The sequence below is a fragment of the Vulpes vulpes genome, chromosome 5 (assembly GCF_048418805.1).
Source record: "Vulpes vulpes isolate BD-2025 chromosome 5, VulVul3, whole genome shotgun sequence".
NCBI lineage: Eukaryota > Metazoa > Chordata > Mammalia > Carnivora > Canidae > Vulpes > Vulpes vulpes.
The window spans coordinates 70,726,956-70,867,161 of record NC_132784.1 but is presented as its reverse complement, the minus strand read 5'-3'; the positions used below and the strand labels follow the sequence as shown (position 1 = coordinate 70,867,161).

Below are 140,206 nucleotides of genomic sequence, written 5' to 3'. Positions count from 1 at the left end.
TGGTGGTAGGAGCCCATGTGCTATCTGTTCAGCTGGCCTTGTTGAGAAGGACCAGGGGCCTGGGGCCGACTTCTCTGGCATCTCACAGCTCTCAGGGCTGGGGCTGACCTCCCAGGGCCTGTCCTGGAGTTGCTGTGCTGCTGGCCCCAGTGCCCTGTGAGCACCCTCGGGGGCACCTGACCCGTCACCGGGGCCCTGGCAGTGCCTCTCCCGGCAGCCCACAGCCTGCCACCTCCCAGGGGCTTCCTTGGGACCCCCGAGAGCTGACCCATTCATCTGGGCCTATGCCTCAGCCCCACCACCCTCTGTCAGCAGCCTGGGGGTTGGGGTGCTCCTCAGCCCACCTTCTACCTCCCCGGCAGCCCCTGGCAGGGCCCAGGAAAGACCTGGGATCAGCCCAGGGAGAAGCTTCCTGTCCCTTTCCTGAGGAGTCATTTCGGGAGTTCGGGGTGCACCTGCTGTGCTCCCTCGGAGATGGTGATTAGCGGCAAAGGCGTGGCTGCCGCTCCTGGTGGTGGAGGAGCCAACAGATTTCATAGCTGGTAAAATGCTCATTTTTTTTTTTTTTTTTGCTTGGACTTAATTTGACTGTTTTCAGGCTAAGAAAGTATTCCTAGAGGGCGGGGGAGGGGTAGCCAGAGTCAGCAGGACTGGGGGGTGCAGCCACTGAGCCAGGCAACCTGGGGGGCAGCCGGGCTGGGCTGGGGCCCGGCAGGTGCCTGGGACCACAGGATGCTGAGGCTATGCTCCTCCCACCAGCCAACCCTGCCCTCCAGGCACCCCGGGCCCCAGCTCCCCAGGAGCCCCCCTACCCAGTGTAGGGGAGGGGCAGGTCAGGAGGGGCGTGGACATGGAGCATGGCCTGTGGAGTTGGGGCTGAGCCCTGTCTGGGGGACTTCCCACACTGTCCCATCACTGCTGTCCCCTGACCCCACAAATCCAAGAGCTGATGGGGGTCAAGAGGAGGGGTCCCGACCTCAGCCCCGCAGGTGGCAGCACCTACTACCCACCCTCACTGCACCAGCTCCTCATGCTGTCTTTAGCACCCCTGGAGGCCGAGGGGCAGGTGAGCTTGGCAGCAGCTGTGACCCTCCTGGGAAAGTGCAGGGATGCTCTGCCCCATGTGCTGAGGCCCACTCCTGGGCCTCGGCTGTGTGCAGAGAAGGACGTGGCCCGAGGGGTGGGCTTAAGGTCAACAGCAGCCCCAGCCAGGGAGCCAGCAGCCAGGCATGGGACCGGAGCCACCCCCGGGGTCAAGGCTCATCCGTAGAGCCTGGCATGGGAGCGGGGCTGCCCGTGATCGTGTGCACTGGTGGACACTGGTGACCCTGCCTCCATCCCACTGCACCCCTTGGAGAAGCCCTCCCTCCCGCCAGACTGGTACCTGTGTCACACCCTGGTGCCCAGAGCAGTCCTTCTTTCTATGACAAATTGTTTGGTATTTGTCATGTGCTAATCAGCAATAACTGCTTTCTCTTGATCTGTGTTTTAGCTCGAAAACAATTAATTATCATCAATTAATTTAAAAAGAAGAGTTTACTTTCATTTTCAAAGTGAAATATTTCACATAGGAACTAAGATTGGCACTTACCCAAAAAGTCACACTTGAAGTTCCCCCTGAGTTAGTCAGTGTTTTAGGCTTCAAACGGGAACAGGACTCCTGGGGGCAGGGGTGTGGCCGCCCCCCCATCCTGCCATGCGCCCACCCCTCCTACAGCCGCTCAGAGGGCGCCCTGTGCCCTGCAGTTGGCCTGCTCTGAGGAAAGGGGGACTCGCTAGCTTCCATGGGTGGCTCGCAGGTACTTGCATTGGGGCTCTGTGGGCCCCCTTCCCTGTTGGCCTGAGGCCACTGCCCTGGGAGGGCAGCTGTGGGAAGCCCCGGAACACCTGGCTTGGAGCCACCTGTGCTCAGTACTTAGATCTTACAGATTTGTGCAGCTCAAGAGTTTCCAAGTCCACGGCCAGCCGGCACCCAGAGCAGGATGGACGGAGTTCATTACTGGCTCCTGTGGCAACCCCAGGCCTCGTCTGGCACACGGGCTGCCTCCCCCTGCCCAGGGCAGTGTGGGCGGGGGGAGGGGGAGCGGCCTGGGGCGAGGGAGCAGCTGGGAGGCTAGGCTGCAGGTAGGGGAGTGGCCATACCCCATACCCCGTTGGAGGCCAGGGTGGCCCCAAGTTGTGTCTCGGCGTGTCTGGGGCAGCCACCTGTGCGGAGGTGCTGGCCAGGCTTTCTGCAAGGTCCAGGAGGCCGGCCAGCTGCCCCGAGGGGTTGCCCGCTGGTCCCTGCAGCAGTGTAGGCCCTGCCTGTTGGGTTGTCTTTATGTTGAATCGAGGTGGTGCATGTGTAGCAAATCACACGTGTTCCTGAATGGGGCTCCGCGGGCCCCCCGGGGGGCCGACTTGGTGTAATTCTCAGTCCAGTACATTAGCGTGATGCGACAGAGTGAAGTGGCAAGAAAGATGCCCAGAGTCTGTGCATACAAGCCGCGTGTCTTACCTGCTTCTCTCCTGCTGCAGCTGTGTGGCCATGAGCGCTCACCGGGGCAAGTCCTGGGCTGCAGGCTGTGCTGAGTGGTCTGGGTGTGGGAGATTCCCTGAGTGCAGCCCCCAAGGCCACTTCTTTGAACCCTTCTCAGTTCTAGTGCTCCTGGCGGGGAGCACACTCCTGAGTCTGGAGTTGCACTCCAGGTGGTGCCTAGTGGCCCCTGCACCTCCCTCTCCCCAGTGCCAGACAGTGCAGCTCTTCCTAGCGCTCCTGTGTTCGATTTTTTTTTAAACGATTTTATTTATTTATTCATGAGAGGCACAGAGAGAGAGAGGCAGAGACACAGGCAGAGGGAGAAGCAGGCTCCAAGCAGGGAGTCCGACATGGGACTCGATCCCTGTTCTCCAGGATCACGCCCTGGGCTGAAGGCGGCGCTAAACCACTGGGCCACCGGGGCTGCCCTCCTATGTTCGATTTGTAACACATTAATCTGGCTCCGTTGACTTGTGGCAGCGTCTCCTCTCCTCCCTCCCATCCTCCTAAAAGCTACTTCTACTCTCCCCCCAACCAAAATAACATGTGTCTGTGCTTTAGCCACACCAGGCCTTCTGGGGACTGTTGGTTGACTCTCAAAAGTGAAGTCACAAAGAGGGTTTGCGTAATTGTCAATGTGGAAATGTCATTCAGTGCTGGGCTAGATCGTGTGTACCAGGATGACCTGCCCTTGTCCATGAGGCTGGAGTGATGTGACCCACTAGAAGGAAGATGTGTCTGTGTGCCTGCTTGGTGGTTCTGCTCTGAGACCTGGTTGTTATGGATTTGGGAAAATCAGAGATTTCAAAGTCCGTTGAGTGGAGTCTCTTTTCTAACATCCCATGGATGTTTACATTTGTGACACATTCCTTTTGCATTACATGACTTTCTTGGAGTCCTTTGATTTTTCTGGAGTTCCCAGTTGCCTTTTTCCCCCCATTGCACTATTTATCATAAGCTCATTCAAATGCGTGTGTATGTATTTGTATAGAGGGAGAGAGAAAGAGAAATGGGGGAAGTAGAAGAGGGGGGACGGGGGTTGGGAAGGAGAGAGAGAGAGAGAGAGAGAGAGCATCTGTTTTATCCAGTTCTCATTTGTTCATGGTAGCCTGCTTCTGAGAGCCCTTTGTCCTTATCAAACTGCTCTGTTTCTCTAAAAAAGCTACCTTCAGAGGTGCCTGGGTGGCTCAGTCAGTTAAGCCTCCAAGACTTGGATTTCAGCTCAGGTCGTGATCTCAGGGTTGTGAGATTGGGCCCCGTGTCGGGCTCAGCGCTGGGTGTGGAGTCTGCTTAAGATTCTCTCTCTCCCTCTGTCCCTTTGTCCTTCTCCCCCTTCTCTCTCTCTCTCTCTCTCTCTCTCTCTCTCCCTCTCTCCCTCTCTCCCTCTCTCTCAAAAAAAATAAAAGGTCACCTTAGGGGGTTTCCCAGGACCCCCTTCTGTATGGGATCCATTGTTTCCTTCTGGTCTACCACTTCATTTTATCAGGTGACTTCTAGGAACAGTTACATGGAAAAGAAGCAGTCTAAGTCCCAGAACTGAAGTTCCCTCCTCTGCACTCAGCCCCCGTGGGGAGTCCTTTGTCCTCAGCACTTCGAGGGACTTTTGCTCCATTAGCTCCTGACCTCAGGCAGATGGAGGGAAGATGCCAGTCTGATTTACCTTCGTTTTCCTTGCCTCCATTTACATTAAAGCTCCTGAAAAGTGTTATTCTTGTCGAACCCACATCTTTTCTCTTTATCTCTTGACCCTGCCACCCTAACAAAGTGACCTACATGGTGCCAAACCCATGGTCCCTTCTCAGTCCTCACTCAATGAGCGTTTGATACAGTTGAACATTCTCCTCTATTCCTCTCTTCACTTAGCTTAGGAAATTCCATGTTTGTCCTTTTTTTTCCCCTTCTGATTCTACTACCCATTTTCTCCCAGTTTGCTTCGCTGCCTTCTCTTTACCTGGGAGCACCCCAAGGTCAGCTTGGGTGTTGTCTGTTGATAGTCAGCCTGGGTGATCCCATCCATTCCCATGTGCAGAGGGTTTGCATGGCCTGTCTTTATGATCCTTTTACTTACAACCTATGTACATCCTTGGATTTAAAGTGTGTCTCTTGTAAACAGCATACAGTAGGGTCTTGGGCTCCCCCCCAACAGTCTTTCTTTGTTGGAGTGTTTATTTGTCCCATCTGTTCTTTGTACACTTGTCCCTCTCTTTATGTCTTATTTTATGTCAACCAGGTGTCTCTTTTTAAGTTATTTTGCTTTCCATTCTCATTAATATTTTTCCTATACCTCTTTCCCCTTAGTTTCTCATTAGGGGTTACTCTAGAGCAGTTGTCCTCAGAGTCTCAGGCCAGGGACCTCTTGGGGAGATCCTTACAAAGGTTTTTTATGTTGCCTTATTTTTGATGGCTATTTTTGCTGGATATAGAATTCCAGGTTTTCTTTTAGCACTGGGGAGGTGTTAAGCCACTGCCTCCTGGCCATACTCTTTGTGGTGAGAAGTCACGCACTTCTGACACTCCCCCTGATGTGATAAGCATCCTTTTCTCTGGCTAGTTTTAAGATTATCTCTTTTTCTTCCAGTTCTGTTGGGTTAGCAGTAATATGCCTTGGTGTGGGTATTCATGTTCTCTCCTGGTTTTGCCTCTGTGAGCTTCATAGATTTGTGGGCTGACGTGTGTAATACCTTTCGGGGAAAATCATGGCTGTTATCTCTTAAAATATATCTTATGCTCTGTTCTCTCTTTCTCTAGAAAGAGACTCCTGTTATAATTATGTCAGACTTTCTGGAGTTGTTCTACAGGTCTCTGATGTGCTGTTTGTTTTTTCATTCTTTTGCTTTCTGTATTTCAGTTTGGACAATTTCTATTGACTTGTCTTAGAGTTCACTAATCCTTTCTTTTGTGTCCAGTCTGCTGTTAAGCCCATCCAATTAATTCTTTTGGTCCTTTATTGTAATTAAAAAATATATTTATGAGGAAAGAAGAGGGAGAGAAAAGATAAAAATATATATGAGTATATTTTTATAATATTATCTTAAAGTCCTTTTCTGAAAATTCTAATAAATATTTCTGTTAGCTCTGGCCTGCTTCTATTGGTGATTTTTTCTCTTGAGTATAAGTCACATTTCTCTACTTCTTTGTATATGGCATCATTTTTATTGTATGCTGGACATTGTTTATTTAGGAAGATAGTTCAGCTGCAGTAGGATAAGTTTTTGGCTTTTCCAGAATAGGCTTACCCTTCCATCTCAGGCATTTAGGGTGGGTCTGGTCAGTTTGATCTGTGCAGGACTTTAGCTGGATCAGGACTGAGTAGCCACTTCAGTGAGCTTCTGTTTAGGTCTAACTAAGTATAGCAGAAGTGTGAGACCGACAATGTGGACATTTCTTCCTTTATCCCCCCTTGTTTTGAATGCCTATCACTAGGAGAAGCCCCATAAATCCTAAGTGAAGGAGACCCCAAGCTCCCGGGATCTCAGTGTCCAGAAGCTGTGCCTGGATGTAGGTCTGCATGCATTCCATGGCCGGGCAGGCTATGGGGCCTTTTACTGTGACATGTCCATGCCCACTGGGCCTTGGGTCTCAGGAACATCTTCTGTACACTCCCAGCTCCTTCCTCTCATCAGATACCAGCTTCCTGGGTTGTCATCGCTTCTTGGTTCCCCTTTTCTCCTCATCTCTGTGCTCAGCCTCATGGGCATTTCTCTGTGTTTTGGTCCTTTCAGCTGCTGCTTTTTCTAGCAGTTAGTCTTTACTTTCCTAGAGCTCTTTTTTGTTTTCTCATCCTTTTTATAGATTTCTTGTTTTATAGATGTAGCAACTTATTAAATCTGAGTGAGTCAATGCAATAATCAGATCTTTCTAGATGTTTCTACCAGGTCAGTTCTGATTCTCTGTCCTGGACTCCCTCTGGTAGCATGTAGTTGGCTGTTGACCTACGTGAGGGGACCTAGGTGGGTGGCGTGGCTCCTTCTGTGCGAGAAGTAGGAATGTTTTCTTGCCTGGATCTCTCTGGAAGGGGACTCCTGCTCACAGCTCAGAGCATGGTAGGTCTGGTGGGGGTGTGTTCACGGGCAGGGACTGGGCATTAGACCTGTCAGAACAAGGAAGACTTGCTTAGGGCAGCCTCCTGGGCTCTAAAATACTGCATTTTGTCTCAGGTTGTGTCCCATTCTTGGCATGGACAGGGGGATATCAACCTGGGTTGTCCTCACGTTGACACCCTTGTAAGTGTCACATCTGTCTTGCAGCCCTACTCTCTGGCCTGCCCTGTACTCCCTGATGACATTGGCATCTGGAGCTTCTCTTGGGTCCCCCAGAGACTGGTGTGCCCAGTCCTTGTCCTGTCCCTCATCACCTGCCCCCTGCTTTCTGTTTCCAGAAGGTTTTGAGATCTCCTCTCCACCATTAGGCTCCTTCACTTTTTAATCCAGAGGGTGGCATTGACAGGAGACAAACACAAGGGCACCTGCCCACAGCCTGGATCTCTTCCTAAAGTCCCCCCACCCCAAGCATCTGTCCCTGCCCTCCCTTTTTCTCCCCGAACTCCACCCAACTATGCCTCCTCTTGCAGCACCTGGCCAGCAAAGTCCCCTTGGGGCCCATCTTCCTCCTCCCAGCTTCCTTCTTGGATTTGTCATATGTCCACAGTGGAGACACCTTCTGAAGGATACCTCGTAGCCTACTTAGGAGACGCCTCTGGTACTTCCTGAATATGCCAGCCTCTGGTGGGGGTAGAGACTGCCTTGTCACTGAGCCTGGAGACCTCGGTGCTCAACACCCCCTTGGGGGCCAGCAGGCACCCAGCATCTCCACCTTTCTCAGCTTTGACTTCAAGAAGCTGTTCTGAGTGTCTCACGGGGAAGGAGGGTCTGTGTCCCCAGGAGGGCCATGACCCCTCAACCCTCTACCTGGCTCCCGGCAAGAAAGTTCTTAGCCCTGAGGCTCCGGTGGGCGGTTCTTACCAGCATCTTCCAGTTGGGTGCAGAACCAAGATGGAGCTTTTTTGGAGGAGGGGGCATGTGCTACTGTCTTCTCATTTTCAGCTGGCTCTGGGTCTGAAACCATGCCAAGACTCTGAAGGCTGACTCTGGGCTGTGGAGAAAGGGTGGACTGGACCGGCCCCATGGTGGAGACCCTGTAGCTCTGCTTGAACCCCTGGCTACACAGCTGGGCCTCTTGATGAGTGCAATTCCAGACTGCCTCTGGGAGGGGGAGGGGTCAAGTATAGGATGCTTAGGACTACACTGGGTGTGGGGGTCCTCATGCCATCTTTACCATAGGCAGGAGAGGGTTTTGGATACCCCCCCCCCAAGGCTGAAGGAGCCACTGAAGCCCCCACCCTGGGAGGGGACTAGGCTTTGATGACTGCAACCCTCCTTGCCTACTGCAGGGCTGCAGAGATGGCCAGCTCCCCCTGGGAAGGGCTTTTGGGCACCAGAAGAGCCGCACTGTTACGCAAGGAGCTCTGGAATAGCCAGGGAGGCGGGAAGCCACAGATGGGGGTGGGTAGGGAGCTGGCCTCTCTGCCTACCCCCCCTCTTCCCATGGGTCAAGGGCAGCAGGAGGAGGGGCTCCAGCCCATCCTGCAGAGGGGGTGGCAGGCCCCCACGTGGTGTTTGGGTGCTGTGGGTGGGGAGGGCGGGAGCTTGGCAGAGGCAGCCCAGCGGCTGCAGCGGGTGTGAAATATTTCAGGCCTTAATTAATTTAATTTGAGAGGTTCCTTTTCAGAGCGTGAACAGTTGTCTCCCAAGAGACGCGCGCCACCGCCTCCCCCCTGGCGCCTGGTGGGCGAAGGAAACAGCGGCATCTATATTGAGATTGAGCTGCTGGAGGCCAGTGTTCCATCCCTCCCTGTCCCCTTCCCGGGTACCCCCCCCCCACCCGGTCGGGGCCTCCTTCCCAGCCCAGGAGGAGCGTGCGTGGGCACGAACCTGGAGCTGGCCGCGTGATGGTGGGGTGTGGGGGTGTTGGTGGACCCGGCCGGTGAGGCTTCCACGGAGCCTGGAAACGTGGGCCTCATGGCGGATGGATAGGGCTCCTGCAGGTTGGGGGTGGGGCATGGAATCCGGGTACCCCCCTCCCCCCCAAATAGAGGAGGAGGAGGAAGGGTTTGGGGGAAGAAGCAGGGCTGAAGCCCAACACTGCCCACTCCCTAGAGCTGGGGCAGGGGGCCCAGGGGCACTGCCGGAGGAGGTCGGTGGGGGCAGGAAGAAGGGGGAGGATGGGGAGAAGGCAGGCCCACCGGTGCTGTGGGAACAGGGGCGCTTTGATGTCTGGGCAACTTCAAAGGGGCGGCGGGGGGCGGGGACACAGCCTGGTGGCTGCCGAGGTGCATTTGAAGCCAGTCCGCTGGGTCCCCGCACCCCTGGGCTGGGACCTGGGGCACCTGGGGCAGCAGGGCAGGGGTGCTCCTGGAACCTGGGAACGAAACCGGGGGCTGGAGCACCCCCACCCCGCACCCCCACCCCTGTAGGTGACCCCGCCACCCCCACAGGTGCCCCCACACCCACAGTCGCAGGAGCTGCCCTCTGCCTGCAGAGGAGTGGCCTTGGAAGCCAGACGGAGCTCAGGGGGCCCTGCACCAGGGCCTGGGAGAGAAGAGAGAGCGATGGCGGGCCCTGTGGGTATGTGGGGGGTGAGGAGCCCCCAAACCCTCTTCCTGGGCACAGGTCTTGCATCTGGGTGCCCTCTCAGGATGCGGGGGAACTGCTGGGAGGACACTGGGGCCTGTAGCCATTTATTCAGTGGAGATGACACCCCGCGTATAGCCTACAGCTGGGCCTCCATTCCCGAATGTCCCCAGCCCGCCCACTACCAGGAGGATAAGGCTGGTGGGGGTGGGAGTCAAGCAGCTGGAGAGGGCACAGACAGCCGGGTGCCTGGTCTACTGTCTGGTCATGGGAGGCAGCCGGGGTCGGGGGGCAAGGCCTCAGCATGGCCCACACCCCCATCTTTCACACATGCCTGCAGTGGAATAACCAGGACTGGCTCCCAGCACAGCCTTCTGCTGTTAAGAGGTGCTGCCTAGGACCACCCAGGACTGGGATGGGGGGGCTTCCTGCTGGGGGACCCCCAGGGGGACCTGGGCAGTGATGTCATCCCACTGGAGGTCTGAGGGACCTTGCAGTCTCCCCGAGCCGGGGTCTCAGACCCTCTGGAGACCAGAGCAGGCAGCCGTCCTTCTGCCAGGCTCCACCCCTGTCACACCTCACCCCGGGGGGCGTTTGGCGCTGTGAGTGCAGTGAGCCCCCCCTCCCCCGCAGGTCCTGGCCTCCTGGACACTCCCCACTACAGGCTGCCACAAGTAGGATGCCCTTCCAGGAGGAATGGGGGCTCCTGCAGCACCTCCCCCCACCCGGAGGGAGGTGTTCCAGCCTCCCAGGGCTGGTCCCTTGGCCTTACCTGCACCCAGTGCCTGGGTGCCAGAGCTCTGGGGCCAGAAGGGCCGTCAGGGAGGTGTGCGCTCCACTGATATCCTGGGTTTACTGGTTGCCAGCATGCCACGCCCCCCAGAATGTGGTGCCGGCAGGCCTTGGTGCCAGGCTCAGGAAAGAGCAGGGGTGTGCCTCCAGGAGGTGCCCTGGGCGCACTGACAGACGCTTCCCAGGGTGCCACATAGCCCCTAGCACATTGCCTGCTGTCCCGGGACCCCGAAGGCAGAGGCTACACCAGTCTCTGTCCGTGGTGCTGAAAGGACACCTTTTCCCCCACCCCCCACCAGGTCAGGAGCAGGGGCTGGGGACCTGAACTCATTCCCTCCTGTACCTTTAGGCTTCCTGCCCCACCCCACCCCACCCCCACCCCTGAAATCTTTGCTCAGCACCCCGCTGACACCCTAAGCCTGTGCTGGGGGTGCTGGCGGGGGGGAACTTGTGCCTGCACCAGCAGGGGAAGCACTGCCCCCAGGCCCAGGCATGGGCAGGTTTATCCTAATGCTTTGGGCAGTGGTAGAAGAATGGGCCCTAGGGTCAGGCAGGCCCAGCCTCAGTTTCCTCTTCTGAGAAAGGAAGTGAGTGGTTGTAAGGATCAAGATTCAAGTGGAAGATCCTGAGGAACGTCCTTTTAGGCCAGTGGCCTGGATGGAACAGGCGGCCACATCCAGGCCTGACCACAACCCCCCTCCCAGAGCCCACCCTGCCCCAGGGCCTTAGCGTGGCCCCAGATGACTGAGTGCAGCTCATCCCCCTGGAGGGGGTGCCCCCCTCCAGGATTGTGCCTGGTGCAGGCAGGGCAGTAGTGAGAGCCTCTTACAATGAAGCAGAACCCGAACCTCCTGCAAACCCTGTCCTCAAAGTCCCCAGACTCCTGCTGGGTCAACAGCCCGTGCGTGTGTGTGTGTGTGTGTGTGTGTGTGTGTGTATGCGTGTGCTTGAATGCTGTTGGGAGTTGCCCACCGTGGCTGGGCATAGCAGTTTGCCAAGTGTGTGTCAGGGGGAGAGAAGGTCCCGCTATGGAGAGGGGTCTGGAGACGTGCGCTTAGCTGGGGTTGTCGAAGGAGAAACAGAGACCCTTAGATGCATCAGGTTCCAGATAAAAGAAAACTCAAGATAAATATCATGGGCGTGGAACTGCCCATGTGACAAACTGCCACAGCCCCGGCTGCCAGAACACAAGCGTCTCATTTGCTCACCTGTAGGGACTGGTCCAGGCCTCCCCCCCCCCCCGCCCCCTGCGTCTAGGCGTGTTGTCCATCTGACCCGTGGAGCCGTGTCCCGCGTTTGCCTTCGTGTGTGTGTGGCGCGCTCTCTGTGCCTCTCATAGAAGCCCTGTCCTGAGTTTAGGGCCACCCTAAGTGCTGAGACACTCACACTGACATCTATAAATCTACCTCTGCAAAGTCTTTTTTTCCCCCCAAATAAGATTACATTCACGGGGTCTAGGCATTAGGACGTCTTGAGGCCACCATCCACTCCACCTCCTACCTGATCCATCTGTGGTCTGGGGCCCCAGGCAGATCCCACGGTGTCCCCAGTTCTGCACCATAGCTTCCTGCCCATGGGCTCAGGAGCAGCTCAGCTGGCTGACAGGAGCCCTTGGTGGTCACCTGGAGCGTGGGCATCACCAGGGCCTCCTGCAGCCTCCATGGGTGCCCCAGCCCTAGACGAGGCAGAGTGTGGGGGTTAGGAAGGGGTGGGGGAGAGCCAGGAGGGCGCAAAGAACACCCTAACCTTGCCCTGGCGGGGTCCCCTCCAGTCCAGCCTCACAGTGGAGGGGGCTCTGTGTCAGGTGAAGGGGTGGGGTCGGTGCAGGAAATGGGGCAGGGTGAGGTTCGCTTTTCTCAGCAGACTCCCAGTGGCAGGAACTGCCCTGGTGTTGAAGGGAGAAGGATACAGACACCCCGGGACCGGGCTGCACTGTGCCCCAGCAGGAACCAGATGGCCGGCACCATCAGCTCCTCCACACCACCAGCATCCATGCAACTGACTGTCCCCTCCCAGCCACACACCAACCCCTGCCCTGGCCCGGGGGGCGTTAGTCCTCAGACCCAGGCTGGAGGGCTGCCCAGCAAGCTGGGGGTTGAGACAGGATGGCAGAGGGGCTCTTGCCCTGGGACACAGCCAGGTGGGTGCCTGGGGCTGTCTGTGGAGGACGGGAGGTCCCAGAGTGTCAGGAACAGAGCCCGTGCTGTGCACAAGGGCCTGTGTGGGGCGGGCTGTTTTCCCTACTTGCACAGGTGAGGTGAGGACACTCAGGCTGGGGCACTGGTCTCGGGGCACCTGCCTGGGCCACCAGGCCATCCACTGCCGGGCGGTGCAGCTGGCCTGGGCATTCAGCTGGAGCCCGGTGCTTGGAGGGCAGAGCATCTTCACTACCTGTTACCCAACAAGGTCCCCCCAGAACGTGAACCTTGTCTCATGGTTCCTGAGGGTCAGGGGAATCCAGGGATAGCTGAGCTGGGCTGAGGCTGTACTGGCTGGAAGCCTCTGTTCTTGGCCACAGGGCGTTGCCTCAGGACGAGGCCACGGGCTCCTCAGAGCAGGGATCCCAGGGAACGGACCCTGAAAGGAAGCTGGTTCCCCGAAAGGTTACCACCTGCCCTGAAGGATGAGGGCTTCTTTCTGCCACATCTCATTGGCCACACACGTCAGGGTGGTGCAGTGCAGGAGTGGCCACGTGGCCAGGAGGTGGGCTTCCCAGGATGTGGGGTTCCTAGGGGTCCTCTGGGAAGCTGCTGCCACCATCTGGGGAGGCAGGGTGACAAGGTGGCAGGAAGAGTCACAACCAGGCCAGAGGTTGCAGGGCAGGTGCAGCTGGGAGCATTGCATACATCCGCACCCCTATGTGCACGGCCTGTGCTCATGGCCTGTGCCCATGAGCTGCTCCTGGGAGTTGGGAGTGGGGCCTCTGCAGCCCCCCAAATCCACTTTCCTCCGGGCTCAGCTCTATGCTCAGCTTCTCTGGGAAGCTCCCCTGGGCCAGCTGGTTCTGTGGCCCACGGCCTCTGGCTGCCCCCCCTCCCACCCACAGGCATCCACTTCCCATCAGAGGCATTTGGCCCGTGGGGAACACCATGCCTGGTCCCTCCCTTTTGATTCTGCGTCCAGATCCAGGCCTGTGGATCCTGGCCTCGGCATGGGGCAGTTGTGCATGTGGGGACAGTGGCCAGGGCAGGATCACAAGGTTGCTAAGGACCAGCTGAGACCACCTGCTGTGTCTGGAGCTTCCCCTGTGGGGCTGCCCACTGGCACCTGGGAGCAGAGCCATCAGGTCCCATCATGGTCAAGGGCAGCCTGTGGGCTCTGAGCATGGCCCCAGGCTGCTCCCGTGAGGACACTGTGCCCTGATGCTGGGTGGGGGGAGTATTGCTCAGTCCCTCCCCTACTCACAGTCCCACCCTGCCCCTGCCCACCCTCTTGGCTTCTCCTGCTGCCCTGCCTGCTGTGGGCAGCCCAGCCTGGGGGACGTGGGGCTGTCTCTGGGCCGCCAGCCCTGCTGACTTATTTTTCCGACAGCCGGTGTGGAGAACCCAGGCAGGAGGGGTCACTGGGCCCGTCCACCCCAGCCAGACAGGCATGTGTGCTGCGCGGGCCACAGGACTGTGCCCTCACATGCCCATGAGGGGGCCCCACAGTGCAGCGTGTCGGTGGGGCAGAGAATGGGTCATTCTCAGCTGTGCTTGTGGTCCTGGGAGCCAGCTGCAGGCTCCCAGAGGTGACGGAGGCCGCTTGTGCTGGAGAAGGGATGGCCTCCTGTCCCAGGTGGTAGTGACCCTCGGAGTGGCCCTGTGAGTGCTGGTGGCTGGATGCTGGTTTCTCCCAACTCATGGACGGAGCCCCATGAGGTTGGGTCTGCACTGCCCTGCTCCTTTGTCCCCCCATCGTGAGTCTCCCTCCCTAGAACCCGCAGTGGGAGCTGCTGTCGCCTGTCCCCCACACCCAAGGAACAGCTGACACCGCGGGGGTGGTCCCCCCTGTGAGCTCCGGGGCTGTGGGCTCCATCAGCACCTCGGACAGTGGCCCCGGTTCTCAGGCGGGTTCCAGTTTCCAGGGAGCCTCCCTCCTCCCTGGAAACTCCTGTGTCTAGACAGCTCGCCGCGTGGGAGCCTACAACCCACTCCTGCCCTGGGTCCCATGTCCACTGCTCTCAGCCTCCTCTGGAGGGGCAGGGGGATCGCCAGCTGCCGCAGGTGGGGAGCCACGGGAGGACCTTCTGGCAGACACTCCTCCCCTGAGGGCCAGATGATGCGGCCCCTGTGGACATTGGGGGGGGGGGGGGCGGGGTAGCCCCTGCGGACAGTGCAGGGGTGGGGGGCAGGGTAGCCCTGCAGACAGTGCGGGGGGTCGAGGGCCAGGCGAGTCTTGAGGTTACCTGAGTCAGCAATGGGAGGGGCTTCCCCAGATCTCCATCGATCTAGATATTTGGTGATTTGATTGAGAAGAGCCATCATTTCTCCCTTGCGCTCCATTCCCTCCGGTGCAGGAGCCCTGTGTGCATCGTTTCCTGGGACTCTGCAGGCAGGGCCGGTGGTGTTCCCAGGTCCCCACAGAGGCTGTGGGGTTCACGTGCCCTGGTCCGTGGCAGTTGGCAGGGCAGCGGGCACAGGCGTGGCTGACCACATCATGGGGCCCGCGTGCGGCATATGTTCGTTCATCCCTCCAGGTCCCAGGTTCATCTCTCTGGAGGACCCTAACACCGGGCACATAGTGGACACTCAGAGAAGGTGGCCAGGGCATGCGTGCTCATGGTGTGGGCGGGTAATGACCTAAAGTGGCCCTGTGGGGAAGGTTCATGGTCACTCCACTGTGTGGTCACCTTGCTTTCAGCTTCCCCCACAGTAGACCAGACACGGTTCAGCCTAGGCGGGAGGGGGCGGAGGGTGATGGTGGGCTTCCCCCCAGAAGCTGTCCTCCCACCATCTTGAGCCTGCATAGGGGGGCTCCTGAGGGCACACAGTCACTTCCTGCCTCCAGGGAAGTGGCAGCACTGCCAGGAACCCAAACACCCCACCCCAGAGGACCCCAGGGCTGAGTCACTGCCCAGGCTGGCAGGACACCTCACTAAGGAGGAGCACCTCTACGCTGGGTTTTGAGGGGTGTGTAGGAGTCTGTGGGGACTGAAGACATTCTTGGCAGAGGCAGCAAGGGGAATAAGATGAAGTCAGGGAAGGAGCTGCCCCAGTTCCAGGACCGTGCCCAGGGCATCCCCCCCACACCTGGCCATGGCTCCCAGTGGTCAGGCCGACCGCCCCTTGAGCAGATCTGGAGGGCAGGCCAGTGGGGCTTGTTTGGCACAACTCGTCTGCTGGGCCGTTTGGCCTCTCGCCTCTGGGCAGCCGTGTACCAGCTGCACAGCTCTGCTTCTAGAGAGCTGGCCGGCGCAGCGTCAGCGCCCTGTCCCTTTGACACCCATTTATTTTCCTGGAAGCAGGACATTTCTCCCCACACGTCTGGGATTCCTGCCTTGTGAGGACGAGTGTGCGCTGCTGTGTGAGGTGTGCGTGTAGGTGTGTCCTCGGCCACCTGCACCCGGCGAGCCCCTGCCCGCCCATGTGCCCGAGCGCACCGTCCCATCTGCGTGATACCCTCTGCCTGGGCCCTGATTACGGAGCTCCTTCTTGTCTGGGGACATCACAACCCCCCACCCGTTTTCGCCCCAGGAGCTGGCCCGCAGAGCCGGCCCAAGGCCGTGCCCACCTGTCTCCGGGCATGCCCAGTGATGGCGCTCTGCCCTGTGGGGTCCTCGGGCTCACACTCCAGGCGTTTCTGGGCCGTTGCTGTCTCCTTCCAGGTGTCTGGCCACCCCATCTGGCATCTGTCCTGGGCCTTCGGGCCTTGGATGAGCTTGTCCCCCTTGGGATAGCAGCTTCTGTTGCCTGTTACCCCGGCTCCTCCTGGCCTGTCAGCCTTGTTCTGGGGACTGGCCATGCAGAGGTTCTGCTGCTGACTCTGGCTCTGGAGGCAGGGCTGGTGCCGGCCTGTGGGCAGTGAGTCCCTGGGCCTCCAGCCTGAATCACAGACGGAGGCCAACAGCACACCTGCTGGCACCCCCCACCCCCCTCCTGCTCTGTCCTCTGTGCTTTTCCTGCTGACCAGGAATCACAGGGCTCGGGGCTGGATCAAAGGCGGCCGCCAGAGGCCCAGGAGTCTGCAGGCCTCCCTGGGGTGGGAGCTGGGGCGGCGTGGGGGGCTCAGCGGGCACACCCTGCCGGGGCGCAGGAGCCCATCTGTCCTTCCCTGAGCACGCTCATAAGCTTCCGGCCCGTGGGCACTGCCCACGAAGGCCTGCGTGGCCCACCAGCTCCTTGCGCCTACCTGCCACTGCTCTGGGCTCTGGGCAGCCCCACGCTCTCTGGGCCGCGCTCACACGCACAGGGAGAGGCTGGCGTGTAGGCCCGTCCGTCCCAACAGCAGGAGAGGGCCTGAGCTGAGCTGGGAAGGATGGCCGTGACCGTGCTCCATGGAAGGACACAGAGGCCACATAAAGTTATGGACGTGTGGTCCGTTAAGGGATCATGTTTTCTACACACATGACAAGGGATTCATTTCCCATAAACATCAAAGGGCTCTTGCAAACTCTTAAGAACCCTCCCCTGGCCCCATGTAAAAGTGGGTAAAGAGTGATCCCAGGGAGGTAGTGAGCCTGACAGGGAGCTCAAGGTCATGGTTAAAGCAGCAAGAACTGGACGGGGCAGTGGGGGGGGGGGGCAGGTCACCCCAGAACCATGGGGTGGCGTGCCGTCAGTCCCGGCTTTGGTCAAGTCTGGATAATGCTGTGTGGGCGTCCCTCAGTGTTCACAGAAAAGGCATCCCAAGCCAGGCTGCAATGCCCGGTGCATGGGTCCCCTGTCCCCCCCCATGCCCCCACGCCCCCACACGCTGGAGGTGGGGCCGACCATTGTGATAGCCTTCACATGCCTGCCTGGGAGTGGGAGTCACCTTGGAGAATGTTGGGGTTGGGGCCAGGGCTCAGCACCAGAGGGGGTGTCCTGGGCCCAAGGCCACAGTGCAGTCCAGCCAGAGGTTCTCAGGATGCTGGCAGGGGCCAGGCTGCCGTGGGGAGGTGGGAAGGAGGGAGAGAGGAATGTGGGTGCCTGGCTGTGGTCACAGGATGAGGGGGTGGCAACCAGGACTCAGGTCCTTGAAGTGTGAGCATGAGAACAAGTTCTGCCCTGTGAGGGGGTCCAGGGGTGGGGGTACGGGGCATGGCAGGCCAGGTGGTGCCATCCAGGGAGTGGCCTTAGGCCCATCCTGCTGTCCTGGGCACACCAGTGAGCCGGATGCCAGTGTCTGGGAACCTCTGTCCGGAGGTCTGCGGGCCCAAGGGAGGTTGACAGGTCTGGGCTGCAGGGTGGCAGAGGCCAAGCATCCAGCAGGAGCGGACCCTAAGGGACCAGGCGGGGGGAGGCCCTGAACCTGAGAGCACCCTGGCTTCCCTGCTGGGGGAGATGGGCGGTGCTGAAGGCTTGGGGTGGAGGCTCCAGGAGGCCAGAGGACTGGTGCCATGGGAGGCGATGTGGTGTGTTCTGGGCAGTGACCGAGGAGTGTGAGAGGCCCACGGCAGCTGTGGGGTTCCCGCTGCGGTGCACTTGGGCAGGGCGGGGTGGGGGCAGGGTCTGGGCCCTAGGGGGTGCGGGGAGCAGGTGGGACCCTGCTGACCTGGGTCTGAGGGGGCTTCTCTACCCCGCAGGCCTTGTGAAGCTGGGGATTCACTGTGTCACGTGCCAGAAGGTGGCTATTAAAATTGTCAACCGGGAGAAGCTCAGCGAGTCCGTCCTGATGAAGGTGAGCTCAGGTGGGCGGCCCTGTGGTGAGGAGCCCGCAGGACGGTCCCACTCGCTCCGTCTGTCTGTTGCCCGTGCCCGCCACCCTGCGACTGGCTGTTCCCCATTCCTGCCTGCTCTCTCTTGGCCTCAGCCGGGGGCCTGGGAGGGACAGGCACAGGCCGCATCCTGGGCACAGTCCTGGTGCTGTGCCAACCCGCTGAGATAGCCAACTGGGCCTCAGTTTCCCTAGTCAGATTTGGGAGGAGGCCCCTGCCTCTGAGGAGGGAAAGAGGAAGTGACAGTTCCTGGGGGACCGCACAGCCCCTCCTGCTTGCCGCCCCTTCCCTCCCCTGTCCTGGGAGCCCCTTGTCACCTTTGGGACAGGATGCCGGGCGGAAGGGGTTGCTCCAGCCTCGGTCCGCCATCTGCCTGCTTAGCCATGGGTGTAGAGTGCTCAGACCTTTGGGGTGGGGGGGCACGCTGGGGTTCCTATCAGCATGGCTGCCCTCCACCTGGGGACGGCGCCTCCCTCGCTCCCCAAGACGGCTCCCAAGGGGCGCATGAGGGGCCAGCACACCAGGAGGGCAGTGACAGGCTGCCTGGGGGTGGAGGCTTGTGGGGGGACTCCAGGGACTGAAGCTGGGGGAGTTTTAAGGAGATGCTTGCTTGGAGGGGTGAGCAGGGAGCTGCTGGGGGGTGGGCAGACCCTGACCTTGCCTTGGACTCACCGGGACTCACGTGTTCACTTGGAGGCAGTGAGTGCAAGATGTGCAAGATGCCCATAAACTCTGCGAGCAGAGAGACAGGAGCTCAGCGGCAGGGCCAGGGTGGAAGGGCCGGAGGCAGCCCCCTTCTTTTCAGGGGTACAGACCCCATCGTGAGGCTGGCCCTGCTCCAAGCCTCCTGCTGCCCCCGCGAACCTAGCGAGGGTGTCCAAGGGGGCATGAGCCCCGCAATCCCATATCCCCACCAGCCAGGGACCCCTGCAGGGCAGGCACGGCCTGGCCTGGGGCTGCGAGTAGGAGGGGACAGGGTGGGTGGAAGCAGGGGGCAGGGGAATGAGCCTGCCCCCAGCTGGACCTCTCCCCTCTGCACCTCCATGCAGGTGGAGCGGGAGATCGCCATCCTGAAGCTCATCGAGCACCCTCACGTTCTAAAGCTGCACGATGTTTATGAAAACAAAAAATATTTGTAGGTATTGCCGGGTCTGGAGAGCCGGGGTGGGGGCAGAGGTGAGGCCGTGGGGCCTCGGGGAGGGCACAGGCAGCCCCTTGGGCAGGGGGCCCCGGCGGCGGAGCTCGCAGGAGGGCTCTGAAGGGCGAGCCAGGCTGGCCGCCGGGGTCAAGCAGCGATGCCCTTGATCCCAGTGAGCACCCCCAGCCCTGCCACTGCCAGGGCTCCCAGGGACCCTCCGTATTCCCACTGAGCCCCACCAGCTCACTCATGGGACTGGACCCCAGGGCCGGTTGGTGCCCCTCGCTGGTCTGCTGTCCCACCCTCCCTGGGATGTCCGGTTCCCATGGTGCTGAGAGGCTGACCTCCGAGGCCAGCGGGAATCTCACATCCTGGGCACCCCTGGGTTGGAAAGTGGGCCCCGTCACCCCCCAGCCAAGTCAGCAGCTGTGTGGCCTCCATGAGCTCACCTGGGGTGTGGGTGGCGGTCACTCCCAGGGTCACGGCAAGGGGGCGTCCAGCCGTGTCACTGCTGCCTGTGTGACTGCAGGAGGGCCTCGGCCTGTGATGCATGCACGGGCCCTCAGGGAGGGGCTCCAGTGGCACTTCCTTGGGGACGTTGGGATTGAGGGAATGTGAGTAGGGGGCTGGCCCAGGGGCCCTAGAGGGTGTCTGATGGATGGGACCAGCTGGCCCCAGGTGGCCGTCCCCAGCCTGCCCAGTTTTCCGGGCAGCGGGGGTTGGGGCACGAAGCCGGCTGCCAGGGGCTGCCCCAGGGAGGAGCAGGAAGGCTCAGGCCTACAGATGGAGGACAGGCCCCCAGTCCAAAGCCCAGACCCTCCCACAAGTTACTCCCTCTTTGAGCCTGTTCCTCATCGCTGTGGTGTCCCCACTGTGTGCCAGCCAGAGGCCCAGTGGCATGAGCAGCCAACTCCAAGTGTTTGAGGGTCAGGGGACACCTCAGGGGACACCTCAGGGGACACCACAGGGGACACCTGTGCCCGGTCAGTACAGGTGTGGGGGTGCTGGGTGGCAGGTCATGGTCCTGGGGCCCCTGACCGTGGTGAGCAGGACCTCTGCCCCGAGACACACACCTGCATGACCCTTACCATCAGCCTGACGGGGGCCCCCCTTGCAGCGTCCAGCAATGTCCCGTGAGCTTGGGGCAGGTGTTGGCTGCCTCTACATACAACAAGCAGGAAACCCATCAGGCCTCATTTTTGCTGAGATCCTGGGGAGGACAGACCCAGGGGTGGGATGATGGGCAGAGCCTTCAGCCCCAAGGAGGCCACCTCAGTGGGAGTCAGGAAGCAAGGGGGGGCGCCTGGGACAGCAGGATGGGGGGCGCACAGCCCAGGTGAAGGCCCAATGACAGGGACACCGTGCCCAGCACGAGGATGATCAGGGCTCCCCAGGACTCAGCCCCAAGGCAGCCCAGGGAGCCTGCAGGGACCTCTGCCAGTGAGGGCAGGCTGTGGCCTGTGCTGTGCTTGGATCCTCCTGCTCAGGAGCAAGGCAGGACCCCCAGGATAGCGCCCCTGCCTGAACCCCACTAGTGCTCCCTCCCCATCTCCAGCTCCACCCCCTCACCCCCACTCCCGCCTAAGGCTCCCTGTGCTTCCACCCCCACTGACCCTTCCATTTCTGCAAGACCAGCAGCTCCTTGGAGGTCCTGCAGGCATCATTGTCCACACGTCCTGGGAGCCATCCTGCACCTCCCCACCTGCCTTGGGGAGGCTCCCCCCGCAGCCACCATCACTAGGCCAGAGACATCAGCAGGCCAGAGACGGCCTGCCCTGCCCCTCCTGCTCTCCCCATCCTGCCCTGCCCCACCATGGCCCTGCACAGTAGCCCAGAGGGTCCTCAGTCCCTGGGCCTGGCCAGTGACATGATGCAGCAGAGGGGAGTGCCACTCCTTGAGGCCTCCGCCCCAGGGCAAGTGCCCTGCCCCAGTGTGTGGGCATTGAGGCACTGGCCCACAGAGCCAGGAAACCCAAGGCCCTGTCAGAATCTTCCTGGTGGCCCAGTCCTCACCCCCTGCACCTGTCCAGGCCACCAGGCCATGCTGAGCCAAGGCGGGGGACAGTTACCATCTGCCAGCTGCCCCCCCAACTCAGGCCTTCCTTCCACACTTTTTCTTCCATCTTCTAAGAACCAGTTTGAAGGCCACCCCTGGGGGCCCCCAGCCATGCCTTGCTCCAGCCCCTTGCCCACCCTTGGGTCTGCCTTGGTGGCCAGGGCTCTCCGAGGGCCTGAGTGTCTGCTCTGGGAGCCCAAGTGGGGCTAGCCAGGGGGAGCCTAGAATAGTCACGACCCCAGCTTGCATGGGGGTCAGTGGCCACAGTGTCCCTCAGCCAGGGGGACAGGTGTGGCCCTCCTCCCAGACTCCCCGCATCAGGCCACCCCCCGCCCCGCCCATGGCTGCACTGGAGGCAGGCCTGCCGGGAGGTGGGCAGGCAGGCAGGGCCCCTCATGCTGAGGGTGCTGGACGCTGGGACGGGCCGGTGGCCTGCAGCCTGCGGCCGGTGCTGCTGTGGCCGGGTGGCCCCGAGGCGGGCTGGTCATACCGTGTGCAGCCACCCGACGCCCACCTGTCCCTGCAGATACCTGGTGCTAGAACACGTGTCTGGTGGGGAGCTCTTCGACTACCTGGTCAAGAAGGGGAGGCTGACCCCCAAAGAGGCCCGGAAGTTCTTCCGGCAGATCATCTCTGCGCTAGACTTCTGCCACAGTCACTCCATATGGTGTGTGCCCCAATACCACTAGGTGCCCCCAGCCCCACCAGCTGACCCCTCCTGTGCTAGGACACCTCCATCCCCCCAGGCAGGCCCTCACCCCCTGCCAGGGGCCCATTCCCCACCAGGTGCCCCCTACCATCCCCATCAGGTGCTCCCATCCCCCGTCAGATACCCCCACCCCCCACCAGGTGCCTCCCATCCTACCAGGTGCCCCTTCCACTGTCTCCCATCTCAGGTAACCCCCCATTTCCCATCACATACCCCCTACCCCACATCAGGTACCCTGACACCTCCCATCAGGTGCTCCCATCCCCCAAGGTACCCTCCCACCTCCATTCAGGTACCCTCATCCCCCATCAGGGTGTTCCCCATCCCCCATCAGGTACCCCCCCATCTCCCATGACATAGGCTCTACCCCTATCAGGTACCCCTCCACCTCCCATCAAGTGCTCCCCATTCCCCATCAGGCAGCCCCCCATCTCCCATCACATACGCCCCATCCCCATCAGGTACCCCTCTAACTCCCATCAGGTGCTCCCATCCCCCTTCAAGTACCTCCCATTCCCCAAGGTACCCTCCACCCCATCCCCCATCAGGTACTCCCCATCCCCCATGAGGTATCACCCATCCCCTATCCAGTGCTCTCCGTCCTCCATCAGGTGCTTCCCACCTCCCATCAGGTACCCCCGCCCCCCATCAGGTACCCCCATACCCTATTAGGTAACCTCCCACACCCCATCAGGTGTTCCCTATCCCCCATCAGGGACTCCCCATACCCCATCAGGTACCCCCCAACCTCCCTAGCAGGCACCACCCCATGCCACTGGGGCAGACAGTAGTCTTTCTATTGACCCCCTTCAGGAGCATCAGGAAGCTTATGTCAGGTGTGCACCCCAGGCTCCAGGAGTCCCCTCCTCAGGTTTCTTAGAGGTTCTGGGGCCAGGTCACCCTAGATTGGGGATCCCAGGTTGGCCTCAGCCCAGAGCACTTATGGTGGGTGGGGGGCCCAGAGAATAAAGCAAAGCCTGCCCCAGGGTGGGTGGGAGCATGTGGTATGACCCCAGAGGGTCCCTGTTTCTCTGTCCCCAAGACCACAGCTGCCAGGCAGGCGACTTCCCATTGGCTGCCTGTGACATCACCAGGCTGGGTTGCCATTGGCCCCATGCAGCGTGGATGGGCTTTTGGGGAGGGGAGGCAGCTAGGGGCTGGTCAGCCTCAACCCCGCCTTCCTTCCCAGCCACAGGGATCTGAAGCCGGAAAACCTCCTACTGGATGAGAAAAACAACATCCGGATCGCCGACTTCGGCATGGCGTCGCTGCAGGTTGGCGACAGTCTGCTGGAGACCAGCTGCGGGTGAGCGGGGCTGCCGGGCCAGGAGAGGGCCAGGCTGCTGCCCCCGAAGGCCCTGCCCTGCCCCCTAGATGCCACCAGTGGTCTCGGCTGCACAGCCCGGGGGACCTGGAGCCCCAGGACCTCTGGCTCTGCTCCCAGCCTGTGCTGCAAAGTGCGGTGCAGTGAAGGGGCCCTGCCTGGTGACCAGTGAGGCCCAGGCCTTCCCTCGGCTCTCCAGGCAGACCCCGGAAGGCTAGTCTGGTCCCGGTGGCTGCCTGCTTGCCCAGAGCCTCAGTGTGGCCATCTTCCTGCTGTGCGCACTCAGCCCCATGGCCCTTCCCGGGACCAGGATGGCAGCAGGCAGCCTTGAATGTGGCTGGGTCCGCAGGCTCCTGTGCCTCCGTGTCCCCCAGGAGCACACAGTAGGGATTAGGCTGTGGGGCAGTTGGCATCAAAGCCCCTTGAGCCTCCTCGTGGGCCTGGGGGCCCCCCAGAGGGGCATTACTGCAGGCGGAACGTGCCTCCAGGTGTCTCCATTGCTGTGGTCCGGGGGCAGCCCGGAGTCCAGGCGGGGTGGGACAGCCAGGTAGACAGCAGGTCCCGAACCTCGTGCCTGACTGCCACTTTTGCCTCCAGATCTCCCCACTACGCCTGCCCTGAGGTGATCCGGGTAAGTGGCCTCAGCTCCCCACGCCCTGCCCTTGTCGCCACCCGAGCCTTGCAGATCCCCAGGCCCTGGCCAACTCCCACACCCTGAGCCTGGGCACCCCCATTCCTGCGGAGACCAGCCATTCACCCTGGCAACCCCACTGCTGCCCACAGGGGGAGAAGTACGATGGCCGCAAGGCAGATGTGTGGAGCTGCGGTGTGATCCTGTTCGCCCTGCTGGTGGTAAGGCCCCCCGCCCCTCCCTCGCGGTGCTGCCTCTGGGTGCCCCTCCCGAGGTGACCCCAGTGCCCCTGCCGGCAGGGGGCTCTGCCCTTCGATGATGACAACCTGAGGCAGCTGCTGGAGAAGGTGAAGCGGGGCGTGTTCCACATGCCGCACTTCATCCCGCCTGACTGCCAGAGCCTGCTGCGCGGCATGATCGAGGTGGATGCGGCCCGGCGCCTCACGGTGGGTCCCAGCGTCGCAGAGGGGCCAGGGGGCCTCGCCTCTCCCCCTTATGCAGCCCACCCACTCCTGGACCCTGCAAGGTCCCTGCCTGGGGCCACCATGTTAGGGCCTGGGTCCTGTCTCCAGCATCTCCTCCCAGGGATGAAGGCTGGCCTGTGCAAGGGATCCCCACCTGTGCTAGTGAGTGTGGTACAGGGGGTCCCTGGGTGTGCACGGGTGTGTGTACATGTACACAGGCGTGTACTTGCATGTGCGTGGGTATGCACATGGCTCTGTGAGTACACACTTGGGGCTGTGTGTGTGTGTGTGCCTGGGTGTGTGGCCATGCACAGCTACATGGGCGTGTGTGCACATACACAGTGTGTACTTGCATGTGCGTGGCTGTGGGTATGCGCATGGCTGTGTGGGCACACACAGCTGTGTGCACATGCTTGGGTGTGTGGCCATGTATGACTGTGTGTGCACAGGTGCACGTGTGTGTGTGTGCGCGTGCACATAGGCGTGTAGTTGTGGTTATGTGCATGGCTATGTGGGCACACATGAGTGTGTGCACGTGTGCTTGGGTGTTTGGCCACGCAGAACTCCGTATGCACAAGTGCATGGGTGTGTGTGCACATACACAAGCGTGTACATGTGTGTGTATGGGTGTGGGTATATGCAGGGCTGTGTGGGCACATACATGGTATACACACATGTGCCTAGATGTATGGCCATGCACAGCCAAGTGTGCATAGGTGCATGGGCATGTGTGCACATACACAGGCGTGTACTTGTGTAGGTGTGGGTATACACAGGGCTGTGTGGGCATATACATAGTGTGTGCACGTGTGCCGCCATGCTTAGCTGTGTGTGCACAGGTGCATGGACATGTGTGCACATACGCAGGTGTGTACTTTATGTGTGGCTATGTACGTGGCTGTGTGGGCACATACAGGGTATGTGCATATATGCCTGGGTGTGTGACCATGCACAGCTGTGTGTGCACAGTTGCACTAGTGTGTGTGCACATACACAGGCGTGTACTTGCGTGTGCGTGGGTGTATGTGCACAGGTGTGGTTTGGGAGTGCTGGTGTACTTGGAAGGCAGGTGCCCACTGATGCTGGCCCTCGTGTCCCGGGCTTCCCAGGGCCTGGTCAGCGTGCCTAGTTGCTCACGAGCACTCCTCATGGCAGCTGGGGGCCGGGGAAGGTCTGAGGGAAGCTCCTACTTCTGAGAGAAGCCCCCCTTGGCCACCTCCGGCCTCCCTAGGGCTCAGCTAGTGCCAGGAGGGCTGGTCCCAGAGCAAGGGCAGCAGGACTCCCCTGGCCAGACAGAGGTGGCCCAGTGGCCAAGAGGCCACCCTCGCCCACCCTCCCAACCAGGCTGTCCCGAGTGCAGTTGAGGGGAGAGCAGGGCTGGTCCCCAAGCCTCCTGCTCACACCTGCACCCAGCCCCTCCCTGTGCACAGGAGGCCGCTCTGCTTCTGTGCTCACTCCCTCTGCTATCCAGCCCCCAGCCCTGCCCACCTTCCTTCTCTTCCACTGGGGGTGAGCAGGGTCAGGGCTGCCTGCCTGGAGCCTCCAGGAATGCAGGCCCTCCCCACGCTCTCCCCCCTCCAGCCCCTTCTTCCCCCCTCCTGTCCTGCTCTCTGCACACTCCTGCGCTCCCCCTACCGCCCCCTGTGGCCTCCTAACGTGGGCTCCTCCGTCCCTCGTCCCTCCTCGTACTAACTCCCTGTTTCTCTTTCCTTGTAGCTAGAGCACATTCAGAAACACATATGGTATATGTAAGTAGCTTCTCCTCCCACATCGCCTGCTTTGCCTGTCACCTGTCACCGTGGCCTGGAGGGCCTGCTAGGGAAGGCGGGGGGTGACCCGGCCCAGCGCAGGCCTGCCCCCAGCCTCAGCCGCTCCTGGCTCAAGGCCCCCGGGCCGGCCTGCGCTGGGCACAGGCAGGATGCAGGAGGTGTGCAAGGGCTGGGCGCAGGCAGAGTAGCAAGACTCGGGGGCCCCAGGAAGGGGTGGGCCCTGCCCTCCCGGCACCTCAGGGTGGGGGCGGAGGAGCAGCGGAGGGGCGGCGCGTGACCCTGCCGTGCCTGTCGTCCACAGAGGAGGCAAGAACGAGCCGGAGCCAGAGCAGCCCATCCCCCGCAAGGTGCAGATCCGCTCGCTGCCCAGCCTGGAGGACATCGACCCCGACGTGCTGGACAGCATGCACTCGCTGGGCTGCTTCCGAGATCGCAACAAGCTGCTGCAGGACCTGCTGTCCGAGGAGTACGTGGCCAGCCTGGGGCCCCTGCGGCCCCTCCCAGGCAGGCGGCCGTGGGGTGGGACCCCCTCCGGGAATGGACCTGCCCACCTTTCTTGGTGCCTCTCACCCACTGCAGGGAAAACCAGGAGAAGATGATTTATTTCCTTCTCCTGGACCGGAAAGAAAGGTACCCGAGTCACGAGGACGAAGACCTGCCCCCCAGAAATGAAATAGGTATAAGGTGGCAGGGTGGCCTGGCCCCATGCTGCCCCTCCCACGCCCGGCGGGCTGCCTGGCCCTGACCCCTGTCTGCACACAGACCCTCCCCGGAAGCGTGTGGACTCCCCGATGCTGAACCGGCACGGCAAGCGGCGGCCCGAACGCAAGTCCATGGAGGTGCTCAGCGTGACAGATGGCGGCTCCCCGGTGCCCGCGCGGAGGGCCATCGAGATGGCCCAGCATGGCCAGAGGTGCGTGCCTTCTGGGAGGACACGGCACTCCGCCTCCTGGTGGCCTGGCCTGGTCGGCGCTGGCACTCCTCACTGGCTGCGTGGGGCCTGGCATGGCTCATCTCTGCCCACCCCCTTCCCGGCCCTGGGGCTGGGCCAAGGCCACTGGGCTGTGCTGGACCACGCTGTGCTGGACCACGCTGTGCTAGGGGCTGGGCCAGGCTGCTCGAGCTGCTTGGGCTAGACTGGGCTGGGCTGAACTTGGCTGGACTGGGCTGAGCTGGGCTGCGCTGAGCTGGACCAGGGTGGACTGGGCTGGACTGGGCTGGGCTGGGCTGGACTGGACTAATAGCTGGGCTGGGCTGGACTGGACTAATAGCTGGACTAGGCTGGACTGGACTGTTGGTTGGGCTGGGCTGGGCTAGGCTGGTCTGGACTGGGCTTCTAGCTGGATGGACTGGGCTGGGCTGCTAGCTGGGCTGGATGGAACTGGGCTGGACTGCTACTTGGGTGGACTGGGCTCGGTTGGACTAGGCTTTGCTTTGTTGTCCTGGCTTGGAGTAGGCTGGTCAGGCCATCCAGAACAGGGTTGGGCTAGACTGGAGTGAACTGGAGTGCTAGCTGGACTGGGCTAGACTGGACTGCTAGCTGGGCTGGACTGGGCTAGGGTGAGCCGGCTGGACTGGACTGCTAGCTGGGCTGGGCTGGGCTGGACTGAGCTGGCGTGGACCAGGCTGTACTGGACTGCTAGCTGGGCTGGGCTGGGTGGACCAGGCTGGACTGGACTGTTAGCTGAGCTGGGCTGGGCTGGACTGGGCTTTGCTCTGTTGTCCTGGCTTGAAGTGGGCCGGTCAGACCATCCAGAACAGGATTGGGCTAAACTGGAGTGGACCAGACTTGGCTACACTAGGGTCAAGCCTTGTTCAGAGCTGCCCAGCAGGCCTGTCCCCACTTGATGCTGGCCCCAGGTTTGGGTCACCTGTGGTAGTGTGGGGGTCAAGGACATGGATGGAATTCTAGGTAGCGTCCAGGAGCTGGTCAGGGCTGTACCAGCAGCGCCTCCTGGAGGAAGGAAGGGTGTCCTGGTCCTGTAGGGCCTGGCAGGGCCCTTTGCCAGTCCTCACCCCAGCTCTGGGCAGGGCCCGCTTGGGGAGACGCCCCATGTTCCTGCTGAGGCAGGGACCTTTGCCATAGCTCTGGGGCTGGAGACCACCAGGGCTTGGGGTCCCAGCCCTGGCGCTTCCCCTGGTCAGCTGGGGGTTGAGTGCTGGGGACAGCCTGGCCTTTCCTGGTTTTTGCCAGGAAGCAGCCACGGTTAGCATTAAAATAGGCTGGTGGTCCACAGCTCCCCTGGTGGTCCCAGGCCTTCCTCGGGGAAGTGGGCTGGCTGCACACAGCCCTGGCCCACTGCCCCCGGGCTCCGGCACTGGGGGGCTGCTGAGGGTGGTGGGAAGAAAGTTCTCTGCTGGCTGAGCTCCTGCCCTGACTGTGCCTCGCGTCCTGCTTGTTGGGGGCTCCCCATCTCCCCAGCAGGCCTCCAGGGTGAGAGGCCACCTCTCCCCAGCCCACCCTTCCTGAGCTTCACCCCTGCCTCCCATTGGACCTGCCCAGAGCAGGCGAGTGCAGATGGGGGGCACACATCATCCCAGCCATCTTGCGTCCCTCCCTCCTCACCCGCCTGGAGTAGGGGCCGGGCACGGGAGGCCACCCTGAGTCAAGTGACCTGCTCTGCCTTCCAGGTCGGGCTGCCTCGGGGCGGGAGGAGCTGGGACGGGAGCTGGGACGGGGTCAGCTATGGACCACCCGGGCAGTCCCTGGAGAGCCCCTTCCTCCTGGCACCTCGCATCCTGCCACCGCTGCTGCAGGCTGCGCTTCTCCTTCTGGCTTGGCCACCCGGCGCTGGGCCACAGTGGGCGCCGGCTGGGGTTGGAAGGGTCCTAGGGCTGGCCAGGCCCCCCTGCTCAGCAGGCCACCAGGGTGGGGTGCGCTGTGGCCCTGGCGCTCTCCTGCCTGACCTCCCCTCCTGCCCGTGTGCCCGGCCTGGCTCCAGGTGGGCCCTGCCCAGCTTGCGTGGAGCTGTGTGGAGGTCCGGCCTCCCGGGCCGCCTGGTGGGGCTGCGTCAGTAACTCTGTTTTCTCGCTTTGTTCCTGCTGTAGTAAAGCAATGTTCAGTAAAAGCCTGGATATCGCTGAAGCCCACCCCCAATTCAGCAAAGAAGACAGGTATACACCCTGCCCACCCATCCCCCGCCCCCCAGCCCCAAGGACAACGCTGGGCCTGGTGGCAGGGCTGGGCCTGAGGTGCATCTGGCCCTCGCAGCTGTGGCGAGGGAGCCCTCCAGCGAGCTGGGGAAGGGCCTGGGCCAGGCGGGCCCGTGGCCCTGAGGAGGCGTGGGCTGCGGGGGCAAGGCCGGTGGCCAGCCTGACCAGGGTGGGGAGACCCACTGTGCTCTCCCTGCCTGGGGACCCCTAAGGGTCTGCAGGCTGTGAGGCCCCTTCTGCGTGGCCCCAGTGAGCCTCCCCTCCCCTGTTCTGTGCTACCCCAGGGCCCTGGGGTCATGCCCTGCTGTCCACAGGGGCCAGAGTGGAAGTGGCACCCCAGGGCAGTGGTAGGAGGCATGACAGTCGCAGGGATCTCTGCATGGGGCCCGGCGGTCCTGAACCCCCAGCCCTGCCCCTGCAGGGCCTGCTGCCCGTGGGCGACAGTGGTCGGGCCTCACCCATTCCCCTCCCCGCTGCTCCCGTACCTTCTTGTGCTCCTGCCTGCTCACCGCTGGCCTCTTGCCGCCCACCTGTCACCCCGCCCTGGCTGCTCTGCGTGCCGGCCCCATCCTTTCTGTCTCGGGCAGGTGCTGCCTGGTTAGACTGGCCGGCATGGAGGCAGCCCCCACCCCTCTTCCTTCCGCTGCTTCTTTTCTGGTTTCCTTTTGCCAAGTGATGAGTGCATGGCTGGCTCAGTGGCAGGCAGGCCCCGGGCGCTGGGCCTCACTCTCAGCTGCTGCCCTGCTGGCCTGTGGCCGCTGGGGGTGGGCACCAGCCGGAACCAACGGCCCCCACTCGCTTCCCAACTTCGGAAAGCTTTGGACCAAGGCCTGGCTCTGGCACCGTCCTGGCCATGGGCCAGCTGGGCTGTAGGGGGCTGGGGGAAGGTCAGCGTCGCCCCCTGGCTCTGTGGCTGTGAGGTGGAAGAGTCGTAGGGTCATTGCCATGGGCCCCCCGCCCACAAATGCCGGGGTCCTGGTCAGAGTGGGCTCAGCTCCTCCCTGAGGCCCAGGGGCTGGGCTGAGGTGCGGGTGGGTGGGCTGACTGGTGGGGGCGGGCCTTCACTCTTCTCCTCTTCTCTCCTGTGGCTACCTCACCCGACCTCCACCCCCGTTTCCTTCCTCGGAGGGCAGCAGGTGCCAATGCCCAGGGCTGAGCAAGCACGGCAGGCCTTCCCTGAGGCTGTGTGGTGTGGAGTGAGGCCCCTGCCCGCAGGGTGCCAGGTCTGCGGGCCAAGTGAGGCCACTGGTGGACAAGGCTCGTGGTCCCAGCCAGGGCTCACCCCAGCCTTGCGTTGCCCAGGCCCTCGTGGTGCCAGCGAGGAGGGCTCTGGGCTGGCGTGCTGTGGGCTGCTCTGGGCCGGGCAGGTGGGCCGTGGGCAGGGCAGGGCTGGGCTAGTGCCCACTCAGTAGCCCATATGCTAGGATCAAGCACAGGGGCCTGTGACACTTCAGCCTTGGGGTTCCTGGCTGGGCTCAGGGCACCGGGGCCTGGGGTGAGGACCTGGCACGGGGCTGGATTCAGCTCCCAGGAAGTGCCTGTCTCCTCATCCCTCTGTCCATCCAAGCCCCTGACAGATCCTTGCTGAGGGCTCCCGGGTGCCAGCCTGGGCCTTGGATTCGGGGCAGCTCCCGCTTACAGGAGAGGAGCCCCGAGGCAGGCAGCCAGCCACCCCACAGGGGCCTTGGGGCATGGCCAGGTTTGCACAGGCCGGGGCTGCCTCAGGCTTGAGGCCAGGGCTCCCGGCCTTTTGGAGGGCCCGCCTGGGGGAGAGAAGCCGAGAGCCGCGGCCCCCCCCAGCTGACCCGCTCCACACCTGTGTCTACAGGTCCAGGTCCATCAGTGGCGCCTCCTCCGGCCTGTCCACCAGCCCGCTGAGCAGCCCCCGGGTGAGCCCCCGCCCTGCCCCCAGCTCCGAGAGGCCTGCGTGTACTGGGGGGGTAGGGGAGGCTCCCAGAGCCCGGGAAGCAGGCCCCCCCGGCCCCGGGGCTGGGCCCGTGCCCCCACCCCCCGCTGCTGGGGCCGCCCGCGTGGGTGCTGCTGCTCTGGCTAACTGCACGTTCTTTTTGTTTTGTTTTTTGTTTCGTTTCGTTTGTTTTCTCCTGTGTTATTTGTTTTCTTTTCTGGCGAACGCTCCCACCCCCACGCCTGCCTGTCCCCGCTGGTCCTGCCTTGGGGTCCTGCTTGAACGTGTCTTTCTGGTCCTGGTGGCGCTGTGTGTGCATGCGGGGGGGGGGGGGGGGCGCTCGCATGGCTGCTCTCGGGACCCCTCGCACTCTGCTGCCTGCCCTGTAGCCTGTTAGAAAGTTTGCCCTGCCCCCCCCACCCTCTGAGACCCCCTTCGTGGCCTGCCCCCTGGCCACCTCCGTGGAGCTGGAACCTTGTCGGAGTGCTCCTCGGCCCGGACACATCCTCCCTCCACAGGCCGCCTCGCGGCCCAACCCCAAGACCCAGACCTTGCCGAGCAAGGCCAAGCTGACCGACAAGCCGCTGCAGGGCACCAAGTCTAACCCACTCCCAGCCGGCACCCAGGCCCGACCCCCTGTCCCGGGGGGCCTAGGCCCCCAGCTGGCCCTGCCCCCAGGCCCGACCATGCCAGCCCCCACCCGGCTCCCGGCCGCCGGGACTGAACCCAACACCAAATCTGTCCCCACCATACAGGTGACCCCTCACCCCTCTCCAAGGGGTAGTCCCCTCCCCACCCCTAAGGGGACGCCCGTGCACACGCCCAAGGAGAGCCCGGCAGGCACGCCCAACCCCACGCCACCATCCAGCCCCAGCGTCGGAGGTGTGCCCTGGAGGACACGGCTGAACTCCATCAAGAACAGTTTCTTGGGGTCACCCCGCTTCCACCGCCGGAAACTGCAGGGTAAGTGGAAGCAGAGCGGCTGTAGTTTAAGACTGCCAGCCTGGGCACATGGGTGGCGGGTGACAGGGGCCGCCCCCTCTCCACTGGGCTGGTTCACCTCCCCCCAGCACCTCTAGGCCAGCACAGGCCCAGGGAGTACCTCCAGATGTCCGCTCACCCCCAGGTATGCCCACTTGGGCAGGTGTGGCCTTGGGACCCCTCCCAGCTCCTGTGCTTCTCTTTAGCCCAGAGGCCACTTGAGACCTGCGCCCCAGGAGGACGGCCAGCTGATGGGCGGGTGCAAGTTATCAGGAAGCCCACGGGACAGGGGAGCGGTGGGCAGCTCACACAGCCCTGAGTGTGAAACCGTGGGGTGCCGAGGGCCCGTGGGCACAGCCAGGCTGTTCAAGCCTACAGCCCAGACGATGGGTGGGCAGAGGGGGCCAGTGCCATCTGTCAGGGGCCAGCAGGGCCAGCTGGAGGCCAGAAGGCATTGCCTGACTACAGCACTGGAGGCTGGGATGGCCTCAGGGCCCTACGCTCCAGCGGGGGCCAGGAGCACGTGGGGCAGCTCCGTAGGCCCCAGGCCACAACGTAGGGGGACTCTGGTGAGCACAGGGCAGAGGGGTCACACCTTCTCTCCCTGTCCTTCCTGTGTGCACAGTTCCAACACCCGAGGAGATGTCCAACCTGACTCCGGAGTCGTCTCCAGAGTAAGTGACTGCTGCCCATGGTTGAGTGTGAGCCCAGCTCTGTCCCGCTGCCCAGGTCCGAATGTGTAGGGGAAGCTCGTGCTGGACCCTCCCCTCCCCATGGCTGGCCAGGGTGCCAAGGGCTTCTGGGTGAAGCACCCGAGTGCCTCCAGGTCCTCCTCCTCTTCTCCCTGGGACCCTGTGCTTGCCCCAGGCCCCCCTCCACCTGCTGCCTCTTTAGCACCAGGCTGGGGAGCAGGGCCTGTGGTGCCAAGAGACCTGGCCTGTCCCGGCTTCCCTCAGAAGCCACAGCCTGGGGCCAGCTGGAGGCAAGGGACGACCCCCCTGTGCCTTGGAGGGACTGGTACAGCTGCTGAAAGCCCCGGCCTCCAGGCTGGGGAAGCTGGCGGATCCGGAGCCCAAGCACTTGTGGTCAGATGGGCTCACACTTCTCTGGACATGGGCTCAGCCCAGGCCGTGTTGGCACAGGGAGTCTGCAAAGGACTAGCCTACAGGTGGCATCCACCAAAGAGGGGCACGCTGGGTGGAGCTGACCGGGGCTGCCCAAGGGCAGAACAGAGCCTGCATGCAGCCAGAAATGTGGGGGCTCATAGGGATGGAGGGTCTCAAGGTGAAACATGTCCCCGCTGGCCGAGGAGGATGGAAAGCCATAGAATGGCCTGCTGGGAACTGTGTCCAGGGGAGGGTGGCATCATTCAAGGCCAGGAGCAGACTGAGTTCTCAGCTGACCACTGCCAAGAGGAAGGAGCAGAACCCATGGGAGGTGATGGGCAAGCAGAGCTACACCCCAGCCCACAGCGGGTCTGGACTAGGGCGGAGACCCTGGAGCCATCCCACCCCCATTCTCCTGGCAGAGGATGATGCAGGAACAAGAAATGCACTGCAGCCACGGGGCGGGGCCGGCGAGGGGCACAGGAAGTCTACTCAAAGGCTGCTGTCTCCGCAACTGAGCAGGAGCTACCACGTGGTGTGCTTTGTGCGAGGCCTGGGGACGTGCATGTGCGGGTTAGGGACTCTCATCCCAGGGTTAGTGCCCCTCAGCCGAAACGTCCTGCTGCTGTCACAGCACTCACAGCCCTGCAGGTGGTCTGCAGCCTCCCCTCCTCTGGAGGCTTAGCCCCCAACCGGGGGTCCAGCCACATCCATCACCTGGCAGGTGTGACCAGTGGGGACGGAGCAGGTGCACAGTGGCCCAGGAGGCCTGGTGTGGTTAGCGCCCCAGTACCACCTGCTGCAGAGGACATGCTTATCCACAGTGTGACCATCAGGGTTCTCAGGGAAGCACTCGGTGGGGTGCATGTGTACGAGTGTGCCCGCATGGGGCTGGTATTTATAGGAACTGGCTCACGTGATTATGGGGGCTGGCAGGTCTGGGACCATAGGTTCGGCAGGTGGAGATCTGGTTTGGGTGACATCACAGCCCTGAGTGTGAAACCGTGAAGCTTGGGGAAGCAGCAGCCTTTGCCCCTGAGGCTTTCACCTGCTTGGACAAGGCCGACCACAGCAGGGAGCATGGTCTGCTTTCCTCGGAGACACCTGGCTACCACATTTAAGAAGTGGCAGCCAGCCACTGACTGGATGGCCCAGATGACACAAGACACCAGCCAGCACTGCCTCTCTGGCTCCGTCAGGCTTCTTCCAGGCACAGGACTGTTAATGATGCCAGATGCCAACCAAGTCGGTGGCTCCCAGACTACAAACAAGTCACATTTCAGTGTTATTCTAGTCTCTTCGTCAAGGGAGGAGAAGAAGCCCCAGATGCAGGTTCTGGATTTGCCTCTCCATGTACTTGCTGGGCTGCTGGGCTGCAGGGCCAGGGTGGGCCTGAGACATGGCAGGACACAGCCAGGGCAGGAGCCCGCCCTCGAGAGTGCCAGACCCACAGTGGACGGATGGTAGGATGTGGGGAAGGAGACAGAAGAGGCTGGTGACTAAGGGGTCAGGGAAGCCAGCTGGATGTGCCTCCCTATCTTCACTTCTGTGCTGCTGTTCGGGTAGGATCCCAGGCCGCTCTGGAAATGGGTAGGACAGGGGAGATCACGTGGTCAGGAAAACCACTGAAAAGTGCCTGAGAATCAGCCCCTACTGCTCGCCCTGCAGCGCTGATGCCAGACTGTGCCTCACAGTCTCAGTGGGTGTGTTCCATCCTCGGGGCTTCCAGGTGGCCATCGGGCCCGTTCGCACTGCCACATGGCGAACTGCTCCAAGCCCAGCGGCTTAAGCACCACATGCTCCTTGTCTCAGGTGCTGTGGGTCAGGCCCCAGTTGGCCAGCTGGGCCCTCCACTTTAGGCTGTCGGGGGGCCATGGTCCCCTCCAGGCTCAGCTGGGGCAGGACTTGCGGCCACGCTCCCACGGTCATGGACGTGATTCAGGTTCTGTGGGCTGCTGGACCGAGGGCCTCTCCGCCACATCAGCTGGCTTCGTCACCATGCAGTGGAGACTTGCTAGCAAGCAGGAGACCTAGCCTTGAGTCACACATTCTTAGAGGGGACATCTGTCGCTCAGTTCTGCCTTGAAACAAGTCCTGGCCCTGTCCACAACCTACAGAGGGACCTGCGCAGGTGCAAATGCCGGAGGCAGGATCATGGGGCCAGCAGAAGGGCGGGTGCCGACCCTGGGGTGCACTGCGGGGGCAGGGGGGATGCAGATGCTGGACAGAGAATCAAGGGCAGACGGTCGACAGGATGGGAAGGGAAGCCCCCAACGCAAGCAGGAGGATGTGCCCCATCCCACCCTGCACAACACCTGGCTTTGAAGCAGCCTTCCTGTCCCAGGGTGACCGGGCTGGGCAGCAGGTGGCTGGGCAACCCCTGGTCCTTGAGGACAGAGGGTGGGGGCAGGGGGAGCCAAGCTGACCTACCGGGTGGGAGGGGGCACGTAGCATTCTGGCCCCCAGGCCCTACTGTCCACGTAGTGTCTCCTGCCCATTCGTCCATGTGGATGCAGAGTTTCCCTGCCAGCCCTGACCCCCGCTCCCCATGCAGCCCCAGGGCAGGGGGTACCTTCTCCAGGCTACTACAGGATGGCCACAGAGCAAATTCTCCCAAAACTTGGTGGCTGGAACAGGCTGGAGTCAGGCTGGGGTCATGGTGTGCCCTGGTTTCCTTTCTGGTGGGTTGTGGTGGGCACTGCCTAGATCCAGGCAGGCATGGGAGAAGGAGCCAGGTGAGACTGTGGGGTTATTAGCATTAAGGCTGGGGGGTCAGGTGAGGGGTGGGGAGCCAGGAAGGGAAGCAGACAGTGAGAGGACCCTGATGCAAGCTGCCCTCTGCCCCCACCGCCCGCCCCCAGGCTTGCCAAGAAGTCCTGGTTTGGGAACTTCATCAACCTGGAGAAGGAGGAGCAGATCTTCGTGGTGATCAAGGACAAGCCCCTGAGCTCCATCAAAGCCGACATCGTTCACGCCTTCCTGTCGGTGAGCCTCCCACCCGTCTGGGGACACACATCACATGCGGACCCTGGGGAGGGAGGCCAGCTCCGTTCTGAGCAGCCCCTCTGGCTGTGGGAGCTGGCGCGTCCGGGGCGGGGACAGGTGTGCACAAGCAAGCGGGGCTGGGCCACGGGGGACAGGAGCACCAGGGATGGGGATGAACTTGGGGCATGGTGGGGTGGGCGGTGAGAGTTCACTAAGGCACGGGCAGCTCACAGGGGAGGGGGAATGGGGCTTACCCTCATCCCTCATGAGGTTCCGACCCCCAGGCCAGCAGTGCACCCCTGTGCCACCAAGCCCTGCCCTAGGCTGACCCCTCTAGGGCAACACTGCCTCCTGTCTCCGGGACATTTTCCCTTGCTGCTGGCACCGGGAGAGGTGCCCTTCTAAGCCCACAGAGCAGTGGGGGGATGCCCTCATCGGTGGCCGTGTGGCCCCAGCCTTGGGGGGAGAGGAAGGGCTGTCACCCGGGTCCCAGCTGCTGCACCTTGGGACCTCCTTGTGCCTGCCTCTCATGTCCCAACCTGCGCGCTAGCTGAGGGGTAGAGGCGTCTGGCTGGCAGAGGGGCGTGGGGGCCAGCCGGTGCCCAGCACACTCACACCATCCATCACTCCACAGATCCCCAGCCTCAGCCACAGCGTCATCTCCCAGACAAGCTTCCGGGCGGAGTACAAGGCGACGGGGGGCCCGGCAGTGTTCCAGAAGCCCGTGAAGTTCCAGGTGGACATCACCTACACCGAGGGCGGAGCGGCACAGAAGGAGAATGGCATCTATTCCGTCACGTTCACACTCCTGTCAGGTGAGGCACAGGCCCAGGGCGTGGGCTCCGGGCTAGCCCTGTCCCAGGCATGACCCCTTGTCTCCCCCAGGCCCCAGCCGCCGCTTCAAGAGGGTCGTGGAGACCATTCAGACCCAGCTACTGAGCACACACGACCAGCCCTCCGCCCAGCATTTGTCAGGTGAGGCGGGGGCTCAGCTCAGGCCGCCCCGCGGGCTGGTGAGCAGGGGTGTGGCCCCTCCGACGTGCCCACCTCTCTGCCCCCAGGGGGGCAGGGCCCTCCTGGCGCAGTGGGCCAGCCCATCTCTGCACACCCAGGGAGGTAGGGCCCAGCACACCACACTGAAAGGCGCCTCTTGTCCACCGTAGAACCCCCCCCACCAGCGCCAGGACTGAGCTGGGGTGCTGGGCTTAAGGGCCAGAAGGTGGCCACCAGCTACGAGAGTAGCCTCTGACGCTGGCAGGTAAGGTATCCGGCCCCGCCGCAGGGGCAGGGAGGGGGCTTCGGGCAGGGCCTCTGGCAATGCCAGACCGGCCCCCCCACTCAAACGTGCGGCGGCCAGCTCCCGGCCCCGGACAGGCCGCACAGGCCCAGCACCCAGGCCGAGCAGCCAGACATGGGCAGCCTGGCCCCAGGCCGGCGAGAGCAGGCTCCGGGAGGGCAGTGGCCCAGGCCCTGCCTGGGAGCCCACCTCCCTCGGGGCTCCCCCAGCAGCACCCCATGAGGCCCACAGCCTCACGTCCACACCAGCCAACACGTGGCAGGGCTATGGGCTGCCTGCCTTCCCCACCACAGGCCTGAGTCCTCAGTCAGAGGAGGGGCTCCCCAGCCGGGCCTACAGGGGGGGGTCACACAGGACTGGGACTGCCCAGGCCTAGAGAGGCCGGGACTCCAAGCAAGAGCTTAGCATCTGGTGGGGAGTGGGCTCCGTGCCCACTGTGGGGGTGGGTGAGCCTGTGTCTAGGCAGGACGGGCATGTGCACACGCCACCGTCCCTTAGCAAGGGTGTGTGACTGCTGTCAGGATGGCGGTAAGGCACGGCTTGCCCTGAGGTCCGTGTCAGGATTTGGGGTCCGGGGAGCACGTCATCCAGCCCAAGCCCTGGCTCTCTGAACAACCCCTGTCAGTTGGCTGGAGTCTTGGGGCCCTTCCTCCAGCCTGGTGGGGTCCAAGAGGCCAGACCTGTCCCCCACCTGTCCCCTCACCCCTGCCATCCTCATTCCATTGTGTGTGTCACCCTTTCCTACCCCAACATGTGCCTTGTCACCTCCTGGGCAGGTCAGGACTGGGCTGGCCCCAGCATCCTGGCCCTGGGAGCCAGGCTGGCATTGCAGGTAGGGAGTTGGGCGTGAGCAGGGGTGGGGCTCGGGTGCCTCTGGCTCCCTGAGCCTTCAAGGCCTCTGTCTTCGAGCAGAGCAGTGCTGACAGAGGGAAACTGAGGCCAGGGAAGGACAGAGCTTGTCCAGGGAGGTGAGCAAAGGCCAGGGCCTGCTGTGCTGCCCAGAGGATGCCCAGGCCTGCAGCCACTGTCCAGGGGCCGCAGTCCCTCCGCTCCTGGCTGGGCTGTGGACAGTGATCTAGGAGGGGTATTTCTGCCCGTTAGTAGGTGGCCCTCGTGCCAAGTCCCAGGCACAGCACTGAGCAAGGCGGACTCCACCCATTCCCCCGGGCTCCACCCCCAGTCCTGTCCCCGTCCCATAGCGGTCTTTTAGCCCTGTGCCCAAACCCCTGTCCCTGGAAACTCTTGGGTACCCACTCTGGGCCCCAAGCCCATTCTCCTGCCCTTGTTCAGGGGGCCTTGGACCTGGAGAGCCTAAGCCAGGACCCCAGTCCATGCCCTGGCCTCCAGGCCTTCTGATGGGTCTCCCTGAGCCCCAGCCTTTCCCAGTACCCTCCCTCCCGCTCCCAAACTCTTGGCTGGCGAACTCAGTCCTTAGAGCCACCATGAGCAAGGGGGCAAATGCCGGGGCCCCTCAGCTACCAGGGTGAGAGACCTGGTGGTCACTCCAACAGGGACGGGAGGCCGAGAGGTCACATCCCACCCAGCGTGGGTCCCGCCCAGCACCAACACTCCTAGGCCCAGCAGAAGGTGGGAGAGGGTCAGGGAAGGCAGTGCCAACATAAATGGAGGGGCAGATGGGACCATGCAGCTGCCTGAGCTGCAGAGTGGCAGTGAGGACGTGTAGGTGGCTAGAGCAGACCCTAGCCAGAGCCCTGGGCTTCTCAGCTCTGGAGCCGGCATCCTGGGCCCAGGGCAGGACAGAGGGGACGGAGGGCCAGGCAGCCCCAGGGCACCAAGGAGCAGGCCACATCCTGTCCTCAGGCTCTGGTTACAGCAGAAGAGGCCCGGACTCGGGCACCCCAGGATCCACCCCCTAGCTCCACCCTGTCCCACCTGGGCCCCACCTGGGGCCTACCCTGTTCTGGGCTCCACCCCTCCCCGCCTTGTCCTTTCCCTCTGTTCTACTGGCCCCAGCAAACCCCCTACTTGGCTATGGCCACGCCCCCCACCTGGCTCTGCCCCCCAGAGGGCCTGGCCAGAGGCTGAGGGCAGCGCCTGGCCAGGGATCCACATGGGAAGACTTGTTCACACGTCTCCCTCTCCCTCCTTTCTCCATTCTGTGCTCCAGACACCACTAACTGTATGGAAATGATGACGGGGAGGCTTTCCAAATGTGGTAAGAACCCCTCACGCTCACCTGGGACCCCTAGCCTGTCACCCCCACCTGCAGCCTGCTCCTGGCTGGGTGCCGCCCCCGCCACCCTTAGGGCTATCCTGGGGTCCCTGTGTACACGCGGGGCCCGGATGTGGGCACTCGGGCCCATCTAGTCCCTCACCTCTGCCAGGAGCAGCCTCGGTCACCCACCCCTAGGGCACCCACCCCTAGGGCAGCCACAGGCCTGGCCCTAGGGTCCAGGCAGGCCAGGAAGGGACCCCAAGGCTCAGAGCAGTAAAGGGCCCCCGTGACCCGAGGCCAGCAAGGGTCCCATGTGTGGGCTCTGGCCTGGGGTCTGGGTGGACTCCAGGTCTTGCACAGGAGGCTGGTGGAAGGCTTTCTGTCCACTGGAGGGGGTGCGGGGTGCTGTGCATGCACTCCCCTGCCCGCTGCTCTGGGCTGGGGAGTCAGGTTTCAGAAATAAAGCAGAGCACAGGCCTCAGGACAGTGAGAATAGGCCCACCTAGGTGGGGGTGGTCTTGCCATTTCCACCCCCTTCCTGTTGCCCTCAGGACATTCCCTCTGGGGTCAGGGCTCCCACGCTGGCTGCCTGCCTCCAGCCCTCCCACACCCAAGCCCTCCATGCCTGTCCACCCATCCGTCCATCTGTCTGTCTGCTGCTGACCTGTGTGTCCATGCGGTGCTGCCCGGGCTGGCCAGGGGCCGGGCTCTAAGCCTTCCCAGCCCAGAGAGGGCTCCCTGGCCCCATGGGCACGCAGGGCGCCAGCCTGGGGCCCCAGGGTCCCGCTCAGCCCTAGGGTTTGTGGCGGTGGTGGCCTCGCCGCCTCCGTGTCCAGAAGGGGCCGGCCAGCTGGCCAGGCCCCGGGGCGGATGAGGGGGGCCAGGATGGTGAGGGAGGAGGGGTCCTCCACCCGCCGGCCCGCTTGCTGCCCCCCTGCCCCCTGCCACGCCGGGCTCTGCCCTCATCTCACTGGGTGTCCTTCCTGGCCTGGACGCCCTTTCGTTCATTTGTTTGTTCTCTTTCTCTCTCCTTACCCCCTTCCTCTTTCTCTTCTTTTGTTTCTTTTTTCTTGTTTTCTCTTTTGTCTTCTGTTCTGTGTACCCAGGCAGCCCATTGAGTAACTTCTTTGACGTAATTAAACAACTTTTTTCAGACGAGAAGAACGGGCAGGCGGCCCAGGCCCCCAGCACGCCCGCCAAGCGGAGTGCCCCCGGCCCCCTCGGTGACTCCGCGGCCGCTGGCCCCGGCCCTGGAGGGGACGCCGAGCGCCCGACGGCCCAGGACAAGGCCAGGACGGGGCCGCCCGCCGCCCGCCGCGAGCAGCCTTAGCCTCCCGGCCCCGGCCCGGCCCCGGCCCGGCCCCGGCCCCGGCCCCGGCCCCGCCCGCCCGCCCGGACCGACCGCGGCGCCGCCGGGGAGGAAAGGAAGGGGGCTCGGGGGCAGCGCCCGGGCCGCTCTTTCTCCTGCTGTCTCTCTCTCTGCCTGTCTCTGACAACGTCACTGTTTCCGCTCTGATACCAGGAATTATCCCGAAAAGTTAACATGTCACCTCCACGAGGCCATCCTCTGTGCTCCGCGCCGGACACCGGCTGACCGAAGGCAGCTGCCGCGGACCCGCCCTCCCTCGTCTCCTGCCGCCGCTGCCACCGCCGCTGCCCACGGCCAGGCCCCGCCCACCCGCGCCGCGCCCCGCCCCCGCGGCCAGGCCGCGCCCCGCCCCCGCGGCCAGGCCCCGCCCACCCGCGCCGCGCCCCGCCCCCGCGCCAGGCCCCGCCCCCGGCCCGCGGGCGGCCCCGACGCGCGGTGACCCCCTGGGCAGGGCCGGAGAGCAGAGCGGAGCCCCCGAGGGGGCCGAGGGGGCCGCCCCGGCACGGCTCCTCCCCTCCCGCCGCTCGCTAGCGTCCGCCCTCCCCCCCCACCCCGGGTCCCCGGTGCCCGTCCCCCTCGGCCCCACGGTCGCTCCCAGGTCCCCGTCCCCTCCGCTGCTCTCGCGCTTGGCGGCCCTTCCCGGCCGGCCGGACGCTGTCCCTGGAGGCCCGGGGCCGCCTGCCTGCGCCAGGGCTGGCCGAGACCAGTATTATTTATTTGCTGTTTTAACTTATTGAGTTTCTTCACTTCTCTGTTCAGGGAAGGGGCAGCAGCAGCGCCGTCCTGCCGTCTGTCTGTGTGTCCGTGTGTCTGGGGCAGGGTGGGGTCAGGGGCCGGGGCGCCCGGAGGACGGAGCCGTCGGAGCGCCGGGGCAGCGGGGGCACCGGCAAGCTACTGTAAACTTTAAAGAATTCCTGCAAGATATTTTTATAAACTTTTTTTTCTTGGTTGTTTTTGGAACAGGGTGTGAGGGTGGGGGGGCCGCTGGGGCAGGGCTAGGTTTTGTGTTCAGTTCTTTGCTCTTGGTTCTTTCTATATACATACACATATATATATTTAAAGAACGGCGCGGTTGGCTCTGTCCCGTCGCTGTGTAGAAGCGACTCCAGCCCCGGGGGGTGGGGGCAGGCAGGGCGCTGTCCCTGGGCTCGATGGCACCGCCCGGGCCCCCTGCAGGCCCAGGCTGGGGACCATCCCAGGTCTGTGTCTGAGCGCCGGGGCAGGAGGAGGGCCCTGAGCTGGCTCCCACACACAGGACAGCAGAGGCACCGCAGGGTTTTTTACTAAAATGACAAAAAGGAAAAAAAAAATGGGGGGATAAAAGGAAAAAAGAAAGTTGGCGGCATCCTCCGCCGTGTGTGTTCTCTGTACGCAGCGAGGTCGTGGGCCGTGGCCGCCTCCCTTCGTCCCTGTCCCCAGCCTCTGCTTGTTGGTGTTGGTGGGCCCGGCCCCTCCAGGCTGGCCCAGACCCGTGCTGTGGCGAGCGCCTTCAGGAGGCGCCGGGCGGCGGCGGGCCAGGACGGCAGGTTTTGATTGCATGCCTTCGCTGTAACGAGTCCACTTTGCTTTAGGTGTCTCTTCCCCCGCCCCCCTGCCTCCCTCCCGTCGTGGACAGCTTTTACTGCTTCTGTTACATTGACCCCCCCCCCCACCACAGGCTGGGATTTCAACACATAAACAGTTAAACACCTATAACAGCATAAGCCACGCGGTACAAGCGGGAGGGTTCTCCAGAGGCAGAAGACACCGAGAGCAATACCTCTTGTCAGCCTTCCTCTTTTGTACTTGGGACACACGCAGACGTCACGGAAACAAACAAGCCCCACCCAGTGTATCCCTTGTCAAATAACTGTGAGCAACCTTAGTTCTCGAACAATAAATTCCTTCAGTAAAAATACCCGACGCCAGTCTCCGTCCAGGTGGGTGGGGCCGGGATGCGGGACACCGGGGACCAGCTCTCGTCCCCAGCATGCACTCTTCTGGGCTCTGCCAAAGGTGGATGACACCTGACATTACCTTCTGCCCTGAGGAAGAGGACAGACCCCTGTGTGGGGTTGGGGCTCTGCCCCCAAACTGAGCGGGGATCACAGGCTGGGCTGGGGGCGAGGGAGGCCCCAGGGGGTGGGGAAGAGGGAGCTGCCACCTGGGGCTGCCATGGAGCACTGCCCTGCCTGGCTGCTGCAGCTCTGCTGCCACCACCAGACCTCATGGGGTCACCCTAACATCTGGACAATGAAACTTCTTTCTGCTCCTTGGTAAGAGGTGGTTGGGGTGCCATGACCCAGCCCTGGAAGTGATGGGTGAGGCTGGCGGGCAGCCCCTGGAGAATCTGGGCTGGCCTCTTCCACATAGGGAAATGGTCCCAGCCATGCCCACCACACCTGCCAGCCACATAAGCATCACAACCATGTACTGGCCAGCCACTCCCTCTGCTGGAGCAGCATGAGGAGGAGTCCAAAGCCCCACGAGCCCCAGGGCTGCCCAGCCCCACGCCACACAGGAGCACCTGGGAGTCTGTCCACCCACCACACAGCATTGAGGATGGGCAAGGAGCAAACCATGCTGCTGCCCATGGACCCCCCACCCCAGGTGTGTCCCATGCAGGCACTCCCCTCATATGTGAAGGCAATCAGGCACCACAGCATGGCCACTGCAGCCAGCTGTCTCTCCAGAGCAGGGTCCTGCCACCACAGCACCGACATGTGGGGCTGGATGGTTCTCTGTGGCGCGGGCTGACCTGCACTCTGTAGAACGCCAGCATGGTCCCTGGTCTCCCCCAGCTAAATGCCCATAGCCATCCTCTACCACCCCGCCCCAGGCAAAACTATTTCCGACGCTGGCAGACAGGATCAGCCCTAGATCATGCTCTACTGCCTGTACCATCTTGCCGGAAGAGTGCTGCTCTGACTTTTTGAGCTCCGGCGCTCTGTGGGAATGGCAGCTGCCTCCAGCTCTGCTCAAGGCCCAGGACATGAGAAAGAATCTGGTGATGTGGAACTGGGTGGGCTCTTTCTGGGCCAGCTGTAGCTGTGCTTTTGAGGGAGGTGGGCACCCAGAAGGTACTTGAGGGGGTGGAGGAGACAGGCCCCACTGCAGTCACTGAACTGTATGACATCCCATGAGCTTCAGCTGAAAAACAGGCTGAAAGAGGGATTCATTCAGTTAGGCATGGTCACAGGGCCCAGGGGTCCTTGGGGTGCTGGCCACAGGAGAAGCCTCCTGGAGCTGTGGTCCTGCATCTGCTGTCCTGAGAGAGCAGCTGACACACGCAAACCATCTTCCTTGACTTGGCCCTCTGTAAATGCCAGCAGTGTCAGCCTTAAGGGACCAGTGATGGGGAGCCCCACAAGGTATCAGTATACCCAACAGACCCCCCAGCCTTGCACTTGCCCACCATCACACCCATTTAGCAGGAAGGCCACACCCTTCAATCCTACTTCTGACACCAAGCTCTCTCTGGGTTGTAAGAAATGGAAACCAAGGCAAGTGAAGCCAAAAACTGTTGGTATGAATGTCTACTAACACGACACTCTCCTGAGCACTTTACGCTGAACATTAAGCCAAATGGTCCTCGTGCTTTTCTGTGAGGTAGAGATGGGAACAGGTACTTAAACCAAAGGAGGATACGGTGGAGGGTCTAGCGCCTGCTCAGAGGATGGCCTCTTAGGACTGACACAGTTCTCAGGCACTGGCAAGTTTTTGGTGCCGGCTACTCCTCGCACAAATCAATGGCTGTGCATCCACCAGAGTCACGGCAGGAGGGTGCTGGAGGAAGGCAGTGAGACCCGGGCCCCTCAGGGGCTCTGAGGGCCAGCGGGTGGCAGGGACAGGATGGAGACACCAGGGGCTTGTGCTCTGCTGGGCTTAAAGCCTGCCCCAGACCCTGCCCATGCTCTCTGATGACCGTGGAGGCAGAGGATCCCAGAGGCTCCTAAACTGTGAGGTGGGGCGACTGCTGGTGTCACGGGGGCAGCTTCCTTCTTGCTCACACATCTCTGACACCAGGGAGCTCAGCACACAAGTTGCCTGGCGGTTCTGCCCTCCCCTCCCCCTGTGGCTCAGAGCCCTCACCTCAGGTCACCAAGGGTGGAATCACCAAGTCCGGTGCCCCCTCTTTGCTGGCTTCTCCCCTTCATATTTCCCCCTCCTTCATCCAGACCACTCCCCACCATCAACCCGAATCTCTTCTGTGATTCATCCAGGGGAGAGGTTAGCGGGTAGTGGAGGAGATGGTGATGACGTCTGGAGAAAGGCAGCTGGGATGGATGGAGGCAGAAGTGTGTGCCAGCTTTGGGGCTCCAGTGGGATGGCACAGACTGTGCTGCTGGCTGCAAGCCCAAGGGCTGTGCTGCCCCACTCCTTGGCGTCAGGCCCTGGGCTCAGTGCTTCCATAGGTCATGTCCTCATGCCCCTAATGACCCTATGAGAGTTCCATGGCTCATCTTCAAGATGTATTAGTTTCTTGTTACTGCTCTAACATATTGACAGACTTAAAACACATATGATCATCTTAAGTTTTGGGGGTCAAGCACGGGGTCTCATGGGGCTAAAGCCATGGTGCTGGCAGCACGGGTTCCTTCTGGAGGTTCTGTGGGAGAATTCGTGTCCCAGTCCCTCCCAGCTTCCAGAGACACCTACGTCCTTGGAGTGGGGCTCTCCTCCACCCTCATGGCTAGGAACATTAGGCTGTATCCTCTGGCTGCCTGCCGGCTCTCCGTTCCTTCTTCCACCCCCAGTTTTAAGGAATCTCATTATTATACTGGCCTAGGTAATCTCTCCATCTCCTGCTAAGCTGACCTGCAACTTGAACTCCCCTCTGCTGTGTAAGGTGCCATGCTCACAGATTCCAGGGACTAGGGTGTGGATGTCTGGAGGGAGCATTGGTCAGGCCCACAAAGACTGCCCTCGAGCAAGTTCCACACCCATCCCCCATGGAAGACACCCTCACCCCAACCAGGGTTCCCCAAACTCTCAGCAGCAATGCATCAAGCCCCACATGTCGCCTACATCACCTGAATTGGTATGGCTGAGACTTGGATCCATCGAATGCAAAATCCTTGCCATGTGCCACCACTGAAACCAGAAGTGCTATGGTGGTACAGGTCCTGGATGCCAGTTACAGAATCCCCATCCCAGAAGGGAGACAAGAGAAGAGGGAGGGAATCACGGGTCCCAGGAGATTCCAAAATCCAGCCAAGCAACTCTGTGAGGTGCTGTCAAGGACTGGGAAGAAGTGTGTGGCTCAAGGCTCCCAGCTCTGAGCCATGCTCTCGTCTGCAGAGATGCCACACAAGTCTGCAGCTGACGGTTCACCAGCATCCCTGCCCACAGGGCCCGGGTGTCCCACAGCCCTGCACTTTGTCCTCCCTCTGCACCCTGCAGTCCAAGCTGGCAGGGTTTCTGGCGGCGTAGGACTCTTGAGGACGGTGCGGGTCTCCTGTGTGCATCATGGGCATTTGCTCCACTAGACAAGACACGCCTCCAGATCCTTCCAAGAAAATTTCTTCTGTTTTGCCATTTGCAGAGATGAATGCGGAGTCTACTAGTCACATGCACAATCTCTTCATAGTGTCCCCTGCATGGCTGAACACTCTGAGCTTGGTCATCTTTCTGAGGTATTAGCAAAAGGCTGTCCAGCTACAGCCTCGACTTGTTCTCTAGAGCACATTTCTCCTGACAGTGAACCCCCTTGTTTTAGTGGCTCTTGCCACTCGGCTGGGCGGAGAAGCTCCGGCTTGCCACGTGTAGGGGCCCCTGTGTTCAAGAGCTCTGCCTTCCAGTGGGCTTCCCTCTCCCACGCCACTATGAGCAACAAGAAACCAGGCTGCACCTTCCATGCTTGGCAGTCTTCTCAGCTGAATACCCAGGTGGATGGCTCCCGAGTCCCGCCCTCCGACAACCGTGGGGGCAGAACTTGGTGGGGCTTTCCACCACGTGACACTGCAGGTTGACGGTCCCCTATCCTCCATGCCTACGGACACGGTCCTCACTTCTCTGTGCCCTCCCCAGCAGTGCCTGACACATTCTTGCTTCTACAGACGGATGCTGGTGGTGGTTTCAGGCACGCCTCAAGGCAATTTGCCAGTTCTCCTCTGCGCAGCCCCTCCTTACATGTGAGTTTTTGGTAGGGGCATCCTCAACACCCATAATTCCTACCGATCACCTGCTTCAGAAAACTTGGGTTTTTTCTTTTCTTTTCAATTTTATTTATTCATGAGAGACACAGAGGGAGGCAGAGACATAGGCAGAAAGAGAAGCAGGCTCCATGCAGGGAGCTCAATGTGGGACTTGATCACGGGACTCCAGGAACACACTCTGGACCAAAGGCAGACGCCTAACCACTGTGCCATCCAGCGTCCCACCTGGGCTTTTTCTACTGTGCCCTGCAAAACTCTCCCAGCCTCCACCCATGGCCACTGGTCCATCCACAGGTATTTGCTGCAGGGCACCCCACCCCTGGGAACACAGTCTGCATTCATTCCCAGTCACTGCTGTCGCAGGGCACCACAAACGTGGCTTATTTCACAGTTCTGGAAGTCAGATATCTGAAGTGGATCTCACAGGGCAACCATCCAGGTGTCAGCAGGGATGGTTCTTTTTTTTTTTTTTTTTTTTAAGGGCTGGTTCTTCTTGAGGCTCAAGAAGGAAAAAGCATTTCCTTCCTCTTCCACAGCCCAAGATGGCCATGATGCTCTGGCTCTTGCAGCAAAGAGCTAGCCAGCTGGTGGAGAACACAGGGCATCACCCTCACCCTCAGAGATGTGCAGGCTGGCCCTCATCCTGGCTGCCTGCCCCTTCCTGGGAGACCTTTTGAGGCCCGGTGACCAGTGCCGTACCCAGAACTCCATGTGCTCAGGGATTCCACAACTCCTTCCTAAGTTAAAGAAATATGACTATGTGTCCTGGACACTTTTCTGCAGATATAGAGATCATCCACATGTGCACGCGCGCGCACACACGCATACACACAATCTCAGACTCCATCCAGCAGCTTGAGCTGGAAATCCCCATGTCCTCCTGGCACGGGCAGTGCCCACCCTGGCCAGTGACAAGGACCCGGACTGCTCTCAGGCCCAGGCTTGCCACCTTCCCACTTCAGGCCTACGCCCAGTAGCCAGGCCCCACTCCCAGACACGCACTGGACACAGGGCCTATTCCTTACCCCCAGCCTGGGATTCTGGGCAGAAGAGCAGGTGGAGCCAGGCACTGCTCTGCCTTCTGCCTTCCCCCAGGAGGTGTTCCTGGGGCCCAGGTCAAGGAAGACCCCTACCTCTGGCTCACACCCAGGTTGTGGTCAAGTTCCTGAGGCCTCTACTTAGGGCACGCATGCCTAGAGAAGCAGAAAGACCTGGGGGTGATGCAATGGGAGGGGCCAGGGCACAGCCCAACAGGCTGAGGTCATAATGAGACCCAGGCCTTGCTCAGGAGGGGCTATGATCTCCTGCTGGCCCCAGAGGCAGCCGCAGGGTTTTGGGAAGCAGTAGGGGGGTAGTGGGGCTATGCCCAGTCAGAGAAGCCCAACCCTTTGGTAGTTAACATCTGCTAGCCTCAGTGGGAGAGGTCAGGCCTCACAGGATGGCAAGGTCTGGATGCTGTGGGGTGTGTCCAGTGACTGAGGGACAGAGGGGAGCATGCTTCCCCACTAACCCGGGCTCTTGACCAGACAGGGACAAAGGCATGAGCTCCGGTGGGACAGCAGCAGGCCCTGAGGGGTACAGCAGGGCCCAGGAGACTTCTTGCAGGGCAGGCAAAATTTCCCAGTGGTTCAGAGCATGTGTGAATTCAGCAGACAATACAGGTGCAACTTTCTAGAATGGCATAAGTTAAAGCCATGTTAAAACAATTCTGATGTCTGCCCTACATGTCCAGGGACTGAGTCAATGGGGTGGAGATTGGTTCAAGCACCAAAGAATTTTAAAGTTGCCCCCAGCTGACCAGTGTGCAGCCAGCAGGGGAGGTACTCTGGTGCAGGGAGGAGTTGGGAAGACAGTGCAGGACCCTGGAGAAGAAATAGGGGCCGGAACGTGAAGGTACCCCCGGGTGCATCTGCATTTGCAGTAAGCTCCAGGACTGTCAGATGGGGCGGGGGGGGGGGGGGTCATTCTCACGGACAGGATGAGAAAGAGTCATCACCAGGAGTGGAGAGAAGGTGGGCAGGCCTGGTGGCGGCCACCAGCTGGCAAGACCCCAAGGGTCCCACGGGTCATAGGAAGCAGAGCTGAGGGTGGTGGCACTCGTCTTTAGCTAGGCCCTGGGGCTGCTGATGGATCCAAAAGCAGAGGAAGGTCACAAGCATGTTTTGCAATAGCTGAACTTACAGGCAGGAGGGCAGAAACTGAAGACCTTTCTGGTGGGGTGAAGGCTGGGGTAGGGAGGGTGTAGGAGCTGAGTCAGGAGTCAAAGACCCCCACCACTTAGGGGTGGGGTGGGTGAGCATGACAGCCAGAGAAGGCCATCCCCTGGCAAGATGTCGGGTAGGAGGGTGGAGCGCCCCTGGAGCCCACTCTTCTCTTCTCTGCCTGCACAGGGCCTATACCAGCTCCAGAGTTACATTAGGTGCCGTCCTGCCCGGCCCCTGCACTGACCCCACTCCCAAGCTCTCCTCTGGGCTCACCACCCAGACACCACAGTGCCCAGGCCAGGGCTGACCCTTACAGCAGAGCCCCCAGGGCTGGGCTGGCCAGGAACCCCCAGCCTGCTCCAGCACACACTCCAGGGTCCCTGCCACCTGGACAGGAGGGCGTGGGACTGAGCAGAGTGATCATGACTCCCTGGAGATGCAGGAAACAGGCATGTCCCTCCCCATCCCACTCCCAGCTCCCCAAGGTCCTGCAGGGGAACCTGTGGTCAACCCTGGCAGTAAGGGCCCAGCCTGGGGTGGGCAGGGGCTACTGGAGGCAGGAGATGGGCCACCCTCAGTCTCGTGGCAAGCACTGAGGTCACCGGTGACGCTGAGGATACACACAGGCGCTGACCTGAGAGAATTCTTTTTATTACGACCAAACAGGTGAGCCGAGCGGGGACACCCAGCCTTCCGGCAACAGCTGCGTCTCCACACAGGCTGCCCGCCCAGGCACCTCGGTCCTAGGCCCAGCTAGTCCAGGGGCCCTTGTGGGCGGCAGGGGAGTGGGGGACACGGCCACAGGGTCAGGGACATCCAGATGGGACACTCCCATCCCACCCACTCTGAGCCGCCGACAGCCGCGATCCAAGCCAGGCCAGGAGAGGGAGGTCTGCGGGGCAGGGGGAGGAATCTCTAAAACAGCCCCACCCTGGAAACCAACCAACGAGAGCCCATGTCCCTCCTGGGAAGGAGCCCCAGCTCTCACTGATATATTTCTCTCCACACAGCAGAGCCCCCAGGGGAGGCAGAGGCCACGCGGAAGCCCAAAGAAAGGAAAGCCCCACAGGAGAAGGAAACTCAGACTGGCAGGCCCATAAACGTTTGTTGAGCGAATGAATGAAATCCAAAGGTCCTTCTTGACAAGCGGCACTCATCCATCCAAGAGGAGAAGCCCGGCGGGGAGCCAGTCCGACGCACGGCCTGCCAGCGTCTGGAGAGCCCACACTTAGCGCGCCCGGGCCAAGTGAGGGGGGCAGCGGCGACCTCTCAGACCTCCCGCCGCGCGTGCCCGGTACGTGTGCGCACACACACAGGCACACGGACCACCGTCTCTCTGCACATGTGCACGCCTGTCCAGCCGGGGGCTCACCTCTCCTTCACGTGGTTCTGTGCCCCCGTGCCCCCGCCACTGGCCCCATCGCCCCCACCCCCGCCACGGCCCCCAGCGCTGCACAGCACCTCCGTGAGGTCGTCCATGATGGCGGTCTCTTTGGGGTCGAGCAAGTTGAACTCCCTGGCGAAGAGGATGAAGTGGACATAGAGTGTGTTCAAGTGTCCATGGAGCTCAAGGGCCAGGGTCTCCTTGAAGTGGGACCAGTAGATGTGTGCCAGCACGTGGAACAGGTACTTGCAGATCTTCTTCACCAGAGACTCAAAGGAGCTGGGGAATTCTCTGCCTAGGGAAAGAGTCCACAGCGTCACTCTGTGCTCTGCTTCACCCACCACACTCCTCCAACTTCTCTAAGCCCTGATGCAGCATGCCCATGCCCCACCACCCCCAATCCCAAGCTCCCATCGTCAGGAAGGAGAGGGCCAGACCGGCTCTGCAGGCTCTTGGTGCTTTCTGCAGGACCAGCCTGGACGGTTCCCACCTGCCACACCCTCCCCACAGAGCAGCCCACTGGTAGGCACCTGAGTGACCAGTCACCCTAGGCCTGGCCCCGAGAGCTGCATCAGTAATGATCTGCTTGACTGTACTGGCTGCCCTGCCACAGGTCACTCAAAGTCTGGACTCAGCCCTGGGGTCACATGGGCTTCCCTGGTGGATGCTCTTGGGCTCTCTACATGGCCAGGGTCGCAGAAGAGGACAGGAACCAAGGTGCACGAGTACCTCTGCTGGCCAAGAGCTGCCTTCTGGTAGCTCTGTATTGGCCTAGAGCCCCTGCCAGGACCTGCCCAGGCCAGGACAACACAGCTACTGCTTGCTGGTTGTGAAGCCCCCAGTTAGGTGGACTATAACAGCCCCACTGTACAGGGTGTGTGTGGGGGGCAGGGGCCACAGATCCCAGAGCCTGGGGTGGGTGGGGTCTTGACCCAGGCTGACCCCTGCCAGAGCACACCTGCCTGGCTTTACAGCCCAGGTCACACAGCTAACCCTGCCCCACAAGCCTGGCCCCTTCCCATCGGCAGCCATGCCTGCCCAGCAAGAAGGAGCGCGCTATAGCAGAGATGTACCATATTTTGTGGGGAACACATCCTCGTCGGTCACCAGCTTCTGCACGGAGCTCATGACAAAATCGACGTACTGGGGAGCAGTGCACTTGACCTTCTTCCCCCGCTCATCGTACCAGTAGTACTGTCTGTGGGGACAGAAAAGGCCGGTCACTATGCCCCTGCAGACACCCAGGCCCCAGCCTCAGGCTGGCCACCAGGGATGGAGGTATGGCAGCTGTCCAGGCTTCCCCTCCTAGGGCCTCCAGGGGCAGACACACTGTTTCCCACCACCTCGGGCCCCTCAGCTGTGTCCACTGCACCAAAAATTCAGAACAATGTCCAGGACAGAGCACGCCATGTAAACCCAGGTACAAAAATCAACAGAAGGCACGTTCATTTTCTATACCTCGTGGCTGCAAGTTTCATTCCTTTAGGGGATGCGTGTTCTGTATGATCTGAAGGAGCACAGACAGCACAGTCTTCGCTACTGGCCCACCTCTTCCAGAGGCACTGCTGTGACTTGTCAGCCGGGCCTCGACCCTTGGGAACACCTCTGCTCCCCCCACTAGAAGCTACATGCCCTTCATTGGTCCAGTGGGGTGGGAGGGCCAGTCTTCAGTGCGAGCAGCAGGGACACCCGAGACTTCTCATTCTGCGAGTCTAAGCAATGGGACCGAGCAAGTCCCATGTGAACGTGGACTGCCCTCCTTCCCCAGCACTTCTCTCCCCAGCAGAACACACATTCTGCCTGGTGGGCACCCACCTGGCAGCCACCCTGCCCTCCCCACTCTCTGCTCCCGCCTTCCCAGAGGGCTGCTCTGCAGGCTGGCTCACCAAGGACAGGACCCTGGAGCCATAAGAGGGCAGAGGGCAAAGGGTGGTGGAGGGTGAAGGAGGATGAGGCAGGGGGGAGGGTGGTCTATAGTCTGCTCAGGGATGTGGTGCCGTACCTGTGAGTGATCGCATGGCCCGGACTCTGGCCCTCTCATCCCCTGGGTCCAGCCAGGTGATGGGCAGCCTTTGGGCCCCAGGCTTCACATGGACTTCTCCCCTGCCCGGCACTCCCCGCACCGCACACCCCTCATTTTGCAGACTTAATTGGTCTCAGAATCAGCTTAGACTAAGTTCCCCAACCTCAACATCCCACCTTGCTCAGGGGCCCTAGGCTGGCTAGGAGTACACTGCTTGATTTCTTGAGTTCACCAAGTACCCCTGGGTGACAGCCACAAGGTCTAACCCACTCCTACCACCTCTCAGGACAGTGGGGATCCCCATTTCCCATGGCCATCCTGACCCTGGCCAAGTGACCTCAGGACAGCTCCACTGCCACTGCCTCTGCTCCAGCAAACCCACCTCTACCTAGTAGGAACCAAGTGCTCTGCTCCACCCTGGGCATCTACTAGCATATTTGTGCCACAGGCAGGGAGTGGGGTTGGCTGGCAAGACTGGGGAGAGCATGGCCTCCACATTAACGGGCGGGCCATAAGAGGAGGCCAGCCCCAAGTGGATAAGGGGACACGGCCCAACTGTCCCTCAGCATGAGACCTGCCCACTTGGAGGTGGAAGGTCTGGGGTGTGGTTGGAGCGTGGGGTGGGTCTGCAGAAGGCAGATCTTCTTGCTCCTGGGCTGCTCCTAGGCACTGCCACACACCCACAGGGACAACAGGCTGCATAAGCCCAGTGCCATGTGCCCCACAAGGCCCAGGAATGTGATCAGGCAAGGTTGCTAGTGAAGACAAAGTCCTGAAGAATTTGCAAAACTCTCTGCTTGCCCTTAGGAAGTAAAAATCCAGCAAGGCGCTCGCATCCAAACACCTGCCCTAACATAACACCCTCCCCACACACACGATGGCTTTGCCTGACCCTCCTTCCACCACGCAGACGTCACAGGGTGTGTCAGGTCACCTGAGGACATGTTCTGGGTCACTCTGGACAGCCTGTGGAGTCCCCATGCTGGAAGTGGAACCCGGCTTCTGGGGGCCAGGCTGAGGCCCTTGTCTGCTGTGACATCCAGGGAACAAGGCCCAGTGGCCCAGTGGCCGGGCAGGTGTCACAGACTCCTGCTCCGACTCCCCTGACTGTCATGATGTTAGATGCACCTGGCCACAGGTGCCCAAGAGTCAGAAAGCACAACTGTTGACTAGAAACCGGGAGACATGTCTCCACAATGTGTAGCCCAGAGAGACCAGCTCCTGAGAGACGGGGAGGACTGCCCCAGCTGTTTGGAAGATGAGACGCTCTGCTTTCAACATTCCTCTTGTTGGTTTTCATTTCTAAATTATCTCGCAGTAAAGAGGACACATTCTGGCATGCAGTCCCACGCATTTCACCCATCCAGATGGCCGGGTACCTCCCACAGCCAAGCACAGCTCACACTGCCCTTCTCAGCCACGGCCTCCCACCCCGGCCCCCAGTCCATTCCCAGCACAGCAGGGATGGCCCCTGGAGAATGCCATGTGATCCAGCCCATCTCGGGGTGCATGCCCGTGGTCCCTGCCTCCTTACTGCTGAGGTGAGCTCCAGCACCCAGGTGCCAGTGTGTCCAGCTGTTTGCCTGCTGGAAGACACCTGGGTCATTTCCAGTCTGGGACAATAATGGCTTAGGCTGTTATAAATGCTCCTGGGCAGGTTTCTCTGTGAGCACAAGCTCTCAATTCTCTAAGGTGGGCACTCAAGACTGCTGGGCCTACACTCCTGGACTGGAGTGCATCCCTCCATATGCATCCCTCCACTGCTCTGCCGCCCACATCCTCGCCAGCACCAGGCATTTGAAGCAGGTGCCGTCACAGAAAAGTCTGAATCCCTATCCCCCCACCTGTTGCTCAAGGGTGCTCTCCTATGTCCTCTCTGCTCACCTGTGTGTCCAGGCCCTGGCCCACTGGTGATGTGTTCGGGGTCTCACAAGGGTTCCCCACACACTCTGGACACTGGTCCCTTCTCAGTTATATGATTAGCCCATGGTTTCTCACAGCGAAAGTTAGAAATGTTGATTATGCCTGATTTACTGACTCCTTCACATCAATGAGCCAGGAGCTCTTCACCTAGCACTAGGTTATGAAAATGTGTCTTCTTCCAATAAAAGTTTTAGTAAATTTTGGCATAAAGTGTGGGGTTTCGGTCAAGATTCACTTTTTTTTTCTTTTCTTGCACACAGACGACTGGTTTTTCCAGCAGCGTTAGTTAAAAAGATTATCCTTTCTGCATTGAATTTTTTTATATCTTTGTCACAAAGCAAAGGGCCACATTTGTGTGGGTCTTAGGCCTATTTCTGGACTCTGTATTGTTACCTTGATGTGTGTGTCCATTTGCCAGCACCACGCTGTCCAGATTACTGAGCTGGACAGTGATTACAATTGGGCAGTGGATTCTTCCAGCCTAACTGCTCTTTCTTCAACACTGTCGTCACCGTATCTGTGACTGTGCCTTACTATGCCCAGGCCAGAGTGGCCTTGACTCTTCTCACCGAGACGGTAGGAAATGAGCAGATGGACCTGGGAGCACCACCCTCCAGTGGAGCATGTCTCCATGTGTGTGTGCGTGCGTGCCTCTCAGCTCCATTGTCCAGCATCTCAGCTTCCCAAGTTCATCCTGAGCATCTCGTCATCCGTGGGGCTGTTGTACGTGGTGCGGTTCTCTTAGTTTGGGGCTCAAAGCAGACACTGCTCAGGGTTTTCTACACAGATGACCACGCTGTATACAGCAACAGAGGCACTCCTAGTTCTTCCTGTCCACGTGATACCTTCTGTTTCTGGTTTCCTGCCGTACTGCACTGCCCATCTTCAGTGAAGTTTGGTATTTTGCTCTTACCATGGGATTGGGCCATTTAAACTGTCCAATTTACGTACGTAGGGATTTTAGGTATGTTTCCTTAATAACTCCTTAATAACTCCTCAGTTTATAGAGACACCCCTTTCATTCCTGATACAGATACTCTGTACCTTTTCTGTTTGTCGATCTTGCTAAAGGCTTACCAATTTTATTGATCTTTTCAAGAAACCAGCTTCTGGTTTCACTGATTTTCCGGTTTTCAGAAATCCATTTGTATTATATCTACTCTATTATTTCTTTCCTTCCGTTCAATTTGGGCTTATTTTCTTCTTCTTTTTCCAGTTTCTTCATATGGCAGCTTAGATCCCTGATCTGAGATTCTTCTCCTGCAACAAACATGTAACCCTATAAATTCCCCTTGAACCTCTGCTGTAGCCTGCATCCCACCACGGCAGGTAGGCTGCATTTTCATTTGTGCTCATTTTCAAACATTTCTCATTCTTCTCTAACCCATGGATTATTTAGAAATGTGCTCATTTCCAAGTGTTTGGAGATTTTCCTGTTTTCTTTCTGTTACTGATTCTAGTCTAATTCCAGATGGTCAGATGATGAATGCAGTACGGTTCTGATTCTTCTGAGTTTTGAAGGGCTGTTTTGTGAGGTGGGATGCGATCGACTTTAGTGACTGACCCATGTGCACTTGACAGAGGGTCCCTTGCTGCAGAGGGTGACATGCATCGAGCCCTGTTGGCTGGTGTCCTTGCTGACTTGCTGCCTACCAGCACCATCTGCCTCCAAGAAGGGACCTGAAATCTCCCACTCTGACGTGATCTGTGCCTGTTTTCTCAGTTCTGTCCACTTACTTTGTGTAAACACTGCTGCTTGGTGCACACATGTGCAAAATCAATACTTCTGGACTGACTCTTCTGTAAATATGCCATCTTCCTTATCACTTGTCCTCTACTTTGCTCAGAGGTCTACCATGTCTGGGGTTAATAGAGCCACTGCAGTTTTCCTCTGATTGATGCTTTATTGGTATATCTCCTCCATCCTTTTCGTTTTAACCTACAGACGTCACTGTGACTGTGGTGCAGCTGGCTCAGTTTGAAAACCCTCTCCTGCAAAGCGGAGGCCTGTCATGTGTGGTCTCACAATCCCTGGTCTCAGGTCCTCATGGTCAGCTGCCTCCTCCTGACACGGTATCAGAAAGCTGAGAAGGACTAAACAGCACATCCTGCTGCCTGCATCCATCCCCGTCCTCCAGCATACCACGTGGGCATTTGATCATCACATGTTATCACAAGAAGAAAGTGGGTGCAGTGCAGTAAGAGCTCTCTCTCTCTCTCTCGAGAGAGAGAGAGAGAGATTACATTCACCTCTTATTCAATTGTCCCATTTTACAACTAGTTATTAGTGTTCATCTCTGTTTCTAATTTATCAATGAAATTTTACTACAAGGCATGAATGCATTGGAAAAACAGCACATATAGGGGTCAGTCTGGCTGATGGCAGACCCTGTATCTCAGCTGTGCCATCAGCACATCTGCACCTCTGACATTTATGGATATTTCGGGTGTGTCTGAATTTAAGTTTACCATCTTTCATTTACTACCTGTTCCCTTTGGTTCTTGTCCCCCACAACTTCTCTTTCCTGCCTGCTTTTGAGCTATGTTTTAGTGTTTCCTTTTAGTTTGCCAATCATGACTTCAACTACATCATTAACATAACTATTTAGAAGTTGACAACAGGAGTATAAAATACACACACTGCTGTTTTCAGCACCAACCTCCAGCCACTCCAGCAGGAGCACCCAGAGCCCAGCCTGCCACAGTCCCCTCTACTGTGATCCATCAGATAGGCAGGGCTCAAAGTGCCCAACAGGATGGCTCCTCTGGGGCAGGTCTGCTTGCAGCAGTTCCCCTGGGGCAGGTCTACCAGCTGTGGATGCTCTGGGTCTTCCTCCATCTGAGAAAGGTCCGTATCTCACCTACAACCCTGACTGACATGTTTGCTGGAAGGACGACTTCGGGGTGACTGCTCTTTCCTTCCCAAGTTTTAAAAACATGGCAGAGCTTCCTTGTGGCTCAAGGCTTCTGATGAGCGCTGTGGCAATCTGCCTGTGTCCTGGGGGGACGCGGTGCTGCTGGCTTTGCTCTAGGATTTCTCCTGGCACAGTTTTGTTATGATGTGTCTGTGTGTGGGCTCATCACTTGGCCTACTTGGAGTTCTTTCAGCTTCTTGAATATGTAGGTTTGTGTCTGCCAAGCTTGGAAAGCTTCCAGCCATTACCTCTTTAAACATATTCTCCATGTGGCCCTTTCTCATCACCCTCTGGGACTCCAACATGACCCCCTGGTTTCCATGTCTGGGCCCTAGGCAGACACACTGGTCCTGGGGCAGCATGCAGCTCTGGCAAACCCACCCTTTTCTCTTCCACTGACTAGATGTCGAACAACTGCTAGGAAAGCAGTAAAGCAGGCCAGGCCCTGGAAGCCTAAACACTCTGGGGAAGGCAGCTGCAGTTGAGATGAATGAGAAGATTCCCAGTCTCATACCCAGCTCTACACTCTTTCACAGAGTCTCTTCTCAAACACAGTGATACGGAAGGGCATGTGGGAGAAGAAACCAGGTTCCCAACCTGCCCACCCACCAGGCCACCTCTGACACCGCTGGGTCAGACATAGCCAGCAAGTGTCCTCTGGAGCATACCACACACACGGCAGCTCTACAACACTGTCCGCCCACCTCCAGCATCTACTGCTGGGTGGTTTCCTTTACTGAGGGTACTTCCCTCACACATGAATATCCTCTCCACAACTTGCCTGCCCCACCCTTCCCTGGGTGACAGAGTGGAGAGCCAGCTGCGGTCTACATTTGCTCCCATGGGACAAGACCCTAAGCTGTGACATACTAGGGCCACAAGAGTGGGGTCTGGCCAGGCTGAGAGTCAGGACCTCAGTGGGCCCTCAGTGATGGCAGAGCTCCATTTGCCTGCGTCTTAGCTGGGTCTGTGCCCAGGAGCCTGGCCAACAGCATCTGTGGGCAGGCAGTGAACTCAGTATAGTACGCATTTGTGCATTCACCAGCAGAGGCCAGCAGCTCATGCGCACCTGCATCAGCTCCTGACCTAGAGCCCCAACGATAAATAGGAGGTGTGAGAAAGGAGCTTCCGTGCCTCCTTGTCAGTCACAACTGCCCCAGGTTGAGGTCCAACTCACTCGGCCTCCTATTTGTAGCCGCCTTCCACTCCATCTGCTATGAGGGGCCAGTGGCAAGCCTGTGCTGTGCGGTGGCTCTCCTATCTACACCCCAATCAGGAGATGCAGGGTGCCCCAAAGCCCCTTAGAGGTACCTGCCTACTGAGGACACAAACGTGCACAAGCTTCCAGAAGAGAGTGGCCAGCACCCAGGCCCCAGCCAATGCAGAAGGCAACCAGTGCCTTTCTCCACCCAGTTCCTCCCTATCCCCTTCCTTACTCCCTCCACACAGAGCAGGAGCTCTCGGGGAAAAGCCATCCTTCAACTGGACAACTAAGTGAAGTAGAGAAGGACCTGCAGCTTCATGATGCTCTGCTGTCTAGGAAACCAACCTAGGTGTATACTGTGGAAAACAGCCTAGCCCCGAGAACTCACCCCGTACCCCAGCAGGACCCACACCACTGAGGGCCTCCCCTGACGGGGCTCAGCCTCTGGTGTCCCTGCCCCACAGGACACTGTTGAGGAGGACCCCATGCCACCAGGAGACCCTGCGAGGGTGCCACGCTGCAGCCAGGCAGTACTCACGTGTTGCACACGGCCATCGTCTGGCATGCCTCCCCTGTGCAGAACTCTGAGATGGTGCTGTACTGCAGGTTGACGTGGTGGAAAAATGTGGTGGCTGTGAGAGAAGAGAAGGACCAGGTGTGAAAACCACCTCTGCAGAATCGTTCCACGTCCCCAGTGCCCTGAAGGCTCAGGAGGTGCAGCGCTTCTTCCCTTGGACCCCAGGGCAGCCAGCACATGCCACAGACCAGAAAGACACATCCCAGTGCAGAGCACCAGCCCTGGAAGCTGGCCGTGAGCCACTGTCGTGCAGGCTTGGCATGTGTTTGGACAGCGCCAAACTGGGCAGAGAGCCAGTGGCCATCTAGATGGAGTCCCCTCTGCAAGGGGCGGGGCAGGCAGACATGCTGTGAGCCCCAGGCCTGCCTGGCAGCTGGAGGTGAGATCCACCCTCCCCTCCCACAGGCCATGGCCTTCCCATGACCTTGGCACTGCTAGCCTTGCAGCCACACACCCGCACCACAGAGACTCCCAGCACTGCTAGCCCATCCCTGGTTCTGCCAGGACCTATTCCAGGTCTTGGTGTTGTGGGAGACCCTAAGTGCACGGCAGGGCCAGCCACCAGCTCTGGGGAATCCTCAAGGAAGTGACCAACGGCAGCAGCTGTGGTGTCCTTCCCCACCCCGTGCCCACACGCACTGTTGCTTGCCAGCCACTCGTTCAGGTCGATCTCCCGGGGCAGTACCACCAGCTCCTTAAAGCCGACGTCAGTGATTCTGGACTTGGTGTACTCTGGTTCCAGGTACATCTTCTTCTCCTCTGTAGCAGGCTTCTTTCCATTGGGCTTTGCTTTAGACTTCCTGCCAGAGAGAAGGGAGCAGAGGGTCACTGCATGACAAGCACAGGCATGGGGGCCACGAGCTAGGTCCTAGGACAGGAGCGGGGCTGTCCCCACTAGGGGGACACCCCAGGAGATTCTGCTCCCACTGGGCGCCAGGAGTGGAAGGAAGCTGCCCCGTGTCTGTGCCCTCCTCTGCCGTTATCAGGGGCCTATGGCCTGACTAGCCAAGCCATCCTGTCACCACAAGGGGAGAGTGGGATGCAGAGACACAGGCCAGAGGCCTGATGCCATAGGGCCAAACCCGGAACCAACTACAGGCAGGTGGCTCTGAGCCCACTGAAGGGGAGGGTAGTGGCCACACTTGTCAGGCTCTACCCCGCCCCTGTCCCCCCCCCTCCCCCACGCATGACTTGGCAGCTGCCTTGGCCCACAGGGTGGCCAGGTAGAACACAGAGATGAGCTTCCCTGGCCCAGCTCCTGATCCTTCGTGCAGACAATTCAGCCAATCGAGCCACCTGCCCTCAGAGCACCCCCATGCATGACAGCTGGGGCTCCCGTGCACAACCCTGTCCTGCTCCCCTGGGCTCCATCCCAAGCACATGGTGTAGGTTCTGGGCAGGGGCAGAGAGGTTAGCATGAACCAGGCATTACAGAGATCTGCTCACGTGACCACTTTGCACCAAAAGTTTTTTTTGCTGAGAAAAATAGTTATTTTCCATAAAAATACAGTCATACAGAATGATCTTGTTATAGCTATTTTTATGGGACTAAATACAGATTTTTGAAATGTCTGTTTTCATTCAAATCTAATGAGCATCGGTAGCTAATAAGCCCCATAAATCAAAGTTCTTGGTGCTGAGAGGGCCCTCTCCTTGGTGGGGGAGCCCTGGGCCCCAAACCAGCCTCCCGCCAGCCTCCCAGAGGCCAGAGCCAGGGCCATGGTGTGTGCAACCTAGGTAAAGAAACCAGATGGAATGTTCCCTAAGAGGGAAGGGTGACCAACACAGTGACCCAGAGCCTACAGCTGGGAACACGGCCCAGGCTGGGTCTGTCATAAGTCACCGAATGTCCTACTGGAGCACACCGTGGGCAAAGGTGCCTTGGAGCAGAGGACGTCATGGAGGGTCACGTGCAGACACAGCCCCTCCCGGCAGCGACTACCCAATGTGGAGGTACAAGGGGACCTCCTGCCGTTTGGGTAGCTGCTCAGAGCACTGCTGTAATCCTTCTGCGCCTGCAGAGACCCCCCAACGTTTTAGGGTTCAGAATTGGGTTCCCAGGGGAAAGTCTGAGAAACTAAAGAAAATACCTAATGGCATGAATGAGCCTCTTGGTTCTTAGTTGGACAAGTGAAATCTTCAGTGGCACACACTGACTCGTGGAAACAAACTGAAAATCAACACTATTGGGAAGTCTTACTGACCAGAAAAGGCCACCTTTGGCTATAAACTCTCAAAGACGGGCCCTCCCCACCCTAGGCACAGAGCCTCAGGGGAAGTGTGTGCATCTGCCCTGGGGACAGAACAAGACAGCTAGAGGCCTCGGAGTTCCAGGAGACACCTGCTGAGAGCCCCCCATCCTGCTCTGTAGTGGTGAGGGGTGGGAGTGAGCATGCCCCTGCCATGGCAAACCAGCGGGCCCTACTGTCAGGACAGCCACAGCCCATGGTACCAGGGGCCACCTTCCTCCACTTGGCCCCTGCAAACTTGGAGGGCTGTGGTTAGGGTGCTAGCAGGGCCAGAGGGCTGGGGGGCAGGCAGGCTGAGGACCTGGACTTGGGACTGGCATTCTTGGCCAGGCCCCACCTGCTCATGTCCTCAAGATCTGTGACATCTACAGAAGGAGAAGCAAACCAGCTTACTCCTGGCCTCTGTCTCTGGCCCAGCTGCCCAAGTGGGAATGCACGGTGGGTCTTGGCTAGGGCACAGCCTAGTGGTGGCTGAGCTGGACGCTGCCATCTTAAGGACTCAGGGCACCCAGATCCCTGTGCACCCCTCCCACCCCAGTCCAGTAGGGGCGAAAGGTCTCTGCAGCTCCCTGACCCTGTCCTTTTCTTCTTCTGTTTTGAAAAGTTGCTAGCGGTTTATTTAAGAGAAACAGGAAGGAAAAATGCTCCCTGAATGCCAGGGAGATGTTTTTCCTCAGCTTCTCAGCAAATCTTCTCCTTAAAAGGCGATGTGTGCTCAGCCTCCTGGAGCACCACTGGGAGTGGCCAATGCCACGCAGGGCCACAGTGTCCTGGGGACAGGGTGGGACGGACACCCCTGACCCAGAGCTGCCAGCGCTGCGTGGGTGACTGGAACAACCTCTGTTATATACACATCTGCAGTGAGCACTTCAGGGGTCCCTTGGCCAAGGGGCTAAGTTCACTGGAGACAAATGTGGACACATGCTTCTCAGGGCCCTGCGGTCTCTTGGCCCAGGTTCCCACCCTTCCCAAGAGCATGCACAGGAAACATTGGCCCTGGGAGGGCTCTGCTCACTCCCTCAGATATTCCCTCAGGAAACGGTGGGCAGGCCGCTTGGCTCCCTGCCCCCTGCTCTTCTCCTGACTCTGGTCTCCACTACTGAGTCACATGCCACCCTATCAGAAAGCTTTAAGTTGCCTGTGAGAGCTCCTGTGCCCATAGCCCCTGGCACGAGGGACCAGCACACAGGATGCACCTTCCACCTGTGCCAGTTCTGCTCTGCCCATGCCCCACCAAACATCCATCTGCTGGGCAGACTCGCTGCTCTGCATCCAGCCCAATCTGACCCCACCCGCTCCCTGGTGCTCTATGTACACACCTGCCCACACCTCACTCTGACTCACACCTGGCTAGGACCACATGCTGGGCCTCGACCTCTGGGTCTAGGGGGTCCTATGATCACACGTGTAGGGAGGGCACCCATGGGGGCCTGAGCTGCAAAGCTGGCTGTCTGACCACCTCCTTGCCCTGCCATTCAGGAACCATGGTACCAAGTGACGTGAGGACGAGGCATCAGAACCAGCCTCGGGGCAGCTGTTACTGGAACAGCCACAGGCAGAGCAGCAGCAGGAATCACCTTGGCACAAAACGTCACTGGAGTCTCACACAGACCCGTTTGGGGATGCTGCCTCAGGAAGGGTGTGACACTCTCGTGCTAGGGAGTCCATTACTAGGGGACACTGCAAGCCCCTTTAGGCCAACTTTCCAAGGGCCAGATGGGCAGCCTCGGGAGGATGTGGGCTGCGATGTGTATGGTCAGAAGGCCTCAGCCTCCTCACCTTTCTCCCCTACTGCTGTCCGCATCTGTTCTCCTGTAACAGGCTGAGTGGAGAGGTGCATACCAGGCCCGCCAAGCTTGACTTCTCCAACCTGGTTCCCCTGTTCCCATTATCCAGGGCTGGCCTGGGACCCCTGGACATTGGTGCAGTTTGGGACAACCCTTCTGCCAGGCCTGCCAGCCCAGACTTCCGTGGAGCCTGGGCATGGAGTCAGTTTTCTTTCCTTCAGTCCCACAGGTAGGCAGCAGATGATGGGTACTGACCCACAGGTGGCAGGACAAGGTACAAACAAGGGCCCCTGTGCCAGAGTGGTCCCACAAGCCCAGCCACACTGGGTCCTTCCCACCCCAAGTTCTGTCCCATCCCCTGCCAAGCCACTTGGCCCCCCTGGGTGGCAAAATTGGCCCTGGCCCTGGCCCAGCCCCATTCCTCTGCTGCCAGCAGCAGTGGACCTGAGATTTCAGAAAACACCTTGTGGCTTCAAGGTGAACAGGCTATGTGACACCTGTCCCTGTGGCCACACAGGTAGAAAAAACAAGACCCTGTGTCCCCCACCCCACAGGCACTGTGCTCTGGAGTAGACTCTACTCAGGCAAGGCCCAGAGGTCTACTGGGGAGCCACACAGCTGGGTTCCTCCTCTCTGGCTCTCCCCCTTACTGCTCACTGGAACCCCCACAGTAGCAGCGATAGGCTGAGTCCCAGGCATGGAGTTGCTCTGAAGGGACCAGAAGGTGGACACAAGGCTTTGGCGTGCCACAGGGCCTGCTGGCACTTCAGGGAGGAGTACGGCCACAGACACATGCAGAGAACCCCAAAAGCACCTATATACTGCTCCTGGTCTACCAGGTGGGCTTCAAGGCTGGGCCATTCATTTGGGAGGGGCCCAGGCTCCACCGATAGCGCTTTTGTACTGTCTCTCACATCGGTGGGTGCCCACCCAGTAGCCTCACCCCTTGCTTGCCCCACCCCCACCCCCACACCTTACCACCACCGCAGTAGTCGCCATACTCTGGGCATAGGCCCAGCAGGGTCCCTCTGCCCATGGCTTGGCCTGACACACTTCCCATCCAACGTCACACCACAGTCCCACCAAGAAGGCCCCTCAGTGTGAGCTGGCATGGACATGTAATACATCCACACCGAGCAAGGTGATCCAAGTGTGTGGGAGTGATGTCAGCCCGACAGACTGGGAAGGGTCTGTCGGCCACAGGAGAGGTGTCTCCCCTAGGGATGCAGACACACTGCAAGGGATCCATTGCCCAGGAGCACCTGCGGATGGGCTGCAGCTGAGGGAGCACTGCCTGTGCTGATGTAGTGAGTAGTCAGCTCAACCCCAAGGGCTGGCCCCCATGGGCAGATGCAGTAACGCCCCCGCTGGCACAGCCCCACCATCTAGGAGCTGTAAGTACATGTCAGGTTTGGAACACGGGATGCCTCCTTACAGCCTAAGCCATGCTGGGGCAAGGGGACGCTGGCTCCCAGGCACAGAGTGAGGCCAGGTGTATGCAGCAAGCAGGTGCTGAGCCAGGAGAAGAGATGGGCAGGACAGGTGGAGACCCCGGTCTTTCCTCAGAGCCCTGCTCAGCCTGCTGTCCCTCAACCTGACTCCGGCGGTGCTCCCTGGATGCTGGCATCCCAGAACAGCTGAGGTTCTGGCTGGAATGGAGGCCGAGCAGATGGAGGAAGGGCCCCGTGGGAAGTCGACAGAAGCGTGAGACCCTGACCCTGCAGGAGGTAGCTCTATGAGATGGAGAGCAAAAGGCCAGGTTACGGGGACCCTATGGATGGATACATGGACGACAGACCCATGGGCACAGAGGCCCCACAGAAAGTGCGTCACAGAAACAGAGCCTGTGCTGGTGGTGGTGGTCTGGGAAGGGAAGGACCTGTGGGGAAGGCATCTGAGGACTGAGAAAGCAGGAGCAGGGTGCCCACCTTCCTGGGTGCAGCCCATCACTCCCTGCTAACAGGTAACTCCCAAGCCCAGGCTTGCCAAGAGCAGCTCTTTGGGGATCAAGAGCAGCCTCTAGGTTACGCGCACAGGACTCCCTACTCCCCAGGGGGCAACAGGGCCCCAAGCCCAGGCTCCTCCTGACCTTCCCAGGACAGTGATAAGGGCACGGGCTCCACAGGGATGGCATTGACAGCACTGTCACCCCAGAGGGCCCACCAGCAGGGTCAGACATCTCCCTCAACCCCAGAGTGAAAACCCTAGGGCTTAGCACCACTCCCAACCCCAAGTTTCTGATGTGGCAGGTCTGAAAACCACTTCTGACATGTGAGGTGCCCTGCATATATTGCGTTCTTGCCGCTCCTGGTGCCCTGGTGTCACTATACTTCTTCCTGTCACAGAGCTTTGGAAACCAAACGCTAGGAAGATCCCCCCGGGGACTCCCATCAAATCCCCATGGGCTACAACTGGCCAGGTACTGTGGAGAGGGACGCACAGGTTATTTTTCTTCTTGGTTTAACTGCCTGGCAGTCAAACAATGCACGCTTTCACAAACCTTTGTGTCCCCTACAAAACGAGAGCCACCAAGATGGAAAAAGCCACAGAAGACTGAGAAAGGTACACAGACATCGCAGACTGAACGTCCACGTGAGTCAGGTGCTGCTGCATGCTGTCTGACCAAGAACCCAAGCCACAGTGTTTGCTCAGAGTACGAATTTTACGTTCACTTTTCCATTGGCAGAGTAAGTACTCTTCCCGTGACCTGGGCTGCAAAGTCACCTCCACCGTGAAGTCCTCTCAGATCTCCCCAATAAGAAGGGCCTGGGCCTCTAGTCTCCCACAGCAGCATGCTGCTGCCCGGCCGGGGCAGGCTAGCCTCTGTCTTCTGCAGAGCCCCCTCCCACCATGCACATGCACACAGGCGTTCACATGCCCATGCAGGCACCCACCATGCCCTCCACATTGCCAGTGATGGTCTTGTCCCTGATGTGAACCAAAGACCTGGAGGGGAGCACCCTCAGCTTGTCCACATTTCCAGATCTCACACCTTAGCATTATAAAAGGCCAGCTTGGGCCAGCTAACAGCTTGGCTCTCTGCTTGGAATTCCCCGTGTGGCACACAGGTGGCCGGCTGTGGGGAAGGGTCCTGTGGGAGAGAGGGGCAGAAACCAGAGGTGCCCACAGATGGTGGGTGGCACAGACATGCACTCGGTCCCTCCATGCCAGCCACCACCAGCTGGGCTGTGCTACCTGTCAGACCCCTGGCAAGAGGCCTGCTCAGCTCGGTTACACTTAAACACAGAATTGGAAAAGCAAGAGACATTTACTCTCAGTTTTAAAATGACGACCTACTAAAGTCTCAGGTGAATGTGAGATATCATATCAGTCTAGCCGGGACACTCGGGATGCTGACTCTGGCCGCACTTCTAAGCCCTGCACAGCCCCACAGCTCTGAGCAGGCCTGCCCACCTCTAACGGCCAGCTCGGCCCACTGCTGCCGCCAGCTGATCCCACGCCTACACCCTCCCACCAGTAGGCCACACGCTCTGCCCAGCACCTGACATGGCTTCTCCTCAGACACAGAAATGGCCCTGGAGTGAGTTTCTCTAGACCCCTCTGCAGGTCAGAAAAAGAAACTTAAAAAGCTGTCAGAAATGACTTTCCTGGCAACCCGCACCTCCTTGAGCAGACAGCTGCAGCCCAGGTCAGGTCTCTGGACAAGGCTACTCATGGAGAGCTTCCGGTTGTCCAGCCGGGGACAACGGGACAGACACCCTGCCAGTCTGGCAGGCTCAGGAGAGGGCAAGGCAGGACCGCCATGGGAGATGGGTCACTGCTGGGCCGCCTTTTCAACCAGACCCTCCAGGGGGGAGCTTCCTCCCATAAGCAACAGGAAGTACAGGCATTTAGGGAAAACCTGACTCCAAAGTTCCTGAGTGAATCAAGTCCCCCCTCCCCCGGCCCCCGCCCTGCCAGGAGCTGCATATAGCCAGGACCTTTGTTGGGAGAGTAGCAATCACAGCACTCCTCCCCAGGCTGACCCCTGGGCAGGGCTAGGGACAGTGAGACAGTCCCCACCACCCCCTGCCCAATTCACCTGAGCACTTTGCCAACAGCCTGAAGCACCATTTTGCAGCTGAGTCCAGTTTTGGGGGGCTGGCTGAGCAGAGCTCGGTCTGTGGGGAGGCTGCTGTGATCTCCAAGCATGGTGGGGCAGCGCAGAAACGGGGAAAGTGGGAGCCACGGCACTGGACTGCCGCTCCCTCCTCCCTCCCTCCCTCTCTCCTCCCCCCAAGGAGACCAGCCAATGAGGACACGCAGGGGGTGAAAGAAGGGCTCTGGCCTGGCAGAAAAAAACAGCTGCTCCTTTTACAGGCGAAGGCTGGCCAAGTCTGGTTAAATGAGGGAGTGTCTCAATCGTCTTTTCAAAGTGGCGCCTCACGGGCGCTGTGTGGGGTAAGGCCACTGCCTAGGAGACAACCCTTGGGCAGGACCCATCAGCGAGGCCCCAGGGTGGTACCACGTGGCCCCTGTGACACAGAAGGCAGCAGCTCTGCCCCCAGGAGCTCTGGGGCCAATGCTCCCCCCCCCCCCACTGCACCCAGCCTGAGCCCAGCCCAGCTGACACAAGAGACCCGCAGGGGCAGGGGCAGGGGCAGGGGCAGGGGCGGGGGTGGGGGTGGGGGGCTACCTGGGCTGGCCACACACCTGCAGGGCATGGGCATGGGCTTGCAGCACACCTACACTCGTACAGCCTTGGAAAGAGAAGGCTGGCTGGCTCCCAGGAGGTCCAGAGCAGGCAATGAGTTGGCGCGGGGCAGAGACTGCTCCTGGAGGGCAGACCTCGATAGAAATACCCAGAACTCCCAGTGGGGGTGCAAGAAGCTGAGTGCCCAAGCCTTCTTTGCAGCTGTTCTAAGACACAGGAGGCCACAAAGTACTGAGAAATCAAAGGTCTGAAAGAGGATGGTGCTCTGCTCAGTCCTGGTTTTAGTTCTGGCCACAGAGACAGCGACAGCCTGTCCCCAGGCTCACTGAGAAGCCCCACCCAGCCCAGAGCACAGCCAGAGGTCTGCCAGGCCGCTGCACCCAGATGCCCAGGTTCAGCTCTGGCCTCCACTCTCCAAGGCCACATCCCACAAAGCACCCTGCTGACCTTCTCATCTGGCCAAGTTCAACCCAACTCTGCAGGGGCAACCCCAAAGACACTGAAAGGACAGATTAACATGCAACAGCAAAGGGCAGCCTCTGCCCAGCACAGCTGGTGACACTTCCAGCCACCTGTGAGGCAGCGCAAAAAGGGTCCCTCCTCCCTGGCAGAACAGTGCTCCCGTGGCCACCCTGGAGTCAGCATGACCTGAGGCACTCCACTTGCTTGCTGCCTGCCCAGGGTAGAGCCACTAACCAGAAGGCCACACCCGGGCAGGTGGGTGCGGAGGCTCCAGGAGGGGAGGACACAGTGTGTGGGGGCTGCAGTGGAGCATTAGAAGAATACTCCAGGTTCACCTTGTTCCACTGCCTGCCCTGGCATCAGAACCAGCCACTTCTCCAGAAGCCCTGGTCCCTTGTATTGGAGAAGACAAAAACCTGACACCCAGCTGCTGGGTGGTACTTTTTTAGGTCCTCTTTGCTGACAGAGCAGGGAGACGTGCGTGCGCTCACCTACATACCTAAATCACCATTTCTGCGCGCCATCTGCATAATGTTGTGCACATGTTCGTCCCAATGCCCCGGACAGATCCGTCACCCATGGATCACCCCAGCCTCCTCCCCTGGCTTATCTATAACCTCTTGCTCCAACAAAGAGACACCTCTGAGGAGCCACAAGGTTCTGTATCACTTAGTCAAAACCATGACAGCCCGGGTGGCCCAGTGGTTTAGCGCCACCTTCAGCCCAGGGCCTGATCCCGCAGCCCCAGGATCGAGTCCCTCATCGGGTTATGGAGCCTGCTTCCCTCTCTGCCTCTCTCTCTGTGTCTCTCATGAATAAATAAATAAAATCTTTAAAACAAAACCACAGCAGAGGGAGCTCTGCACTGTAAAGGCAGCAAAACCAAGGGGCCCAGCATTCTTATTAATGGTACAGGAAAGTGCAAGCTTCATTTAAAAGCAAATGGGAAAAGCTTTGTGGCTGAGTCCAATGAGATAGAAGAGAGTAAGACAGAATGAGCACCCCACTAACAACCAAACACCCCAGAAAGATACACACAGATGAAGATGATGAAACAGATGAAACCCGTAACCCAACAAATTAGGCAATCTCAGGAATAAAGTGACTTAAAGGAGGATTTGGAGAGGCAAAAGAACTCAAAATAGGAATGAGAAACGAGAGCCCCTGAAATGCAGGCTAACCCAGAAGGAGCACAAGGCCAACTGGCAGGAAATAAGGATGGAAAAAAGTGCTTTTAAATAAAAAAAGAACAAAGAGACATTCACTTGCATGACAGTGGGGTGACAGGTCCCAGGCTGACCTCCACCACCAGCAGCTACAAACTGGGTGAAATACACAAAACAGCAGGTTTCAGGTACTAACTAGACAACTTGCTGGCGGCCCAGGACAGTGCCTGAGAGTAGGGAGCCCAAGGGTGAGCAGTGATCAGTGCCGGCTGGAGGCTGGGGTACAGGCAGGTGAAGCCCACAAAGGCCTTGAAGTCTCGGATGGAGGCAAGGATTGAAGCTGGGGCTGCTGTCACGTGCAGGGCAGGGTGCCAGATGGACTGCGCTGACTAGAGAAGTGACTCCAGGAAGAAGGGACAGAAAACCAGTTAAGCCTCTGGCTGGCCACTAGGCAGAAGACTCACAGAGCCCCTCCATGGGGCCTGGCAAAGAGCAGTTATGGGGAACCATAAGCTCATGGGGTGCTCTGGAGGTCGTGAGGGGAGAAGACAGACATCCCCACTCCCAGAGGAGACCCTGCGTGCACTCCATTGCGGCTCCCCAGGGCCTCGGCTGGCTATGGCAGCCCCACAGGAAAGTTTCTCTAGACCTGCCCTCATCAAGCTCCAGCAAGCCTCAAAGGGTTTCTGCTGAACCAACAGCCAATGAACTGCATCCTCAAATAACCACAGCACTCTTTCAGGAAGGACAAAGAAACCCAGGGCTTTAAAAGCACTTGCCATCATAGTACCTAATGTACGCACGCGCGTGCACACACACACAGGTATGTGAAGCAACAAAAAATGTTACCCATAACCAGGAAAAGTAAGAGTCAACAGAAATAGACCCAGACACAACAAAGACGCTGGAAGTCACAAAGACTTTGAAACTACAACAATAAATACATTAAACAATTCAAGGATTTACAGGAAAGGATGAACATAATGAGCAAAAGGACTGGAATTCTCAAAAGAGACACAGACATACCAAAAAACAGAAATTTCTAGAATTGAAAAATAGAATATCTAGAATGAAATTATATGGGATATACTTAGCTGATTAAAAAGTGAAATAGAAGTTTGTAATAAAAATATAACATTAAAGTTTATAGAACACAGCTAAAAAGCAGGGCTTGGGGAAAATTTAGAACTATAAACACTTATGTTACAAGAAAAGGCTTAGGGACCCCTGAGTGGCTCAGTGGTTGAGCATCTGCCTTTGGCTCAGGGTACAATCCCCAGGTCCTGGGATGGAATCCCACATCGGGCTCCCTGTAGGGAACCTGCTTCTCCCTCTCCCTATGTCTCTGCCTCTCTCTGTATGCCTCATGAATAAATAAAAAATCGTAAAAAAAAAAAAAAAGGCTTAAAATCAATGACCTACACAGCCACCTTGAGAAGCTAGAAAAAAGACATATTAAACCCAAAGGAAACAGAAAGGACATCATAATAGAAATCTATTAAACAAAACAGACAAATAATGAAAAATTAACTAAACACAAAGGTAACTTCAGAAGCTTAAGAGAACTGATAAATTTCTCAGCCAGACTGATGCAAAAAGGGGAGGGTGTGGGGGTGCAGATGGCCCATGGCAGCCACAGAACAGGACGTGCTGACGAGCCAGGAGATGCTGGAAGGATATGAGGGAATGCTGTTGAGTCCCACACCACTGGGACTGCTGTGAACCACCGAATGCCAGCAGAAATGAGACAGTTTCTTTTTTTTCTTTTTTTTTTTTAAGATTTTATTTATTCATGAGAGACACAGAAAGAAAGGCAGAGACATAGGCAGAGGAAGAAGCAGGCCCCATGTAGGGAGCCTAATGTGGAACTCAATCCCAGGGCTCCAAGATCACACCCTGGACCAAAGGCAGGTGCCAAACCACTGACCCACCCAGGTGTCCCTGAGACAATTTCTTTTATAAACATAAGTTACCAAAACTGACACAAGAATAGAAAATTTGGATTTGTAATTAAAAAAAAAAAACTTTCTATAAGGAAATGCCAAATGCAGGTGACTTTATGAGTGAACTCTGCCAAATATACAAATGAAATAATACCAGGGCGTTTGGGTGGCTCAGTGGTTAGGCGTCCGACTCTTCCTTTCAGTTCAGGTCACCATCTGGTGGTTGTGGGATTAAGCTCCATGTCCGCCTCTGTGCTCAGTGCAGAGTTGGCTTCAGATTCTCTCTCCCCTCCCTTCCTCCCCCCCCCCTCAAATAAATAAATAATATCTTTATCTTTTCTAAAGAAAATCTAAAATTAATATCCAATGTTCAGCTGAAAGCCTACACATCCTTCCCTTAAGATTAGGGATCAGGCAGGGATGTTCGCTCTCAGTATTTCTATTCAGCACTGCACTGACAGTCTCAGCTGGGGTAATGAGGCAAAGTAAGAAATAAAACATATAAATATCAGGAAGGAAAAGGATATCTTGTTTGGGAAATAATATGGCTATATATACCAAAAGGTCTGGAAATGCACAAAAAGTCTGCTATAGCTGATAAGTAAATTTAGCAACATCACAGGATGCAAGGTCAATATACAAAAATTCATTTTATTCCTATACACTAGCAACAAATAAATAGAAAACACAAGTTATAAAACTTTTATTTAGTCAGGGAGCCTGGGTGGCTCAGTCAGTCAAGCACCTGCCTTCGGCTCAGATCATGATCCCAGGGTCCTGGGAATGAGCCCCACATCTGACTCCCTGCTCAGCAAGGAGTCTGCTTTTCCCTCTCCTTCCACCACTCTCCTCTACTCCCAGCCCTGCTCATGTTCTTTAATAAATAAAATCTTTAAAAATAAACTGTTATTTACAACAGAACTTTTAAAGTCGAGGAACAGATTTCATCAAAAGCATACGGAGCCTCTCACTGGAAAAAGCACAAAGCGTTGATGAGAAAAATTAAAGACAGAAATAAATAAAGACATCTACCCTCAGTCTAGATTAGAAACCTCGATGCCGTTGGGAATGTCAATTTTCCCAACCGGACAAAGATAAAGCACAAGCCTATCACAATCCCAGCAGAATGTGCACGTAGAAATTGACAGGGTAATCCTGAAATGTATATGAGAATGCAAAATGACTCATAATAATTAAATGACCCTTACAAAAGAAGAACCACATTGCAGGACTTGCTAATTTCAAGACTTACTTTAAACCTATAGTATTCAAGAAATTGTTTTACTAACAATAAGAACAGCTATATCTATGTAAGTAAAACAGTAAGTTCAGGAATAGATCCACACTTACATGGTCAATTGGACCTCAACACAGATGGTAAGTCAATTCCATGGAAAGGGAAAGTCTCTTGAATAAACACTGCTACAAAATTGGAGAACAAAGAAAAACAACAACAAAACTCAACCCCTACCTCACAGCACAGACAACAGGTAATTCAGGATGGACAAGAGACCTCAAGGTGAAAGCAGAATCATGATGCTTCTAACAGCAGAGAAGACGTGTGCTGCCCTCAAGGTAGGCAAAAATGTCTTAGGACACATGAAGCACTAACCATAAAAGAAGAGTTGATAACATTTCATTAAAATTTAACACCCACCCTCCCACACTCCTATTCAAAATACTATTGAGAAAAATGAACAGGCAAGCTACAGACTGGGAGAAAATATTCATAATACATATATCTGGCAAAAGCCAGATATCTGGACTCTATAAAGCAGTATAACAATTCAGTAATAAGACAACCCAATTTTTAAAAAGGACAAAAGACCAAGGCCCCCAGGTGGCTCAGTCGGTTAAGCATCCAAGTCTTGATCTCACCTCAGGGTCCTTTGTTAAAGCCCCACAGGGCAAAAGACCAGCACACAGCACACTCTACCAAGGAAGCTACTGGTATAGCAGATAAATACAAGAGAAAGTGCTCAGCATCACTGGTCAGTAGGGAAATGCAGCACAGGTCCATCACTGATGAGACTCCACTACGCTGGCTAAAATTAAACACAGAAAGAACCCAAGCGTCAATAAGAAGGCAGAGCAAGAAAACTGACACACCACTGATGAGATAGAGAACAGGACAACTACTCAAGAGAATGGCTGGCAGCTTGTCATAAAGTGAATGTGTCATGTATGCTCTAAACCAGTAAATCCATGCCTAAGTGTTTGCCTATGAGAAACGAAACACGCATCCTCACAAAGGACACAAGAATGCTCACAGCAGCATTACTACAATAGCCAAATACTGCCAACAACCCCAAGGTCCATCGACAGAAGGACAGACTGGTTATAGGCTATTCCTATGACAAATACCATTCAGCGGTCCAACGCCTAACATCACTAATAAGACTCGTCGTATGCTCCACCTCACAGACAGCAGGATGAGAAACAAAATGCCAGAAAGAAAATAGCAGGTCTGCACAGTTCCATTTACATGAAGTTCTAGAAAAGGTGAGGTTGATCTTCGACAAAAAGGATGGCAGGTGCCTCTTGGGAGGGGAGGCAGCAGGGAAACGGGGAGGATGGAACTTTCTGGGCTTGGGGTGGTAAAGCACAGGGTGTTCACATATGTCAAGACTCAGCGACCTGGACACTTGAGATATGGGCATTAGACAGTCTGTAAACTATACACCAATTTAAAAAACACTAAAAGTTTTTATAAAGGAAGAAAGAGCATTTTAGGGAAAGCAGTAGGGAAACCGGAGAAAGACTGGACACCATGCACTGAACCAGTGCGTGTTGGAGCAGAACCACCCACATGGAAGTACAATCAAATCACTGGACCAAAGATACTAAAAACCCTTCCACAAAAAGACTAGCTTGAGAGGGAAACTGATTTTCATCAGACTCTCAATGACTCTTTCTGCTGGAAAGCTGCTGTTACCAACAGCATGTGTGCCCATTCCCAGTCCTTCCGGAGGTCCTACCTGCCAGGGGGAGGGTGTCTGAACATGTGGCCTCTGGGAGGTGATTAGGGGCAGATGAGGTCACAAGGGTGGACCCACGATGGGATCAGGGACCCTAAAAGGAGAGAAAGGGATCTCCATCCCCAGCCCACCAACATCCCAGTTAGCCAGGACCCTGACATCAGATTGCAGAACCGTGAGAATAAAGGCGTGCTGAGGCACCTGTCTGTGCTCTTCTGTTCTGGCGGTCTGAGCTGACACAGCCATGTGTGGTCAATGAGGCACAAGGACAGAAAACGTGAGCCAAAGACTCCATATTTACCCAAAGTGTCTTTCAAGTATAAGTTCTCAACTAGGGATGATACTGCCCTGGGGAATTTTTGGTAATATCTGGAGACATGGGCAGAGGCCAGGGCTGTGCCCCCTGCCCAACCCCCCACCCCCCGCCAAGAATCACCTGGCTGCACACAGCGCAGAGATGAACAAGCCTGCAAGTAGGTGCAGATAAGGAGCTCAGGCCCCATGGTGACCACCAGGCCTCTTTGCATTTACATCACTGCTTCTCAAGCTGTTTCCAGCCTAGCAGCAGCAGCACCTGAGAGCCCACCCGAAATGGCTACTCTCGCGTCCTCCCAGCCCTACTGGCCTGGATGCACTACAGTGAAGCAGGCATGTAGGTAAAGCAGTTCCCCAGGCACTTCCGACACAGCCGAAGTGCTAAGAACACCCGTGGATGACCTGTGAGCACCGAGGATATTCTATGAGAAGCAACATTGAACAGGAACAACAAATATCATTCTAAATCAAGTGTAGGAGGAAGGGGAGCAATATTCAAGACTTCTCACAGGAGGAAACCAAAGGGCAACAGCCAGAAGACCATAGGACTGGGGGCTTTGCAAAGGTAACTGCAGAAAAACCTCAACATTTAAAAAAATTTTTTTTTCTTCCAAATTTTTATTTAAATTCTAGTTAGCATACAGTGCAATACTGGTTTCTGGAGCAGAATTCAGTGATCAGTCACCTGCACACCACACCCAGTGCTCAGCACTACACACGCCCTCCCTAACTGCCATCTCCCATCCCATCCCTCCCCCAGCTCCCTCCACCCACCCTGTCTGTTCTCTATCCTTCGGAGCCTTTCATGGTTTTCATGGTTTCCTTCTCTTTTTTGCTTCCCCTATGTTCATCTGTTTTGTTTCTTACATTCTGTATATGAGTGAGATCACCTAGCATTTGTCTTTCTCTGACTGATGTACTTCACTTAGCATAATACCCTCTAGTTCCATCCACGTTGTTGTAAATGGCAAGATTTCTTTTTTTCTGATGGCTGCATAATATTCCATTCTATATACATATACCACATCTTCTATATCCATTCATCAGTCAGTAGTCACCTGGGCTGTTTCTAGAGTTTGGCTATTGTTGATAATGCTGCTACAAACACTGGGGTGCAGGTGCCCCTTCAAGCTTTCATTTTTGTATCCTTTGGGTAAACTCACTAGTGCAATTGCTGGGTCCTAGGGCAGCTCTATTTTTAACTTTTTTTTTTTAAAGATTTTATTTATTTATTCATGAGAGACACATAGAAAGGCAGAGACACAGGCAGAGGGAGAGGCAGGCTCCTGTGGGGAGTCTAATGCCAGACTTGATCCCAGAACCCCGGGATCACATCCTGAGCTGAAAGCAGACACTCAACCACTGAACTACCCAGGAGCTCCAACCTTTTTTTTTTAAGATTTTTTGTTTATTCATTTGACACAGAGAACAAATGAGCACACAAGCAGGGGGAGCAGCAGGCAGAGGGAGAGGGAGAAGCAGACCCCCCGCAGAGCAGGGGGACCAATGCCAGGCTTGATCTCAGGACCCTGATGAGATCATGACCTGAGCCTATAGCAGATGCTTAACCAAATGAGTCACCCAGGTGCTGTATTTTAACTTTTTAAGGACCCTCCATACTGTTTTTCCAGAGTGGCTGCACCAGCTTGCATTCCCACCAGAGTCAGGGGATTCCCCTTTCTCTGTATCCTCGCCAACATCTGTTGTTTCCTGACTTGTTCATTTTAGCCATTCTGACTGTTGTGAGGTGGGATCTCACTGTGGTTTTGATTTGTATTTCCCTGATGCCAAGTGATGTGGAGCATTTTTTCACATGTTTGTTGGCCATCTGGATCTCGCTTTTGGGAAAGTGTCTGTTCATGTCTTCTGCCCATTTATTAGCTAGATTATTTGTGTTTTGGGTGTTTGGTAAGTTATAGATTCTACATACTAACCCTTTATCAGGTATGTCATTTGCAAATATCTTCTCCCATCCCATAGACTTCTAGCTTTGTTGATTGTTTCCTTTACTGTGCAGAAGCTTTAATCTTGATGAAATCCCAATAGTTCATTTTTGCTTTTGTTTCCCTTGCCGCCAGGGACATGTCTGGTAAGAAGCTGCTACAAGGTCAAGGAGGCTGCTTATGCTTTCCTCTAGGACTGTGGTAGATTCTTGTCTCACATTTATATCTTTCATCCATTTTGAATTTATTTAAAACATCAACATTTCTTAATAATCTTCTTTTTTATTGTGACAAAATAGACATAAATGTACCATCTTCACCGTCTCTAAGCCACAGCTCAGGGCCACTATACACATTCACACTACTGGTGCAGCCGTCCCCACCATCCGTCTCCAGCACTGTCCATTGTCTCAAATGGAGACTCTGTCCTCCTGAGACACTGACTTCATCTCTCCCCTGGCTCGGTGACCACTGTCCATTCTCTGTCCCCAGGAGACACTAACCCCTATCCCTGCCCTGGCCCTGTGACCACCTTCCACGCTCTGTCCCTGTGAATCTGAAGACTCTAGGAACCTCAGGTGGGTAGAATCCTGTAGGATGTGTCCCTTGGTGTCTGGCCCGTGTCACTCAGCATCACGTCCCCCAGGTCCACCCATGCTGTGGCAGGTGTCAGCGCATCCCTCCTTGTTCAGGCTGAGTGACCGTCCAGCGTGTGGATGGCCCACATTTATCCCCTTGTCTGTCGATGGACACTTGGATGGGTCCCATGTATCGGCTGCTGTGAACATGGGTGTGGAGCTTCCACTCCCGGCCCTGCTCTCGAATCTGGGTAAACACCTACAAGGGTAATTCCTGGATCATACAATCATTCCATTCTCAATTTTTTGAGGAACCGCCACACTGTTTTCCAGAGCAGCTGCACCAGCTTCCATCCCCTCTAAATGGATGGTGCACGAGGTCCACCCTCCACAACCTTCCACACGTGGGGTTTCTACTTTCTGTGTTTGTCTTGTTGGTATGGTTGGCAAGGTCTAGGCACAGGGGGTTGGTATGGCTGAGAACACGCTTCATGGTTTGGAGACATAGATGAAGGGGAGGTTCTGGACCTGGATGTGAAGTACCTGTAAGGACACATGCGTCCTCTACATTCCCACCTTTTCTACCTCTGTCCACTGAGATGGCCAAGAAAGAAGACTGGCTCAGAAGTAGAGAGCATGCCTGGTGTCCAGACAATGGCCTCTACACGTAGCTGTCCCTGTAGCAGCCAGGCAGACTCCTAAATACACATTCCAGGTGTGTATCTTGCAGTCATGGGTGGGAAAGGATGGCAGTGCTGCCTGAGGCCAGGAAGGTCACTGTCACCATGACTCAGAACCAGCCTGAAGACATTCCCTGGCCACGTGTGGAGCAGTGGAAGCATAAATCTAAGGACAACAACCCAATGGGTCGAAACACAGAGATGTTCAAACCTTAACCAAATGATATGTTTTATAGAAACACTTCATTGTTGCCCTCTGGAGGATGGCAAATCACCAAATCTGTATGAAATGAAAGGAAAGAAGTAGCGCTTGTCCCACTCGTTGAGGTGCCCAGTCAGTGGAAGAGGGGAAGGTTTTCTTTCTGGAAGTATTCCATCTGAGCAATGAAGAAGAGAGGTTGGGATGTGGCCTCTGTAACATCTAACAAAGGAGTGATCCTGGGCAGTGGTCAGGAGTGTGCAAGCCAGTCACAGATAGCCTGAGAGTCCAAGCCTCCAACTAGAGGTACACACACACACACACACACACACACACACACACGAGGAGTCTTACCCCCAAATAAGAATTCAATCCAATTAGTGTCTTGGGATAGCTGACAACTTACAGGACACGGGGAGGAATGTGCTAACCTGTGTCCTATGGAAATACCATAAGAGAAGTGGCCTGGTCTCCTCAATGTGACCACAGGGAGGAAACAGAAGGAGCAGAGCCTGCAGACTGAGAGACTAACTTGCTGAGTAAAAGGGAACAGTGCTGTGACAACATCACCCTCTTACACTCAAGCTGTATGGGGTGCCACCACTTAGGGCCTGGTTGAACAGGACATTGGATTCTCTGTACTGTTTGTTCTTGCAATTTCTTGTAAATTTATAATTATCTCAAAACATACAGATAAAGAGAGGGGTGTCTGGGTGGCTCAGCGGTTGAGCATCTGTCTGCCTTTGGCTCAGGGCATGATCCAGGGTCCCAGGATTGAGCTCTGCAGCTTCTCCCTCTGCGTATATCTCTGACTCTCTCTGTGTCTCTCATGAATAAATAAACAATATTTTTCAAAAATGAAAAGGATAAAAATAAAATTATAAAACGTGTCAACAAACCACAACATACAGATTCTACTTGAATTCAAACACTAAAAAAAAGTTGTAAAGAACCTAGAGAAATATGAACATGGATTGGATATTTAATGTTATAAAGGACTTCTCCTTTGATATGATAGCAAAATGTCCTCTGTTTAAGGAAAAGCAGCCCTCTCCTGTCACAATGTCCAGAGTTTGCTTCAGAGTAGCTCAGGGGATGGGGTAAAGGTCAGAGAACAGGGAGGGATCCCTGGGTGGCGCAGCGGTTTGGCGCCTGCCTTTGGCCCAGGGCGCGATCCTGGAGACCCAGGATCGAATCCCACATCAGGCTCCCGGTGCATGGAGCCTGCTTCTCCCTCTGCCTATGTCTCTGCCTCTCTCTCTCTCTCTCTCTCTCTGTGACTATCATAATTAAATTAAAAAAAAAAAAAAAAAAAAAGAGAGAACAGGGAGATTAGGGTCATACAAGGTGTGAGTTCGGAAACAGGGCTTAGGGCCACGTGCCACGAAAACCTCACTTTGAACTACACACTCATTTAAAATCTGGACATGAATCCAGCCTCCAGCCAAGAGACAGGCTTGCCCAGGAACACCTGGGCTTAAGTGGTCCAACTTAGTGGCACCCTTCATCAGTGTGCTGGGGCATACTTTTTTTTAAAAAAGATTTTATTTATTTATTTACTCATGAGAGACACACAGAGAGGCAGAGACACAGGCAGAGGGAGAAACAAGCTCCCTGTGGGTAGCCCAATGTGGGACTCGATCCCAGGACTCCAGGATCATGACCTAAGCTGAAGGGAGATGCTCAACCACTGAGCCACCCAGGCATCCCAGCTGGGGCGTACTCTTAAAGCAAGGTCTAAGAACAACTACTGGTGACTGCTGTGACTTCTCCAAGACTGCCAGGCAGGGGGGGAGGGAGTGTTCCACTACCGAGGCTGTGTCCTGTTTCCTCACACCCAGGCCCACGTCTGATTGGCCTGGGTAGGGACGTCTATTCCTCCGGAGAAGGCACAAAGGAGATAAGCACCCTCGGGAGTTGTTCCTCTGACCTGGGTGGGGAACAATCCAAGTCTTGCTCTTTGTGTGGGCCACCAGGAGCTTCTGGAAACTCACCGGTCCTGACTTGTGCAGGTGCTCCATTGGTGGTCCTGTGCTATGGCAGGGTGGGAGTCCGGCTGTCCTGCCAGGCTTGGCACTGTGATCACTGGGTGGCCGGGGGTGGGGGTAGGGATGTGGCCGGAAGCTCAGTGGGACCACAGGAGCAGCCGGTGTGCACCCCGCCCCTAAAACACACACTGCACTGTGCTGGCCACCGAAGGAACACATGAAAACAGGGCTCTCCCAAATCTAAGGGCCACCTTTCTCTGCCACTAAAGTGCCCATGGTGTTTACACACTGAAGAAAGCAAGTCTGCGGGAATAAAAGCAGTTTCAAAGCTCACTCAGTTTTGCTAACTATGCACACCTTTTAAACCAGAAGGTCCTCAAAAACAGAACTTCCAATCGGGGCCATCTGCCCTGGACAAGGTGGAGTAACAGGGACAGGATTCTACCTCCTGCTTGAAACAATAGGACACTGGATCAGATGAGTGATAGCTTTCAAGATCCTAGACATGGGACAATAAAGCACAAGTGACCACGGGGACAGGAGCAGACAAGGTAAGTCTGCACCACAGGGGGACCCTGAGTTGAGGAGTCTCCACTGGGCATCTGAGGAGGCCAGAGAAGCCAAGGTTGGGGGGCAGGGCACCCAAGAGGAGAGGGCTGTGTGGATGTGCTGAGGGCCCCATGGTGTCCTTGGCTGAGTACCAGCCAGAGTGTGTGTTCAGGGGAACTACAATGGGTGGGATGAGCCACCTGGGAGGGGTAGAGGGACAGTCATCGAGGCTCATGAAGGGCTGAAAGGAGTCCCTTTGCCACGAGCCAGAGTGGAAAAACTTAACCTACAGTATCAGGAGTAATAAGAAGTTTAGCATCAGCAGTGAGGAGAATTTGCTCTGCATGAAATAGCGCCCATAATTCCAGCAAACAAAGAACATGGACAAGAACTGAAGAGGATCAATCATTTCCAAAGGGAGACCAAGAAACACCACTCAAGAATAGGTATAAACATACAAAAACACGTGGCATCAAAAAAGGCAGAGCTCACATGGTCTTGCAGCTAGTCGGGAATGGCAAGTCTTCAAGGAAGAAGGAAGATGTACTCCATTGCTAAGAGTCAAGCAATTGACTGAAAAAGACCCCCAAAATGGCCAGATAACAGAATGAGAACACAACGTGAAGTCAGCACAACCTCATCCCCCATCTGTTCCAGAAGCTGGAGGAAATACTGAGCACATTCGAGAGAGACAGAGAACGTTTGTTTTAAGGATCCAAACTGAATTTCTGGACATAGAAACTACAACATTGTGAATGAAAAGTGCTCTGGGTAAGATTAACAGCCAAGTGAATGCAGCCAGAAAAAAGATGAATGAACCTGAAGATGTGGCAAGAGAGGCTATCCAAAATGGAACCTGGGGACTCTGAAGCCAGAAGCAGGCCCCCTGGGAGCCCACAGCACCCAGCCAGCTGCCTGGGGACAAGCCACAGGCCATGGGACCCCCTCTGAAAGCATTTGCCTGACACAGGACTTGCATTTAGAATGTTCCATGCCCCCTATGACTCAACAAGACAAATCCCAGTAGAAAATGGGCAAAAGGTCTGAGCAGATCCTCCTCACCACAAAGCAAAATCTGCCCTATTAAAATAGATGCCGGAGGTCATTAGGTCCCGAGGAAAGGCGGACTACATCTGCTGGAGCCAATGCTTTACTGCCTTCGATGGGCTCCAACCGCAGAACTGCACCCAGAGCTGACAAGGAGCGAGCTCCTGGGCTCTCACACACTGGCTGGCATCATCACTGTGCAACTTGGTTCAGCAGTTTCTTAAAATGTTAAACATAACGACTGTCGTACCACCCAGGCAATCCACTGAAGAGAAAGTGCGAGTCTGTACACAGACCTGCACACGTATGTTCAGAGCAGCTTTGCCTGTGACAGCCAGCATGAGAAACAGCCTCATGGCCACCAGCAGGCGGACAGATGGGCCAGCCGAGGCCTGACCGTGCCATGGAGGAACGCCCTCCTGACACACACAACCACATGGGCGATTGCAGACTCGTGCCAAGGGGACTGCGAGTCTATACTTATAAGTGAGTTTCACTTATAAGTGGCTGGAAAATGTCACTAATCCATGATGAGAGGGGCGTACCAGGGTCGCCTGCAAGGGGGTGATGGGTGGGTCACTTCGTTGACTGTGGAGAGGGATCCGTGGCTGTGCATGTGCACACACATACACGAACACTTACAAGATTGGACCCCTCCAGTGAGTCACGTACAGCACAGCAGTGGATGACAAATCCCACCACGCCTCCTCGCTCCACCTGTCCTTACAGGCTCCCTGAACTCGCCTGTCCTTCCTGCATGGTCCCTCCTGTGTCCTCAGGAGACATCCACCTACCAGTAGGTCCTCAAGGCTATCTATAGAGTGCATCAATGGGTAGGTCTGCCCTGGCTGAAGCCCCCTGGGCTCTCACTGTAGGACCGCAGTGGCCCCTTCAGTATGCTCTTTCTGTCCCAGGATGCTGCCTGGTGCTCCCTCACTCACACAAGGGCTGGATGATGACGCTAAACACATGGACCTGCCTGGAAGGGAGCCCCATCCTTAAGACACAATGTTGCCCCGGGGAGGGCTAATGCAGCAGAAGGGCACCCATGGCATCTGCCCGGGGGCTAGGGTCCTCTGGGCACAGGTGGATGGTCCATCCAAGGTAACCAGACTCCAACAGGCCCAGTGCCAGGCAGTGTAAGTGCCTGTGACACCTGCTCTGGGTCAGGCACTATGACATGGACCACACAGCTGTGTGCTGCTCCTGCCTCCTCCAGGTGCTCCACCAGGACCCTGTCTCCTCTCCTGGCTCCTTGCAGGTTGCCTCCAACACCAATACCATAGCAGGACTGGAGTGACAGGGCCCAGGTGCCCCAAGTACACCACCATAGTGAGCCAGCATCACACAGATGCCTCCTGCCGCAGCAGTCAGACCCCAGCCAGTTACTGTGCACACTCACTGCTCCCCCCACGATGGGAAACACAGGGCAGCCACAACAGAACAGGTATTCTGCCTGCAAATGTGGTGGGCGCCAGGAGGGTGCAAGTGTGCTGGGTGGGCACCACCCTTCCGCCACCTCTCATAAGCATGGACGGAGCGCCAGTCAGTGCCGGGCTGGGCTGAGCTGCACAGGAGTGAATTAATGGCTCTCCCCACTCCCAGGAAAGGCCAGCTCACGGGGCTTGGGTTCGTACTGCTTCCTTGGTGCTACATTCCACACTTGGAGAGCATGCCTGGCACAATGAAGGCACACAAAGAATATGTGCTGAGACAGGCAGACCAGCAAGGAGTTAAATAAAGAAGAGAGGACAGAAAAAATGTCTCTCTGATGTGGTCACTCTGGAGAAGACCTGTACCCCATCAGCACTTTGTTGCCTGCCACTGAAAACCCCAATCCTCCCATTGCACACAGGCACAAGTGCATTCTGCTTGCCACCAAGCTGAGGCCTTGCAGGCCACCAAGAATGCTTGTCCTCCCCTGGAGGCCAGGAGCCCTGGGTGATGGCCACAGGGAGGAAGGCCTGACACTCAGCCTCGGGAGTCCAGGAGTAAGCAGCAGCCTCCCAGCAGTCCGCACACCCCTTAAATGGCAGAACAACCTGAACAGGAAAGCACGTGTGCTGCTTCCCAATGTAGGGGAGATGGCTTCACCCCCTACCCTCCAATGTGAATTGCAGGCTCCTGGGGACATCTGACTTTGAAATGTGAACACTGTAATTCTGACTTTCTGGCACTCTCTCCATGAGCCAACTCCTACTACAGGCAGTGGACATGCAGCCAGGCTGAAGGTGCCCCACACGTAGAGCAAGTTTAACCACATTTTGGCACTGGGCTTGTTGCGGGTACACCGGGCTTCCCCACACTGCTACGCAGCCTCAGGTAGAGTACTGCTCCCTGGTAAATGAGACCACCTCCTCAGGGAGCCTGTCCAAGGAGCACGCATGGTTTACATGTGGTATGTGTGTTAGGGGGAGGGCGCTCTGCCCACACTCACTGCTTTGCACATTCGTGCCCTTCACTCACTCAACAAAGGTGCACTTGCACCTCGTGGAGCTCTGAGTGGGGCAGTGAGCAGGCTCACCCAGCCCCAAACACATATGTGTATCCGACCCCAACATGCTGTGGGGAAGGGTCCAGATGGGAGAGGGTTGATGGCTGAGGAGTTGGGAGGGCAAGGAAAAGAAAGGTCTGTGCAGGGAACAGCACACACAGATCCCTGGAAAGGAGAGTGTGCAGAGGAGAGATCCTACCCCTAAGAGAGCCATGTGGAGAGGGCTAAAGACACAGGAGGCAGTGAGGTTGAGATTTGCACTGTGCCTGAGGACTGTGGGAACCTCCAAAGGCTGTGAGTGAGGGAGAGCCATGCCCAGAAGCCTGACTTGTATAGAGAAGGTAGTAGGGCCAGTCTGGTCTAGGCTGGCAGGACGAGAGAGCCAGGGGGCAGGAGCAGGTGTGAGCATGGGGCTCAGCTAACAGGGCCACACCCAGGCTGCCACATAGCTGCCCAGATGCCCTGGGTCACCACCTGTGCTGGCACTGTCACCTCAGGTCCTCAGCCTAGCCCAGTGACCCTGACAACCAAGGCCCTGCCCTGAAGACAAGGATGCAGGACCCTCCCGTCCCTCCTACGCCATCCAGGTGCTGCCCAGCTTGGCCATGCCTCCAGAGCTCAATGATGTGCTCAGCCAACACCGCATGGTTCCAAAGGCGGGTGAGCCTCCCCACAAATGGCCTGACGTCCCAACGTCCCCAGAGCACAGGTGTCCCACGCACCTCCTCACGCTCAGACATCTGTACCACCATGGGGACAAGCATACAACTAGCTCGACTTCCCTGCCAGGCCACCTGGGGGAAGGTGGGCATCAGAGCTGCCTCCCTGCCATCCTGCTGCTCCAGGTTTCCAAGGTGGTGCTGTCCCCAGGAGGGGCAAGGGCAGCGCCGGCCAAGGTTGGCCAGGACCTGGACAGGGTGTCAGAGCCATTCCCCACAGGCCTCATGCCTGGAGGGAGCACTCTCAGGAAGAAACCCAGCACGGCTACTGCTGACCTCAGCAAGCACCCGCTTACCAGACCTGCCGGAGAGGCTGCTCTCCCTCCCTCCTTCTTCTCAGAGAGCCCACAGGAATGGAGGCACCTCCAGGACAAAGAGAAGAGCTGCGTATCTCAGAAAACAAACATTCTGCCTCAGACCTTGGCTCTACAGACTGCAGGGCAGATCCCACCGTCAGCCAGAGGCACAGACACCACTGCACAGACCAGTGCCTACAGCAGGTAAACAGCAGGGTCCCCAGTGTCTCGGGAGGCTGTCGGAAGGAAGGAGCCGGGTTGTGGGAAGAGCTGGCCCCTGAGAGCGGCTCCTCTGGCAGGATATCCTCTCCAGTGCTCCAGGCCTCTGACCCTGCCCACCTCATTGGGAAACAAGGGAAGACACGGTATTCAGTTCAGGGCACAATGGCATCCCAGGTGGACTTTCTGAAGAAAAGAGAAAGCCTTCACATCACTGAGACGTCAAGGGGGAGAGCCCCAAATCTCCTCAAATGTCTGAAAGGCCAGAGACAGAATTAATCTTATTTTAAAATCCAGAACAGCTGGCTTAATGCTGGCTACCAGAAGGAGCGCAGTCAAAGCAGCAGAACATCTCCACACCAGAACTCCCTGGATGGTGTCCTACGTACACGATCTCAACAGGTCCTCCTAACCCAGCAAGGTGACCAGAGCAAATAGTTTCATACCCATTTTATACCCAGAAAACCAGTGATGAAGAAGATCTCCACAAACTCCTTAATGACATTACAATAGGCAGATGCCACATGCACCTATGGAAAAATGTTATCCACAAACCTCCAATCGAGTGGGCAAAGAAAGCTTTCCAGCAGTTAACCCACCTGCGTTTCCTGCTTTTCTTAAGAGTCTGGACTGTCCAGCCCACACATGGACATCTCCAAAGGAGGCGAAGCACAGTGTGCAAAGCACAGTGTGTGTGTATATTCACATATGTGTGTGCACAAGTGTATGTATATGTATGAGTTGTACGAGTGCATGGGAGTTGTGCATACGTGCATGAATGTGAACATATGAGGGTGTGCCTATGAGTACATGTGAGTTGTGTGAGCGTGTATGAGTGTGTATGTGGGTAGTTGTATGTACAGGATGTGTAAGTTGTGTGTGCACACATGTAGCCAGCCACTGGCTCCTGCCCTCGCCTCCCCAGCCAGTGACCCTTGCACTGCTGGGCCGCGCCAGCCCCTAACCACGCTGTAAGCACAGGAGCTCATGCCCACCTCGGGGCTGCAGTGTGCCTGCTCTCCCTGGACTCCTTCTCCTGACCTGTGGGGTTCTGCTCACTCGTCACCTCCTGGAGACAGACACTCCCCCATGCCACCACAGTCAACCCTCACCATTCCCCTCACTCTCTGCTAGCACACAGCATCTGGCACATGGTTTACTCATCACTCCCCCTGGGACCACACCAGGACCACATCAGGAAACCAGGGTGTCACCAGATTTGTTAATGGCCATAACAAGCCCAGGACCCAAGTACTCTCTCACTTCTCCCATGAACTGTTTCCCTGGCTATGACTTCATCTTGTTATCTTCCCAGGGAGCTTATAACACAACTTTCAGACAGAGTTTGATGACATGCCTCTGGCACCAGGACGTGCTCCTGACAGCCTTCCAGCTGAGGTGAAGGGTCACAACAATGCTAACTTCACCCTACCCTTTGTCTACTTTCCTGGCATTTCTGTCAAACTGGTACAAGAAGCAATACTACTTTCAAAAAACTGGATGAGCTCTGATATCTGGGCAAAGATAAGGGACCTGGTAACCAGGCTCCTGGCTGGCTCAAGTGTTTCCACTGGTGACATATCCATGTCCCAAGAGGGTGCAAAGGACAGTTTTGGAGAATGGATCCTTAAAGCCTAAAAGCAACCCTAGTGAAACAGTTGGCATCAGAACTCCTCTCTCCTTGCCTCCCAGCTTCACCACATGCACACCTGCTAGCTCCAGAGAAGGACACAGAAAGGTGCTCAGCCCAACCTGCGTGCCTGACCCTGGCCCCCCAGGAGCTCGCATGGCAAACAGAAAGGGGCATGTGCCAGACTGGACAGTCTTCCAGGAAGCAGCAGGAGCAAGACCTCAGTGTCACATGTAGAAAAGCCAGTTGAGGAGAGGGCAGTCCATAGAAGACAACAACAGACGAGCTAGATCTCATCAAAAGTAAGGATGTCTGTGCCTTAGAAGACTCCAGTAAATAATGGAAAGTCAAAGCCACAGACTGGAAGGGAGGATGAGCAAATCGCAGAGCAACACAGGACCTTCATCCACAACAGATAAGCACTCTTAAAACTCAACAGTAAATTTGAGAAGACACTTCCCCAAAGAAGGAAAGGAGGGTGAGAATCACGTGGGCAGCTGGGAAAACACAAGGCAGCGCCACTCCCACGGGGTGGGGGGCCTGTGTACTAACAAGGGCTGAAGAGGTTGCAGAGAAGCCCAGTACTGATGGCAGGAGCGGGAGGGGCTGGTGCCTCAGGAGCAGCACAGTCCTCCCAGGTCATGCGTGCACCCCCTGGGTGACCCAGAAAGTCTACCGCCTGTGTGGGGTGACGAAGACGGGACTGGGACAGTTCACAGCAGCACTGCTTATGATCACCAACCACGGGAAGCAACCTGAATGTCCAACAATGGCGGGTGGCTAAGCAAACTTGCCTTATCTGCAGAAGGAGCTACAGCTCAGCCACGACAAGGAACAAGTACAGATACACACAGCAACCTGGATGATCTGACTGGCCCCCATCACACTGATCTGAGGTGTGTACACACAAACATCATCACATGCCAGCAAGGAAGCAGGAGCTCCTGCCTGGGACACCAACCACAAGTCCCACACAGTGGAGACTGCAGGAACCCATGCACCAAAGTGGAGCACTACAGGGTTACAGTCACCTTGTGCACGATCTTGGATCAGGAGGGGTGGACAGGAAGGACCGTGAGGGCTTGTGTGCTGCCCCTTCCAGGTTCTGGCAAGGTGGTCTGGTAATCTGAAAGCCACACGCAGGCACACTTGGAACTGTGCTCTCCCCATGTGGGATGTGGTAATGAACTTTTCACACGGAGTGTCTGTGATCCCGTCTGTATAGGGGCAGCAGCTACCTCTTCTCAGCCCCTTTTTCTGCACAACTACTATATAAGCACGAGTGGCTCTGCTCACATTAGGGGAGGGTCTGACCCACTCAGCTACCTGTAAGGCCCAAAGAGAAGCCACCAGAGAACCAGCCAGCCTGCAGGTTCAGCTCCACAACCCCTCCAGCCCTAGTGAGCCCCCCATTCCCAGGGCCACATCCAGGGGCCCAGCAGCCCAACAGCAGGCACACCCACCACATCAGGCTCCCCCCTGGAATGTAAGCAAACTTTCCACGGAAGTGAAGTTGCTGCTGCTGTTAGTGGAACCGACTAGGGAGGGACCTGAAGAAGACTTCTGTTCTCTTGGAGAGCCAATGTCAGGTGGTCACCACCCATGCAGGGTTAGAAAGAGGGAAAGCTGGAGTTGCCACACAACTGAAATTCGGCTGGAACCAAGCAGACAGCACTCAGGGAACCCTCATCACAATGGCCATCAAAGGCTTGAGACAGGAGAGGAAGTGGACTTGGGGCTGGGAGGCAGCAGTGGCTTCGGGGCAGGTTTTCTGTGAGAGCCACTGGAGCACAGGCTGACACGGTCCCTTGCAGCCAGTGGTCCCCACTGCACACAGTCCAGGACACAGAGGACAGAGGCACAATCCCACCCATAGCAGCCAGGTGCCCCTGCACACCAGGACTTGTGATGTGGCTCAGCACGAGCCAGGCCAATGGGCCCTCACTTGGTGCACCCTGAGCTGGGCAGAAAGGGCCTCCGTGTGCTTCCTTGAGACCTCACTGGGCCAGGAGCCCCATGCACACAGGAGGGGAAGGAAGGAAAAGAACAAGCCATTGGAGTCCTGGGGCTCAGCGACCCCACCCCATTCCTGTTCCCTCTGGCACCAGAGGTGACATTGTCTAGGGGTGACGCCAGCAGTCAAGTCCACAGCACAAGCAGCCCCCCTCAGCACACTGCAATTGCCCTCCAGGTGTCTAGACATCCCCGTTCTACAGAGACAGAAAGCAAATCCAGATCTGACACAGGAAGCCTGCTCCAGAGCCTTTGCTCTTAGCTACACCCTACCCCTCAAGAGAGGACAGGCACATCCGGAAAGGAGAGAAGCTTATTTCCACACTGGCCTAGAGCGGACTTGTCACAAGCGGCCTTGAAGCTGGCTCAGAGGCAAGTCAGCTCCAACTTCCAAGGGCAAGGGTCTCTGCCTCCCTCCTAGCCCCAGCAGCAGAGGGAGGACCCAAAGAGGGAGAAAGCCCAGAACCCACCATTGCCCCACCACTGCTGCCCCACTACCTGACACCACAGAAGAGAAACGCCCAACACATAATACCTGCGTCCTTCACATGGAAAAGAGGACAGCCTGGCCCCCTTTCGACGCTCACCCTGATACTAGCACCTGAGTGGGCACCAAATCCACCATGACAAGGCAAAGATGTAAACACAGGGGTTGGAGCAGGGCTAGGGCCAGGCTTGGGCCCATGACCCAGTAGGGCTCACCTTGCATTCCTCACATACTTGCCCAATACCCCCTGTAAACCAGCCTGAGGTGGTCAGGGAAGAAGCCGTGGGTGGCAGGCGAGGAAGACATGTACGGGTCAGGCTGGAGGTCAAGTGCTCTCCTGGAAGCCAGCACCAGAGTAGCCCTGGATTACTAGGTCACCGGGGAGCAGGTCTGAGGCCAGGCAGAAAGAGCTGCCTGGACAGGAGGAGGAGGTGGGCTGAGGACCACACAGGGCTGGGCGCCAGGGTATTAGCACACATCCAGAGAGCAGAGAAATACACCACCACACCACCAAAATCCTGTTCCAAGTTCAAGTCAAGCCAAACTCCAAACAATGAAAGTGGCTGTTGAAGCCTGCCTAGTCATCCCGCCTGGCCCCCAGCCACCGCTGACCACAGAGGGCAGGGGCGTCCAGGCCGCGTGGCAGCCACCTCTGGCAAGTCTTCCCTCCTGACCCCCACACTGGCATCTGCCAAGACAAGCGCCCGCTGGCCTGGGCATAAGCAAGGTGGCCTGCTCGTGGCAGGCTGGCTGGGACCCACAGATTCAACAGCACCCCTGTGTTTAGTGCAGCAAAGTCGATGTGCCCCAGCCCTCCTGGCCCACGTCAGGGGCCCAGGCGAGTGCCAGACATGATAGTTCCAAACCAGCACTAACTCCCCCAGGAGAGTACATGGGCTCAGGAAGGCCAGTCTGCTCAAGGCAGACATAGGTGACCGCCTCTCTTTACCTCCCAGCCTCCACAAGCCCAGCAGGCACACAGCCCAGGCTGCCTAAGAATAGGGCAGTGTGGGTCCCACCATGTCGCCCCACCCTCCCTACTGCTATAAAAGCCTGGGCTGCAAGATTTAGCCCGTGCTCAGTCCAGGAAGGAGGCTCAGAGGCCACAGGGGAGGGGAGCAGAGCAGTGAGATCCTGCCTGTGCCTGATCCCTTCCAGTGCCCTGCATGCCTGTTCCCCTGCAGGTACTTCAGTACAAACACGGGCAAGCTTGCCCCTCTCCCCAAACACTGAAATACAAGCAAAAACAGCCTTGTATTAGAAAAGTGCCAGAGGGAACCAGAGGGGCACTTCTACATCACGGGAGACAGATGGAAGCTTCCAGAGAAGAGGGTATCCCAAGACAGGCACAGGCCACAGAGCTGGAGGGGGGACAGGGACAAGCTCTCCCCCACAGCACCCCAGGCCCACAGGTCGCCCCAGTGAGGGCACAACACAACCCTGTACAACACAGCTTAGGAGTACTGTGGGTCTAGGGAGGACACAGGGTCCCACCGAGCTGCTCCAGAGCTTCACAGCAAAGCCAGTAGGGCACCTGGGTTATCCCATTAATAAGGCAGGAGGGTCAGAATCCCCCAGAACTCTGTCCACACGAGAGCACTGCCGGCAGCCACCCTGTGGCCAGGCACCATCCAAGTCCCAGCCCTGAGTGCTGCAGAGGGGATGACTGAGGCTGTGCTGGGAAAAGGAACCCCTCCCTCTCCCCTTTCCCCTCCCCCTTCCCGCTGCTGTTTTCTCCTCAGAGATGAGGACAAAGGCATCAGGCATGGGAGTTCCAGAAATCAAGAGGAAAGCCAGAGTCTGACATGCCAAGGCCCATACTTCAGATTCCTCAGGGCAAGGCTCAGAGAAGCCATGGGGAGGAGACATTGAGCATAGCGCACTGGCCTGGAGACACTGGCCTCCTGCCCTGGCACCTCCTGGGCATGGAAGTGGCTTGAGGCCCCCATGGCTACCCTGAGGACCCCCAGCCCCAGTCCTCAGAGGGCTTGCCTGTTCACCTCCCTTCTTACCCAGAAGCCCCCCAGAACTCCCATCTGCTGAGAAAGCTCATGGACACCCCATGTGATGTGTGCCCCCACCAGTGCCCATGATGCCAGCCTGGCCCTGGGGACACACATACGGCCACCTCATAGCCCTTGTCTGGCTGTGTCCTCAGCCTCAAAAAGCCTTGGAACAGACCCTCACTCGTTCCTACAAGTCTTGGCCCAAATGTCACCCAAGATCCTCATCCTCCAAAACTCAAAAGGCACCCACCCTGCAGTCTTCCCCCTGGTTCCACTGGGTCTACAGGAGCTCAGTGGAGTGGGAAACGGGCCTGTCCTTTCCTGCGACCACCTCAGTCAAGAGAACTTGGTCCATCATCAGCAGTGATGTTAACACATGCTCCCAAATGAATTAATTCCTAATATGCAAATCAGAACACTTGCAAATCAGTAAGAAAAACATGACAACCCCCCCACCACAAAACAGCAATAATGGGCAAAGACAAAAAACCATGCAAAGAGAATTTTTAAAAACTATAAATGGTCAATAAACATAAGATCAATTTCCCTAACCCAGAAGCAACCCCACAGAAGACAAGAGGACTTTTTTCTGCTTCTGATCAAGGACAAGGACAGCCGATGCTGGGAAGGCTTCCCCGCACCCCCCACCTCTCCCCACCCTCCCACCCCCACCCCGTGCAAAGACTGCCTCACAAAATGTTCCGGAATGCACGATACGAAGACCCTGTGACCAGAAAGTCTACTTCTAGGAATTTATCACCAATACTCAAACTCAGAACAACTTACAAATAAGGAAGCAGAATGAAGCCCTGCTTGAAAACTGAGATGCTGGGAACTGCCTAAATAAGCCTGTGCCCACGGGGGCCTGGTTAGTAAACCGTGGTATGTGTCTACAGGGCATGCGCCAGAACAGATGGACCATGGCACAGGGACGCTGGAAGGTGCTGGAAGGTGTCACCTGGAACATCTGCGAAATTTCATGTGGATTTCATTTCATTTATAATTTTATGAATTATTGGCATTTCCCATATAATCAGAAGGGGGGAAAAACTGTAATTTTAGAGAAAATCATACGTGAAAATGCCAAGAAAAAAGATGCTAATAAAAGGTGATTTTTCTTTCCATGTCCCCAAATGTCCAGTTATCTTGCTTTTAGAATTCAAAAAAAAGTCATTACCTAGAACCCAATAAAGACTTTAAACAATGAGGCACAGCTAAACATTTAGCAGTTTCCCCAAAAGGGAAACACACACTGGGTACCCCACGACAATGCCCCTCCTAACTAACCCCAAGGGGCAGAAAGACACAGCCACGGCCACACGAGGACTTCCAGAGGCGCTGAAAGGAGCTCTAGCCACAATGGGAAGACGACCCCCCCAGCGGCCACCAGCTGCAGAATGGAGTCACCCTGTCGTGGCGGCCACACTGCAGACTGTGCTCCGCACTCCAGAGGAACCCATTCCTGCTCCACACACAGCAGGTGACCTCGAGGCCCAAGGAGAGACCCAGACAGTACCCAGGACAGGCTCTGTGGGCACAACATGACAGCAGCATGGCAAGGAGGGTAGTATCTGAAAGGAGAGACATGCCAGCAGGAGCCTAGCCCCCATGACCCTGAGAAGGGTCAGGTATGGGTGCTGTCCCCTGACCACTGACTACACACACTCAGCTGTGCCAGGCCGACCTGACCCACTGGTGGGATACCTGGCCGAGAAGACTGCCACCAGGGTTGAAGGGACTTCCATTACAAGCAGCTCACAGTGACCTCCGGGGTTGTGGGTGCACCTCCTCTGCTGTTCCTGTCTCTTCCCAAAAACATGTCTTCAGAAGCCAGCAGTATGCACAGTGAGGAAGAAGGGACAGGACGGAAGGAGCAATAGCCAATGCCACTCACCCAGATGCAGGTAAGGGGACTTTCAGAAAGCCAGCAGCCAGGAATTATTAATTGGGAAGATTAGGAACAGGAGGCCAGGGTCCAACCCCACAGGAACCTGAAGTGCCCTCACAACCTACCCCATGGTCTCCTGTGGCCACCCTGGCAGGAAAGCGTCAGCCCTGCTCTTCAGCCCTGGGAGGTGCCTGACTCTGACCACACCTGCTCCTCCTCAGCACCAGGTCTTCTCAGAAACTTCCAAAAAGGGGGTAGATGGAATTAATCCTTCTTTTTTTTTTTCCAGAACCTGGGAGTGAGAAAAGACTTTTATCCTAAACCTCGAGTGTGACGGATGGTTGTCTGATGTGAAACCCACGTTGGAAATCCTTTTCTGACAGTATCTTGAAGACTATTTTATTTCTGGGTTGGAATTTGTGTTTGGATTCCTGGTGTTTTGTTTTGTCTTGTTCCTCTCTCTGGAAGTTCCAAAATGTTGTGGGAACAGGGGACCTCCCTGTGCAGGGCACTGGACGAGCCTACCGTATGTGAACTCACGGCCCGCAGCTCTGGAAATATGCCAAACTGCGTTGATAAAGCCTGCTTCCTGCTCTTGCCGCAGCTCCTCTGCTTGGGTGCAGACATCCTCATGCTTATTCTCCTGGGGTCCACCCCTGACTTTCTGTTCTACTTGCAGGCAATGCACCCAACTGTACTTCTTATCCCTTGGCCTTTTAATTTGCTCTTGCATTCCTAATTTCCAAGCATTCTTTTTAATTCTTGAGTTGCTCCTTTTCTGTGCATCTACTCTTTTGGGGGCACACAGTCTTTAGCCTCTGAGGAGCTGAGTGGTGTTCTGCTCAGAGTGTGGGCTCTCTTCCTTCTGGGTCTGATCCCTCTCTTGTTCAGGCATCCCTCAAGGTGCCTCAAGTGGACCCCTGGCTGTCCACTCTCTTTGTCCACCAAAGAGCGCATCGATGGTCCCATGTGCTTTGATGGGGGTCATCAGACTCCCTGGAGGGAGCATGGGGACGCCCCTATGTTAGTGTCTGCAGGCCTTCTCTTTGGGGCTGCTCAGATTCCCATTCTTCTACCTGGAGGGTGGGGTCCTGGAGACAGACAGGAGAATGGGGTGGGGGATCTCAACACCATGGCTGCAGGATGTTCTCAAGGCTCTCCTTGCCTGATGGTGGCCCCAGTGCACAGTCCTGTGACTCAGGCCCTTAGGAGGGACAGGGATGTCCAGCTGCTTCTGAAAGACCCCTTGGGAGACTCCTAGGCTCCACTGATCAGGAGCTATTCTGAGCTTCATCAGGATGACTGGCAGCTCACTGAGTCTGCACCCATTCTAAAGGCAGCCGTCTCAGCTTCCAAAACCAGAATCAGTCATCCCATTCCCCCATCTTTGTTCCTGAGGGCTTCTGCCCTTCCACACTTCCCTTGCCTCTCACTTCAGTGGAGCTGGGAAGGGAGCAGGTCCATGCAGAAGTCCAATGCATTCTATTTAGGCACTAGGGCCAAGCGCAACGCGGAACTCAGGATGCTGGCAGGTGGCCCCCGGCTCCCCTTCCTAAAGACCCTCACGGGCACCTACCAGGTGAGACCATGGCCACTTCTCCATGTGTACAAGAGGGGCTAGTGAGGTGTCTGAGCCATGCTAGGGAGCAGCCTGGCTGCTACTAGCCTCACACCCTCTCCTTGTCCTGTGCCCAAGGTCTCTAGCACTGTCAGTTCTACTCATGTGTTGGCAGGATTTTCCACCCAGCTCAGGCGGATTCATAGAGGCAGTCTTTACTGTACCTGGACGCAACTATACTCAGCAGTAGGCTGACCAGCCTCAGAGGGAATGTGCCCTGATAGCCTCTCCCAGGTAGCCCAACCCTAGCCCTACTTCCCAGCCTGAACCTCAGGATAACTCTTCCCTTTGCCCCTATCCCCAAATAATCAGAAAGCCTTGACTCAACCTTGATGGTCACTGTGTTGTTCCCTGTCCAAGGCCATGAGTTGTATACTCTAGTTTTGGCCCAAGGTTCCAGGGGACCACTGTCCCCATAGCAGTGTGTTCAGAGGCCAAGGGCAAAGCGCTAATCTGTCAAACCAGTGGGGACTCTCAACCCTGAGCCTGGCTGAGGCTGCTAACTCAGTCTCCCATCTGCACAGCAAGGGTATGGCTCACACATGGCTGTTCAGAAAATGGGGTCTCTCTGACTAGCTTCAACTGCCACTACCCACACCCTATACCTACATGGAGTTTCGAAAGCACCTGGGGAAGGCTTGTGTGGCTCAGAGAGGTCCCTACCCCACCTCCCTGATGCAGCCACAGGCCGAGTTCCTGATCTGGCAGTCACCTGGCCACTGGCCCCAGGCCCTCATGGGACAGTGGGCTCAAGTGTACAGTAAGCTCAATAGGGTTACTACCTTCATGAGGAACTTAACTCAAGGTCAACCATGTGGCAAAATGCAGACCTCTCCTCTTGGTGCCCCCTGAGAAAGATACTCAAATACTGGCACCTATTATGAGCCAGATACGGCTAGTCATGTGCATGTAGCCAGGCCAGGGATGCACACACACAACCTGCTCACCAGAGCTCAGAGCCCAGCAGGGAACCCAACAGAGGCACAAAAGGGATATGCTCCCCTGAGGACCACCACCCTGCCAGGTGCTCTGAGGCAGGGTGCAGCCACAGGCTGCCTAGAATCTCCTAAACAAAATCGGGGGGGGGGGGGGGGGGTGAGGCCAATACAAACAAGGCCACAAGTGAACCAGTGATGACAATAAAAGATCTTATGCACCTAGCATGCAGTCCTGAAACACTGATGCCACCCAGCACTGGCAGACTTGAGAGTACATGGCATTCCCGTGGCTGCGGGGGAGGAGCAGTTGGAGCACGTAAGCCAAGCCAGCCTCTCAGGGTGCCTTGCTGGTGGCAGCACGCCCTGAGGCCTCCCGTCCTCAGGACAGGTGTGCACTCCGGAGGCAAGCTGGCCATTCTGCCACGCACTCTCCACCACGCATTTGGTCAGTTCCAGGCTCACCGGAAGGGACACTGCGCCAGCGGGCAGCCAGCAGGCCCCTCCGGCAGCCCAGACCAGAGTGGCACGTGGGCCAGCAGAGCAAGGAGCACTAACACAGGTACACAGCGGCTCTCCCCAGCTCTGGGATCCTGCTCACCCCAGAAGCCCACCTGCATGCTCACCTGCGCCCTCTGGTGGACACGGGCTCCAGCTCACAGCAGCTCCTCCAAACCCTGGTCCTGCTCCAAGTCCCAGTAAGTCCCCACTAAATCCCACTGCGGGCTGCACGGTCTGGACCCATCCTGTCCACTGCACAGCTCAAAACGTGGCAGGTGCACAGTTCAAGTCTGTGTCAAGAGATCTAGAAGGCAGTAGCTGAGGTGGAATCAGCTTGCTTCTTGAGGGGCATGCATCCCAGAGACCTGGGCGAGTGGGCTCAGTGGGCTCCAAAGCAGAGAGTGGCCACATCAACCCACAGCAGCGCAACCCCCAGCCTCAGGAGCTCAGCAGTTACTCGACCTTTCTGGGTCTCCTTTTCCAGTCTGTAAAGTGGGAATGTCGGCCTCCCAAGTCCAGCGTGTCCCAAGTGAGCAGACACAGCACTCATGTGGGCACCTGACCGGGCACGAGAAGGCTGGCTGCCAGAGAGGAGGGTGCCAGGGCCTCTGAACACACCATGGGAGGGGTGCTCTTTCTAATTAACACAATGGGAGGGGACAAGGGAGCCGCCTCTGGCAAGCATGGCTATGAGCAGGGAACAAGTCTCCCTTCTGTACAGTGGCCAGAGCTGTGCAAACAGAGGGCGCCAAGCACAGGCTGCTTCCACGGTCTCACACGGTCTCACCATGGCTGTGACACTCCCTCCAGTCACCCAGAGGGGAGTACCTCCGCACAGTGACCATGGCTAAAGAAATGAATAAGAAAAATCTCTTCTTGGCAGAGACCACACCTCTCAACACAGCACTTTGGAGACCACAGTGAGCAATGCAGAAGAAAACTTACAAAGGTAACAAAGACATAAACATAGGGGCGCCTGGGTGGCTCAATGGTTGAACGTCTGCCTTCAGCTCAGAGCATGATCCCAGGGTCCTGAGATCAAGTCCAGCACTGGGCTCCCCGCAGGGAGCCTTCTTCTCCCTCTGTTTGTGTCTCTGCCTCTCTCTGTGTCTTTCATGAATAAATACATAAAATCTTTAAATTAAAAAAAAAAGAAAACATAAAAATAGGCTCAGCCCCACTAACAAAGAAACAGGCAACACTGGAATCATGTGCCAGCAGACTGGCACCCCCAACCAGAGCAGGCCTCTGGCCACTGAGTAGGCAGGAGTGAACAGAGTGCATGTGACAGGATGTGTCACCAAGGGAGAGGACAGCAGTGACTCCCCTGGTAAAAAAAAAAAAAAGAAAAGAAAAGAAAAAAAGAGCAGCAAAGACAATGAACTGAGCTGGCCCCTAGGACACTGCTCACAACTACCACCTGACCATCAGCCACAGTGGGGACGATGGTGACCTGGGGAGGCTGGGGGTGGGGGGGGGGGTGCGGGCTTGTGGCACCACAAGCCAGGTCCAGAGTCCAGTTGCCCCGTTTTTCTTTCAAACAAACAAAACCAGGAGAGTGCACTCTGTGCATCCAGATCTAGGGGTTCGTGTGCCCGAGAAGGAAGTGGGCACGGGAGGGGTGGGATGCTGTCGAGTCCCCCTCTGCTGCTGCAGGGGGCACATGTGAGACTTAACTCTCAGTCTCTACAACGAAGGAAAGCACTACATTAGACAAGTGAGCACCAGAGCACCCGACGGGCCCATGAGACAGGCACGATGCGAACACCACTGGTGGCTTACTTCCGGCGCAGTCCTCCACGCCACAAGGAAAGATGTCAAGAATGCTAGGAAGACCAAGGAGCCAGGGAGAAGGGCCTGGCAGGGAAGCCCACCCAACTAGCCCACTTCTGCCCTTCACACCAAGCTTTGGAAAATCACGTCTTCACACCCTGGCTCCACCTCCTGACCTTTCTGGAGGTTCATGTGCGCCCGTCCCCGTCCCCCAACACACCCAAAACAGCTCTTGCTAAGGTTCCCGAGCCCCATACCCTCCGCTGTAGTCCAGGGAGTAAAGGGCACCTGTCATAGCTGCCCGTGCAATCCCCGTGGACCAATGCTCCCCGTAGCTCCTTCCTGCTCCCCGCAGCTCCTCTCAACCGGAGCCCAGCCTTGCACCTGCCCCTCCCCGTCCATTCTCCGCCCCCTCCCTGCCCAGGTCTGCCCAGGCCTGGCTGCACACTCAGCCAACCTCGTACCTCTGCTCCACCACACGGACATACCATGGCACCTCAAATTCACCATGCCCCAAAGGACAGCCAGGACAGGCACGCCTGTGCCTCAGGAACAAAGCCGCCCCCTGCCCACTCCTGGCCATGTGATGCGCCGCTACCATCTCTCCCCTCACCTGAATCCCATGGCAATTCCCTCAATTTGCTCTCAAATACAAGCAGAGCTTGGCGCAGGCTCTGGCACAGCTGTGCCAGGCTGAACTCCAGCACCCAGACTTCCCAGTAACTCAGGCAGCTTCCTGCCCCATCTGTGCCTGCTTCATTGTCCATGAAATGGGGTCACTGTGAGAACCCCTAAAGGCATGCGCTGAGGAAGATAGGAACAAATGTGCCCACCACACTGTCCTCTCCATCCCCACCTCAGTCACCCTAAGCAGGTCCTGCCATCTGCTGGGACTCTGAGAGGTATCCTAACTGGCCTTCTTCATGAGATCCTGGCAACACAATCCTCTTCATGCTACACCCAGAGGGGTCATAGGAAAACACAACAGGGCCACACTAAGCCCCTCTGAAGGCTTCCTGATGTGCTTAAAACATGCCTCACCTCTGAGAAGCCACCTTGAAACCTGTCCCTCTGGCCTCACAAGAGGCACCCTCTCATGCCCTCCTTGCTCACCACACCCCACGCCTCCTGGATCCTCCAGAACTCGCCTCCCTGCAGTGCCTAAACTTCACTGCTTTAAGCATACTTCCTCGGGATCACCCCCAGCCCAAAGGACCCTCCAACAGCCCGTGCCCCAATGGGGCCCCGCTGTGGGGTTCCACATCATGGGGAGGCCCTGTCTACAACATGATCCACACAGCTTCTCTGTGGCTTGCAGCTCTGCCTCAAGGTGGATGTTGTCACCATACCCAGCCACAGTGGGGATGGAGCCCTGGCCCCAAGGGCCTTGACAAGGCCCCCCTCACTGTTGGCTCACAGTGCACAAGAGCAACACCCACCTGCCCCCTGCTGCAGAAGTGCCCAGGACAGCTCAGCCAGCAAGACTCGAAACAGAGGCCTGGCCCTGGCACATAGACCAGTGGCCCTGGCAGTGGAGAGAGGACTTTGCTGGCCCAGCCACCCATAAGCTGATGCACAGCAGCATGAGGCCTGGGCAGGGCTGCAGAAGACCAGCAGGCCAGCTGCCGTCCACTCCACCTGCACTGTAATAAGCACTGGACACAGTGCCTGGCCTGCTCTGGTGTCACAAACACAGCCAAGTCAGCTACGTGTTACCTTCCACTGCACCAGGTGGCCCATGTCCTTGCCTGTTCCCTGGACACTGATGTTTCTAAGGATGGAGACAACATGGAGAACTCTAGTACTTTCTGGTTAGTAAGTGCTATGGAGAAGACAACAGTCAGAAAGGGGCAACGACGACTGGGGCAGGGAGGGAGAGTTTACTTGAAGCAAGAGGTCAGGGACAACATCCCTGCTCAGGGGACATCACCACTGACAGCTGAGTGATGTAAAGGGACAAGCCAAACAAAGGTATGGAGGAAACAGTAGGTGCCAAGACCCAAGTGCATGGGAGCTGGCTGTGCAGACAGGCCGGAAGTCAGTAGGCTGCGGCCAGGCCCGTGGGGGCAGAGTGGAGCAGGGGGTGAGGGCCTGATGGGTTCAGAATCACCAGCTGCCACTGGAGTCCAGTGCAGTGGAACCCCAGGGACCCTGGAGGCCATGACACAACCAATGTTCTGCCACAGAAGTTCCTCCAGTGTTGAGGCAGCGAAGCAGCAGGCTGCCAGCCAAGGTGCTGTGGATGTGGCCTGGGAGCAAGATGCCAGCATGCCCACAAGGCTCATGTGCGTGGCAGGGACCCAGAGGACTTGGGGTGCACCTTCGTGGGGGAGCAGACCTCACGGGGCTGGGAGGAGATGCATCATAGTTGTGGTGGAGCAGGCCAATGAACGGTATTTGCTGAAAGAAGGCCTGCAGTGAAACAGGGAGCTCCCCTGTAGACACAGAGAGGCAGCGAGCCTAGTCCAGCCAGGGCACGGGCAGAGCCAGCTAAGAGGCCGAGGCTCACAGTTGTGCAAAAGGAAGAGGCCTGTGAAAGTCCTCCAGAGTCCTCTCAAGAGCCCAAAATGACACTTCTTGAGATACCCCTCAGGGACTCACTCCTGAGTGCCCAGCAGAAGCTCCTCTGTTCTCTCACAGCTTTGAGAATAAAGTGACTGCTCCCTGGGAAGATCTCCCACCAAAGCAGAAATGGGAGCAATTCCACCTAAGCCTTCCTGCTGCTCTCATCTCCCTTCACACTGCACCCAAGCAGAGGCCTGGGACTGCCCTGCTCCCCAGATGCCCTCCTAGTGACGCCTCTGCATCCTCAGCCCACCCACAGCAAGAGCTGCCACCACTGCAGAAAAAGATGTGGCTCTGCTGCTGCGGCCACCTGCTGCTGCCTGCAGGGACTTCTCTGCCCTGAGGGCCAGATCCTGGGGCTCCTCCGCTTCCAGGCAGGCAGCGTACATGCTCAGGGGAAAGGCATGGCCCAAGGATGGATGCCAGGCAAGGCTGTTGGCTTGGGAAAATCCTTTGCTCATTCACTGACACCTGATGTTCATGACGAAATCACACCTGCATAAACAATGTGAGGGCCTCATCTTCTCAAAGGACTCTTAATTCTGATCAGGACCACGCCCTCATCGCTCAGTCCCTGGAAGCAGAGGAAATGACAGGCAGAAGGTGCTAGGCCTTCCCAGGCTCCAGGGTGAGCTGTGGGCATGGGAACCCACAGCCTGCCCTTTGCAGTCCAGCAGCACTCGGGGAACTGCAGTGAAAAGCTCAGGTCCTGGCACCTCAAGAGCAAAGGACCCCAAACCAGGGGTGAGGCTGTGCCTTGTGCATTCCCTTCCCTATAACACCGGCTTTAGGACAACCCACTCAGTGGCAGTGGGGAGGCTTGACCCACCCTAATCAGCTGCATAGCATGATCACTAACTTGGCACCCCTCCCAAGAGGGGGTGCCCCCATGCATGGCAGGTGCACAGCCTACACACAAGAGCACACACACTCACACTCTCACACACAGATGGTGCACACTGTCCATGCTGTGACACAAGGGTCTGTGCAGGAACTCCAGCAACTGCTCAGCACCCTCCACTCATAGGATCATCCCCACTGGTCTCCTCCTTTAAAGTAAAATGTCCTCTTTTGTTAGGAAACAATTCTGCATTAGTAAGCCTGGATTGTCTCACATTTTAAATCGATCTCCTTGCATGTGTGATTTTAATATCACTTTCTTTTTATTCCAAAATAGAAGGTACTCTGAAACTGTTTCTCAAACTACAAGCTGGACCCACTAATATGGGTTGTAAAACTGGCTTGGTGGGTCAGATCCTAAAAAAAAAAAAAAAAACTAGCACAAAACAGAAATGATCACTGGCATGTGCAGCAGACTAGTCTGTTTCAGTTACACATATACACACATACACACACTCCCCATAGGTACACACACACAGTGTATTCTAAGTCACATTACAAAATAAACTTCATGATCACAAAGTTTCAAAAGACTGTTCTGGAACACACTGTAGCTGTGCCTGGCTATCTTCCGGGAAACCGGAGTGGGACCCAGGGCCTTGCCAAGCCAGCATGTTGAGATCCATCTACTGGAAGGTCCTACCTGCCAATAGGGGCACAAATTCACACATTTAGTATTTTAGGAACACCTGAAACACCCCAAGAGGCTAGTCCCGGTAGAAGGAGCTGCAAGCACACAAGGCTCTGCAACAGTTCTGAGAAGCCAATGTAGGATCAACAAAAACAAAACCATGTTTACAAACAGAACCATTGGAAAATGCTCTCCAAACACAATGCAGTCAAGTATGTTACTGAATCGGTGTTTTTACAAGTTAGTCATAAACTTTCAATGAGGTTTGCTTTCTTTAGAGCTGCTTTTTCAATTCTGCTCCAGTTATTCAAAACTTCACTTGATAGTTGTTCTTCCAAAACATGTCTTACGGAATGGATACCCCAACACCCCAGTCTCCCAGTCAGTCTGCAGTCGAGATGCTGTGGGTTTCCTTCCTGCTCTTATGGTGCCCCTCAAGCATCATGCTGTGATTGCATTCCCCATCCCTGGAACTCTCCGGATCCAACGGGTGGCACTTAAGAGAGAAACTGAATCAGTGGGGAATCTCACAGCTCCAGCACCACAAGCTTAGGGAAGGGACACTACCCAAGGCCCCCACACCTTTCTCCCATGGCCCCCAACCCAGCCCAATCTGGCCCCCAACCCAGGCGATCCTGCTGGGGTCTTTCCCCAACACAGACAATCAGAAATTCTGATGTTGCCGACCCAGAGCCCCTCATCAGGTGAGGAAGCTTTGCTGCCAACGGCTGCCCCGAGAGAGCAAGAGGGAGGGAAGCTAGACCATTGTTCATGCAGAGAAAGGCGGAGCTGAGACATGAGGGGCCAGCCAAAACCCAACAGCAGGGCAGCAAGGGGACACCCACCCAGCGCTCCATAAGGGCAAGTGGCCCCCCTGCAAGGCCGCCACGAGACAGAGGAGGACACTGCTTTCTGCTGCTGTCCTCAGAGCACTTATGCAGAAACATACGAGGACTATCGTAGAGCAAACACACAACGGTTTGTTCTGTACATTTTATTGTATAATGCAATAAATACCCAGCCAGAGAGGTTATGACCCACAGCTACCCTGCCACATCCAGGAGACAGCCACTCAGAGTCCACTCTTCACTCCTAAGTACAACAGCCCCGGGATTCTCCTTCCCAGAGTCCAGCCTGGGCGCGGGTGCTGGTGATGAGGGCGTGCACACCCCTGGACTGGAGTGGAGGGCAGAGCAGTCCTCTTGACCTTGCTGAGGAGATGCGGTAGGAACTACTGACCTGCCATGCACAGGCTGCTGCCAGGCACAGTCACCAGGCCAGCCATCCAGACGACAGGCACACAGAGGGGCAGCACCAGGCTGTGGGGACAGACAGGCTTTCTGAGGAAAGGGAGTCAATCTCCGGTGGACAGCAGGTGCCCTGGGAAGCCAGGCAGGCCAATCTGGGAGAGGAACCTAACCTGGGAGGCAGTGGGCAGCCCCCAGGCCCTGGGGGCATGGACAAGCCCCAGTGCAGCAAGGTCTAACAGCACAGAGCCTCTAACAGACGCTAAGCACAGCTCTTGTCCATGCTGGAGCCTGGAGAGAGAAGACATGGCACAGACAGGCTAACCCAGCCCTGCTTCTGTCTCTGAAGATAAGAGCGGGGGAGCCTCTAGAGAATGAAACTAAAAAAAAAAAAAAAAAAGACATTTTAAGTGCTCCCCCCACATCACCAAAACTAAAAAAGCCCAACCAAACAAGAAAACTTGTTTTACTTACTTAGAGGTCCAGAGGAAAGGGTGGTGGGTGAACCCAACTTGGCCACTGAGAGGCGGCAGCAACAGCCACGGCACCATGGCATCTGCCCCTCAAGATAAAAACCGTAACCCCAATTTCAAAACTGTTTTAACAATGAGGAAAATACAAAAAGCCATGAGACAACTGTGCTGACACATCAGAACTAGAAAGATTCCGCGCCCACGAGGCAGAGAAAATCGACCATAGCACCAGTCGCTAATGTCCCCTTCAGAAAGGCTGCGGAGCTGCGGGCTGCCTGGCGGGATACAGATTAGGAGGGGCACACTCACAGCCCGGGATCGCCCACCCTGACGTCAGCACTGCACTGCTGGGGGCAGGGCTCGTCCCGCCAGCATGTGCCTCACGTCCCAGTTACAGACAGCAGATAAACTAAACAGGAAATTCTGCTGCTAACCCAGGTTGAGAACCTTGATTTCTAGACAGTGAAAGCTGGCTATGAAACGGATGGGGATTATGTAAAAGCCCCAGGCCACTCGGAATGGGAAGGGTGCGCGGGACTCCACAGCACCTTGTCTTTCCATGTATGGTCTGTTCACCAAAAAGGCCTAAAAACAGCGCCCAACCCAAAGCAACAGAGCCAACCCTTGCACCTGGAATGTGGTCTCTGAAAGCCATCTCCCACTACAAGAAACCAGGGGTCCTTTGAGAATAAGGCAGATTCCAGGTCTGGACCTTGCTGTCACTGACTGCAGAGAGGAGTGACACTACCCAAGGCCACAAGGTTCCTAGCCATCGAAACTCACAACCAGCCTGCAGGGGCAGGAGACGGGACAAAGTGGCTGCTGGTGAGGGGGACGGCCGCAATGGAATCAAAGGGAAAGACCGTTTTAATTCATGAACTCTTCTTGAAACATGTATATTGTAAACCCTCCCGGCCACTTTGAGCAGATGCTAGGGAACCAGCTCCTTAATTCTCAGAGGGAAAAATCAAGCATTTATCCTGCATTTCCTACACTGATTTGAGATATTTTGGGATAACCAAGCCACTGACAGGAGGTCTCTGGTCAGAGTGCTGCGCTCCAGGCTGCCTGGACACTGGGATGTGACCTTCAGCAATGAGTCTATACCACCTGCTCTCTCCCTCTCACCCAATGAGGAGAAACGAGACACCAAGTAAACAACAGCCTGTACCCAGCTCCGACCTCAGTGGCACATGGGAACCACGTGAAGGCTGAGCTCTGCAAAGGGAGGTTTTCTGGCCAGCACAAAGAGAGACTCATGATGCCAGATGTGTTGTGAATCGCACTCCCTCCCTGCCCATGGCCCCTGCCAAAACAGTCACCTCTTGTGAAGAGAGACCTGACCCCATGCAAGGATGGCCTAGAAGGACATCCCTTCTGCTAGGCCCACTACCCTCCTGGAATGTGGGAGAAGCTGGTCAACAGCCAGACAGGGCCTTGTCCATCCATCTGTCCACTTGCTCCAACGGGGAACAGGACTTGTTTCCCTCTCCCTGGCAACATGACCTCAGGGCAGCATCCTTAGTCACCTGTGGTAGGTGAGCAAGCCAGAGGCAGCAAGGCCAGTGTCCTATGCTACCACAGTGCCCACTACAAACCACAGCTCCCTTCACCAAGTGGCCACTTTACTGCCCCAAACCCCAGCCTCTCAGATGCCTCTGCAGGGGACTGGATGACTCACTCCCACACATGGTGCACAAAGAAAGCAGTCTCAGGACTCTTCTCACTAGCCCCAGACCCAGGAGCCTTGCGCCCTTGTGGGGACCCCTCCAAAACAGATGTGGTCAGGCAGGCCTGTCTCCCATGGGGTGTTAATGAGAGGCTAGGTGAAAGCAGCAGAGGCGACTGAGATGGCTCCTATGCATGGGGCTCTTTGCACCCACTGGACATACACCGCCAGGCACCTGCCCCGGACTGCCCCAGAGACCCTGGGACTTGACACCCAAGAATTCACTGCCCTGTCTCCAAGGGGATGGCCAGCAAGTGAAGCTGACAGAAAGGAACAGAGGCTGGAGGGAACCCAGCACACTGTGGGACCAGAGCAAGAGACTAGGGCTGGAGCCTGGGATCTTTCTGTTCTGGGCAGCCTCAGCCACCGTGGTGGGGAAACAGAAGACAGGCCATGGCATTGACTGGGATGCTGCCCCAGGAGAAGGAGTGAGGTTGCTGGTGGGGCCCGGCAAGAATTCCAGAATCTGTGGGGGGAATACTGCAGAGCTTCGTGTGGGCCTCAGGACAAAAGAACAGACTTGTTTCAGGAAGGGACGCCAGAGCCCAGGTTCACCTAAGGTCACAGTGCAGAAGGAAGCTCACTGGAGCAAAGACAGGCTCTAGAAAGTCCCAACCAACTCCTTCCAGTCTGTGCACTCCCCAGAGTTGGACACCCCCAACCTCACAACCAGGGGAGGGGCTGTGAGTGGTACAAAGAGGGAGCGCAGACTGCAGATGAGCAGCAAAGATCCCATGCTCTTTCTCAACAGCTTGAAACACAATACTACTGAGTAGCAGAGACAAGAAAAGCAAGGATCCTAGTGACTTTCATTAATAAAAGTGGCTTTAAAAATCTCTCAGAGGAAATCGAGGCTGTGACAACTACACAACAAATATATTTATTTGAGAATACCTACTACTTTGTATGTTGTTACTCTGCCTCTGACCCCAGTCAGCCGAGAGGCCAAACTTCTCTTACAAGTCCCATCCATTCTCTTTTCCCTGCCACTGGGGCGGGGTCTGGTCTCCATGGCCTCCATGTGAGTGGGGCTTTTGGAGGGCACACCGGCTCGGTGACCCCCAGAGACCCAGCCTTCCAGGCCTCCCATCCCCGCCCAGCCCCTGCTCTGTAGGCCTCAGAGGCTGGCAAGCCCTTATACTGTTTCTTACCCTGATACCACATGGCCCTCACCTCTGCCTTCTTCCTCCTCTGTGGCTCTTATCCAGTGACTTTCGATCCTATTTCTAAGCTATACTAAGTACGGCAGAGGCAGCAGGCTCCTCCTAGTGCAGCCTGTCTTATTTGAGGTTCAAGGGGTAAATCATTATCAAACTGTTAAGAAAAATATATATGTGGTGGGAGGGGAGAGGGATGCAGAGCAGAGGGAGGGAATGAGAGAGCAAACCTAAGGGTGATGCTAGGGAATCTGGGTGGGATATATAGGTATACAGGAAGTACTGAAACTATTTTTGCAACTCCTCTAACTTTGAAATTGCTGTAAATAAAAACAAAACAGCAGCAGCTGGGGTGGGAGAATGGATCACTTCCAGAGGAGCAAGAGTTTACCTGACAGCCGGCTTCTCAAAGCAACACCAGAAGCCAGAAGCCAGTGGACGGACATCTAAAACGGGCTGAAAGAAAGCCAAGCAAAACTGCTCCATGCAGTGAAAACATCTGTCAAGAAGGAAGGCAAACTGGAGATGGTTTTGGGCTGACACAGATGGGGAGCTCCCCACCAGTGCCTGGCACTGAAGAAAGAAAATGGAGAGGACGTCCTTCAGGAGGGAGAAACCGGCCATGGAAGGGAGCAACGAAAGCAGCAAATCTACAGAAATTGGATATCAGAGAAATGCACAAATCTAAATAAATACCAAGTATATGAACAGAGACAATACTTGGGAGGTTACAACATACTGAGTGAATGAGTACGTCCTCGAACGACCACGAGTCCTAGGGCAGGTGACTGCACGAGGGTCTGAGATCTGGGTGATGCATAGAGGACAGAGCAGCTCATTAGCATCATATGTCAAGTTTAGGGTCTGTGCCCTGCGTAACCTCTAAGAGAAAGGAACACTGAGTGCATAGCTTCCAAAGCAGGGCAGGTAGGAAGAGGTAGGATTTAAAAGAATAAGAGGCGCTTGGGTGGCACAGTGGATTAAGTGTCCAATTCTTGATTTCAGCTCAGGTCATGATCTCAGGGTCGTAAGATCAAGTCCTACGTTGGGCTCCACCTGGGTGCAGAGCCTGTTTGAGGTTCTCTCTCTTTCTCTCTCTGCCCCAGCCCCCTTAAAAATTAAAGAATCATAATATATTCAAACAAAAGGCAGATGAGCAGCACTGCAGGAAGGGCCTGGCCAGGTGGGCCCTACACGCCCTGGCCTCCACCATACACACTAAGGGGAAATGGGCTAAAAGAAAAGCCAATTCAGGTGCCACCTGCTTATGTGACCATTACCAGACCTACAAGGTCTGTTGTGTGTGGTGCAGAGCCTTGGGGTGGCCCACTCTGGGGGCCATATGCGATCCCCCACTCTGGGAGTCTCCCGCCTGTTTCTTGATCTTCAGCGAGGTCTGGCTGCATCCCTTTCATCAGTGCTACATGCACATGCCACACATCTACCTGGGGCACTGGCCTTTCTACTCCTCAAGGGCTATCTTTTTTTTTTTTTTTTTTAAGATTTTATTTATTTATTCATGAGAGACACAGAAGGAGAGAGGCAGAGACTCAGGCAGAGGGAGAAGCAGGCTCCATGCAGGGAGCCCGATGCAGGACCCAATCCTAGAACTCCAGGATCACACCCTGAGCCGAAGGCAGTTGCTCAACCGCTGAGCCACCTAGGTGTCCCCCAAGGGCTATCTTTTGATGGACTTCTTAGTCTTAATGTAAACCAAATTCTCTTTCCCTTTATGATCAGCACTTCTGGCCCTGTTTAGGAAAACCGTTCTTAAACCAAACTCCAAGAATAGCATCTTCTGTGTTATCTTCTAGAATAGTGCTGTCTAATAGAAATATCACCACAAGCCACAAATGCCGTCACGTATATAATTTCAGATTTTCTAATAGCCACGTTAAATCATTAAAGGAAACAGGTGAAACTAATTTTAATAACTCTGTTTAGCCCAAAGTACTGTCATTTCAACATGTAATAGAAATAAAAACATTTTTTGTTATATTTTTTTCAGAATCTAGGTGTTGTACACTTCCACACATCTGAAGTGCTCGATGAGCATGCACAAGCTCTAGAACTTCTATATCTACACTCTCCCCGGCTCAGTTATTCTTTGTATGGTGTGGAGTATGTACCACGGGTTTTTTGTTTTCTTTTAAATATACAGATATCCACTTGACCCAGCACGCTTTATTACAAGGACTCTCTGGACCTTCTCTCTTCTCTCTCAAGCAGTCTTGCCAGAGATGTTCACTCTATCCCTATTGTTCAAAGCATCAAACTCTGGCCTTGATGACTCTGCTGAAGATCCAGTTTCTGTTGTACCAGCTGCCACTCCCATGCTCTCCGCACCCCCTGCTCTTCCCGCCCTCCACATCCTCTGGCTTACACTGCTCCACAGGTGACTCCTTCCTTTCTGATCTGTGATTCTGAAGCTCTGAACTGCTCTCTGGTCTACTTGCAGCCCACAAGTCTCAACAGGTAGTGTTTTTGTTATCTTTCAGCTAAAAATATTTTCCCCTTCCATTACAAATCATTTTTTGTTCACCTGGTTACTTAGAAATGTGTTTCCTAATGTCTAAATATAGGGAGTTGGCTTCTCTTCGTCGTTGATTTCTGGTTTGATTCCACTTTGGCCAAGAACACACTCTGCATGGCCGCTGTTGGCTGAAGCCTATTCAGATTTCAGTTTGTGAATGTTCTAGGAGCCTTAAAGAGGGTATGGAGCCCACTTTCATTGGGCTCCCTATTCTCTATATTGGTTCGAATGTGGGAATCATGATTTTCAAATATTTACGCTGGCTGGCATGTATGGCTGGCAAGGGTACAGTGAAGCTGAGCTGTCATGAGTACAGGGCAAGTGGGTGGACTCAGCTTCCCCACACCTTCTTCCTAAGGCCCCATGCCAGCAGGGCCACTCTACATCCTGCCCAGGGGCTGTCCAGGGACCCGGGACAGTAAGAACAAGAGGAGAGCCAAAGCCAGGATAAGCGTTTCTTCCAACCTCTCCCTATTTCATCCAGCCCCTGGCACTACTCTATCCCTCTGTTCCTGAGTTTGATTTTTTCTTTTTTGAGAATCCACAGTAAGTGATACCAGGCGGTATTTATCTTTCTCCATCTGGCTTATTTCACTTAGCACAATGCCCTTCAAGGTCATGCATGTTGTCACAAATGACAGGATTTCCTTCTTTTTAAGGCTGAATGGCATTCCACTGTGTATAGATATGTTTCTGTCGACCCACACAAGTTGCTTCCATACCTTGACCATCAGGAATAACACTGGAATGATGGTGGGAGTACAGACGTGTCTTCAGGATCATGATTTCATTTAGATAAATACCAAGAAGAGAAACGGCTGGATCATATGGTAGCTCTGGTTTTAATTTCATGAAGAACCTCCACACTGTTTCCATAGTGGCTGCACCAACTGACATTCCCACCAAAGGGGCAGTTTTGACCCATTCTCACCAACACTGTCAGGTGTGAGGTGACAGCTCAGTGTGGTTTTGATTTGTATTTCCCCTATTGATGAATATCTTTGCACGTACCTGCTGGCCATCTGTAGGTCTTCTTTGGAAGACAGGCAGATGGGAGACTTTCTAGGCCAGGAGTCTCAGCTGGAGAGGGCACATCAGAGGGCTGACCAGGCTGTAATGCAACAGGTACCCCTGGGGCGGGAACGGGGGTGGGGCTAGAGGGGGATGGGAAATTTGGACAAAGGGTCTTTTAAGCAAGTGTGACATGATAGGCTCTCCGGTAGTTTGTGGAATACTGGATTCAAAGATGAGGATGTATGGCCCCCAATTCCACATCTAGGTGCCTGCATGCATCTGGGAGAGCCCATGGCCCCAGGGCCTGCCTGGAGGGAGCCCAACAAAGCCATGGCCCTGGCGAGGTTCTACAGTCTAGACTGGCCCCTGGACCAGGCCTGCAGCCAGCACCATGGGGTGCGTAAGCAGCCAGGACATGGCCTGCCCCAGCACAGGCTCTCAGTCCAGGCACATAGGCTGAAGAGTGCAGTCTTCACCCTAGACCCCTGCAAATGTCATTTTAGTGGACATTTTATTATTTGTGTTACAAATCAAAGGACCCAGATTTCTGGGAAAGAAATGACATATAGAAAATAGTAGTGGTCCAAAGAACTGCTCCCACAGGGACACCTGACTCTGGAGGGCAGTGTGGCCCCACAATTACTGTTCTCCCAGCTGCTGTGTTATCAGGAGCACCCTGTGACCCCAGCTGTGGCAGAATTAGCATAAAGCACTAACAGGACTACTGGGGACATCTGCAGGTACCACATCTTGATCCTACATCTGAGTCAGTGTTCTAAAAACAAATAAACCATCAGAACAGACTCAAAGGCCACAGCCCCATAGGCCCTGGCCCTGGCCCTGGCCCTGGCCCTGGCCCCTATACTACAGTCCACTTCTACTGCCTGGTCCTATCGTGGCTTCCCCAGGGGATAGCCAGCCCAAGCCCAGCACCTTCATCACCTATAGCACTGGAGGTGCCAACTGCCAGAGGCCGAGAAAGTACAGCCAATGTCCCCACCTTGCCAGGTCAGCACAAGGCCAGGACACTGTGGAGACCCCAGCCATCAAGTCCTGTACAGCTGTGCCTGCTCCTCCAATGCTGTCCTCACTGCAGATGCAACAGGAACAGGAGCCACCGGGAGCCAGATGCCAGAATGTCACACCCTGGCCAGCAAGGTACCACGGTCCTCACACATGGGTCTAGCTGTAGCTTAGGACCTGACACGACGGCACCCAGGCACGCTGCTGGCAGCTGCAGCTAGTCTACAGAACAGCAAAGGCCGAGCCTCTGACCACACTGAGCCTACCACCAATGCTGACCCATGTGTCTCTGCTATGCTGACAGGAGCAGGGAGCATGCTGCACACAACAGGAGGCAGATGCGGGACAGCAGAGGACATGGGCAGTGGGACCCCTCAGGACCCTTGGCCCATGTATAGCTCCAACAATGCCTCCGGCGCTTGGCCAGATGCCAGGTACAGGACCACAAGCATACAGCAGAGCTGCTCCACCCTGAAAAAGCATGGCAGCACCCCTGAGGTCTCTATCTGGGGGTTCCCCTAGACCTGAGGGGGCAATCTGGGCCCTAGCACTGGCTGGGACAGACCCACCTGCTGAGGCCTCCTGCCCCCCCTCCTCCATCTCAGGCCCTAGGGTGGAAGTCTGAGTCAGGGGCTGGGCGGGCCGCTGGAGCCAGTCGCAAAGCGGATGTGAGCTCTGTCCACAAAGGCCACCTCTGGCACCAGCTCCACTAGCAGGGCGATGGGTTATGCTCTCACTCAGAGCCTCAGGAGAGAGGGCACTCTTTGGGCAAAGAAAGGCCCCTGCCACCTTCCTGTTGACAGCTCAGACCTCAGGGGCCAGCAAACCACAAACACTACTTAAAACTGTGAGTCCAGTGAGGAGACCACAGGTGAGGGGAAACGATGCAGACAGTGAAGCCCCCACCCCCACCCACCCCAGGAAGAAGCACAGCCCACCTGCAGCAGCCCTGCTCCTGCTGTAGCCCTGCTCACAGATCCCCGAAAGACAGAGTGAAACCCCTCAGGGCCGACTGTCCAGTCCCCATTACAGAACGACAGCCACATTCAGCTGGCCTGAGAGGAAGTACAGTAAAGCCAACGAGGTCACGGCAAGACAACATATTTATTTTCACATGAATTATAAATGTCAGGAACTCTCAACAGAACTCAGCTGAGCCCAGCACTTCTTCAGCCAAAAAGGTAGGAGGCCTTCCCAGCAGGAACAATAGAATGCACTTGAAAACAAGGATTGTAATTACAAAGCATTTCAAAGCCCTAGCAGGCGGAGGAGAGGCCTGGGTCTGCACTCTGACAGCCAGGAGCCAACATGCCTCCCAGGACCAAAGCCCAAGGCAGAAATGAGTCCCCTCAAGTCCCCTTGCCTGTCACCACACAGAGCTCAGCCCAGATGCCCTGCTTCCGGGAGGCTGCAGACACAGCCTGTGTGGTGACAGGGTGACCACAGGACACATGCCTGCACACCCTTGGTGCTGCTGCACACTCTGTGCCTTGAGCACATCTGTGTCTCTGAAACTAGGAAACTTGCTTACAGCAAGGCACAGGCATGCCACACTGAGCTACCAACTCTGAACTGGCCAACACCATCCTGCAGGGCAGGGGCTGTGGACTTGGGTGCTGAGGTGCAGGGGGCAGTCATGACACCCAAGACCACCTGGCCTGCAGACAGCACATGGCATGAGCACCCAGGCCTCCTGGCCGGTACCTCCTCCCGACAGCAGTGCCTATAGGACACATGACCCTGGCAGGGGCAGGGTGCCCTGGTGTGGCCTCCTCCCTGAGAGGACGGCACACTATGTATGGCAGAGGCTACCCAAGGGCCTGCGGAGAGAAGATGAAGCCCACACTGAAGGGGAAGCATTCATAGTATATTTTATTCTGGGTGTGGGAAAGCCAGTGCAACACAAAACGCTCCTCTTATAGAAGGGAGGGAACACTATCCTGGGCAAACTCAAGTGGCGGCTCTGGTCTCCTGCTGAAGCCACAGTCCTTAGGTGCACAGCCATGTCAATGACTCTCAGGAAAGCTCAGGTAGCCTCAGGCCCTGCGCACTTTCTGCCCTGGGCCACTACCCGGTTCACCCAGCACAGGAGGGCACGTCACACAATCCACAGCAAGAAGTAAACACACTTTGGGAGCCCTGCTGAGAGGATACCAGGCCTCCTGGGAGGACTCCTTTCTGCAGCCCATCATCAGCTGCAGGGTGGCGGAGGGGGAGGGGGTGAGGACAGCATGGGTGGCCTAGATTCCTTCTCAACCCTTCTTTGTTCATTCAACAAACAAGCCAAGAGGACATGGGCAGATGATCTGGGAAGAGGGCTAGGGGGCTGGAGGGGGGTGACTCTCCCACTGTGTGAACCATTCACATAATGATCTCGCTGGGGATTGCTCAGAGCCAAAACTACTGCTGTCTACTGAGCTTCCAAGAAGACCCCAGACTTCAGCCAGGGTGTCCCAAACTCATCTAGCACCTCAGAGGATGAGTACTCCTTGAAGAGCATTTTGAGATACACTGTTTTGAGTGCTCCACATTGCTCCCATGCCCTGCTGCCTTCCTAATAGTCTCTGTAGCCTCAGTGACCAAATGCAGCCCCAAAAGGCACTCAGCAAGCAAGGGGCTCCAGAACAGCTCATGACACCAACGTGAACTGAATTTCTTCCTAAGAGAACAAACCAAATGGTACACTCGCTTCCAGCAATGCACGCATGTGGGGGAGGGGGGGCAATGATAAAGGCTGTACAAGAATATATGGAATGCTGAGATCACCCCACAGACTAGCCAGGAGGATATGGGTAGGGCACAGGGTCAAGCTCTGGTCCTTGTCTACAGCCCTCCCAGGCTGCCAAGCCGAGGGCCCGAGGCCTGCTCTCTTGGCCCGAGCACCCTTACACCCCACTGCATTCACTGTTTCACAGCTACCACTCTGGTCTTCTGGCACACCCTGGACTGTTCCGGGCTTCTCTGGTGGGTCCCCGTAGGGGGGCATGTGCACTCTCTCAGCTAGTGAACGAACACCCTCAGGAAACAAGCGGGGGGTGGGAAGGAGGTAGTCCCACTTCTGCTGGTCCTAACACCTCCCCTACTTTGATCTTGCTCTTTTTCCTTTAAGAGCAAACTCTAAAATCTTAATACTTGGGATCAATACCCTTAAAGTATACAGAACTCACGCCAGTCATAAGAAAGCTAGACCACTGCACACAAAGCGCAGACAGATGACTCACCAAGAACACTGGGGCCCAACGCTCAAGAACATCAGCTTCAGCCCTCCTCAAGGATTCGAGCACTAACCACCTTTCTTTACTTAATACAGCAAAGATTCTTTTCATAAGAGTACCGCAGGCAGCTGGCCACAAAGTAGAGGCAAGCGGCATGCCTGCACGATCAGGAACACAAGTTGGCAGAGCCTCTCCAGGAAGACCCTCCCAGGCCCTGCTCTCAGAGACCGCCGGTCCCCTTGCAGAATTCTACCCAAGGAAATGCCAATATCGGGTATGGCAAATGGTGATGTACAAGGATGGTCAGAAACCCCCCTCCGCCAGGAGGAGACACCCTAAACACCCCGCCACAGAGGACTATAGGAGCTACAGCACATCCACAGGCAGCGACCCACATCTCCTGCCACAGACCTCGGATTGCTAGGCAGTCCACATCCAGAGTGACATCACTTTTGAATGTAGAGTAACGGTCTCTGGGTAGTGGGATCACTCACTTTTTGTTTTCTGCATTTCCTGTGTTTTCATGTTTCTGCAATGGACTTGTGAAACCGAGTTCCACAGGAGCCACAAAGGAACCCCTGGTAGTGCTCAAAAGGCAATGGGAGAGTACATGAGTGTTAGCACCTCAATACTCAGGAAACTCTTTAAGGGTGTTTTTAATTAAGATTTTGGGCTCCTTTAGACTCTCTGGACATCCAAATGGACCTTCACCTTCCTGTGCACTTCCCACATGCCGGCCCAGCACCCAAGTGCTCCTCTGCACTGGGCCCCCCGCTGCTCTCTCTCCTCCCTGGGCCTCAAAGACCACTCCATAGAGATCACGGTACTGGCTCAAAAGGGTGCAGCCACTAGAAGCCACAGCATCAGTGGCCTAGATTCCTTCTCAGCCCTTCTTTGTTCATTCAACAAACAAGCCAAGAGGACATGGGCAGATGATCTGGGAAGAGGGCTAGGGGGCTGGAGGGGGGTGACTTTGGGAGCCCTGGTGTCCACTCTAGTGGCACAGGTGTCCACTCTAGTGGCTCTGGGCACAGCCCCCCAAGATGGCCCCCAGAGCACACAGAAATCTTTTACCCATCCCACATTTCCCCAGCGCATCCAAACCCAACCACTGGGGAAATACAACCACACAGCTGTGACAGGCCCCCTCTGGCCTGGCTCTGCAGGTATCTCTGCCCGCCAAGCCACACACACAACGGACTGAGGCTCACTAGCACCTGCGGACAGCAATCAGGGCCAGGGGCGGCCCTGCACCAGGGCCACAGCTGCTCCTGCCCTATATCTATATGGTGTTAGGCAGGCCCAGGCTGGCTCCACTGAACAACACTGACACCTGGGACTGGCTCATTCCCACTGTGGGGCCATCTAGGCACTCCAGGATCCTGAGCAGCATCCCTGCCTCTACCCCCTAGGTGTCAGAAGCCCCCACCAAACCCTCACAATGTCTCTAACCAAAACATCCCCAGGAGGTAAGATCACCCCAGGTTGAGACCCCCTGAGAGCCCAGTCCATGGAATGCTGCCGAGAATAACAAGAGGGTCCCAAACTTCACGCAGGGACCAGATCCTGAGTGTGCCAATGCACCAGGTTCTGGGGAACCAAAAGTGGGTGTGAGTCAGTCCCCTACCCTTCAGAGGTACAGCCCAGTGGGCATGGGCTAAGTTGGTGCTACTAGCTCATGTCTGTAGCACCAGTGCAGGGCTGCCACACATGGTTACCCCAAGAAGAGAAACTACATGGGCCGCCTGGGGGGCTCAGTCGGCTAAGCCTCTGACTCTTGGTTTCCCATGATCTCGGGGTCCTGGGACTAAGTCCTGCATCGGGCTCCCTGCAGGGAACCTCCTTCTCCCTCTGCCTATGTCTCTGCCTCTGTGTCTCAAATACATACATACATACATACATACATACATACATACATACATACATAAATAGGAGGGGAGGGGAGGGGAGGGGGAAAAGAAAGGAAAACAGCTCACTCCCACTTCTACAGAAATCAAATAGGCCCAGGAGGACAAGGACCTCAGGAAGGCTGCACACTAGGATCAGCACCAGGACCACCTCTCCTGTCTGCACCTTAATGTCCAGCCTGCAGCAGCAACTAAGAAGGCACCACCAAGATGAAGCTGCAGTCTGTCTCCCATCATTGGCCTGCAGCGCTCTCTGGGCTGCTGGACCTGGGGAAGGGAGGGTGACTGACTACACATCACCTCCTGGGCACCTCCACCGCCCTCCCCTACTGGGGAGTGCTATGCTGATGCCCCCCTTCTTTAAACTGGAGACAGTCCTTGTGAACCTATCAAAGGGTTCTCTGCTTTAAGGAGCCAGGGTTAAGCAGACAGGGTGGCTGAAGGGGTGAAGTGACTCAAAGGAGAGGCCTGCCTGGGGCTGGTGGCTGGGGCTCCTAAAGCCACTATGCAGCTGTCACAGGGGAAGGCTGTGTGCTCTGAAGCCTGTTGCCTGAGGGCTTTTTTTTTTTTTAAGTTTTTACTGCAATCTCAGCATATGGTGTACTGCTAGTTTCAGGTGCAATCTAGTGACCACACACTTCCATGCATCGCCCCATGCTCATCACAGGTGCACTCCCTAATCCCTATCCCTGGTTCCCTTCCCCTCTGATGACCAGCAGTCTGTTCTCCAAGGTCTTCCCTTCCTTTCATTCAGAAGCCTAGCTTCAGGCTGAGAAGCCAGTGCTGGTATTCACTTGCTGCCGAATGGGTTGGGTGCATCCCCAAGCCTCCCAGACAACCCACCCCCCCTCAAGGCATCCCTGGGCCAAAGCAGCCTACAAGTGGGAAATACAATGGGCCAGTGCTCTGCCAAGCAGGTGCTACTGACATTGGAGAGTCTAGCTCTGCCTCTGGAGGGACACTGGGCCTCCGGCAGTCTGTCTGCAGTGCAGGAAGCAACTCCCACTCAGCCCCACTCCCCACTCCACCCTGTCTCTCCCCAGCTGTCTCAGTACCTCAGGCTGACAGTAAGGGGGAAGCAGTCTACCAGGTAGGGAGCAGCCTTGAAATACAAACAGCCACAGCCTGGAGGCATATTTGTTTTAGAAGCACCTATTTAGGGATCCCTGGGTGGCGCAGCGGTTTAGCGCTTGCCTTTGGCCCAGGGCGCGATCCTGGAGACCCGGGATCGAATCCCACGTCAGGCTCCCGGTGCATGGAGCCTGCTTCTCCCTCTGCTTGTGTCTCTGCCCCTCTCTCTCTCTGTGACTATCATAAAAAAAAAAAAAAAAAAAAATAGAAGCACCTATTTAATGAGCAGCTGGGATTGGGTGATATGTCCCACCTTCCTCTGTCTTGGAGGGGTTATCCTCTATGCTCCTCTCCATGACCTCGCAGTTCCCAAGGAACCCACAGAACAGGCCAAAGGGACTATGGTGGCGTGCAGAAGCCAGAGCCTACCAGGCAGGCTGGACCGAGCCAGTGGGCCCCAAGCATGGGGTCTGGGGACCCACAAGGATGAGACCTGCTGTTGGCTCCATGTCCTGCGCTGACCGGCCACGTGTGTTCAATAAGGGAGCACAGTCTCCACCCCATGGAGTGTCAACGACAGGGCCCTGGTTCTCGCCAAATCACCTGCTCAACAGCAACTAAAGCATCCGGTTGAGGCCAGTGTCCTAAGACTCCTCAGAGGCCTGCCCAGGGAGGGGCAAACAGAGAGAAGGGGGACAGTCCTCTCTGGGACAAGCACCAAGAAAGCCCCTGCCTTCTCATAAACGGCCTGGGATCCTCACAGGTCAGGGCCTGCATCTTCATTCAGCAGGTGGAGAAGCAGCTGGGAGAAATGGTCACCCAGGTTCACAGGCAAGTCTAACCTCAGTTCCTCAACTCGTATATATGGCTCGCTGCTGCCTTAGCAAGCTGAAGCGGGAAATAAAACCAAGGTGAAAAGCGATGCTGGCATCCTGAAGTAGGGCTCGGGGCAACTGCTCCCCCAGCCAGAGGGCCAAGCTGATGGAGAACAGGGCACCGGGGCACTGCTCCCTCAGGATTGGATAGCTCCATGTGCACATGAGGTTCATGCCAAAGCAGTTGTCTCGGACAGGCAGGGGGCACCAGGCACCACCTCTGCCTCTGAACCTGCTGCCTTGCCCTGACACTGCCTGGCCCACCCAGGCCCAGATGCACAGGAAAAGAGAAGAACGGCGGGAAGTTCTGAGGGAAGGAAACAGAAGGCAGTGGGGTAGAGACAAGTGACGGCAAGGAGGCAGGGTCTCGGCTGTGGGGCAGTACAGGAGCAGTGGGGAGCAGGAGCTGGCCCAGGCCAGGTGCCTGAGCCCAAGAAGTTATGTGGGGTAAGAAAGCAGGTCTGTGTGCCGAGGGCCCTGAGTGTAGTTGCCCCCAGCACAGAGGCAATAGAAGGAAAGAGGGAGCTTTGCTACAGGAAAAATATTTCAGCAAAACAGTTGTGAGGGAGGGACAGGAAGGAGGGGCAAGATGACTGAGGTGGACGCAGGCTCTAGGAGAAGCTAATGGGAGCTGACAAAGAGCCAGTCTCAGCAAGGCCAGGCCAGGGCCAGCTGTTCCCCCCACAGGCCAGCACCCTCTCAGCCTCCCCTTTCAGCACCCAGAACACCCTCAAACTTAAGAAGGCGGCAGACCACAGGAAATAAGTAGCCACAGCCCCACATCTTCCATGACAAGGGCAGCAGCGCCTTTGCCACTTGGTGCTGCAGCCTCCCATGTGGGCGTCTTGCAACGGCATCAGGACACACACAGGGGACGAAACACAAGGCCTGCAACCTCCCAGCACAAAGGTGGAGGCGGGAGAGCCAACAGTGTGCAGCAGTGCCTCCCGACCACACTGGGGTTGTCTCCACAGAGGTGCTGACATCTGGCCAGGGAAGGCAAGCCTGGTATGATGACATGCTACCAGCTCGGGCCCCGCAGCTCTGAGAATGGACAGGCCCAGATGGAAGGCACTGTCTACCTGGGGATGGGGTCAAGCAGCCTCTAGAGAGCACCAAGCCCCAGAACACCTGCCTCTGCCAGTCACCCTCAGAGCCAGATCTGACACAAAAGCCCTGGGCTAGGCTCTGGGTGCCAACCTTGCTACCCAGGATGGTGTGGCCGTCAGATTGGGTTCTCCTTAGGGACCAGGACAGCAGGGCTACCTGCACACAAAAGCAGGTCTTCGAGAACAAGCAGAGCTGACAGTGACCAGGTGGCATGTAGGGCGGCAGGTGCTGGGAGGTTCTCAGCGAGGACATGTGAGGGAAGGCAATAGGATGACAAGAGGGATGTATCTTGCACACACCTGGCCCTGCCTGGAGCTGGCTGCCCCTGCTGCTACTGCGGGTGCTGTGCACACAGGCCACACACCACAGCGAGCCCTTGGTGGGGGGCAGGCAGGTGAGAGAGGACTCCCACCCCACCCCCGGGTTCCAAGAAGGAATTTTCAAATTTCCAGCACAGAAAGAAGTTTTCAGACCAGGCTGGTGCTAAGGCCTGTCTCAGAAGGAGGGGCAGGGGGTGGGTGTTCTCCACAACACCCCCCCAGGGCACACCCACACTACCTGTGGACACCTCACAAAATCCCCCAACCACTGCTAGGAAGGGGACTACTGGGGCTGTGTTGCCTTGCCGATAAGAAAACTGAGGCGCAGGGAGCCCTAGTGAAGCTGCAGAGTCAGGATTCAACCCTGAAGCCGTCTGTCCCTGAGCCATGTTGTCCTAATCACTTCTGTGCAGAGGAGTCCACCTGCACACCTTCTCCTGACAGACTTCACCTGCCACCTGAAGGAAAGGCTCTGAGCTGTTATGGACACCTGGGTTCCCAGTAATAACAGGCCCCATGTTCCCACCCACGTCCCTTGGTCTGCAGATGGGGATGCCAGACACCGCCCCTTCCCTACATGGGAGACCCCTCCGTTGAGAGGGAGAGTCTGTTCCTTCCCACCATATCTGGGTGGCTCTGTGACTTGTCCGACCAACATAGCATATCAGAGGTGACACTCATCTTCCAACAACTTCCACGGTGGTTCTGCTCCTGGAGCAAGGCCACAGAGAGCCCTTGTCATGGCGCCTGAAATGTGGCCTGGGGGCCAAGGTTAACACTCTTCTCCTAACAGCTCTTCTCCTAACAACATGAAGATGGTACTCGCCTCTCCCATTCTCTCACCCAAGCGCAGCAGAGCTTTCCAGAAATTACATGACTTGTAAGATCACAACACAATGAACCCAGAAGCAGATATAAAGATCCAGCTCACGAGATTTGTAAAAAAGACCAATACTGTCACATTTTTTATTCCACAAAATATAATTATTTTCATCGAAAAAATGTTATGCTAACATATGCTGAGTTTATTATTCTTTTTAAATGAATTAACGAATATTTTTACAAATTTCTTGATTTTAATTCCTAATATGATAAACATTGATAGCTTGTAACACATATAAACCCAATAATTTTTAAGCATGTAAGGGGGGGGTTTGAGACCAAAAAGTTTAAGAACCCTGCTCCAGAGTCCACGTGCAGAGAGGCCATATTGGGAAACTGAGGCTCCCACCCATCCACTCAGTTGTGAGAGGTGGTGGTCCTTGTTTGGACCCACTAAGTTCTGGGGTTCATTTCACAGCAACAGACACCACCCAAAGCCCAAGCTGAGAAACTGCTAAGACAGGCCCTAGAAGAGAAACACATTTATCTGGCACAGTAGGGCCAAATACAGTGGACCCCAGGACTGGATGTGGGGCACACACCTACAACCTGGCTAAACCGTCCACAGTACTGCTGGGAGTCGAACCAGCAAGCCATTCGGAGGCGGGGCTCTCTCTCACAGCCAATGAAGTAGGGGCTGACCACTCTGCCAGGTGTGGGCAATGCAGCCCAAGCCCTGACACAGTGGACTCCAGAGGTGTCATGCTCTCAGAGAGAATAATCGGCTAGCCCAGGGCCAGCCTGGTGCAAAGCCTGGAGGGGGAAGGTTTCTTACACCTAAGGGGAAAGACGCCACACATCCCTGCTTTCCAATGTCAGCCTGCTGTTTCGAAGAGAAGGTGCATGCCCCTCTGGGAGCAGCTCCCTCCCCTCACCCTATACAGAAATGCTCAATTAGGTGTGTCTGGGTGGCTCAGTGTGTAAAGCTCTGCCTTTAGCTCAAGTCATGATCCCAGGGTCCTGGGATCAAATCCCACCTCAGGCTCCCTGCTCAGCAGAGTCCGCTTCTCCTTCTACTCCTTCCCCTGCTTATGCATATGCCAGCACTCTCGCTCTCTCTCGCTCTCAAATAAATATCTTTTTTAAAAATGCTCCATTAACAATAACCAAAAAATCGCTACAGAAATGCTCAATTAAAATAAAAAATTGCCACCATTACCCAATGTAGCAGCAACATTCCAAACAGGTGTGATAAGTTTTACCTCATGTCTACACACCATGCTATACCTGAGACGTACCAAGGAAGAGCTACAGGAAGGAACAGAATGAATGTCCCACCCCAGCAACTGCATTATCAGCTCTTTCAAGCTGGCAAAGGAAACCATCTTCAGAGAGAAAGGAACCAGAATGTGAAATGTGACAATGTGAATGTGGCCACAACCCAAAGCCACACACGGTTCCATGCATGAACAGTACCCCAACTTCCATGTGGCCCGGACACCCCACCCATCCCCACTTCCCCTCCTCTTCTAAGCTTCCACAGTTCACTCCTTGGTTTTGATTGCTCCTCCTTCCATGTTCCCAGGCACTGTTCTACAGAGCGACACACAATGCCGACGGGTGTGCCCCAGCCAGGAGAAATCCTGCACAGAAAGAAAAACAAACATGGGGAGACAAAGAATGGGAGGCAGTCCCGCCAAGTCGGACAGGAACAGCACCCACCACCTCCTGTTCCGGCCAGGCCAGCAGGAGGAAAGGCACACCCAGCCAGCAGCAGAGACCAAGGCCAGTGCCCTGACTCGCTCCCAGTGTCCAGGTGCCCCAAAAAATGCAGAGCGCACCTCACTGAGTACCTCCCTTGCCCCATGAGCACATTCATGACAAAAACAAGAGCGCGGGTTTGGCCATGTCTGAGTTTCCAGGACCATTTCAAGGGCAATGCAGGAAATGCTGGGACAATGGAAATGCTGTCAACAGGCATCCCCCACCAAGGCCTCCAACACCCATCATCCCAAAGGCCATGGCCACAACAGAGGTCACAGCTCCCTCCTACAGGCTGCTTAGAGCCGACAATGGCCCTGCTGTACCCAGAGAACCCCTCCCAAGCCGTGGCTAGCTACTGACAAGGTCTGGCACTCCCCGACACACACACCGGGATGTCTGGAGGCCAAAGGGAGGGCACAGACAAGGGCGGCCCTCAGGGGCTGTAGGTATCTAGGAAGCCCTGCCCAAGGCCAGCAACACCTCCCGCCCCACCTCCCACTTTCTGGCAAAGCGGCAAAGCATTTCTGCAACACCCCTTGTGAATTCACATCCTACGTCTGACCAGACGCACAACTTCCAGGACGCTCTGCGTGCACTAGGCTACCAGAGGACACCCCAAGCAGGGGGACAAATGAGAAATGAGGTGCTGCTGAGAGCTCCCAGGTGCACAGGGTTTGTCTCACAAAGGGGTCCATGTGGCCGCTGTTCTCTTTAAAGGGAATGTGAGTGCAGATCAGCCCCGGGCAAGCGCCTGGGCAGACCAGGCCCACAGGTGTCCCTGGAAGTGTTCTGCAATCACAGCTTCTGAGGGGGTGCCAGCTGGAGGATGCTTTTGCCACGTATGCGTCCACACCTTTGCTCAGGCCTGGGTCACAATCTTTCTTCTTTCTTACATAGAAAATTCTATGCATCTTCCCATATAAGCTTCCTGAGCACCCCTGCCACCCTGCCAGCCTGGGCTCCCCACTTCCAGCTCCCTCTCATTTACTCTGCTACGCTCCATCCCCCATGTCCGAGGCCCTTCTGTGCCAGCCTGAGAAAGCAGAAACTGTGTCTTCTCAATCTTGGAAGCACAGGGCCAGGCCCACAACAGACTGTGAACGCAGTCAGGACCTGATGGTCCCCTCAGCTGAGAAAGTGGTCCAGCTCACTGTCCAAGAAGGCTGGGTCACAGCAGCATCACTCATGATTGGCAAAAAGAGGGAACAATCCAGACACCAACAGAGAAGCAAAGCATGCATATCTCTACACTGTGGAATATCATCTGGCAAGGAAAAGGGTTTAGGATTGACACATGCACAGTCTGAACACATTTTTAAAACATTACACTAAATGAATTGGTCACAAATGACCCCATATTGGATTCTATGTGTATGAAATGCCCAGAATAGGTGAATGGAGACTGAGAGAAAGGCAACCAGTAACAACCCAGGGATGGGACAGGAAGTGACTACTGATGGTCACCAGGCTCCTTCAGGGTGACGGCAATATCCGCAAGTTAAACTGTGCTGATGGCTACAAAACTCTGTAATTTCACTAAGTCACCTAATTGTTATACTTAAAACAAGTAAACTTTATGGTATGTAAGTTACATCCCAACAAGGCTGTTAAAAAAAAAGTGTGGAGACTCAAGCAAGTTCATTCGGGGTGTCCTCCTGGTAGGGTTTGTCAGATGTAAAGTGCAAAGAAAAAGTCATCAACACCCCCACAAAATCCCTGCACAGGTACATATGCACAGGATTCTATCTCCTTCAACTGAGCTCAAGATTCCTGAAGGCAAAGCCAGACAGGCCAGAAAGCCCCGTGGCCACTTAGAAAGATCTGCCTGCTGACCAAGAGTGCCAACTTCCATCATGCTCCGCACTAAGCTGCCAACCCCAGGGGCGGGTCTCTGGCCAGAGCTGGGGAGCTCTCAGCTACACACCTCACCCAGCTCATCTCTGCTTCAAGAGCAGCAGGGCAACAGCAGCCCCAGGAAGGGGGCTGGTGTGTGCCTGCTCCTGCCCTGGATGCAGGCCCAGGCTAGAGGGCGCAGGGCGGGCGTGGCCCTGCAAACTACCCCCTGTGGGCCCCACCCAGGACCAGTAGGAGGGCTGATCTGCACCCACCCCCAACCCCCTCCCTGACTCAGAAGTGGGAGGAGGTACATTTCCTCTTCTACATTCCCAGATGCTTGGAAACTTTAGGACTGAGCTGTCTGTTGGGTAAAAATGAAACTGCACTTTTATCTTCTGCTCACAAATGCCTGTCACCGTCAGTTAGGAATAAGACAAAAGCTTCCCCCACACCACCACACACTGAGCCATGGGGCACCTCGCGTGGTCTCAGAGCTTGGGGAATCTGATGTTGCTCATGCAGCATCTCTTCTGGGGCTCACTTCCTTCCCAGCGACAAGGGCACCATCCTGTCATCAGCTGTCCATAATGAAGATGGCCAAGGACCAAAGGGATGGCCAAACAAATGGTGACCCTTTTGCAAGCTAGAAATTACTCTTTATAGGATGCCTGGGTGGCTCAGTGGTTGAGCATCTACCTTCGGCTCAGGTCATGATCCTGGGGTCCTGGGATCAAGTCCCACATCGGGTTCTCCACAGAGAGCCTGCTTAACCCCCTACCTATGTCTATGCCTCTCTCTGCGTTTCTCATGAATAAATAAAGTCTTTAAAAAAAACCTACTCTTTACAAAAAGAAAGAGAAATTACTGTACACCAATTTTCACCATGCCGAGCAAAAGAAACATACAATAAAACACATGGATACATGCTACACATCATAAAATTTTTCTCCAAATAAGTCCCAGCAAACTCCAGCAGCAAGCTGTAACATGCTGGAGTTATTCTTGGCTTCCCCCGGCAGGTTTCCTGCAAGACCTCCCTTTCCTCAGATAAGGCCGCTCGTGTTACTCAGCAAAGCACTTTCCGTGGCAGGGAAGTGCATCCATTCGCTGCTCTGCTTGCGACAGCTGTCCGCAGAGGAGGCGGGAACCGGGGAACCGCGTTTGCTACTACAGCCCGTCCATACTTTGTCACCTGAGATGAACCAATACAGAGAAACTCTTTCTTTAAAAAAAAAAAGAAAGAAAAAGAAAAAAAGAAGTTTAAAACAAAAAGAGAACCATATTCCAAACTACCTGGTTGATAATGAACAGTGTGAATTAATAAAAATATCAAGAAATAGTCAAAAATAACACTTCCTCAATTCTTCCAGGTTGAAAACCAGTTAAAGGGTTAATGGCCCACTAAAGCCCCCGCACAGAGCACACAAAAGGTGCCTGGCAGGAGGAGCTCCCTCTTCACCTGCCACTGGCTGGCTATCCTCAAGGAGGGCAGGACCAGAGGGAGGGCCAGCTGGGGTCACTGCTGTTGGCTCACTCTGCAGCTGGAAAGCCGAGGCCTCAGCCTCCCCCTCCTCTACAGCAGATGCCCAATAAACATGTGGGAGGAACAGAGCACACGGGCCCTCCCAGCTCTCACGTCCTATGGTAACACCTCGAGAACAAGCTCTGGAGGAACATCCCTATGTGACAACTGAAATCATATCACTTTTGTTTACAAAGGGTGGGGGATTCAGGATTAAGGAACTGTTAATTCATAATTCACAATGTCCAATGTGCAATGCACTAAATTTACAATTACGTACAAAAGGATAACCAAACACTGTAATCCATCTTTTGAGATCTCTAGTGTCCTTAGGGCTGCCTATTTTACAGCCAGGCACAGTAAAGACTCCTTCCGTCTCTGGGGCTCACGGAAGCAGCAGTTCCAGGCGGTGTCCCTTTCAGAGCTGTCTTCCTCTAGCACCTGGACCAGCATCCTCAGCGTGGGACCCAGGAGGTGAGTGCTCCACCAACCTCACCCAGACGACTGCCTGCTTCCCAAAGTCTTGATGAAGGCCTCGACAACCAGTTCCTGGTAAGCCTAACTGTGGGGTTAATTTCTGAATACTCACAATGTCAGGGAAGTCCACGAAGCACAGAACCTAGTCAGTTTAAAAGACTGCATGCTAGTCAGGTTTCAGCACAGAATACCTGCTTCTCGTGGACAGGAACACATGCTCATCACACACAGACAAAAATAACAATTGGCTGCCTTCTCAACAACCCCGGTCTTCTGGCACAAAGCAGCGTGAATTCAACCCACCCAATCAGTACTTTACTTCCCTCAAACAGACTCCCTGGGAGGCCAGGTGGCCAGGTGGCCTGGCCTCCCAGGGAGTCCCTCCCAATAAATGCAGAAAGCCTCTGCCATTCAAAAATAAAGCAAACACAGCTGCCTGCCCTCAACGCTCGGTGCCTGTGGGTTACAAAGGCCTCCTCTGAATCCACCTCCACACCAACGGTGGCCAACGCTCACCAAATACCAAGCGCTGTTCAAGGTGCTTTCCGCGACTTACCTCGGTTTACCCTTCCAGAGTCCTACAGCACATGCACCACAAACTGCATCTCACAGAAGACTTTAAAGGAGCGGGTCTGGGGAGGGGCAGTGGTCCCCTCAAGTCACACAGCTAACACGGAGCTGGGCAGGCAGGCAGCCTCTGCCGGGAGGCAGCCCAGCTGGTGGTCCTCTGCGCCCGGCTCCAGGCCGGCCCCTGCCACGCTCTGGATCCGCCCGGCCCTCGCGGCCTCATCTCCCCTGGTGTCCCTCTCACGGGCCTCCAGCCACCCCCCACCCCCCCCACCCCCGCCGCCGCGGGCCAGGACGGGCCTCACCCATCTCCTCCGCGATCCTGACGGCACCCTCCTCCGCCCTGCCACCCGCAGCAGCCCCCGGACCCAGAACGGAAAGTCCGGGAGACCCTGCCCCGGCCTTTCAGGACTTCCCCCAGCCCCGGGCCACGGGCGACAGCCCCCGGATGGCTGCCCTCCCGGCCCTGCTCCGCCCGGGGCGGTGATGACAACGAGAGCTAAGCAGAGAGGGAGAAGCGCCTGCCCTCCCCGTTCCTCAAAATCAGAAAAGTTTCTTGCACAGGGCACTGCCGTCGGAGAACTTTCCGCAGCCGTGACGTTTCACCTTGCCGCCCTCGTCTCCAGGGCGCCGCACGCACCGCGAAGCGCAGGGCCACCGGCCGAGCGCCCTTCCTACTCCTACTCCACCCTCCGGCCCGCCGCCCGCACCGCGGCCTCCCCGCGCCCTCCCCCGGGCCCCGCGCCGCGCCAGGACACCCGGCCGGCCGGCTTCTCCTCGCTCCGCGCAGCCGTTCCCGGCCGGCGGCAAAGTTCCCTCCTGCGGAGCCGCGTCCCCGCGGCGCCCGGCCACGGCGGCCGCCGTCCGCCCCCCCGGCCCCCGACACCAGAGGCTCGGCGGGGGCCCGTCCCGCACAGGCCGCCCGGCCCCGCTCCCGGCGGCTCCCGTCCGCGACCGCGACCACGACCGCGACCGCGACCCCGGCCCCGAGGAGACGCCCCTCGCCCGCCCAGCCCGCTCCGCCCCGGCCCCACGCCCTGGGCCGGTGCCGCCCGCAGCGCGCCCCGCGCCCCCCACCGCCGCCCCGGCCCGCCCGCCCGGCCGCCCGACTCACCCCATGAGCCAGTCCATGGCTGCTCGGGGCCCGCCGCCCGACACGCTCGGCCCTCAGCCCGCGGCGGCGGCGGCGGCCGGAAGTAAACACTCACTCGCACACTCCCACACGCGCGCCACGGGCGCCGCCGGAAGTGACGCGGTAGCGCGCCACCCGCCGGGAAACGTAGTCCCGGAGGCCTCTGGGGCCCCACCGGCCCTGCAGGGATCCTTCTCCCTTCCTCCTTCTATCCCCCTCCCCTTCGCCCCTCCTCCTGGCTGTTCCCTCACACCCGGGCTGTCCCTTCAACCCGGGATGGCCCCTCACACCCGGGCTGACCCCTCACTCCGGGCTGACCCCTCACACTCGGGATGTCCCTTTACTGCGGGCTGACCTCTCACACCTGGGATGACCCCTCACACCCACGATGTCCCCTCACAGTGGGGATGTCCCCTCACTCTGGAAAGACGCCTCACACTTGGGATGTCTCCTCACGCCAAAGATGTCCCCACACACTCTGGGCTTGCCCCCTGCACCCTGTACTGTTTCCTGGCCTGGACTGTCCCCCTGCACCTGCCAGTGCCCCGCGCCCGCTATGTCCCCTCCTCACTCTTAGAGGAGCTCCCCCAGAACTCCTGTCCCCATCAAGTCTCCTGCTGCCATGTTGCCTCCTTTTCAGACTCAGGAGGACTCAGGAATCATGCCCTCAGGGGCATCAACAGAAAAAGCATGGACACTCTTTATGGGTGGACACAGGGCTTCTGGCAGCTTGGCCTGGAGAGCTGGGGGGCCCCTGAGACCATGCTCTGACCATGACCTGCCCGCTGATGCTGAGCCCCCACCATCCCACCATCCCCACAGCAGGAGCAGCACATGGACCGTGTTACCCCTGCTGCCCTAGTAGCCATGGGGGGCCGGGGACACGGGTACAACCAATGAGGCAAACCCAAACATGGGTGACTTCGAGGAGCAGTGGCCAGCACGGGCTGCCTTCCTTTAAAGTTCTTGAGGCAAGAAAGATGTGGCCCCGCTGGAAGTCCCACCTAACATAGCTCCCTCAGCCCACACTGCTAGCTGCAGGCTGCCGCCACTGCTGGGCACCAGGGACCGACACCCCTAGGTGCTGATGCCGGAGAGGGGCAGGTGCTTCCGGGCCCGGGAAGCCTAGGTCATTCCCCTGTGTGCGGTTGAACAGGAGGCGGTCTGTTCCTAGAGGAAGAGGCAGACCCCACCTGCCAAGGGGAGGACTCCTGCGGAGATTCCAGTGGAGGAGGCCAGGAGTGGAACCCACCACCAGGATCCACCCCATTGTGCCGCTTATACTAATTCCATTCTCTCCACACCTATACTTCGAAGGGGGAGGAGGGCGTTCTGTGCACCATCATGCACCTGCCCGTCCTGTCCTTAAGCTCGACTCACACCTTTCTCATGGGCCTGAGTCTCATCAGCGATTGCCAGGATCCACAGAGATCTCTTTTCTCCCTCGACTGCCTTCATGATCGTGAAACCCGGGGGGGGACCATTGCAAACTTTAGCACCAGCCACCACCTGAGATCAAGCAACGAGGCCAGATAAAGGAAAGAAGAAGGGACTTCACTTAATATGTAATGACTCTGAGGGGAAGAATGTGCACATCCGGCTGCCTCTCCACCCAGGGCAGTGACCCAACCATGTTCCTGAGGAATATGAACTCCAGGTAGTCCCACCTGTTGTGACCATCCACTAACCAGTGCCCTTGAGCATGGAGGTCCAGGGAAGTGCTTCAGTCTCCACCCATCTTTCTCCTGCCGCCACTGTGGACCAGCAATCCTGTGTCCCCTCCAGAGCCTGGGGGTCAGATCCCTGCTCGTCCACTCACTGCCTGGGTGACTTGGACGAGTTGTTTGATGTCCCTGTGACTCAGTGTCTTTACTAATGTGATGGGGACAATAATGTTGCCAAATGTGTCATGAGAAACTTGGCGAGTTCGCAGGTGTAGGGTGAAGGCGATGAGGCAGGCAGGTATGACTGGGTATATTGGGATTATGACCTAACTGCTCATGGCAATTTTCCTGAGCTCAAAGTCAGTGGCCTTTCCCTCGATGGTGGTGTATTGCTGGGCACACCCCACTTTACAGCCCAGTTCATAATGGACAGTTCAGATCACACGGCATGTGATGCCCTTTCTCCTCCTCTCTTTTCTCGTCTTCTTCTTCCTTACCCTCTCCCCTTCCACTTTCTCCCAGCTTCCCATGTGGACAGAGTAGCCAGTGGAAGTGGTTGTGTGGCTTCTAGGAAGTCCTTCCTTTCTACCCCCAGCCCTGGTCCAATCTTCTGGTTCCTACTGAGAATAGGCGAAGGATGGCTAAAGATCTTGTAGCCATCTTGGACCATGAGGCATGTGGATGACAACGGAGCATAGAGATAGCACTGAGGTTCCAGAATCAACCACAGTCCTGAACTTCCTGCCTCTGGACTTCTTTTAATTGAAAAAAATCCCAATTAAGTCGCTGTTCTTTCCTGTCCCTGTTATCTGAAGCTAAAAGGCAACTACCTCACTGATACACTCAGGACAATGTATGTCTTCTTCCTGGTGTCCAGGTGATTGAAATATAAAAGCTTGTCTTCTTTGCAGGGTATGTCATGACTTTCCCAGACCACTAAACCCCTGAAATTTCACACAGCTGTGTCCAAGTTCCTAAAGTCAAGGGGAATAACCTCTGGCAAGCACGTATATTTTATCAGCATCCTGGGCTTCGTGGCCTACTGGCAGGACATCCTCCATACAGTGGAGTGGTGTGAAATCCCAAGGCATGCTGGGATAGCCAATGTCTGTGTGGACTGAGCTGTGTGAAAAACACAAGCGATGATCTGACCCTGTGGCATGAAGGTGGAGGCATACCAGCAGTCTCGCCAAAAGGACAGAGCACCGCTCTCGGCTTCTCAGTTTATGGGACAAGGCAGGGCGTGTCTGCATGAGCCACGGCTGAGTCATACATGTGCTGACTTGCTCCAGGAAGGGCATCACATCTGGAAGACAGCAGCCGTTGGAATCATCACGTCTCTAAACTTGCAGCAACACAGTGTCCATCTCCGGCACAGACGATGTAGAAGAGTGACGGGAGCCCTGTCCCTCTTGACTCTTAGGCTGGGACAGCGGGGCTCAGGACTGGCCTTCTCTGCAGGTGAAGTGTGTGCTGTCCCTTTGAGCTGGGAGGTGGAAATGTAGGATTTTCAATTAGCCCTCCCTTCTCGTCATGCCCTCATTCACTTGGCAAAGAAGTACCGAGTGCCGACTGCTTGCCAGGCCCTCATGAGGTGCGCAGAATACAGTGTAGACAAAGCAGACAAAATTCTGCCCCTGTGGAGCTTACAGGCGGCTGGGAGGAGATGGGATGAAAGAACAATAAGAAAGACACATACTAGGTCAGACACTAACACCAACAACAGGGACAAGGGATGCTGGCTGCTCCCCTGCCCCCATGACCTCAGAATGGGACCTTACTTGTAATGAGGGTAATTGTGGATTAAATCAGTCAGGAGGAGGACCTGGAGGCTAGGGTGAGTACCTAAGCCAGTATGATGGGTCTCCTTATAAAACAGGAGAAATCAGGAGTGCAGAGGGAAGGCTGTAAGATGAGACCCAGGGAGAAGACAGCCATCTTCAGGCCGGGGGAGGCCTGGGCCCCATCCTCACCCTTATCCACAGCCTTGGGAGGAACCAGCCCTGCCTCACCAAAGATTTCAGGGTTTCTGATCTCCAGAACTACAAGACAATAAATTTCTGTTGTTTTAAGTCACCAAGTTTCTGTTGCTTTGTTACTACTGTAGGCACCAGTCCTCTACCTCCCCTCTCACCAGGCACCTGCCTCCTGCCAGGATCCCAAGGGGCTTGCCAGCCAGGAGTCCTTGGGCTGGGAAACAGGGCTTGGTTTTCCTAACTGTGCTTTGCCCTGGGCAGGGACCTGCAGGAATTCCCCCCAAAGGAATAGTCCTCTGTTGTGAGGTGGAGGGAGACACTTCCAGCATAAGGATGGATGCATGGCCAAGACTCTGGGGAGAGATGAGTCTCTGTTCAGCGGCTGACCTGGGACAGAAGCTGAGCCCTGTTGGGTCCTCCCTTCACTGACTCTCTCTGTCCCTTAGGCTTATTCCCCTCTCCCAGCGGGCCCCTGCCCAAGAGTGGATCAGTGCTGAGCATCCTTCCCTGGGCACAGGGCAGTCCTCATGACACCTGTTCTGCACCCTGGAGGCTGGAGAACAAAGTATGCCTGCCTCCTCTGAGCCAGTCCCTGTGCTGGGTACAGTCCCAGGTGAGGCTGAGGGTGAGCCAGGGCAGTGCTCAGACAGCCTGTTCCATCCCTACCCACCCCCACCCAGGGTCAGCGTGTCATTGTTGGAGAAGTCTGGCAGTGTGCTGTGGGAAGCCTGTCCCAGGGGAGCTTCAGGGTTGGCGGCCCTTCCATCCCTCCTGGAGCATCGGGTCTTCTGAGACTTTGGCTAACACCATAGGTGCCCTCCCACAGACCTGTCGTGGGCCAGCTGCCTTGTGCACGCTCAGTGGCTCACACTTCACACCATTTGGGGAGCGACTGTCAGCAGGACCCTGAGGCTCTCAGAGGGTCAGAGACTGCCAAAAGTCCCTCAGCAAGCTGCAGGCGGTGGGATGCCAGAGCCCTCTGCTCCCAAGCCCACCATCTTCCCACTCTGTCCCACTTCCTAGTGGGGTGCTCCTCCCTGGGTCTTGAGAAACAGTGGACGGGGCCCCCCACGGGAGCAACCTGCGGAGTGGCTCCTCCAAAGCACCAGATGCCCCTCTGGAGACCTCCAGGCTTCGGCTCCTTTCCCTGCAGAGAGCAGGAAGCCCCTCTGTGGTGCATTTGGCCTCAGTGGTGACTGGTGTCCATGGGGCAGCTAGGGCCAGGGCCCAGACATCCATACCACCTGGGGTCACTTCAGTCTCCTGCTGTATGTGCAGCCTGCAGGTAGGGGCCCTCAGCTCCCTGTCTTATAGGTGTGGCTCAGCAAGCTGGTGCAGGGCGTGTCCTGGAAGGCCCAGAAGGCAGGTGCATCAGCTCCTAGGTTGGTCACCACCCTCACTGTCTCCCACCCACGTCACACCTGGCATACCAGGTGCTCCTTCCTCCTCCAAGCCTCCCTCCCTGGAGCATGCGGATGATTGCTCAAAGCTCTGGCCAATGGAGGTCCCCTGAGAACCAGGGACAAGCGATGCCTCTGCTCCAGAAACCCACCTTGCTTACTTACCTGATGGTGGCTGGTGTCTGAAGAAGAGTAGGATGTTTCACATTAATGACTTATCATGCTTCCTCCCATCTGAAGGCTCATTGTCACGCCAAAGTTCAGAGGCTGTGCCCCAAAACCCCCGGACCCAAGTGACCTGGCCGTCACCTCAGGCCTGGTGTGTGCGCAGCCTTAACCTTTAGACAAACCAAACTGGGATTTGGGTGGGAGGCTGTCTCAGTCCCCTAGGGCTGCTGTGACAAATGACCAGAAACCAGGTGGCTGAAAACCACAGAAATGTCTTCCTCTGCAGTCCTGGGGGCCGGAAGTCTGCACTGAGGTGTCAGCACATCCAGGGGGCTCTTACTTGCTTCTTTGGGGACGGCTGGTGTTCCTTGGCTTGGAGGCACCTCACTCACTGTGGTCTCTGCTTCCCCCTTCACACTGCCTTCTCCATGTATGGGTTCTGTGTCTGCGTCCAAACTGTATACGGATACCAGGACACCAGTTGTTGGATAAAGGCCCACCCTTATGACCCCCGCCTACCTTGGTTACCTCTGCAAAGACCCCATTTCCAAATAAGGTGACTTTCACAGTACTTTAGGACTCCCACATATCCTCTTGGGGTACCCAATTCAACCCATGCCAGGGGTGGTTCCTTAGACATGACCCACAACACATGACACACTTTCCCTGGGATATAGATGGACTCAGTAATTCCCCAAAGACTTACATTGATCTACATGGGACTTGTCACTGAGAAAACACTGGCTTCCAAGGTGGTAGTCGAGCTTCTTTCTTAGGAATGAATCACCAATGCAGACCTTGGATCTTCCCTTCTGTTCTCAGCCTCTTGGGGTTCCACTCACTTGACTCTCTACTTGGGATTTTCAATGGCATTTTTAACCTCCATTACCTCTGGGCCTTCACTGCCCAGAGGAACACCCTCTCCCTGGACCCTCCGAGGCAAAAGAGAAATTGCGGGAAGTCCGTCCCATAACTCAATGGCCCTGAATGTGGGGCTAGCTTCTCTCCCACAGAAGAGGATGTTTTGCATTTTATTATTTGCTCTGCCATCCAGCCCACGTCAGCAAGAAATGACTTCATGGGGGCATCTGGGGTGTTCAGTCAGTGAAGCATTGGCCTTCAGCTCAGGTCATGATCCTAGAGTCTTGGGATTGAGGTCCACATCCAGCTGCCCGTTCAGCAGGGAGCCTGCTTCTCCCCCTTCCACCGACTGACACCCCACCTGCCTGTAGTCACTGTCAAATAAATAAATAAAATCTTAAAAAAAAAAAAAAGAAAAGAAAAATGACTTCATGAAGGTGTGTACTTCCATATAAGTTTTCACATGTCTCATTAGCAAAGGGCCTCCAAGACCAAGGTGATCTCCCTCTGACCATTGCTGCCTAGGACCCCAGGCCCTGCTCTCTCAATTTTTTGAAAAAAGATGAGCATGTGAGCATTTGCTCAAGGTTTCCAGCTCCTCCCAGCGCTGGTCAATCCCAGCAGGAGCTGCCCCGGGCAGTGTCAATGACCACATGCTAGTGAAAGGACACCCTGGCCCCCAGCTCGGGGCTGGAACCCCGGGGGATCCACAAGGGAGGCTCAGGCAGGGCCAAAAAGTGAGGAGGCGCTCACTCTCTGGGTCGCGGTGACCGCCTAGCTGCCTCTCCTGCCTCACTCTAGCCTTGCCCTGGCTCTGGGACCCCCATTCTAGACCTGAGCACAGAAAGGGGAATCAGGAAGGTGGGAAGGTGTGAGCCTGCAGAGGGTGGTGGGGCGCACCAGGTGCCCTACCAGGCCCAGCTTCCTGCCTTGGCCCTGCCCCGGGGTTCCTAGCCCCGCCCCACCTCCCAGGAGTGCTGGCTCCTGCCTGCCTTCTAGGGGTCTGCCTGGCTTCCAGGGAGGGGGACCAGGGGGTCCCACCCACCTGCCTCTCCTCCTGGGGGAAATCCTGCCTCCCTGTGGGTCCTGCCTCCACCCTGCCTTCAGGGGATGGGGGTGCCCTGACCCCAGCAGGGTCCTCTCTCAGCAGCCAGAGCTGGCTTGGAGGGGTGGGACTGGAGAACCCGGTGCAGAGGAGCCCCAGCAGAAGGAGGAAACAAGACTGGCGGGATTTCCCCCACCAACCTAGGACCCTGTGTCCCAGTGCCTGGTAGGTAGTACCAGTGCTCCTCCCCACCCCATCTAGCCCCTCATAGCCCTACCCACAACCCTCAGAACCATCCTTTCCGATGAAGGTGAGGCCCTCTGCTGCCCCCCCCCCCCACCGTGTAGAAGGTGTAGAGAGTACCTGGCAGGCAGCAGGTGGAGACCCTGCAGGATGCTCCTTGAGGACCCAAGCCCCAGGGTCACCATATCTCGGGGCAGGAAGTCACTGACCAACTGGGTTAGGAATTGCCCCTTGGCATGTGCTCACCACCCCTCCCACCACCTCCATCCAGTAGGAGAACCATGAGTCTCCCCTCCCTCTACCCTCACACCCGGCAGCCAGCCCCCAGCAACCCTTTCTGAGGTGTTGGCCCAGTCTGCTCTGTTTACCCTCAGGACAGAATACAATCCTCAGGGGCTACCCAGCCCCATCCTTCTCCCTGCACTAACCCCACTCTGTACTCTAAAGAACACAGGGGCCCAGGGTAGATGCCTGGTCAATAAATGAGTTATGTGGCCTGAACTAGTAGATTCTCTCACATTACAGGACTTGCATATGCTGTTCCTTCTATCTGCAATGCCCTTCCTTTTAGAGAACTCCTACTCATCCCTCAAGGCCTCTGTCAAAAGCCCCTTTCCTCCAGGCACTACTTCCTTCAAGTAGCAACATTTCTTGCACATACCCTATCACAGAAGCCACTGATGTCACCGTGGTGGCATGTCACATGGCCTCCACCACTCATCTTCCATTGTACTGGGGGGCCAGGGGAACTTTGGGGATGAGGGATCTATGTTGTGTGGATCCCCAGCACCAGGGTGCTACAGTAGTGAGTAAATTGAAAAAAATTCACAAAAGGTGGGAGCAGGAAAGTAAGCCAGGGATATTCTCTCCCAGTTGCACTGCCCCTTCACAGATGGCAGGGAGTTCCTGGGTGGAGCTGCTGGGGCCAGGAAGAGAAAAAGAGGGTGCTTTGTCGACAGGTCTTCCAGAATAGGGGGTGGGGGTGAAGCAGAGGAAGCATCCAGATGAGAGGGGAGGGGAGGGCTCGAGAACAGTAGCCAGTACTGCTTACTAGGGCTGCAGGGGTGAAAGGGACAGTGAAAGGGGCAGTGAAGGTGTGGAGCTGAGATAACAGTGAGAGGTGTCGAGATCAGCTAGACTGTAGATGGCACCCAGCAGTATGGGATTTCCGGGTCTGAAGGTCAAGGATGCAGTCTGGAGATAGACCTGGGTCTGCAGCGTCCCTGAAGCCCTGGGTGTGGCTGACCTTCCTGTGGGGCCTGGAGGCCGGTCTCGGGCAATTGAGGCCTCCGAAGGGTCAAGGGGAAGGCCTCAGAGAGGGGCAGGTGGGAGCCATGGGGCTCAGGACCGCGGGACACCCCAACGCGCCCCGCCAGGGGGGACCCCGCCAAGGCTGGGGCTACTCCGCCTCCAACTGGCTGCCCCTCGGCGGGCGCGGGCAGCAGATGGCGCTGCCGGGCTGCTGTGGGCCTGGTGGCTCCCGCGGCTGGGGCTGGGTGGCCGACGGGGCCAGAGGGGAGCCCGAGGCCCAAAGGAACGCGCCCCCCGCCCCCCGCTCGGCCCGCCCTGCCCGGCCCGCCCTGCCCGGCGGCTCTGCGGCCCCCCGGGGCCAGGACGGGAGGGGGGGCGCGGGCTACCGGCGCGACGGCCTCGGGCTCAGCCGCGGAGCCGTGTCAGCGCTGCCGCCCTCCGCTCCGGGCCGGGCGGGGGCGCGCGGCGGGGAGGGCGCCCGGGAGCGCTGGCGCGGCGCTCTGAGGCTGAAGGGCGCCGCGGCGGGCCGGCAGGCGGGCGTGCGGGGGCGGGCGTGCGGGGGCGGGCGCGGCCCTTCCCGGCGTGAGCTCATCGCGAGCCGCGGGCGCGCCCACCGCGCCCGACCTCCCGACCCTCGGAGCCCGGGGCTGGCCTCTGGGATCGGAGCGCGGCGGGGGTGCTTCTTGGGAAGCGCAGAGGCCGGCGGCTCCCGCCCGGGCTCCGGGGCCCGGGGTGCCCCCGTACCTGCCCCGACGTCCCCGCCCCTCGCGGGGCCCCGCCCGCGCCCGCCGACCGCACCCCTGCCCCGCAGGCGGAGAGGCCGCCTCCAGCTGCAGCTGGGGCCTCGGTCCGGGGAGGGCGGGGCAGCCAACCACCTGCCGGGAGAGGTGGGGGCCGAGCGACCCTCCCGCACTCGGCCCTCGGGCCGGGCCCCTGCCCTGCTGCGGTTCCCGTTAGGGCTGACTCGCGGGGAGGGGCTTAGCAGCTGCGTCCACAACACCCCCTAAAGCCCGCCGCCAGGACGCCAGCCTGCCCATCTGTCCCCAAAGCTGACCACTGACAGATCAGGAGCAGAGAGGGGCGGGTGCCTGCGGGGAGTGTCCCCCGGTGGGAACCCAGAAGGAAATCATGGGGAGGGGTGAGGGGTGCAGGGAGGAGGCCCTGGGCTTGCACCTCTGCCACCCCCGACCCTGCCTGTGGGGACTCAGCCCTGTCCAGCCTGGACTAAGCCCCCAGACCCCCAGATAAATAGGTGGAAGAGAGAAAAGCTTCCCCCTCTGCTCAGGGCCATCCCATCAGCTGCAGCCTGTCTTTGGGAAGTCCCAGGGCCTCTGAGCCTTAGAGGACCGTCCTGTGGGGCTTTGCCTGGGGGGGGGGGGGGGGGGGGGCTTTCTGCCCAGCCCAGGAGTTGTGTGTGAGAGATGTTGGAGGGGGCTCCTGTGCCAGGGGCTAAAGTCGGAAGGGGTGAGGAAGGAGAGGCACGGAACCTCGTCCCTGCTGGGCACCAAGAGGAGGCCACTCTGCCACCTGGGACACAGGCGGGGAGCAGGGGCAGGCTCAAGTCCCCACCCTTCTCTGTCAGGGGACAGCCCCCTGGCTCAGTCACTCCGCCGGCCCCAACCGCCGGCACCAGGCCGGTAAGGTTCTGACTTCACCCTTCCTCTGCGGCTGTTTCTGTGTGCAAACACCCCGTTAGCCGACGGGGTGGGGGGGGGGGGGAAGGGGTGGGGCGCTCTCTCCGGCCACCGCTCCAGGAGTCCAGCCCCTCCCCCTCCTCTTCTCCCACTTCTATTTCGAGCTCTCCTTGACTATTTATAGGAAGGTCCGCCAATTGCGTCAGGCTGAGTCTGGCTACTCAGGCCCTATGCCAAGGGTGCCAGCATCCCCGCTGGGTCAGCTACCTGGCCTGCTGGGTCCCGGGTGACCAGGTGTGTGTGCTGGCGCTAGGCTGGCTGTCCAGCAGATCGCCAATTGCCTGGGGCTCAGATGCAGCAGAGGAGCCGAGAGCACAGGATGGGGGTCAGCGGAGGAAGCCCCCTAATTTAAGACTGGGGGGCCGGCTGGCGGGGGTGTGTATAGAAAGGAAGGGGCAGCTTTCCCTCTGCTCCCAGAACTGTCCCTGCTGGGCTGCCATGAGAAAGGGCCTTTGCTGCTCTGGTCTCCTCATTGCTATTTGCAAAGAGCCGGGGAGAAGGCTTCCACCCGGCTAAGGAGGGCTGCACATGGTGGCCTCTGCCTCTTTCCCTCTGGAATGAAGGTCCCTCACCCAAATCCCAATCTGCTCTGGCTCTATCCATCTGACTTCAGGGAGCCCCTCTCCACCCACCCCTTACTCTCCTGAGACCACCCCACTCCCAGCCCCTCTCCTGGTGTTCCCTAGGAACCAGGAACTGGGTTGTTGGAAGGTTTGCTCAGCTTTGAAAGGCTGGAGGGGCTCCCCAGGCACCTGCCTGCTTGGCAAAGATCTACCCCTGGCATCACCCTGCCCTGTGGCCTGTGTGTATTTGAGAGAGGGAGCAGTTCTTCCCCCAGCCCACCAAGAACTCCTCAGAGGTCTGGGCACTGACCCCCACATCTCAGCCTGGTGCCTTCCTGCCTGACCAACATTAGCTCTGGTTTTATCCTGGGGAGTGGAGGAGGAACCGCTCCCTTCCCCTCACCTTCATTAAGCTAACAGCACCATCTTCAGGGCCTGGCCACTCATTCAGAGATGACCCTATGTCTAGGGACCCCACAATGGCCAGGAACAGACCCCAGGGCAGCCTTGCCAGCCTAGACCCCTGCCCCCTGACAAAAGGATGAGACTACCCTGGGGGGTTGGCTCAAGGAGCCCTCTTCCCCGGAAGAGAAAGGTTCCTTTCCCGAGGGCTCATGCCATCTGCACAAGACACCTCTGTGACACTCTGCTGGCAATCAGCCTATATGCCCAGGACCCAGCCAACCCTGTGCCCCTTTCTGGAGAATGGGACACTGAACTGCCAGTTTGCACTTTTTTTTCAGATCCTTGGAGGCTCCATGGCTCCTCAGGAAGGACTACTTTTTGGCAGAACAGAGGAACCCCTTGCCCCATCCCTGCCTTTCAGAGCTGTGCACTCCCCCTGTCACTGGACCTCACCTTGCAGAGGTCATCAGCTTCTGCCTGGCCCTGAGGTGTTCAGCCCCACCTCCACCCTTTCTCTGTGGCCCTGGTACAGTGTCCCCTCTCTACATATGTCCCAGTTCCCCAAATCCAACCTGGTTTTCAGAGGCCAACCCCCTCACCCCAAGCCTTCCTGAGAGCCAGTGGCTTCATGCTTCCCCTGCTAAGCCCCTTTAGGTTGGAGCTGGAAGGGGCCTGAGGGGCCACTGTGGCTGGCCCATTCCATGATACCTCCGCAGACTGCT

At 57.0% G+C, this 140,206-nt stretch overlaps 2 protein-coding genes across 24 annotated transcripts in view; one reads left to right on the top strand and one right to left on the bottom strand.

Annotated features, from left to right (window-relative positions):
• Nucleotides 1–41,145, top strand: part of BRSK2 (BR serine/threonine kinase 2) — a 60,826-nt gene extending 19,681 nt beyond the window's left edge. For 2 of the 18 annotated variants that reach the window (XM_072758769.1, XM_072758768.1), the window contains exons 2-21: nucleotides 17,645–17,739; nucleotides 18,826–18,915; nucleotides 21,497–21,637; nucleotides 22,869–22,985; nucleotides 23,601–23,634; nucleotides 23,787–23,855; nucleotides 23,934–24,080; nucleotides 25,815–25,846; nucleotides 26,169–26,333; nucleotides 26,447–26,544; nucleotides 26,630–26,780; nucleotides 28,916–28,981; nucleotides 30,849–30,909; nucleotides 31,682–31,889; nucleotides 32,533–32,581; nucleotides 35,875–35,998; nucleotides 36,633–36,813; nucleotides 36,884–36,973; nucleotides 39,424–39,471; nucleotides 40,578–40,910. In XM_072758769.1, coding sequence (XP_072614870.1) covers nucleotides 18,887–18,915; nucleotides 21,497–21,637; nucleotides 22,869–22,985; nucleotides 23,601–23,634; nucleotides 23,787–23,855; nucleotides 23,934–24,080; nucleotides 25,815–25,846; nucleotides 26,169–26,333; nucleotides 26,447–26,544; nucleotides 26,630–26,780; nucleotides 28,916–28,981; nucleotides 30,849–30,909; nucleotides 31,682–31,889; nucleotides 32,533–32,581; nucleotides 35,875–35,998; nucleotides 36,633–36,813; nucleotides 36,884–36,973; nucleotides 39,424–39,471; nucleotides 40,578–40,801 — 2,034 coding nt within the window. In that variant the 5' untranslated portion in view covers nucleotides 17,645–17,739; nucleotides 18,826–18,886 and the 3' untranslated portion in view covers nucleotides 40,802–40,910. Of the gene's footprint in view, nucleotides 1–17,644; nucleotides 17,740–18,825; nucleotides 18,916–21,496; nucleotides 21,638–22,868; nucleotides 22,986–23,600; nucleotides 23,635–23,786; nucleotides 23,856–23,933; nucleotides 24,081–25,814; nucleotides 25,847–26,168; nucleotides 26,334–26,446; nucleotides 26,545–26,629; nucleotides 26,781–28,915; nucleotides 28,982–30,848; nucleotides 30,910–31,681; nucleotides 31,890–32,532; nucleotides 32,582–35,874; nucleotides 35,999–36,632; nucleotides 36,814–36,883; nucleotides 36,974–37,161; nucleotides 37,257–39,423; nucleotides 39,882–40,577; nucleotides 40,911–40,993 lie in introns of those variants that run through there. The other 16 variants (XR_012001699.1, XR_012001697.1, XR_012001698.1 and 13 more) reach the window with 16 other exon arrangements.
• An 8,671-nt stretch (nucleotides 41,146–49,816) lies between these two features.
• MOB2 (MOB kinase activator 2) lies at nucleotides 49,817–128,331 on the bottom strand. 6 transcript variants are annotated; one of them, XM_026004171.2, is made up of 5 exons: nucleotides 128,197–128,331; nucleotides 59,847–60,007; nucleotides 59,169–59,262; nucleotides 51,639–51,763; nucleotides 49,817–50,860 (listed from the first exon to the last, which is right to left on the bottom strand). In XM_026004171.2, the coding sequence occupies exons 1-5, from the start codon at nucleotides 128,211–128,213 to the stop codon at nucleotides 50,550–50,552; spliced, it is 708 nt and encodes a 235-aa protein (XP_025859956.1). In that variant the 5' UTR covers nucleotides 128,214–128,331; the 3' UTR covers nucleotides 49,817–50,549. The 6 variants fall into 6 exon arrangements, with proteins under 6 accessions (XP_025859956.1, XP_072614858.1, XP_072614856.1 ...); XM_072758757.1 differs by lacking the exon at nucleotides 128,197–128,331 and adding an exon at nucleotides 127,072–127,290; XM_072758755.1 differs by lacking the exon at nucleotides 128,197–128,331 and adding an exon at nucleotides 110,571–110,596.
• Between the last annotated feature and the right edge of the window lie 11,875 nt (nucleotides 128,332–140,206).

Bases quoted from the DNA above. Each gene is read 5' to 3' on its own strand.
- MOB2 (XM_026004170.2), bottom strand. From the start codon at position 67,395: ATGCTTGGAGATCACAGCAGCCTCCCCACAGACCGAGCTCTGCTCAGC. The intron at 51,764-59,168 runs GTGAGTACTGCC...CTGTCCCCACAG, and splicing joins ACGATGGCCGTGTGCAACAC to ACAGTACTACTGGTACGATG. The intron at 50,861-51,638 runs GTACATCTCTGC...CTCTTTCCCTAG, and splicing joins TGTGTTCCCCACAAAATATG to GCAGAGAATTCCCCAGCTCC.